Source organism: Uloborus diversus, chromosome 7 (assembly GCF_026930045.1).
Source record: "Uloborus diversus isolate 005 chromosome 7, Udiv.v.3.1, whole genome shotgun sequence".
Taxonomy (NCBI): Eukaryota; Metazoa; Arthropoda; class Arachnida; order Araneae; family Uloboridae; genus Uloborus; species Uloborus diversus.
Genome location: NC_072737.1, coordinates 108249719 through 108386925, shown reverse-complemented (window position 1 = coordinate 108386925; position 137207 = coordinate 108249719). Strand labels below are relative to the sequence as shown.

Genomic DNA, 137207 nt, shown 5'->3' with positions numbered 1-137207 from the left:
GCTAAAATAATAATTTTTCCTAACATCCATGTTAGCCTGGGATTTAAATAGCTTAAAACAATGACCCCTTGTCCTGTTTTCAGTGCTAAACTTCAGCCCCGTAACATCTTTCATTTTAATAAATTTAAACAACTGAATCATGTCCCCTCGGTCTCTTCTTTGCTCAAGACTGTACATTTTTAGCCTTCTAAGCCTGGAATCATAGTCTAAATGAGAAAGTCCATTTATTAGCCTTGTAGCCCTCCTTTGAACCCTTTCCAATACATTAATGTCTTTCTTAAGATAAGGAGACCAAAACTGAACAGCATACTCCAAATGAGGTCTTACCAAACTTCTATATAAGGGCAGAAGAACTTCTTTAGATTTGTTTGAAATAGAACGCCGTGTACTTACAATCATTTTTTGGACATATAGCGTATACCCTCAAGCTCCAAAGATTTTCATATTATGACATATTATGTATATGATCACATACACATATTGTGTATAACTGATTACTAGGAGTATATCCCCAGAAAAATTGATTGGAACATCACTTGGTCCTCAACCCTACATTCGCGGGCACATAAGCGCCCGCCACCTGCGATCTATAAAAAAAAAGTTTAGTTTCCAATGTAATGGTATAAAAAGTTTGTTTTTCTTTAACGATTATTAGGCTGCCCGAAATATCGAAGGTGAACATTTTTTGAATCATATACCTTTTGATTTGGTTTCAATACATTAGAAAATAAATGGGACGAAATTTTAAACAAGGTTAACAATATTTAGAGGTAGCTCCATGCTTCCTTCCACAAGCGTTTAAAAATTTTCAACAGAGAATAAGGGAAAATAATATTCAAAAATATTTGTCTCTCTTTGAAGACAATGGCTGAACACTCTGAAAGCAAAGATTTCAACTCCTGCGTTGGATGCAAAAATATTGTACATTTCAATACATAGATGCTGTTAATAGTAGAGACGTACCAGAGTACTCGGTAAACACTCGTACTCAGCCAATTTGCCGAGTACTCGGTACTCGTTCAAATTTTTGTCAGATACTCGGCCAATACTGAGTAGTTGTAAAAAAAATTAATATTGTTCAAGACAGATCATACAAATAATAAAAAAGTGCAAGCATACAACATTTTCCAATTATATACAATTCAAATTTACAAGTCAAGTTTAAATTTTGAGGATAATGAAGTTGGTTATGCTCCAATGGATTAAATCTTTATTTTAATGTCCCCGAAGTTAATAAAACTTATGTATTAAAAATGGGGCAAAAAAAGTAAGTATAGAAATAGTAGTATATGAAAGAATAGTAAATATATGGAATTTTTATTACATGTATTTTTGCAACAAACAAAAATTATTTATAAGAAATATAAAAATACTTTTGTTTAAAAAATAAAAGTAAATAAAACAACATTAAAAAATGTGCAGGAACACTGCAAACACGTGTTTTGGCGTTGTAAGGAATGCCTTTTTCAATGCACAAAATGTGAGCATACGGATTTAAAGACATCCGACAAAAGTCGGCTTTTTTTGTCCGATGCCTTTACATTCAAGTTTATATTTTATGCACTGAAAAAGACTTTCCTTTCCTTGTAACGCAGAAGCACGTGTCTACAGTGTTCTTGCACATTTGTGCTTTTAACGCTGTTTTTCTTTTACACAGGCCAACAAATTTTTTTTCCCTAAGTGCCCAGAGTTTGAGAACTGATTTAAGATATGCTTGGGGCTCTGAATCGAAATATGAAAGTCGTTTTTCTCTAACAGCTCTACTTTTTTAAATAAATGCTGCTGTTTTAGCTAAAATGTGCAGTTTTAGCTCCATTTTGCGCATTTCTAAAGCAAGTGTAGGCTTCTTAAACAAGGATTGCTTCTGGCATATTTACCCTATTGTCATTGCAATTTAATAACTTAAAGAAAAATTCACCAGCTGCAGTAATAGGCCAGTGCCAATAGCTTTGAAAATGGTAAAAAGTCGAAAAAATTTAGGACAGGATAAAACCAGTTCGAAAGGTAAGAAAATCTAATAACATTAATAGGAAAAATAAATTACGGGCGAGCTGAGTTCGGGAAGGGGGGTGTTGGGAGTTTACGGTTTATCATGATTTTCGGAAAAACTAAGAGTCCTATCGAAAAAAACTAAACTACAAAGTTGTTGGTAATAAAAAGATCTACAACTTTTGTATTTGAACTTTTTTTACATAACCACAAAATTTATGCGAAAATTCTAAAAACCGACTTTTTGGTTTTTTATTTTTATCTCCCACAAAAAAAAAATTTTTCACTAAATTTAATGAAAGGTTAACTTATTATGTCCCAAATACACTGTAATTTTTCGGATTCAAAATATTTATTTTTTCTCCTTATTTTGATTCAGTAGTAAAAAAGCATCAGAGTTTTCAATCAAAAAATCTCACGCCAAAATATCTGATTTTTTAAAAAAAAATAGGAGCAAGTTTTTTTTGTTGGAATATCTACTTTTTAATGGTATAAAAAACAATATACAATACTATGGAAACTTTTCGCAAAAAATGAAAAAAATCAAAAGAACTCGAATAAAAAAAAATAAAAAATCAGCACTATGTAAAATTTTAAGCTATTTATTAAAATTTGCACTTTAATTACACAAAAAATGAAATTTTCCATGTTACATTGACACAAACTGAAAATAAAAATATACTACAATAATTAAAAATCAAGCTACAGCATGCGTTTGTTTCAACCTTCTCATCCACCATTAGACATTTTGTGTAATTAAAGTGCAAATTTTAATAAATAGCTTAAAATTTTATATAGTGATGTTTTTTTTTTCAAATTCGAGTTTTTTTTTAAATTTATTCATTTTTTGCGAAAAGTTTCCATAGTATTGTATACTGTTTTTTACACCATTAAAAAGTAGAGATTCCAACAAAAAAAATTAGCTCGATTTTTTAAAAAAATCAGATATTTTGACGTGAGATTTTTTGATTGAAAATTCTGATGCTTTTTTACTACTGAATCAAAATAAGGAGAAAAAATAAATATTTTAAATCCAAAAAATTACAGAGTATTTGGGACATAATAAGGTAACTTTTCATTAAATTTAGTGATTTTGTTTTTTGTTTTTTGTGGGAAATAAAAGTAAAAAACCAAAAGGTCGGTTTTTTGAATTTTTCGCATAAATTTTGAGGTTATGTAAAAAAAGTTCAAATACAAAAGTTGTAGATCTTTTTATTTAACAACAACTTTGTAATTTTTTTTTTTTTTTTTTTTTGACAGGACTCTTAGTTTTTCCGGAAGTCGTGATAAACCGTTTCCCCCCCCCCTTAAACCCCCCTTCCCGAACTCAGCTCGCCCGTAATTTATTTTTCCTTTTTTTGTTATTAGATTTTCTTACCTTTCAAACTGGTTCTATCCTGTCCTAAATTTTTTTGGTCTCAAACATTATTGGCACTGGCCTATAAGAGTTTGACAAGTTTAGTAATAATGCTTCAACAAGTTAAGGTCAACTTGTAAGTTCTTGGCTTGCATATATTCGCTTCTTGCGATATGTGATGAGCTGGATCTTTGTATACAGTATTTTTCAGGGCCTGATTAATGTAGCGATTGACCTGAAATAAACATTTTTTGTGTGGTCCTCTGAAGTCAAACCTTATAAACATAAACATTAATGGAGAACCACCATTTCAGGGGTGTTGAGGTGTTTTACCACTCGTTCAAAATATTTTTTGGGAGGCAGGGTATTCCATACTCAAGTACACGTAAAAAAGGTAAATAAATAAAGGAGAAGAGTTAAGAAAATGAAAGAAAATTAAGGTAAAGTTTTCTTAAGAAAGACTATTACAATTTTAGTCATTTTGAGGCTCTTAAAAATTAGGGACCCATGTCCAAGAGCCTAATTGGACTTTTTGGTAATCAATGTCTTATTATTTGTACAATACAATAGGAATCCCTGTTTTGCGTTTTATTTGATCTATAGATGTAACTTCAACCTCTCTCTCTCTGTTTTATGTATATTTAAATATTATATCTTAGAACTTTGAGCTTTTGGGCAAAAACTGATGTCATATTTGAACTCGGGGTACCAAATTTATGCGAAATCAGTTTCAAAAACCCCAGCACCAAAATCACTGTTGCCCTGTGAATAGATTAATATAATGTTTTGATTCCAACTTGATTAATCATGCCTTTTATTTATTTATTTATTTTTAATTTTACAAACAACTTATTTGTAGAATTTTTGACACAAAAAAATCTTTTAAATAATGCATAATTAAATTTTATCTGGAATTTTGTTTTAAAAATTATTAGATTGTATTATGAGGAGGTCTTTACTACTGTTCCAATGAATTCAAAATTCAACATATGTGTGTCGGTGTTTCTTCTAAAAACATAATTCGAACTCGGTTCTCGGCCAAAGTGCTACTCGGTACGTCTCTAGTTAACAGAATAGGAAGAGAGGAAAAATTTAAAAGTCTCTTTTTCCTCTATTTTAAACCATGAAAAAAAAAAAAAAAAAAAAAGCTCGAAAATTGCGGGAGAAGAGACGCAATAAAAAGTAGAGATTACCCCGGATAAACACATGTAATGCACGAAAAGAGAAAAAAGCGATCAATTTCGTGGACATCACTAGAAAAAAAATATCTCTTTTTTTTCATGCTCTCGTCTCAAACTTATATATGTTAAAAACCTTCGTCAGGGGTGAATGTAAGATATGCCAAAAAGTTTTAAAAAGAAAACTGGAGGAGGGGGAGGTATTTCTACTACCAAACATTACTTGCTTTTGATACAGGATACATTCGTTATATTCAAATAGTTTCCACTGAAAATATCGTGTATGTGTTTTATTAAATTATATTAATGTATTATGAAGTTACTTTTGAACTGGTATTATACTAATTGTCTCAAAAAAAAAAAAAAAAAAAAAGGTGAAAGCAAAAGTCTCGCAACACATTTTCGGTTTGTCAATCGCAATTATTTCAAAAGTAATGAAAATTGCATTTGCCACTGAGCATATTGAAAATAATTTAACTATAGTTATTCAATACATAAATCTCCTGATCAATACAGTAAGAATTTATTCAAAGATTTCACATATTTATTGTTATAGAAGTAAAATTCTAACTGGATGTGTAAAGTAGTACGTATTAAGACACTTAAAACAACAATAGTAAACAGAAATTTTGTTGTATGAAACATTTGTGGTGTTTCTAGGGTAATTTTTGCCGCTGATTTGAAATATCCAATCAGAATTTTTCCATCACCCACAGTTTTGTGCAATAATTGATTTTAAGTGATTTATTTTTCCCGTGTTCTCCTATTTCACGATAAAAACTTATAATTAACAATTTAAATCTTGTCATAAAGACAAGAAATGTGGAGATAGTATTTAGTTTGGTTTGCTGGGACTACAGTGATAACATGGTGGTCAATCTTAATGGCACCCATTTTCGTTATATACGCTACCTGAATTGAATCATTTTCTTTGTTTTTATATTTGAATGTAGACATAAAGAATTTACAGATATAAGGAAAATACTTTAATGTACTGTTATAGTATTGAACAGGGGCGGATCCAGACAGAATTCTCGGAGGAGGCCATTTGGAAAAATACGATGCTTTGAAAAATTTTTAATTTTACAAATATCAATATAGCCCATCTTTAACTAGATCATTTTTTAAGTAATTTTCACTTGGCGACGCACGTTTAACATACTTCCCAATAATTTTCCTCTTTACTTAACAAACGTGTTCATATATCGTCGCCTCAAAGTGGTATTCCTGTAATCAGTGCCGTGTTCTGAGGCGACTGTATAGGACTTCTGATTTAAGAGGAAGCCGATATGAACCAATCGTAAGTATAATGTTAACTACGAAGTAAAGGGGGTCCGGGGGTTTCTCCCCCGGAAAGTTTTTGCATTTGTAGTCTTTAAAACGCATTTTAGACGATCTTTGGTAATATTAGGGGAGAAGAGTATTGGTGGCGCTCCACTGTTTAATTTTCGAAATAGTAGCTCGAAGAATGCAGTTTTAGACGATCTTTGATGATGTTAAAGGGAGGAGAGATGTAAGGGCCCATCTAAGGAAATTTTTCTGATTTGTAAACTTAGAAATGCATTTTAACTGTCTTTCGCAATATTAAGGGCTCGGGTGCGCCCCCCCTGCCCATTATTCGAAATTGAAACCTTAAAAACGCAAACATTATCTCCAATAATGTTAAGAAGAGGGAGATTTCAGGGTTTCTCCGGCGGATTTTTTTTGCCATTGTAGAGACAAAAACGCAGTTTAATACGATCTTTTCGTGATGATATGTGGAGGAGAAATTTGAGGGCCCACACCAAGAAATTTTTCTAATTTGCAGTCTTAAAGATGCATTCTAATTATCTTTGGTAATGGTAGGGAAGAAGAGGTTTGGAGCGTTCCCCCCGAAATTGTAGCTCTAAAAAGGCTGTTATAGACGATTTTCGATGGTGTTGAGGTGAGGAGAGATCAAAAGGTCCATCCCAGGAAATTTTACTAATTTCTAGACTTAAAAACGCATTTTAGACTATCTTAGGTAAGGTTAGGGGTTGAAGAGATTCTGAGGTCCACTCCCAATTTTTTTTCAAAATTGAACTCTTTAAATTGCAAATGTAGGCAATCCATGATTCATGAGTAACTTTTTGAGGACCAGCAATTTTTCGAAATTGAAGCTCCAGAAACGTAATTCTTAAAGACTTTCAACAATGTTAGGGAGAGAGGAGTTGTCCCCCGGAAACATTTTGTACCTTAAGCGCTAAAACAAAATGTAGACTGATCTTAAACGATGTTGACGAAAATGAGAGGTGGGAGACCCTCCCCTGGAAACTTTTACAAGTTATTTTTTAAACGTGGTTTGCAGACGATCTTTAGTAATATTAACAAGAGGAGTGGTTTGGAGGGTCCCATATTGAAAAGGGAATGAAGAATAATTACATAACACTGCATAAAGTCTGGTTAAAACTTAAATCTAACTTTAACTTAATGCACGATCATTAAATGTATAATTTTTTATCGGACACTTACTAGCACGTATCCCTTTTCTTTCTTCCATGGGGGAACCAAACACATCTATCAAGACGAGCTCATTACGCTAAATGAACCCAAATATTTAGTATACACTGGATATCTTTGAAATTTCCGTGGGGTGGTCATGCCCTACCTCTGGCATTGTTTCCATTCTTGTTAGACTTCACATGAATTACAATGAAGTTTTTTTTTTTTTTTTTTTTTCAATTTAAGCAAGGAAAGAGGGTTTAAAAAACTATACTTGAAACTTCCTCAGTGTGGTTTTATGGCTCCCGGCGTTGTTTTTATTCTTGTTAGACTTCGAGGAATATTTTATATTTAGCTCTAAAAAAGGTTTTTAGCTATTTTTAAAACTTTTTCATCGTGGCCATAACCCTCTTCTCATTGTTTTCCTTATTGTTAGACTTAGTATGTATTATAAGGGAATTCTTTTGCATTTTTGCTCAAAAAAGTGGATTTTAACTATTCTTGAAATTTTCTCGGAGGGGGCCATGGCCCCCTCTCTGGATCCGCCCATGGTATTGAATCTGTAATGGATATGTTCCTATTTTACTATCAAACACACGAGACTTGGTATGAACTCTTTTGAATGTAGTTAAGTTTAAAAGATAAATTATTGCATGATTGAGTTGCCTTCGGTATCACTAGCATATTCAGTCTAAATGAAGAAAACATATGGAGATTTGTAATTTTTTTTTTGATAAAATTTAGTACAACATATTTTATGGGACAATTATGTCTGGTCTAAATTAATTCAAACAAATTTTATTAACTGCTTGGATTGTTACACAATGCTATTTCCTTCTCTGCGAATGGGATAGCAATGGCAAGAATTTAAAATAAAAATAAATAAAAAGGAAAAAAAAAAAAAACCAACCTGTTATTCTACTGGCCTTTTATATTAAATTAGGCCACTTCAAAAACTTTGTAAGACTTTTTAGCTCTGGTGCTGAATTTGAATACTTAAAACCAGAATTTCTACGTATTATTGGGGCAGTTCTCAAAAGGTGGGAGCAAACACAGACTTCACCTTTGAAGCTTCAACACCAAACAACTTTCATTTTAATTAACTCTAAAATTTTTGAGGTAAATTATAATGCTGTATAGAGACAAGAATTGACATAAATTATGGAAAAAAAGCTCTTCAAATGCCCTTAAAAAATATTTTCTTTGCTAAATAGCACAATTTTGGACATACCAAAACGTTAACTGAGCAAATGTACCATTAAAAAAATTTTTTTTTTAATTATTTCCATACGTTTCAAAAAAAAAAAATTAAAGGCATGAATCTTACACTGAATAATTTTTTGTTAATATTTTACACAAATCACAAAAGTAAAGACAGATTATTTACTTTGTAAACGATTTTAGAAAAAAGTAAGTTTGAAATTTGATGCATGTCCAAAAGTTGCGATCTTTACAATGCTATTATTTGAGAACTAAGTATATGATGTTTTCGTTTTAAAGGTATTTATCGATCCTCAGAATCAGTTTTAAATTGTTTAAAAGTGTTTTCATAAGCTTTTATACAGTATCTTAGAAGAAAAATAATTTTTCTTAAACATACATGTGAGATGTCCAAATCGCGTTATGATCTTGACGCCGATAATTCTGTCCGTTTATTTATAATTTTTTTATAATCCACTGTTTTCTAACATCAATAAAAAAGATTATTATGATGTTATCTTCTGTAATCCATTGGTATTTTGCATAATTAATACGTTACACATTGAACAATACATAAATTACAGTAGAAACATGGCTGGTTATGATCGAACGAAAGCCATTTTGCGCGAAAATCGCCAAGCAAACCTCCGTTGGCGACAACACAGTAACCGAAAAGCTAAAGGTTACCAGAGGGGGATTCCAGTTTGACAAATGTAGTTAATCGTCAGCTGCACCAGTTTTGGCGCCTTTATCACCTGCGCTAGCAATTTTTTTTCCCGCCGCTTTTATTATTTTAGAATTTTTTTTCTCTTCTTTCTTTTAAACATAATTTAACGATCTCCAAATAGAAATACGAATTTCTTTTTTCAATAATTTTTTTTAGACATCGTTTTAATTCTTATGACATTAGAAAAAATATTCATTATTAAAACTGATGTCATTTTTTACATTCTTTCTTAAAGCATATTTTGTTTATTTTTCCTTTAAAAATATATATGTCGTATTTATTTGTCTCTATTTTTATTCCTTATTTGTCCCAATAAATCAAACTACAAGTTTGTATAATTATTTCCATGAAGCTTTTTTCTACCTTTCATCAACTTCTTCAAAATCATTCCAAAACTTTATTATATGTAAAGAGCAGTATGTATAGCCATTCAAGTACTTCATTAATGTCCTCTTTATCATTAAATTGCAAAATTCAAAAAGTAGTAAATAAAATTTTCATTGGAAAAGTTAAAAATCAGATTAACAGTTGTCAAAAATGGTGAAACTTACATTATGATGATGTCCAAAATCCGTTACCTACAGGACAACAATGTCCAAAATCTGTTACCTACAGACTGCTGATTTAATTTGCTAATTAACAATTTTTACAAATACCTGCTGTCTTTTCATGTTCATATATTGTGTTCTAGGTATGCATACTATAGAATAAAAGCAAAATTGATATCAAATTCGAAAATTTTTGAAATTGCTCAAAGTTAACTTTTTTGTTCCCACCTTTTGAGAACTGCCCATTGATGTAAAGCTAAAAAAACGCATCTTTAGAGGGACTACGATTGTCCGAGTGAATAAATTCTTAGAAATAAATGAACAATAGCTAAGTCTTTGATCATTATTTTAGCATTAATCTTTCGAGCCATTGAAAACAAATGTATTCGTTTTGGATTGATGTCGTTCTAATGTTAAAAATCCTTCGATTGAAGGTAAAAATATAAGTCATGACATTTTTGAATGACAAATATTGAAAGATAATTTTCTTCCTTAGATATGGATAAACTCATTATTGATATAATCGCTAAAATTAGTAAAGATTATAATAACAAAAGTCATACTGTCAAATGTTGAATAACATCAATTCATAGGAATCTGTCTTAACTCCAATTGCTTATTTTTATAGTTTTACCAAAACCAAAGGCTCTGTGCTTCGAATTCTTCTTCTGTTCCGTAAAATTCCAGATAGACAGGTACGACCAGGGCCTGATTACCCAAAAGGCTCGGGAAGTTTCACCTTCCCCTCGGAATTAACAGGGGACCCAAAAATGACTTAAAAACTTCAGTTGCTGCTTTTGAATGTATTTTTTAAAGTATTCAAAAATTAGAACTCGCTAAATAAAAAAAATTGGAAGAATTTTAAAAAGTGAGGACACAGTTCATAAAATGTGGTAGCAATCTTTTTCCATGTGTGGGATTTGCCCCAACATGCTACAATATACTTTTATCACACTTGATAAATTTTATGGAAACAACAACTAACCACTCTTATCTGCTGCGAATGGGAGTGCAAATATATGTAATGCACAAAAGTTCAATATGTCGGGAAGGGGGGGGGGGATAATCTTTAATAGGAAGTCTGCTTGGTCCGTTTTTGGAAGTAATACTAATAGCATTAGCAGTGGCATACCTAGCATGGGTGACACCCGGGGCGGTAATTTGTGGTTTCACATCCCCCCTCCTACAAACGTAAAAAAGAGGGGGAAAAACTAATAACAAAATAAGTAAAGAAATAAATAAAAGGTTTCAATGTTCTACGTAAAATTGAAATTCATACAATTTTCAGAAACAACTACAATCGGGTATAACAATATTCTATGTGGTTAATGTACAAAAAAACAAATAAAAACTATGAACGCCTTTAAATAACTTGCCCAAGACGCATCTCTGTAGGGCTGTCTGGAAAGCAAAACAATAAGGATGTGTATGAAAGTTATAGTCTCTTATTTATTTCACTTCAGGTGTCACCCATCAGACGGGTGACACTCGGGGCGGACCGCCTTCCTCCCCCGTAGCGACGCCACTGCATTAGCGAGTTTGGTTTCAATGTGCGTAGAATTTTTAGAAAACATACTAAAAGCAAAAGGTGGGGCCCTAACTTCAGAGGTTAATTGGGCTCTGGGTACGACTGCATTTTCATATCTACTGTGCATTCGTTTGAATTGAATATAACAACAAAAAGGATTAAGCAACAGTCAATAAACATTTTATTTGGAATTTCACTTGAATGAGACAATATAAAGCATCTGCACAAAAATATACATATACTCATTCAACAATTCCCCAACGAATTGATGCATAGAATTTCATTCATTTTACAATTTAAAATCGGGGGGAAAAATATCACATATTTGTCATTGTAATGCAAAGATAATACAAACCATACAAGTAAAATTGCTAGGTTTATGGCAATCGCTATAGCAGGTCATGAAACTGCTTTTAATGTTTAATGAAGCATTGATCCAAAAGTCTTTAAATTCTAGAAATTAAATTGTCATTTATGGATTCGAGATGCATTAATTTAATACCAGTAGAATAGTATTTTATAATATACTTTTTAGAACTTTTAGCAGAGAACAAGAATTTGTAGCTTATCTGAGTGGAATCATTATAAAAGTAGTGGAATGAACAGAACAAGAAATAAAAATTGCAACGTAAGTAGTAATGAGAAGTAATCTGCTTGTCACACAAGATTGTTTCACTCATTGGTCATAGCTCAACTAATTACTGCCACACTATAATACCATGATAGTTTCCTGCTCTCCCACAGGAAAAAAATAATAAGCAAATAAAAATAAGAGGAAGTAAAGAAGAATTCATTAAAACTGAAATAAATAGCATGGTAACTGAACATTCATGTTTAAATTTATATAAAAAAGTTTTCGTTTCCTGTTAACGTTCATTACTAGGAATCTATAAGATAAAAATGCAAAAGGTAAGCAGAACAATAACCACTTTCTTTATTAAATTTACATAAAAATAAAGATGCATGCCAAAAAACATTTTTTTCTTTTATGACAGATATCTTAATATTTACATTGAAAAAATTAAAGAAAAAAAAAAAAAAAAAAAACTCTCAAGTAAAGGTATTATGTTTTTCGTTAGTGTATATGACATACATATAAAATTCAAGTCAAATTTCTGTTCTTTCAAGCAGCCAGTGCAATTTCACACATCCAACTATTTTTTTTTTTTTGCATATAAATGAATCTCTGCATTCCATTCAAAGCTTTAAAACACTATACGAAAATACACAAGCTGACTTTTTAATACGTCAAGTTTTTATGATACTTATGGTGTATTTACTGTTATTTTGTTTCTGCTATATTTTTATTAAAAAAAAGTTCCTATATGAAGGGATAAATACTTGATTTCATTAAATATGACGTGGTATTAGTCCAAGTTTATCTGTACATTTAGTTGGTCTATTATTACTGTATTGCGTTATATTACTGCTGTTAATTGACATTTTGCAAAAATAAAGTACAGTAATTATGATTATATTATAACATAGGTGTGAAATACCGAGGTTCTACTGTATCTATATGTATAAATATGTTAGTGAGTGTGTGTTTCATTGTAAAAAGAAAAAAAAAATGCTCACAGAATGAAAGAATAATATTTCCCTATTCGAGAAACACAAAATTGAGCTGTCTTTACATATTATAAAGAAAATCAAAATAATAAAGTTTTTAACACAAGTGCAAAAAGCAAAGATAAATGAAATTAGAAAACATTTTTACAGCTATTTCAAGTTTTAGAAACTCATAAGAAATTGTAAAAAGTAAGCAAGCATGAAATTTTAGAGCAGAAAAGCAAAATATATCCTTGCCACAGAGCAACAGTAAAATAAAATTAAACCAATAGTACAATTAGGCAAAAAATGGCCCAACCCAAACCTACAAAAAAAAAGTGAAACATGTTGCAAACTACTTTTTACCCTTCCAGCAAGAAAGGGTAAAAAGTCTCAGCACTTTGCGCGTCGGGTTTTGGGGGAAAGGGGGGGGGGGGACGAAATAATCCTCTTTTTAAATAAAAATTCTCTCTATTACTTAAAAAAATACTCAAAAGTTGCAGAAATCACACTCTATAATAGTAAAATAATAAACTCTCATAGAAAAAAATGCTAATTAACCGGGAGGGGGAGGACAGGTGTGGGAGGGGGGGGTTATGGTGCAGATTGTGTCACTGGAATTTTTAAGGCAGTTTTTTCAAGGGCTATTTCTTTCTTTTTTGGGGGCTTTTATTCTGGATGAGTACTTTGTCACACATGAGGGGTGGGCCATCGCTTTGAGGGGGGAGACCCTAAATTTGCATTACAAAACCAACGATTGCAGTGAAGTTCACGAAAAAATTTCAATGATTCTAAACTTTTCTGAAGTACAAAAGGCCACACAATGATACAGTAATGTAAGAAGAATAATTCTAAAAGATCTAAGATAGCTCAGTAACCAATTTAGTTGTGATTGGAGTAATTAAACTGTTGAGAGCGCTGGAGTGATATCTAAAACAAAAGCTCTGTGCAGCATAAAAAAGTCCAAATTGACTGAAGTTTACCTCCTTCTTCTTAATTAATTTACTTCAACTTCTCTATCATCTTTTGCTATCACTGTAAAGTGGGATAAACCGAAATTTCCAATAGTGAGATGGGTAATGCTGCAATTCTGCACCCTCTAAGTCGTTGGGGGTTCTCGTTTGCAAACACCTAGCCGCCTCCCTTTTAACGCCGCCGGTTATGTGAATTATGCAAAATATATGCATATATACTTGGAACACTATCTGAAAGCATTGTTGGTATTCTGTAGCATTGTTGGTTGTGTCATCTCTCTTGGAGGTAAACGCCTTTAATTCAGGGTTGGCAAGTTTCTGCCGAGGCGGTTAAAACCACTGGTAGAAACCGGTTAAAACCGGCATGGCAAAAACCACTTTCTGCCACTTTGCGGCAGAAACTGGCAAAAACTCTCAAAATGAAAAATTAATTCTTGATATACAACAGAAAATGCATGGAAAAAATAATTAATTGTTAACCAAAGTACTGTAATTTTATTACAAAATTATCACGATTCAAAATCAAATGTTACATTATTTGGACCCTGCAATTGCCTCTTAGAAAATTTGGTTTCAAAAATCTAAACAGGTTCTCAATTTACTACGCACAAATGAGAAATTTTAGAATATTCTTAAAACAGAAGAGCTAGCAGACAATGCATCAAGGAGCAAGCAATGTTTGTGAAACTTTCATCTATTGCATAGCTGGTCCACCGTGTAGTAACTGGGGTTGTGGTAAAAATTTTACTGGAAAAATAAGTTTTGAGAAATGGGGCCAATTTGTTTTGCAAAGCTTTGACACTAGGGACAAAATTTAGGCAAGCAAAATTCTGGCACTTTCTTCTTGAAGCACATGACATGATAATTTCAATCACAAAAAATTTAGAGGAAGCATATAAGTGAGCAAATCAGTAATGCCTGTTTAATTCTGTATGTCTCTCCTCTTTCCTAAGAATCACTGTATGATTTTTTATCCTTTGTTAAATTAATAAATACTACGAGCCTCTGCAATTGGAAAGTTCCCTTTCTGAACTAAATCAAGGGCACTAGCATGGGATTTTATTTTTTTAAATGATGAAATGATTTTTAATTTTTTAGTTTACTTAAAGAAATATCATTTACTAATTACTTGAGTTATTAAAGACATTTTTAAGTTTTTCCCAGTTTCTGCTGGTTTTTATAGGTTATAACCAGTTTCTGCCACTGGCACGGCAAAAACTAGTTTCTGCCGGCAGAAAGCCAACCCTGCTTTAATTTAATGCTTTTAAATTTAGTACGACATTATATTCCCTCCTGAAATTTACTCTAAAAATTCCGAAACGATACTCAAAACAGCAATTTTTAGATGCCCCCATTCCAAAAGACGACGCACAATGGGGTGCGACTTTTTACCTGTTCTTATTGGGAGGGTAATTAACAATTTGCAACAGGTTTAAACTTTTTTTTTTGGATGTTTGGGTCCGATCCCTATTTTTACTGTACTACAAATCATGTGGCACAACATCCCGTGAGGGTCAAGGCCTACTGTGCCCAACTCAGTTTTTCTGACCAGGGGCTCTAGGGTGCAAGGCAGATGTTTGGGTTAGGTGATCAGCCTAACGCAGAACCCCCAGTGTTTGGTTTCCAACTACACTTAGTACTCATTTTATCGACCCACTGAAGGGATGAACGGCTGACAACAGTAAGATATCTGAGTATTATTTCCGGGATTAGATATCTTACTAGTGCTCCGAGGCGACGATATGGGCATTTTCCTTCTAAAACCATGTAAATACAGTAAATCCTCTTTAATTCTGATCCTATTAAACTGGACTTGGCTTAATCTGGACAGCCCTTTAGGTGTACTGTATAAATAAAAAGCAAATTAGCAATATATAGTATCTTTTTGGTCCTTTTTTTATTGTTTTGCAATGTATTTTTGTAATTTTCTCTTATGCAGACTGTTTTATGTTTCTTCTTCAAAATACAATGTCCACTGTGTACAGTAGTTTATGTACCTTGGCTCAACTTATAGGTTAGTTTGATCAGTCTGTGCTTTCATTAATTTGCAAGACCTGGAGTCTGTACTGGTCTGAATGGAGGAAGTTCTGCTGTATGTATTAATTCCGCCTTTTGAAGAATCCACCTTATTTCTTTTAATGTGTTTTTGTCCTGATGCAACAAGCTGTATTACTTCTAACTTGTGAAAATGAAGTTATTATTTTTACTTTATTAATTATTGTTGCTATATTTTTCTTAATGATAATGAGAATAATTGGAATAAATACCACAAAAAAAAAAGAAAGAAAGAAAGAAAGAAGAAAAAAAAACTTACAGCATCTAGCATTGAGGAAACATGCCGAATGAGAAAAAAAGGCGTTAAATGACCAGGCTTTAATCGAAAAGTTACAGCACTTGCTTTTCGTCTCTAATAGGAGGGGAAAAAAGGAAGGGGGGGGGGGGAACAGAAAAGAACTAGTAAATCTTAAATTTCAAATAATTAATAGGAGAATTCTCAGAATGAGGTCAAGAGACACTTGGTGCATTTAAAAAAAAAATTTCCAAAGTAGTCTGAACAAAGCGCTTACCTGCTTTTCAAATGTTGCAGAAATTTAAACCATAATAAAAACTGCCTAGTAATCAAATTTAAAAAAAAGTCATTAAAATATAAAATAAATTCTTTTTTTTATGTGGCAGGTTAACAAAAATAAAAAGTTTCCTTGAAAGGTGTAATTATAGTTTGAGTAGGGAAAAATGGCAATAGCTATTTCGGTAATGGGGATATTTTTTTTCTTCTCCACATTGGCATGTTCCATGTTATGACAATCCCCCACTTAAATCTTGAGTACTGTTAGACATTTACATAGAAATAATTTACAAGAAAATCAATATCACATGCTACAAATTTCAAAATATATTGCATATGTGGGTTCCAAAGTTTTGAGTATGGGTGTTTTGAGTTTTTTTTTCCTAGAAGCTGAGAAGCAGACACAGCTTCATTGTGACCGCTGCCAAGATACTAGAAGCTAAAGATATTTTTTGCATAAGAAAAAAAATGGTTTCCTAAATTGCCCCCCCCCCCAAAAAAAAAAAAAAAAAAAAAAAACATGTGTATATATTATGTTTTGGAATTTCAGAAGTACAATGCTGGTAATCTCATAAACAGCTAAAGTCCTTATCTTGCAAGTGCTAAGATCTCTCAGGTAAAATATCTAAACAAATTCGAAATATTAACTGCCAATAAAAAGTGTGAAAGGGCTTAAATGGGAAAAACTGAGAAATATGTTTTGTCAAAAGAGGGCAGTAGTGGCCATATTTTTGGGTAGTTGCCACTTTTATGTACCCTTGAAATTTGGGGCAGAGGGGAGGGACGGGTTGATTTCACAGGGTTTTTGATCTCATTTTGGAGATTTCAAACAGGGGCGGGGGAGATCGGCCCAGTAGGTATAAAAATTCATAAACAAACATAACATAAACATCCAGTTTTTACATATTACATGCATCAGTATTTCTGCAATGTAAAATGAAAAGAGTAATGAAATCATTTACTGCACACCATGAATCAAATAGCACAGCACAGATGAAATAAAATTTTAAAGGAATGTAACATCACATAAAGTTTTCTCAATAAAATGAAATACTATACATAATGTATAAGCATATCTCACAAAACGTTCTGGTACAAACGATCAAGCATAAGAAACATAAACTGAGCCATTAAAACTGTACACATATTGCACTTACATGGGCGCCCAAATGCAAAAATTTAAAGGGGGAGATCAGATATTTTCCCCATGGAAACACCGATTTCAGTACAGATTAGAGTTATTAAAAAAATTTGACATTTTTAATAACTTCTTCATCAATGGCTGGAGAAAAAATGTACTAAAAACAAGGAAGTTGTAATTTCTAAGAAAGGGGGGAGGGCCTTGAGGCCCCCTCCTTTCTTAGAAATTCTACCCCATATATGCGCCCATGTGCACTTAGAAACTTTTTTTACTTAAACAGATAGTTAAATTAGGCATAGAAGTAATTTCAGTGCACAATGTCTCTATTTTAAAATTGCCACATTAATATTAAATAGTCTTATTGCATCTTGTGGCATAAAATTGAAGATGAACTCATGGAATATTGTATAGTTATCCAAAAGTAAGAAATCACATATAAGAAAGCTGGAATGATAAATTAAGTCAAGATACTTCAAAGTGGTAAATAAAATAACATAATTTATAAATTCTAAAGAAAAAGTAAGTAGCCTTACGCAGTTTGTTCTTTATATGACATGGTATCAAATAAAAAGATCATAATAGTGTAATAAATCTTTTTTTTTGGGAGCAAATTTTAAGATACAAATTGTTAAAAATTCTGTTAAATGAAGCATATCAGTTTTCAATTTGGCATAAAATTTTAATGCAGAATTTCAAAAATGCTACCATATGAAATCATTAACAATGACTTTTTGAAATGAATACACATCACAGTTTCAACCGTAGATATTCAAATATAAAAAGCTTTACGTGTAAACATAGAAGAGCATAATGAATTTTACAACACAATTATAAAAAATAAAGAATATTATAAAAATGCAAATGAAATACATTTGCAACATTTCTTTTTGGAATAGATCACAGGTTTCTGGGAATTTTACAAAATACTATGTTATAATAAATTCATCCAGAATTGTTACTAATGATAAAAAGTGAGTGATAACAATTTCTTTCAATTCTTTTCATATCAACAAGTAGCTGAAAACAGTTATCATTTTACTTTGCAATATTCAACATCTGAATTGCAAATGAATTATATAAGCTCAGCATTTATTGACATCAATGAAGCATTGGAATCTGTATTTTAAAGAGTAAGAAGTCTAGATTTTGGACAGATTTTAAGTGTGCCCTCCCCCCATCCAACATGTTGTAGTGGATATACCATGTTGTAAATGTAGCAATTGCTAGGGATCCCAACAAATGCTAGCAGCTCTGAAGAGGATTGTGGAACAAAATGTGCATGATAAATATTTTACATAATTCTGTGATAGGCAAAGGAGCACCACAAAAATGTCTTGTAAATCCATTGCTTCCAACATGCACTCTTATATTCATGCCATTGTTTTATCAATTTAGATAGAGGTTACAGAAAATTAGCATGCAGGACAAGATATTAACTCAGCAGTGAATTTAATTTCTGTTTGGAAATTTAAATGATTGAAATGTTTTTTTTTTTAACAAGAAACAAATTCCCCATTTCAAATTAAACATATACAGTAACATTAAATAAGAGACAATTTTATAGTAATTCTGATGCATTTTTAAATTAAAAAACGCTTCCTATGGAGATTTAAGACAAACGAAATCTGCTATAGTAAAACACAATACAGAAGAATTACATGAAGAGACATTACAACACACTATAACATCAACAATGTGTGCGGCTTGAAATACATAATTTACAATTGTTTAAACATTTATGATAAAATGCTTTTAGCTTATTGATGATTTGAAATTTTTGTAATATATGTTGCATAGGTTGTAATTAAAATTGAGAAATAAGTTAAAATATCAAGCTTTTGGAAAATACTCGAACTGCTTGATTATACAAAATGATACTGAACTTTTTTTTCTTTTTAAAGAATATGATATATTTTATAGTCTTTAAAATTTGTAGCTATCCCGAGTTTCATAATTTAGAGTATAGTACATAAGGAAGAAAATAAAAAACTTCAAATAAGTACATTAATTATTTAATAGTTTTTGTGGGTGAGTAGCTGGAAAGTTAATGAACCACACGTGTTTAGAGTATTAATAAGAAAATTGGAAAGTTTAATATGCAATTAAAGACTAGAATAAAACGTAACGATGTTCAATGCCATTTGTTAGAATGAACATGTTTTAAGAATTCTGGTACATATTTGATGGCAAATCTTTTTGCAAGTTTGACATTCTGCACAATTTTCCCAATGAAATTGCTTAAAATTATGCATATTTTTATATGTATCAAAACCAGTACAAAATATATGTACTAAATTTTTTAATTCAAAATTTTTTTTCTAAAATTTTTAAAATTTGAAAAGGTTTTCTTCGCACTATATTTCAGTTTCATTAAAATTAAAAAAAAAAAAAAAATTTGAGCTATATACAACACAGTTTCAGTGAAATCCTTTTTTAAAAAAGTAAATAAGGAGGTGTGTGGCTTGCGAAATCGACGAGTGGTCAGTGTAAACACATCGAAAAATGCGTTACTGACATTAAACTGATGAAAGAGCAAAATAAGATTTTAAAATTACATCATGTAGGTGGAAATCACGGAATGAGCAAATTTGGTTACTCCGGTGTTGTCCGTAGAAATTCTGGGATGCACAGAAACATTGCTCCAAAGATTACCACGAAAATATCTACCAGAATTCTTTGAGCACTAAATTAAACAGTGAAGAAAAGTGTTAAAAAGTTGAAGCTCATGCAATATTTCAAACACCAAGCACATAGATAAGGCTCATATAATCAAGGTGACTAATCAGGCATTTTGTTTCTCATACGGATAATTACCAATGTTAAAGATACACTAAATGCTTCACCATTTATGATACCAGCATACGGATTAAGTAGATCAAAGAGAGCAGAGGCTTTGCCAAACATGCAGCCGTAGCAGACAGTTGTAGATGTTGTGGTTTTTGAAGGGAACAAAATAGCAAAAATGTTGAAGCTCATCCATTATAAAACGATTTAGGTTTGTACAAGCCTAATTGGGCCATGGACCATTTTGATTTCCCCTGAGACAAAACAACAGTGTTGCTAATAATAGTGTTCAAGTTACTGTACACGTTTTGAACTCTGTGTTAATTTGCAATTAATGGAGTGTGATAGAACAGCGTAATAACAGATATGGATTACTTGCCACCATTGCATACTGCAAAGTGTTAGGGGAGCCTATAATTATTGAGTATCATGCTCATTATTAATATTTCACGAAACTCATCATTAAATATACAGGTAACTCAAAGTTATACACCAGTAAAAGCAGCTGATAACAATACCAAAACAGCAACCATTTTACATTATGGTATAAAATGGCCTCATTTACTTGAGAAACAAAATGGCAGATAAAGTCACTTACATTAATAAGAGCTCCACATAGAGTTTAAAAAATGTTTTTAAATCCATGTAAATGTGTATGCTATTTAAAAACACGTCATCAATGTGCTACAACTTCAGAATCTCTTTGGACCATTGCAAAGTTCAAGAATACTTGCTCTAAAGTTGTCTCACCTACTGAATAATCTTCAATATTTAGGGAACTTTTGGCTTCCTCCATGGCTTTGAAAATCTCGGACCAATTTAATCGAGGGCTAGGAATGTGATAATGAAGAAGGTTTTCATGAGCATTTTTCAAAACAGCACTCAAAAATGTTCTTTCCACAAAAGATTTCGCTTCATCAATGTCTTGAGCAAGATTTTTGGTTGAAGCTGACCAGTTGTATGAAGAATGACATGCCATTTCAGGAGGAGTATGCAGTGGGCTCTGGAGATATTTGACAGTAGGTCTACGACCAATTTTTATTATTAATGAAAATCCTTGAGCAAATTTATTTTTAAGGTGCTGAGGGCTGCCCAAGCAGCACAATTTTCCATTCACCATAATTACCAAACGACTGCATAAAGCTTCACACTCTTCCATGCTGTGGAAGAAAAAAAATATGCTTATAATTACAGGCATAATTTTAGTTCAAACATTAAATCACGTCAAATTTGGCAGTAATATTTTTCATTTGTATAATTAACCCCTTCCCTCTCGCTCCCGTGAGAATGACGGGCTGGGGTTTCAACCTCCATTTCTCGCGCCCATGATATTGCCATCATGGGGTATGCAATATTAATGCGACAAAACAATTAAAACCAATTTATTTCTTTTGCCCTGAAAACATTTCATTTATCTTTTTATGCACCAGATGGCAGTACGAATCAATTTTAAATAAAATTGCTGATAGTTTTTTTTTTCACCAGATGTAGCACTAATCGAACATGTGTTCTTGTGATATATATTTTGCAATCTTAGCCTTGTTACTTTGTTTTTGTTACACATGGCATTTGTTTGATTGAGAGGCATTTTATTAGACAGATACCACCAAATCAAAAGAAACGGCAACCATCAAGAGAATGCAAAGTTTGTTGTTCCAGGAGAGATGAAAACAATAAGAGATGCAGGAAGGAAACTCGGTACTACTGTCCAGATTGTGATGTTGGCCTCTGTATCTCATGCTATGAAATTCACCACACAAGAAAAATTTACTAATCTTTACTTATATTACGCAACAGATTAATAAAATTCTCTTTTAATGTTTAAAAGACGTATTCTTAAATTTTTGCTGCTAGTTGGAAACCCAATATTCAGTCAAAATAAGCCTGAATGTTGGGTTTTCATAAAATTTTAATTTTTTAAAATTTCAATCTAAAAACATCAAAAATAAAAAATTGAATGCACATGCTGTTCGTACACTTATTTTTTTTTTATAATTTTCTGAAATAGAAAAATAGACACTTTTATGACCATTTTCTTGGAAATGATTCAATTGTTAAGGGGTTAAACAATGATAGTAGCCAATATTGCAGGAAAATCTCAAACAGATAAGGAATGCAAAACATTGGAATTGAATTATGGGTTAATTTTCTGGAACATGGGAAAACATGAAGTCATGTTTAAATTTATGAACACTTATTTTGGTCTTTTTTCCATTATAATCTGTATTTGTTTTGCTATATTTTAGCATTAGAACTCTGTAAAATATTTTCCTCTCAGAGAATTGGTGCAGCCTACATATTAAAATTCAAATCTGTCTTAAGCACATAGTCAGAACTAGATAAAATGTACAACTGTCTGCAAACTCAAATTATTTCTTAAAATTTTTCTATAAAAAAACATTGTGTGTCCTAAGTTCTATATTACCGCCAACAGCAAACATAATTATATGCAAGTGCAGATGCAACCTCAACATGTATTTTTAATTACACTCACTTTTCTTTGAGTATTAACTGAAGGAACCATGAATTTGGCGAGCAACAGATATCGCTCAATGAAGAAATTTGTTTAAAAAATATCAAAACTGCCTGCATATGTAGAAAAAAACTGCCCGCATATGAACTGCGTTCACCTGTTCGTCAATATTATCTAGGTCTGTATCTAATCCAAATAATTTTTAGTTTCTTCATGAGTTAAAAATCAGGTAAGACATACTGTTACACAGCTCTTGAAATTATTGTGAAATTTGCATGTAATTGTCAACTATTTCCTTGATGTTTGAGAATATTTATAAATATTCTTGATAGGTAACTTTGAAGTCTAACTCCAGCTATCACTTTTTTCTAGCCAGTAAAATTGTCAAGGGATTTACCAGATGAAAGTTGCATAGATAAGTTTTGAAATATTAGTTTTTAATGTAAAATAAAATAAAAAAAATAAAAAAATAGCTCAAGAATAAGCAACACAGAAGTTTATTTGTAAAGCACACTGAAAAAAATAAAAGCTAAGAGACTTACCAGACACAGATAAAGGTTGAATAGTTAAGTTTTGAAATTTTAGTCCATAATGTAAAATGAAATAGAAAATAAACAAACAAAAAACATGAGCACAACATAAGTTTGTTTGTAAAAAACATAAACATGAAGAAATGTGATTTTTTGAGTATGAGAGACACAATAAAATTAAATTACCTGTGAGATGTTAAAACAATGGAACGTCCTGATTTCAGAACTTGCAAAAGAGCTTTCCACATATGTCTGCGAGCTACAGGGTCCATTCCTGTTGTAGGCTCATCAAGAAATATTACTGGAGGATTACCTATCAGTGCAATAGCAGTGCTCAGCTTTCGTTTGTTTCCACCACTACAAAAGACAGCAAATGTTAAGATATTTCTGTGACGTAAAAATTCGTGACATTTTAACACTGGAAGGCAAGACTACGGTAATCTTTACAAATACTATGAATGCGAAAGTGACTTTGTTTGTTACCTTTTCATGCCTTAACTACTCAATTGATCATCATGAAATTTTGTATACACACTTTCAGGGGTGCAGAATAGAACATAGGGTACTTTTAGTTTAGAAAACAAGTATTCCATGGTTTCTATTCCAATTTTTAAGAAAATCATAAATTCGAGAGTATCTTATCGCAAAAAGGTCATATTTGTTCATTTTTTGCAGTATGTTAAAGCCCTTAAAAAGCTGCAGAAGATTAATTTTACTTAAAGTTTGAGGATTGGATTAATTAGAATACCTTCTAATTCATTATTTTAAGTTGTTTTCACATTCTAAAACAAGGCTTACCTTTATTTTTAAAGATTTATGTCCACAGTTTACATTGGATCTTAGACAAATTTAGCACAGAAGTACTTTTGAAACTTTGAAGGGGAAGGGGGGGGGGGGGGGTCAAATGCCAAAATAGTACCAAACCATTCAAATTTTAATACCTAAAAATGGCTCTTTCTATTCGAAATAATTATTGTATCCTCTCAATTTTAGTTTTATTGGAAAGCTCAAGAAAAAAATCCATCTAGAAGATTTTCTTCTTCTGGATTTGAAATATTCAAGGTGCTTAAATTATCCAGGGCAGAAATTATAAGCATTTTTGTGTCAGTAAAAATTAATTTTAAATTGGATATATATTGTGTGCTATGAGCTCAGTTTTAATTAGAATGAAGAAATATCTGCTGCCATTTTTTGTTTGAGAGTGAACAAATAAGTTTTTTGCTTTTGCTTTGCAAGGATTTAAATTTTTTTTCCTGGTTATTTCTTTGCAAGTTATTAATTTTTCTACACTGGCAGCAGGAGAAAATCATGCATTTTGGTAGTGTTAATGGATATTTTTACTACTGACTTTAATGTAATAGAGAATCTTAGATTTTCTGTTAACATTGCTGACTGATAAAAACTGATGAAATTTTGAGGAACTTTCTAATTGATTTACGTTTTTTTATATGGTTTTATCCATAGTATTTTTCCCGAGGGCAAAAATTATGTTAAGTAGTCTTTTCTAATTTCCTATGTAGAAAATAAATGCAGTTATATTATCAATTAAAGCAAGAAGAATAAAACACGTTATATTTTCACCTGCACCATACAATTCTTTCACCTTAATGATCTATCCAATGCAGCTAACAGTTAATTCAATAGTGATTCCCTCTGTACTCTAACCTCTGGGACAGTAGATGATTGCAAGGATATAACAGTACAATGCTCTCTAAGTTTCTAGTACATAAAACAAATGTTCAGTGTATTCAAACATGGTCAATTAGCACACATCCCAATTGTAATCCAGATCACACAAAATGTTCAATGGCATGTTTCTGTCAAAATCCATCTTAGCTGCAGTGACCTGTAGTAGTTGCCATGGGCTCCCATATAGAGGGGAAAAGGGGGGCACAAGCCCCTCCCCTTAGAAATTAGAACTTCCTTGCTTTTAGTACTTTTTCAAACTTTAATAACTAATCTGTACTGAAATCTGTTTCCATGGGGAAAATATCTTGTTTAACCATGGGGCAAATATCTGAGCTCCCCCTTAAAACTTTGTATATGGGTGCCCATGGTAGCAGGGCTGTATGCAAGGGGGGGGGGGTTCTTAGGGTTCAACCCCCCTTGAAAAGTTCTTTTTGATATTTAAATGTTCGTTTATATTTAAAATTTTTAAAAAAATATTTTTCCAAAACTCAAATGTCTTTCATATGTATATTAGTTGTATAAAACGCTTTCACAATAGATAACGTGACAACTTGAACATTAGAACAAATAGCGCAAAGCTCCGCATGTAAGTTTTTAAAAACTTCCCGAAATTATTTTCTGGTTACGGCCCAGCATGGTAGTTACAGCAGTGTTGGCATTGAGGGTACAAAAACATTGTCCTTTACAGAGACCTTATAGGAAGAAATCACATACAGGCATTGCAGGAACATAGCTGGGATGGATACTGATGGAAACATGTTATTGAACGTTTGAAAATTACTGTTGACATGTGCATCAGATGACCAAGAATGAACACATTTGACATTATTTGTAGCATGTATCAAAAATGTAGGATTTTTTCAAGCATCATCTGTGTTTGTATTCAAGATGTTTGTCAGAAACAGTCCCTTGAAACTGAATGAATAATTAAAACAAATCCTGTACATACTTATATACAGTAAAATTTCTAAAAATAAGTGGAGTGGTCAAGTTATTGTGAAATACAGGCAGGTATACTTAGTTTTGATTTTATATAAGTCAAGAGAATGGAAGTATCTCTTTACCTGTAATCCTTCACTTGTTTTCTCATGTGTATTTGAAAGCCAAGTAATTCACCCAGAGAAGATACTTGATCAGGAATGAGGTTCTCTGGGATTCCTCTTAAACGTGCAAAAAGGGTCAAAGTTTCAGCTCCTGTTAGCTGATCAATAAGAGCATCAAATTGTGGGCAATAGCCAATTCGTCTCTGAACCTGAAGAAAACAAAATTTCCACTTCTCTATGACTCTAAAAAAACTTAACAGTTAAAAATATGCAACAGTCATAATAGTAAAAAATAAAAAGGGGAGAGGACAGCTGCAATACTTCAATGTGAAAGTCAGCATATTTGCTCATTTTCTGGTTTAAAGGACATCCAGTAAAAATGTCATGAAACTTGAAAACAGTTTTAATAGAATGTTAGCAGCAATAATATCAGAGAAAAATTATTAAAGGGTCATTCCATAGCGTTTGGCTCAGAAATGTCACGTATATGACACTAAATCTTGAAATATTTATAATTTTTCTCGATGAAAAATACAGATAACAAAATTTCCGTTATTTTCAACTGTCATTTGTATTTTATGCGAAATTTTTTTTCGATATCTAGTGTTACGTACATGACATTTTACTGCCAATAATTGTGGAATTGCACTAAAAATAAAACACATTAAGAAACATGGGTGCCAGCAAAGGAGGTTTCTCTGGATTTGAAACAATTAGTCAGTCTTAATCTGAATTCTTATTTGTATATTTTTACAATTAGTGGAAGAAGAAACTGAAAAATTTTAGAAAAGGATTTTTTCCTTTTAAATGTTTTATTGGGAGAAAACCCCCTTTTAAAAGTCACAGTTCTACTCTTTCTCTTTTCTTTCTTGTACTAGACATGACACAATTTGCAAAAGAAAACTGGTATTCCAGTCACCAAAAAATAAAACTATTTCAGAAAAAACAATCTCAATTCTATCTGTTCTCTGTTCTCAAGCAGAAAAACTCAGCATACTAGTGTCTCCTAACAAACCCCACTGCATTTGACAAAATTCCTTAGATGGAACAACAAATATAGAGATGGGACATGCAGAGATTGGGGATGTGGAACGAATTACAGATATTGATTTTTTTAAACTTTCCATTTGAAAAAAATTACAAAGAAAATACATTTCAAAAGAAATGTTTGCAGTTAGTAAAGAGAGTTTTGGTTTTATTTGCTAAAAACCCTAAACACATCGAACAATAGTATTAGGGATCACGGTCTTTCATGATATAATAGACATTCTAGTAGCACAATAGCAGTTTTTAGTTTTTGTCAATATAAAATATTGAAGCTGCTGAGATAATTCGACTGAATATGAAATGACCCACAAAAGTTACAACAATATTGCTCATAAAAAAGGTCCGAAAAAATAAGAGTACAATTTCTTTAATAGCTTTTATTTTATTTTTAATATTATATCGAGTTCTATGGAATAAATTTAAGACTACAACTTCTAAAATTTATGCTAGCCACACTTTTACTAAAACAAAATTTTTTCATATTGGTCATTTCAAGAATGAGAACAATATTTATAAGGTTTTTCTTCTGTGATACTGTCCAACCACGGATTGTATGGAAAGACAAACATCCGGTTTACACGTGGAAATGGAAGCATCTATTAGTTTTCAGGGGGATGTCAGATTTTGCAGATGTATGTTAGCCTCTAAATTAAGCAGAGTCTCATTCAAATGAGCGGAATACGCTCATAAAATTTTTATTTTTCCCCTTATTCAGATGGAGTCGCCTTAACTGGATGTTTGCCAATTCCATACAATCCGTGGTCAAACAGTATTTTGCACTGCAACTACATTGAATCATCACAACATAGAATTTTTATTTTCCAAAATTTTATACTTTGAAGAACATTTTTGTTTTCTAAAATTTAAACAGAGGAGAGGGAGAAAGAGATGTGTGTACTTTAGGACACATAGATTTTCAAAAATAAAGAAATGAGTTGCAGAGATTATAATGATGTGCGATTCCGGGCTGTTGTGCCATGGTCTGAGTGTCGTTTCTCCTAATGTTTTGACGGCATCTACAGCGGTCATCTACAGTGTTTATGTGGTCGAAACTTACAGGGAAGCGACTTATTAGCAACGGATGCAGATTTTGTTATCACTATTTATGTGGGAAGAGCTAGCTCTACCTTCGTTTTGTGCCAGGATCGGCTGATGAACGTTCGTCCTTGTTTCTGGTTCACTGAAACTTGAGCTCTCTTCATTCTGGTTGGGGAATGGCTGCTGGACATCCGTTGCTGTTATAAATAAAGACAACACTTCTAAATCTGCATCAGTTGCAAGGAAATTGCTTCCCTGTAAGCTTCGACCAGGTAGACACTGAAGATGACCGCCGCAGATGCGATCGAAACTTTTTTTAGAAACAACACCCAGACCACGGCACAACAGCCCGGAACATCACAACATTATTGACACCAGCCATGAAAGCCTTCATTCTTAAATTGCAGAGATTCTTTACATATATAACTGAACATTTCACTTTCCTCATCAAACCGTCGCTTCAGAGCAACAGTAGGCCATCTCAGTGTTATTTCTGGGATTAGATGTCTTACTGTTGCTCTGAGGCAACAAAACATACTGCAGAGTTACTAGTCCAGTTGCATACTTAGAGTAAAAGACCCTCCGTGGGAAATTTCGTGAGGAAATTGTGAGACCAATTCTAATGCATTCCTTATGGCTTATATAATTATGCTTCACCGGGTGTTTTGCTTGAATTTGTGTCAGACGACCTGTGTGACGTCATTAATCCAAGATGGCGGCTGCACTAGATATTGATGAAAATTTTCGGTTTTGACTCATTTTTAAGGCATATTATGAAAGGTTTTAAACTTTTATTATATATTTAATATTTTAATACTATTATATTTCAAATTAAAAAAAAAATTATCTGTATAAAATAAATTATTTATTTTGTTATTTTTAATTTTCGATACAGATTTTATGAACTTTTTTTAGTAAACAATAGCAGTTAAAAATATTTTGGAAAGCTTGTACGATAAAAATCAAATTTATTATTCCAAAAAACCTGTAAAATTATTTGAATGCACGTGTTTTTGGAGTTATAAGAAGCATTTTTTTTTTAAATGTAGAAAAAATTTACAACTTCCGTTACTTAATAGCAGAAGCAATGACAATTTTATTATATACATTTTTTGTGCTCTAAGTAATGAATTAATTATTTAAACTCTGATTTTAATTCAAAAATATAGATTTAAAAGTAAACAAACAGGTCTTACTTAAAGTGTCATCAATATCGCTTTGTTGGCTGTGCTTTTCACATAAGTCCTCATCACCTCCACACATACAAAGTTCAGTGCATGCAATGTTTTAAGATTTGCATTTGCATGCAACTATGCATTTGCCCTTTACGCAAATGCATTGTTTCATTCATGCAAATGCAATTTGGGCTTACTTGTCTTTGCTACATCGAACTAATTTCAAGATGGATTCAGGTGCACAAGGAAGTACACATAACTGAAGCATAGAAGTTGTCTTTCTTTTCCCATCCGAAGTCAAACGGTGATATGAATTTGGGTGCTGATGGTCAGCAAGACGCCACTCTAATACCTAATAATGCGCTCTTAAAATATATGAGGAGAAAGATGTTCTTGTAGGGGCAAAGTTTCATTTTGAGCCCACTGCTTGGAAAACATGAACCAACGAAGTACTCCAATACCTGAAATCTTGGTCAGCGGCATACACAAGGAGTAAATAAATCCTTCAATAGCAACTTTATCATTTGCATTAAATTCTTCGGTTGACCCCAGATGACTCAGAGCATCAAGAGTTTTTGTTTGCCGTCTTATAAATTTTTCAAAAAGATGGTTTCCCTTCTTAGAAAGTGAACCTGTTGTATCACATCCTGATAGAGCATGGAGTCCTAATATTCCTTGAGTTTTTTCTGGTCCTAATGCTGTCATAATGCCTTTAATATCTCTCTTTGAGTTTTCCTATCTTTTAATGCTTCCCCATATGCTGAACGTTTGGGCTTACTTATCTTTGCAATTTTATAGGACGTTATTTCAGTCAGAGACTGAGGTAATGTCGAAAGCGAACGGGATGCTGAAGGTATGGTAAGAGAAAGTGGAATTTGTCTATCCGAGTCTTTTTTTTTTTTTTTTTGTTGATAAAGTACCATTACAATGCTATGCAAAGTACCCTTCCCATAAGATGTGTCTTCAAGGAAATCAATGTTATCTGTAGCACAAAAATCTTGCCTTTTTCAAATCAGGAGGAATATACATCCCGTCACTATCATCCATGCACCTTATTAACCCATTTGCTATCTATGTTTCCAAACGTAGAACTTTGGCATAATCAATCGAAACACCTAGTTTATGTAAAGTATCAATTATATATTTGCTTCAGGTAATAGAGTACATAGTAAGGCCAACACCTACTTGCAAAGGCACATCTCGGGCATGTCGATGAACAGTTTCTTTCGATGCTTGGTGCAAAGACAGTATTTTATACATGAATATGTGTGATGGTCTTTTTGCTTTATTCAGCACGATATTGTCCTGCACCTCAGAAATAGAATTAATTTTGAATTTTCCGTTGCAGCACCATTTAAAAAACTGATCAACTTCGATTGGAACGGCATCAACTATCTGATTCTGTTCAAGAGATCCTGTAAATGTCCATTTCTGGTCAGATGAAACTGTTTTGCGTAACATGTTTGCATCTTCAAAGATAGTTCTCATGTTTTTTCCAATGTCTATAAAATCATCTTCTGCATTAGATAGGGTAATATCTGCAGTTTCCTTTAAAGATACGCGTTGCGACTCATTTACACTTTTTGGATTATTATAAATAAAGCGTCATCAATTTCTTCTTGAATGAGATTTTTAATTTCTTTTTGCGTTCTATTTTTTCCTAAATTTTTATTTGCAATCGACTGATAATTCATTTCAAGATCTGCTATTGTAGTAACATTTCCCTGAACAAGAAAATCATTTAATGCACACAGGAATTCTACGTCTGTTGCTTTATTAGAAATAATGTCTTGTGACTTTGTTACTACATCCGGATCGCATTTTTTTCGGAAAACATTAAATATATGTTTTGCTCAGCAATATTTGTGGTGTAAAATGTTCTTTGCATGAGGGTCTCCTGGATCTGTACAGTCACTGAGTTTAATTTTGAAAGTTTCATTTTTGGAAATTTCAATGGCTTTTTTTAATTGCTGACCTGCAGAATCTGTTTTTATCGCCAGCAATGGTTTTCTTACACCGCCTTTTCCGAGGCAGAAAAACCACTTATTTTTGTCACCAACGACAATTTTGGATCTCGTTGTGTGTAGTCTACAACATTGTCTTCATGAATGGAAGTAGAACAATATAGTTTATTTTTATCCATTTCGTGAAATCTCTTACTTCAGTCCATGCTTGCTTTATGAGTGCACTTCTCTTAGCATCCTGCATGTCTTGCTTTTTTCAAAGATGGAGGCAAAAAAACTTGTAAATGAGTTTCTGGGAGAGAAGACATCCTGAATTTAGCAGTGATAAGTTAAGGAAAAAATAACCGTACTTGAAGATTTACAGACTATTCACCAACGAACTGAGAAACAATACTTTCTCTACGCAGAAGCTTTCTCTTTTACTCTCCCTACAAATTCCTTAAGAGCACCCCCAATGTACGATATTCATATCCGGTCAAAGAGTTTAGGGGGTATACAGGTTATTAGAATTCTGTCAAACGATTATACAGTCAAACCTCGTTAAAACGAATTCAAAGGGACCTTCAAAGTGAATTTGTCTCAACAGTAGCTCGTTTTATCCGAAAAACAAGTGTTAGGTGTGTTAAGTGATTTTCAACAGAAGGACGGGGATCGCAAATGTAGTTCGCTTTAGCAGTAGTTCGTTATTATCGTGTTCGAATTAACGAGGCTCGACTTTACTAATGTTTAGTGATCTTAGCCTGAAAATTAAAAGTATTTTTAACTGCGAAAGTTTACCCGAAGTACTTTTAAAACAGCTAAGTCTGAGAGCCAAAGCGAAAAAAGAAGATTTATCAGAATTTTTTTAAAAATGAGTTAATAAACAAAAAAATTAAATATTTTGTTTTTAATTTATAATCAGAAGATGAATAGAGTATTAATCAAGTGAATTCACCAGAAAATTATCACAAAATACCCAAAAATTAACTCATAATTGTAAAAACTCATTAAAGTCGCCATCTTGGATTGATGACGTCATACAGGCCATCTGACACAAATTCAAGCAAAACACCCGGTGAGGCATAGCTACACAGACCATAAGGAATATATTAAAGTTGGTCTCACAATTTCCTCACGAAATTTCCCACGGAATGTAGTATGCCCCCCTACTATACATTGTTTTTATTATTTTCTTTTACAAAGCCATTGCAATACTAATAAAATGAGCTGTTAAATAAATGATAATGTACAAAATGGGACATATTTTACAATTTATTAAAAAGCATAGTTTTAAAAAGATTGTATGCTTAGTTCATCTGCTGAGATTTGAAAAAATAAAAGAGTGTTAATATGAGTAATCAATTTTCCCACATTCAGTTTATATCAATACATATGATAAAAATTTAAAAATTCCCTGCTTAAAAATCATTGAAAAATCGCAGAAAAAAAACCTACCTTTCTCATAGACTTTTTAATGCTGAATCCATCCAAATAAACTTCGCCAGAAGAAATTGATTCATCACCAGTGATCATCTTAAAAGTAGTGGTTTTTCCAGCTCCATTCAATCCTAGCAAACCAAAGCATTCACCTTTTTGAACACCAAATGTTACTTTATCAACTGCCTTCAAGCTGCCATAACATTTAGTGAGCTGACTGAGGACTAAATGGTGATTGAAAAATAATTCTTCCATGGAACTTGATACAATTTTTACCCTTTCAGTCTTAACATCATCATCTTCTATGAAGTCATTGCTTGAATCAACACCTTCTACAATAGTGTTGACACTAGGCATTATCTTTTTACCCTTAAGTTTGTACCTGAGGTATCGCAGGAAGTTCCACTCACAAAGTATAAGTAAAATTGTGAAAATGATTGCTTGTATTGAAAAAAATACTAACTGCTTTCCAATACCAGCAGCCTCAAACGCTAAATAATTTTCTTGCCAAGGGATGCATTCATCACCACATTTACCTACATAAAGAGAGTGAGAGAATGAGAGAGTGCGAAAAATATACTATATCCAATTGCATTAATTAAATGTAAAACATTAATCAAAAATATTTGCAGTCTTTATTTTCGGTCTCTCTGTACTTTGTCATCCTCACAAAAAATAAGTAATACATTTGAATATGTGTAGTATTTATTTGTCTTCTACCAACAATACCACAAATGTTTGAATACATAGACAAAGGGTTTTAAAATGTACAATATAATTGTGCATGTATTACTCTCGACTAGTTTTGCTGAATTATCAAACCACATTTTTGGCTGATTTATTTAGTCATTTGGGATAAAAAAATTCCATGACTTTTTTAAGACTTCATAAAAATTTTGATGACCTTGTTACACAAAGAGAAATGGTACTATTTAATGTCAAACTTGCCAATTTTTGCAAGTGTGTATTAGCAGAACTTTTACATGAATGCACTACCTCATCGAAGCACTTACTTGACTGAAAAAATATCAGTGCACACTGCAGAAACTTATAAACATATTCTTATTTGTCTTTATCATATAAACTTAATTAAAAATATAGTGAATGCAATATACTGATGTTTAAATGTCTAATAATTATTTAATAAATAGGGTATAATAGTAATGAATGGGACAAAAGTTGAATGATTTATTTACTAAGTTTCCGATAATAAATTTACTTCAAAAAAATATTGCCATTTGGTGTCAACAGTGCTTCTAATGATCCATGTAACTTGACAGTATTTTCATTCAGTGAAGTAACCTCATGTTTGTCAGTAAATTCATTTTTCTAAACCAGATATTACAGCTGGCCACATGGATCAATTTTGTGAGCTGCACGTTGGGCATCAGTTTGACTATTGTTAGAATTCCCCTACTTCTATGTTCTATTGCCTGACTAAAGTCTTCATTTTCTAAAGCCTTCAACAAATTAAGATAAACTCTGACAATTACAATGGTTGAAATAAACTCGGATGCAATTAAATTACACTTTTTGAGTGGGTATGGCAAAGTCAAGAACATGCTAAGCCCACTACTACAGAATATAACATATAAGAAATTCTAAAAATAACGGTGAATTCAAAATCAGGGATGTCCCAGCAGTAAAATCACATTAAAAAAAAAAAGGCGGACGAGTGTTACAGAAGCGGATGCAATAGGATTCCTAAACTCAAATTCGTTTTTGAGATCGTTCAATTTTCGAGTATTAATAGCTTTTACATGCAATACGTTTAAATCACTCAAAATTTTAATTCTCTACTGTTACTTTACTACTGCCCAAGACATTTTCCCATGACTTTAAATAAATTTCCATGACATGTAATGAAAATATTAATTTTTCATGACTTTTCCAGGTCTGAAATCTGTTTATTTTTTCCATGACTTTCCAGGATTTCCATAACCTGTACGAACCCTAACTATTTCAATTCAAAAAAAAAAAAAAAAAAGCAAAAATTTCTGATTTTTTTAATGTGCCATTTGTAACTATCATTTTTTTGTAACCCCTCTTATTAAAAAAGCAAATCTATATAAAAAGTGTGCAACAATTCTCTCTGGGGATTGGAAGGTTTATTAAAACAAACATATTACGATTACCAATACAGTGCCATGGTGTCAAATGTGTTTTATGGCCTATAACACCAGGGTTTCAATACAACTATGTTTTTTGAAAAATGCAAAAATACTAACTCAATTACAAAAATGATGCAAGGCATTTTCACTTTTTTGCTTAAAAAAAAAAAAAAAAAGAAATCCAGATCCGAGAATGGAAGAACCATGGCAACTTAAACTTGATCTTATTATAAATTTTGCCGAAGATATTTAAATTACAATTAAATTCAACAATAGTCAATGGGCATTATGTTTCCCTAATAAATGTATTTTTAGGAGGAGGGAAATTGTACCGTTAAAAAAATGAAACTTATGAACTTATATCCTAATAATAATTGTAATTTAAATTTTTTTTATATTTGATAGGGAAAAAAATAGCTACTACGTATTTATTTCTTTAACAATGTCATGCTGGAGATAAAACTTATTCAGCTACTTAAAAAGATATGTGAATTAAGTCATTAACCTGTAACGTTTTAGAACTTCGTTTAAGTTCTTTTTTTTTTCCAATTTTAGATTTTTTGCTTAGGATCTCGTGATCTCAGTTTAAACCCTGAATTACACAACTATTTCAAAGTTTTCTATCGCATTTAAATTCTTGTTTTTCATTTTTAAATTCACTCTTGAACACATTGAAATTTTTTTGGTAATTCAAATCCAATTTGAACACATAAATTATTGTTTTTTTTCATTGTTCATATGTTTTAAGAATATAAAATACTACTTTTTTAGAAGGTTTAAAAATTCTACATAGATTTTAATTTTCTTTAAATTTTGTAATTAAAAAATAAATAAAAAAGACTTTGCTGCCCTAGGTTTAAGCTATCCAGAAAAGTTGCCTAGTTAGTCCACCTTTAAGTACAATCCTACTTGTCCCTGATGCAAAAGATGGTTAGTATGGTGTTATATAAAGATGGTTAATATAAGAGTAAGAGTGCTCAATTTACTGTTCCATTTTACATTACAGAGCAATGAATAAAAAATATAATGCAAATTGAGTTGAAGAATTTTTTAATAATGGTAGAAAGAACAGAATGACAATATGAGTGAGCAATTTCTAACCTGTGTACACGTCAAATAAATTAGTGTGTGCAACAAAATTCATGTCTTAGAAGTAGCCAGCGCAAAACCAGCACAACAGACATTTTTTCACTAGTCCACTGTACGATGAGGTTTTTGACCACCATTCTGAGCAGCTTCTATAAGCATTTTTTTCCCACAGTTCAGATATTAAAATCCATACTACAAGTTGTCTTGTGATCCAAGAGTGAAATAAATGCTATTGCACTTATTATTGCATTTAATGTCCTTTCTGCTCAGTGCCTTACTTGCCGTAACCATTTTTGAGATTTTCACAGTAATTAATTGCTATTTGAATCACCAAGTTCTAGGGGTTTTCTTTTTAAATAACACCATTTTTTCTAAGACAATTACCACTTTGAAAGCAGTATTTGAACTTTCATCACAACAAATCTTAATTTTTATAAAGAATAACAGATTTTTTTTTGCCCTGTAGTGCATTTTGATAGTTTTTCCTTTGCCTTGAATCAAGACACATTTATTACCATTAAACTTTACCAGCATGCTATTTTTTATCTCTTGATCTCGTCTTTCAAAAAAGCACTGGTTTTGGATATTGCATTAATGATAACATATTTCTAACTTGGAATTTAAAACATTTATTGCAAGTTCTAAAAGTAATCATTATTTTAACCATATGTTTAGGCTTTATCAATCTTTAACAAGTGTAATGTAGTGTAATCAGGGTTGGCAGGTTTCTGCCGAGGCGGTAAAAACCACTGGTAGAAACCGGTTAAAACCGGCATGGCAAAAACCCCTTTTTGCCATATTTATGGCAGAAACTGGCAGAAACTCAAAAAATGACATAAATGCAATTCCTGACATACAATAGAAAATGTATAAGAAAAATAATTGAATATTAACCCAAATACAATTTTTTTACAACACTATCACCATTCAAAATCAAATTTTTACATTGTTTTCACACTGCTGCAGCCTGTAACAAAATTAAAGTTTTGACGCTGTTTCTAAATCTAAACGATTTCTCAATTTGTTGTGCACAAAGGAGAAATTTGAGAAGATTCTTTCAATCCCAGCAGAAATAACTGGCATTATCATCAAAGAACAAGCAAGATTCACAAAACTTTCATCTATAGCACATTTTTTTTCAAACTGGACCACCATGCAGTAGCTGGAGTAGTTGTTACAACTTGATTGGAAAAATAGGTTTTGGAAAAGGGGCTGATTTGTTTTGTAAAGCTATGGTATAAGTTACATAATCAGGGTTAATATTTGTGAGTAAAGTTCGGGCACTTTCTTCTTGATTACATGATAAATTTACTCCCAAATACTTTGGATGGAGCATATAGGCGAGTAAATAATTATCAGTAACTGCTTGATTAAGCTCTTTGAGAATAGCTTTATTCAGTTATATTAAGTGTAAAATGACAAGTTCCTGAATTTTAGAGTTTAATGAAATAACACAAATCTGTATTTATTTAAATATTTGATATATTACTTTATATTAAATGCAAACAAAATAATTATAAACAACAAACTGAAAAATTTGTTACTTACAACATTACAAGGATAAAATTTCTAACACATAGCAATTTCAACGATGATAAATTTTACTTTGCTTTGGAAATGTCAGTCTTGTTATTTAACATATTTTTACACTAATTATAAAATAACTATTATATTAAGTTTTTGCAATGACAAAATGTAGTTATTTTTTTTATTTTACTTAATTGCCTGTCATTAAGTAATTACTAGAGCTATTAAAAACGTTTCCTAGTTTTTGCCAGTTTCTGCCGGTTTTTACCGGTTATAACCAGTTTCTGCCACTGGCAGGGCAAAAACCAGTTTCTGGCGGCAAAAAGCCAACCGTGAGTGTAATATAATAAATTTTATAATTTGAACTTACCTTTACAACATGGCTTTATTATATCCAATATTGGATCCATTTTACAAAATGCTTTGATATAATTCTTGTTGCAAAACTTGTTAAATTGGCGATTTTGATACAGATTGCTTACAGCTCGTCCTAAACTGAAGTTTGGTATTAATATTGAGAATATATAATCCAGAGGTTGTGCAACATACGTAACCCCAAGATCAGGAATTTCCAAGATAGTTACCGTCAGCAAACAGGCAATTCCTAGAAGGGAAACATAGTTAATGATTACTTCATACTCAAACAATAAAAACACTCACATACATGTAAATAAATTATTATCCAACAATTTTATCAGAAGTATAATTAAAAACAAAATGATACTTGCCAGTCAAAATGTTAAAAAGACTAAGTCGAACATAAGCAGTAGAGGGAGAAAGAAATAGAAATGTGCAACAGTACACAAAGGGCAATGCTGAAAAACCATGTATGAAGAACAACAAAAATAAACGACCTATTGGGGAAAATAAATTAACAATTTGTTACACATTCATCACAAAATTAAAAGTACCGATTTTTACAGCATAAATTTCAATTTTAAAAGCATAAAAAGTTTTTGAGCAATAATATTTTTTACTAATAGGCAAGTAAAATTATTTCTCAATGGACACAATTCATCTAAGGAAGCTCAAATATTTAAATGAGCCATTGAGAGCAAAACAATTTTTTTAAATAATTTATGTTTACTCCATCAAAAATAAGTTTTAATCTCATTCTACTTCATGTGAAAGTGGTGCAAGTCCAGATTTGATCATTTGCTAATAGACAGTTGTTGTAAAATGGAACAGTAGGACTGCTATGTGCAAAAGTGGCTGTTAACCCCTTCAACTACTCAAAATCTTGCTTTACTGACTTAGACCACTTTTGCTCTCAACTGCTATATAAATAAATAAAAAGAAACGAATAAATAAATATAAAAAATAAAAACAGAAACAAAATTTAGTTGCAAAAAAAAAAAAAAAAACATTTAACCAAACATTCTTTGTGTATGAGCACAAGTTCACCTATAAGAAAAACTAAAAACACAGAAAATATAAATACAATAAAACCTCAGAACTAAAAAATGTTATTAATATTTTATAAAGGTACTTCAGTTCAAATATAGTATCTGTATTACAGAATCTTTAATTTTATTTTATCAATATTTAAGTACCTTTATTAAACATATATTTTCATAATATAAGTTGACTTCATTACAATATGAATATTTTTTAATGAGATTTATGCTTTATGAATTTTTAGAAAAGTATATCGTTGAGGATACAAATGTAACATACTTGGGGTCCCAACAGATTGATTTAATAACAGACAGACATGACACAGAAAATTACTTCATTTTACTATACTAACCTAATTCAGTTGGGGAACTTAATCCTTCAGTAGAAAAGCAAAAGAAGATAAAAAGTAGAATGCAGCAAGGTATTAGGTAATTCAAGAAATCCCAAATGAAGGATGCAAGCCAATATGAAAACAAATTAACTCCACTGACTCTTTGCAAGTGCTTGGAATTTGACGATCGCTCTTTAATGATGAACACTGCAAAACTAGCAATTAAAAAGGACATTCCAAACATAATGTCTTGAGCAATTTGATAAGATTCAGTTGTTTGAGTTTGCTGCTGCTTTCCCTGAAGAAAAACAAAATAAATATGTAAATATACATTTAACACAATCAAGTATTTAAACAAAGCAATGAGGATACAGAAGCTTGGTTGTCATGGATTTATGTTGAATGGGATTAGGTTAAAACTGGGCTTAAAATTAGTTAAAAATTTTGGATGGATTGGATTCTTTGAGAATGAGTGAGTAGTATATGGTCAGAATGCAAGCTTGTTGCACTGAATGTGATAGTGGCACAGATAAATACCAGGTCAAATATTATTATCTGGCCTAAACATGGAAGCTGAGAACTGCATCAGTCTGGAAAAATAGTATAAGATGTCAATTTTCTTAAAATTATTCCATTTAGTTCATCACTTTTCACTAGATAAAATGAAAAGTGATTTTATTTCTTTTTTTTCTGAGAGATGATAGAAATTATGTACATTTGATGTTAGAGCTTATTTATTATAAATTTACTTACTAGAAGTTAAAAATATTTTTAAATAAAGTATTTGTAAAGACATTTGATTGTAAACATCGAAAAGGGAAAATAACTTGTTTCTCTTCCTCCATCACCATTGTGTCCCCTCTAACATGTGAGAAATCTTCACTTTAAGACTTAAGTTTAAAATATGAAACCAATGTTGGAGTAAAAGCGAACTATCACTTCGACAACTTCTGTGTGGGTGACAATTTTTTAAAACAGAATATGATTAATGTGAAAGGATAGCAAGTAAGTTAATAAAAATTCATTTTAACTTCAAATTCATTCTCCAAAACTGTCAGGTATCTCATTTCAATAAATTTTGAATATTTATATATTTTGAACTCAAGAATTTCAGTTTTCAAATACGTAAATAGAACCAAAGAGAAGAAACAAACAATACAAATGAATCACAACAAAAAATTACCCCCCAAAAAAAGTTTTCTATTTGAGTTGGTGAAAAAAAAAAAAATCAAATAATGTAAAAACATGATTTTGTGAGATACCGGGCTGTTGTGCCGTGATCTGAGTGCTGTTGCCCTAAACTTCCACCACATCTGCAGAGGTCATCTTCAGTGTTTATGTGGTCGAAGCTTCCAGGGAAGCGACTTCCTAGCAACTGATGCAGATTTCAAATTGTTGTCAATATTTATGTGGGAAGAACTAGCTCTTCCTTCGCTTTGGGCCAGGATTGGCTGATGAACGTTCATCCTTGTTTCTGGTATCAGACGTTCATCTATGTTTCTGGAACCAAAAACAAGGACGAACGTTCAGCAGCCAATCTTGGCCCAAATCCAAGCAAAAGCTAGCTCTTCCCACATAAATATTGACAACACTTTGAAATCTGTATCAGTTGCTAGGAAGTCGCTTCCTGGAAGCTTCGACCACATAAACACTGAAGATGACCGCCGCAGATGTGGTCGAAACGTTTGGGGTAACAACACTTGTCACAACAGACCATGTCACAACAGCCCCGAACCTCACATCATTGACACCGCCCCGAACCTCACAACATCATTGACACCGCCCGTTTTAGCCTTCATTCTTACAATGTCAAACCGATTTCTGTATATTTTAAAAAGACTTGATTATCATCAAAGATAAAAAAAATTATGTATTTTTTTTTCTGAAGAAAAAAAATTCCCAAGGAAATTATGCCTTTTCCTTTTAGTTATTGCAAAAATAAAAAAAAATAACAACTTTTATAAAGTTTTGAAAATAATGATTCATAATCTAAAAGTACATATCTAATTACCTTTTCTGCCAGTGTTCGAGGCAAAGGGTGATTGCTTACAGAAAATGTAAAATTATCTTTGGTTAAATATTTCAAGATAACATTGTCCACTTGCAATAAAGATATTGCAGCAGAATGGTAAGCTTGATTGTTGAATAATGAAGTGATTTTCCGAGTGCCTTTTTTATTTTCAAACATAGCTCCAACCATATTATGCATGTTATACTTCCCAATATCTCTTATTGCTTCATTTATAAGATATTCAGTAATATTAACTTTCTCAGCATCTAATTTAACTGGGTTATCCAAAGAATTGAACAAAGTTGCATAAATTTTTCCGAGCTGAATGGTTTCATTGACTTTCTGGTCTACGACATAGGGAGCTGTGGTACCGTGGAAAGATTCAGTGCTCAGTAGAAGAAGGGGTGAATCTTGGGGTTTTGGCAGTGTTTTCAACATAATAAGAGTCAGGATGAGGAAAAACGGTGGTAAAATAAGCTGTGATAAAGTCAGCAGAATATTTCTGTAAGAATGCAAAATTCTTTTTTCAAGAAGAGCGTACAATTGAGTAACAAACAAGTGGAATCCAATATTTCTTTCTTCAGAAGTTCCATCTGTACTTGCAAGGTCTATAGTTGTACCTGTAAAAATATGACTACAAATTTAGGATATAATGCAACAAATGATAGTATACATTTTAAAAACTAAACAGAAGCAAAAATAAAAGTTAAGCTGCTGAAAATCAAAGAATTGTTACAACAATATTACTTTGTATATGGCAGTTTCTACTTTTAATACCTTTATATGAGAGTCGAAATTCATTAAAGCAAACTCAAAGGGACCTTTAAAATTAATTCGTCATTATCATGGTTTGTCTTATTTGAAAAACAACTTTGCAAAGTTGAAAAACGTTATTTTCAAATTCAGTTGGATAGCGATCGCAAATGTAGTTTGTTTTAGCAGCAACCCATTTTAAGCCTTTTGAATAAACAAGGTTCGAATGCAAATGATTAGATGGGCATTGGCAGATCTCAATAAAATTATGATATCAAGTAGAAAAATCTGGTTGTTAGGCTGTTAAATAAAAGTTTGGACTACAAAGATCAAAATAAAAGTAAGTAGAATAAAATGCAGGCAAATTAAATGGCCTTGAACGGTTAAAAGAAGAGAACTTATCAGCTAAAATGTCATTCAACTCAATGTAACCCTTTGAATTAAAGAAATTTTATAAACTGATTTAACTGAACATTAAACACTGCTATTATATACAATCTATGTTGATTAATACCTAGTAAGTTGATTTTTTTTTCTGTTCAATAAAATGCTTGCATTGCAATAATATAAAGAGTAAAAAACTGCCAAATGAAGACAGTTTGTTCTTTTTTCTCTGGCTTCATATTAGAAAAGAATGAAGTTGAAAGAATTCCTTAAGGTATAAGTTTTGAACCTCTTCATTTCCTGGTTGCCCACTTTGTTTCTATTCAACTTTCTACGTGAACACAGAAGCATCTATGATAATTCTGCTTCTAAATACAGTTGGCTCTTTGTTTCACGACGCTCTACTTAAGGATTTTCTCTATTTGAAGGAGGCTTTTCACTGTCCCGGATGCTCCACTGTAGTTTTAAAAACATTCTATTTAAGGACACATTGTACTTAAGGACCATTTTTTGTGGTCCCTTAAATGTTGTTAAACAGAGAGCCAACTGTATTTTTATTGGTAGACAAAAATTCTTTAAATGAAGTTTTAAGACCTGCAGAAGTCAATGAGTTTTCAGACTAAATACACACTAATGTTTTCATCATCACAGAAGGTTATGTTTCAAGCACATTGTAATAATTTTTGAAAACAGCTTTTGGGGTCACTTTAGCATAGTAAAAGCAGTCAAAACATACCCGAATCAAAATTTAGGATAGGTCTTTTACCGGATATAGAAGAACTATTTTCTTGTAACTTTGAAATAGCTGTATGTAATAAATCTGGAAATATGTGAAAACAACTACTTAGCACACATACAGTGATGTTTACATGCAAACTTGATTAAACTTTTAATTCAATTATTTAAATTATATCGCTACTAATTGCTCATTTGCAGAAAGAAAGCAAAAGTGATAAGTACAAATAGGAGAGCTTCTGCAGAACATGGTTATTGGTGGTTGGTTTTTATAACATACCTACAAGAAGAACTGTTGACACTTTCCTATACGCAGATCTTTAGTTCATGGTCTTCATAAAATCTTTAGTTTTATGGCAAAACCCAAAAAATATGAAAACCATTTCATTTTTAAGACATAAGAGATTAGGAGGGGGTACTCTAAAAAGGGTTGTCTTTTTTTTTTAAAGAAAAAAGGGACATGCTGAAAGATTTGAAATATTATTTTATTTAAGTTTGATATTTTTCCATATACAATCTAATCATATTGTGCAAATGTTACCTATTAAAAAAATTCTCACATCTTACATCTTTAAAAGAGCAATTTTTTAATGACTATATATATCTTAATATATAAATTTCTTCTATGCGGACGGATGCACCGATTTTGATCAAATTTTTTGTGTGTAATTAAGTTGTGTCAAGCATGGTTTATATATATAAGCGCGATGGATCGAATTGGAAACTTTTTGCTAATTAATTAATTAATTTAAACATTGGATGGTTATATCTCACAAATGATTAACATTTATTTTAATCTATTGTTGAGCTAGAACTGAAATAAATATTTAACCCGTTGCCAAAGGAAAATAAGAAAGCCAGTTCTGCTTTTTTTAATGAAATTTCCTACTGTGATATGTCAATTAAGAATAGATAAAATGTAGAGAGAGAGAGAGAGTGAAGCCTTCATTTCTTGAAATTAACCATTTCAGGTCCCATGATATATTTTAAAGTAAAGTACTGGATATTTCACGCAAAACGTGTGTTCTGTCGTGGTAGTTGAACCACGTGACCGGATCGGTGCTTTAGGTTTTCCTAACCAAATGATCAGAAAGTACCGTACCTAGCAATATTTGTTTCTCGGCTGAAATCCATTTGAGTTTTGGCACCAATGTCAAGAATACTTTAAAGATTATCAAACTAATCAGTAAGTTATTAAAGGAAAAGATGATGGAATTAAAAGATGAAACAAATTTTATTTTCGTCCAGATAAATTACAACAGGTTAGTTCTGTACACAAAAGATCATTGCAGTGGAAGATCTTTATCTTTGGTGGAAAGAACAAATTAGGCAATATATAAAGTTATAAAAGTTTTCGTTCAAAAAATCGGACTGCTAATCGGTCGGAGTTGGCTTTGCTCACTGATCGGCTGGATTACAGTAAAGTTTTGGCTTGGTGACTTTGGCTATAAACAATAGAGTTGAGTGATTATTTGTTTACATTTCAAAGCTACTGTTAATGTAATTTACTGTATTTTTTGTTCATTTGGTGAAATATTTCCAATTGCAAAGAATTATTTTTTTGTTTTTAAAGTTTTTAGTAGTTTTAGTTGAAGAGTTTTTTTTTACATCGGGAGGGGGGGGGGAGTGATTTTGGCTTATTCAGAGAACTGTTTTTACCTTTAACTTTTTTTTAAACAAAATCCTTTCGATTGTTTTATTATTTTTCATATGGGGGATGTTGCAGCGGGATTTCACGTTTGTCCTAGATGGATAATTAGTTTTTTACACTTAATATCTGAGGACGCTTTTTATCCTTTGAATATGGCTGAAGGAACAAACCATCAAATACGGAAGAAAAAATAGTTAATAAAACAACTGCTCGGCAGGCATTAGTTAAATCAAGTTGTAACAAATATACGCATTCTGACACCAAGCAGCTTAAAACATTTTCTTTTTACATATTTTTTTTCAACAAAGTGGTTCAAACACTTGGTAGTTTATCGAAATTTTTTAACTTTTCAATTTACAAAGTTTGAACAGAACAACACCTGTTGGGTCTTCTAATATGTGTGTGTGTGTATATATATATATATATATATATATATATTGTATCTCGGAAACAGCTCTAATGATTTGGATTTAATTGTAGTTTTGCATTCTAAGTTCATCTACATTAGTATTTCTTCTGTAAAAACGTGATGTTTTACAAAGAACAGTTTTTTAATATAAAGTCTTATTAAGTTAAGCCTTGGAAAAAACTGAATTGACACATAAGACAGACAATTTGCAACCATAACAATGAGAATTCGTCTCTTCTCGCTTTTAATTTTAAACTTGTTTAGGGTTGCCAGGCTTGGCTGATATTAGCCACTTTATTCAATCACACTTAATAGCCACTAATTTCAATCACACTTGGCTAAAACCAAATTCAAAAGCATTACATAAGTTTTTTTTTATCAGCGAAATCTTTGCTTAACAATCTTATTTTATTTTATTTATTTTCTTTTTTACACTTTAAATAGTTTATATGTTTTTTAAATCATACATCTAAATTGTATTTAAAAAAAAAAAACATGTCTTGAGATTGTTTATATTTTGTTAAGACTGTTGTTGTTATAATTTGCTAGAGTGGTTTGTGGATCATCAGTTTTTATGGATAGCATGCTGTACGTAGCATTTTCTGGCGTAAAGTGACCAACTACACTAAAAGTACTTATTCCAAATGAAAATCTCGATTGGGATAAAATCGTGAATCACAGCATAGTATGGAAGGAAGTATTGGATTAAAAACCAATTTCACCATAGTAAAATTGGCTCCAAGTTCAAAATCTTTTAATTAATGACAGGAAAATTGCATAGTGGAAACAAAAATTTAACAGATAGTTTAAAGCAAAATGTTGATTTAATTACATTCAGAATCTTCTTTGTTTGGTACTTTATAAGAAGGTTGCGGCAAATTTTAAATCCTAGCAATTTTTTCATATTTATTGTCACCAAGTTTGGTTTTAGAAACTAATTTTTCGGCAATACCATGCGTTAAATATTTGTACGCAACCTTCCAGAGCTTGCCTATGTGGGGAAGAGGAGGCCTATATTCAGTAGTAGGCTTCTTATAGCTGAAATGATTGTAATGCTGATGAAATGTTTACATGTATACCTCTCGTTTCTCGGAAGCATATCCAACGAGTGGCAAGAACCTTAATATTTTGTTAACGTGATGCTTTTCAAGTACACAGTAAACCCTCGTTTTACGTGGGGGTAACGTTCCTCGGAAATGCCGCGTTAATCAAAACGGTATAAATTAAGACTTAATATTAGTGTTAAAACAGGGGTTAGGTTCCATAAATAGAAAAAATACTTCAATCGAGTGATGACTAATTGTATAATAAGTTTAATGTGAACTTATATCGATAGCTATACACAAATGCATAAAGAAAACGCGAATTAATTCAGTGTTTATGAAACGGAGCTGGCTACAATATTCTTTTGGCAGTCAAGAATTTTTCTCTTTAATTCTTTGCAGAGCATTAACGCATCCATGATCATTTCTATGATCGAATCTTCTTTCACTAACAAATCAGAAAGATCATTTCTATTGTCAAGGAATGGCTCAAAATTTTTATTGTTAACGTTTTTGGGTCTGTGTCATCGATGTCGGTATCCTTGTTGCTTTTGTCCTCTTTTGTCACTCCTAAAAGCTTTTCTTCCAGTGAGTTCTGACTGTGTGAGTTCAATAACTTCACTTCTGGTAAGAGCTCTGTAAACAATCGCATAAAATGCCTCCAGTGGCTCAAGCTTGATTATTAACGCCGAAATGCAGTTTATTATGTGTAATATGTGTAATCTGAAATCTTTAGGAGTTCGGATTTTGAAAGAGGGAAAAACTTTATCTGTTTGCATTGCCACATTTGCATAAAACCGAAACTTATCCGGGTAAAATAAAATAAAGGTGTCAAATCTTAAACCGTGTAGAATCAAAACCGCATAAAAGAAAACCTGCATAAAACAATGGTCTACTCTACTTGAAAAAGTATCGAACCTTAGATAAACACGAGTTGACAAAAAATAATTCTTTTAAAGCCAAGCTAGGCTTGGTTGTCCAGGTACTGGCAACCTTAAATGAGAACACATAGAAAAACCAACAAAGTTAGCAAAGATAGTAATGCAATATTGGAACATGAAAGTCTTGAAACTATGAATAAAACAAAATACTACAGAAGACAGTAGAGGCACAAGTTAGGTTATTTCTTTTCAGGTAATTGAGGGAGTTAAAGAGTACCTATCTGTTATATCAATAATTAGAGCAAATTAAATGTTTGAATTTTTTATATGATTTTTTATTGAAAATGTTATACCATTTTACATTATTGTATCTAAATAATTTTATGTAAATTATATCGCATCTATACAATTTAATAATTATATGTATAACGTCTCTTACATAATTGCATGATGAGCTGAATTGTATGAGAATGTACATGAGAATTGCAATTTGGATAACTATGATTAAAAGAAAGTATTTCTTGGTAATTTAAGTTTTTGAAAACATATTTACAGTAGTATTTAATAGATAATGAATAAATACCTTTGTGCTTGAAAATTAAATAAAAAGACTAACTTTTAACACTAATACTTTACCACATTTAAGTATGTAAATAATACAATTAAAAACAAAATGTGCAAATTGACAAAACACTTAACTCTACATTTGTAATACAATAGAACCTCAATATACCACAGAACTGGTTATACTGCAGGTGCTATCTCCGATATTTTTAGAAAACAAAGTCCTATTTTCTTTCATCTTCAAACTCTCTGTAGTCTCGAAGATCCATCTTTTGTGCATAAAACCTACTTCTTCACCCCAATCCCTTCTAAGTTCTTGATGCTCTAATAATACACTAGATGTCCTCAAGTAAGAGTTAAAAGCATATTAAGCTAATAGTTACTGTTATTTTTTGCCTGTACACTTTTGTTTTAAGACACTTTACTTAAATTCTGCATGCAATAACTGGGACCTAATTTCAGTCAAGTTTGACAGGGTATTCAGATTAAGGTCTAATAGTACTGTGCTGTGTTTTATTACAGTCATTTACATTTGGGAAAAAAATAAGCATCACTATAATACAGTTGAGCTGTAACACAGATGTAAAATATGTCCTCCAATTTCCGCGATATAATGGGGTTCCACTGCATTATAACTCGCAATATTTTCAATGAATTGTTACCTAGAGAAGCTAATTGTACCCAATTACCAGAAATATTATCATTGTATTCAGAATTAAAAACACCACTGTCAGAAGGGGAAAAAGATTCATTCTGAAATGATCCTTTATTGATGTCCAATGTTGAACCAGAGCGAGCACATTCAGCTTCATTTCCGACCCTTGAAAAGAAAAATAGCATAAGATATTGAAATTAAAACTTTCTGATAATTAATTGCTAACTAAACAAGATTTTAGAGAAAAAGTCACATAATTAAGGCAAGTATGCTATGAGATAGAAAAAAAAAAGATTGTCATTTGAAAAAAAAGGTAAAATTTCTCAAACTATACACTAAAAAAAGATTTCGTAAACTTTTTCATGCATCAAACTCCTCGGAGAATTTTACTTAAGCCATAAACGCCCTTAGCAAAATCATACAAAATCTCTTAAGGAAAATCTTTTTTTACTTTGCTAATATAGCCGAATAAAACTTTACAGCCAGCTTTTATTTAACTATGTTAAAAATGTCAGAAACATTAACTGTAATACTAAGCTGTAAGTTACTGCTTTTTACTGTTGGTATATGCTCATTCTAACAGTAATATGCAGGGTATCCCGTAAATATTGGGACAAACTTTAAGGGCAGGTAGGGGATATAACAAGGATTCAGATTTGCATAGCAACCGGTGGTCCAAAATGCTAGGTGGCGTTGTTCACAGTAGCATATAAGGAAGCAGAACTGCAATCAGGGTTGCCACAGAAGTTCAAGAATGAAATTCCCTGACATTTCCAGGTTTTCCAGGTGGTTTTGAGAAAAATTCCAGGTTATCAATCTCCACCTTCATCTTGCAACGTTAATATATACATCTCAAATTTTGATAAAATTTACCTCATTTTCAAACATTACAAACAATGGCTACCAAATTTAATTTATTCAAGCTGAAATAATCAAAAATATGTACTAAGGGTGGTTCAATTTTTTTTTTCTCTTTCGGCTCGAGTCCAAGACACCCCTTATTTTTTTTAGACTTACTAATAGTATTGTGCTGTAAAAGTTTTAGCTTCTTGCTCAAATTTTAGGAGGGTGCTCAATGACCCCTCCATTTAACATTAGCTCTAGCATAGAAAAAGTCAAATTTAGAAACATTTAATTTCCCCAGCTGTTTTTTTTTAATGAAAGTAATTATTTTATTGCAATGAATATGCATATAACTCGTGTAGATTATAGTATGTAACATTGTTTATTCAGTTCAATGAATTTTTTTAACCCCCTCCTCATACTTATGAAGTTTGAGGGAGGGGGTCGAGCACCCTCTTTCAGTTGGAATAGGAAGTTAAAATTCCTCCAGTATTTTACTATCCACAAGTCTAAAAACATTGAGTGGTGTCCTGTTTTCTAGGAGAAACCTTTTTTTAAAGTGTATTTTTGAACTTCCCCGAATGTACTAACACAAGTGAAGCAAATCACTGTAATAAACAATTTATGTAAATGTAGCATATCTAATTTTCAATAGCGAGGAGCCACTGCCTTACATCAAGTGAAAGAACTGCAGAATTAGCAATTGTGACATCTGTATCACAAAAATAAAGTTAATTGCTAAAATAATCTGAACTAAAACCTATGAAACCTAAACTTTTTCAATTATTGCTTTCTACCCCTCCAATCCATTGAACTCAAAGCGCTTTTAGACTTTGGCCTGTAAAAAAATCATGCACCTTTTAGCTTCACATATTTTCCCTGTTTGTGGCTCATAACACAGGGGTGCTCCCCTCCCCCCCCCAAGTTCAATAGCACCCCCCCCCAATATTTCTGAACGCCTTAGCGCTTTTTTTATTTTTAACCCTCTTTTTTTATTTTTTTTTACCTATTTATTTATTTTTAATTATTATTGTTTTGAAAAAAAAGTGTGCTCGCTCCCCAATAAAATACACACACACAGATGAAAATAATAAAGTAAAATAATATGAGTAAATAATTTGAATACAAATAAAGTAAAATAAATAATTAAAAAATCCCTCCCCCCCCCAAAAAAAAAATTGATGGCGCAACTTTCGCCATAATCACTCCTGTAGGCACCCTGTCATAAAGTTAAAGTTTGAGCATTGATCAGAAACTTCTCTGATGTGCAGATTTTTTTTTAATCGGATTACTTTTATTTTGAAAGAAAGAAGCGCATTGGAAGTCTTAAAAGATCACTACCAAAATACTAAAAGATTAGCGATACTTCTGTAAAAAAGAAACTTTCTAAGTTTAAAATTGTCTAATGAACTAAATTTACAGAACAAAATTGCTTAGAATAATACGATTACATTAATTAATTTAAAGAAATAATATAAAATATGAAAAGATTATTGCAGCTTATTAAAAACTTCAGTCGGCACTCCCAGACAAAACAACGTGCTGTGCATCATAACAACTTCAGAACTGCTGACGTAAACAAGCAGCGCTTAAACAGGGCCCGCTCAAACGAGGAAGAAAAGAAGTACCTTCTGCGCATGTCCGCCGCTGACTGCTATGGTGCACGGTGCACGCCGACTGCTATGGTGCACGGTGCACGCCGACTGCTATGGCGCACGTGCCAATGGCAGAGATGTTGATAAAAAGAACTGCAGGGGGAAAAAGAAAGAGGGGAATGACAAAACGACGAATGGGAAGGGAATGGCGGTGAAAAAACAAGGCAGAAAGTTTTTTTTTTTTGACGTCATAAACCGCAGGCCGCGCTAAGAACGATCGGATATATGCAATTTTTCATTTTCCCTGACATTTCCCTGATTTTCGGCCATTTTCATTTTCCCTGACAATTCCAGGTTTTCCCGGTTTTCCCGGTGCGTGGCAACCCTGGCAATTCTTCAGTCCATTTGAGGTTTCTTTTTTTGGGGTGCTCTGAAAAGTGCTGTGTACACAACACTTATGGATTCAGAGATGGATCTGATTGCAAGAATCATCTCTGCCGCTGCAGATATAAAACAAAATCTGGGTATATTTAACAGAGTTCGCCAGGCTGTGGTCGGACGATGTAACGCATGCATCGCTAACAATGGTGGAAATTTTGAACATCTTTTATGACATTTTTAAATATAATGTACACAGCACATGTAATATCTTTGACCAATAAACATTTTAGAGGATCTCAATCTTGGGTCTCTTCATTTCTTGTACCTGTCGTACTACTTTTCCATGACATTTTCGACCATGGGTTGCTATGCAAATCTGAATCTTGTGATGTACCCTACCTCCCCCTTAAAGTTTGCCCCATTATTTACGGAACACCTTGCATGCGTTTTGTAATGGTCTAAGTTTATAATTACAACCCAATCTGAAAAACAAAGGAGATGCTTTTTGGTCTGATAAAAATGTAGACCTTTTGAGAAGGAATTATACTAAGATAATTCTTAATGAAACACAAATTATCATTAAATCTATGAGAGAAAATTCTATTCTGTAAAATCTTGGTTGTTCCATTAGGTGGTTGTTTAAGAAGTAGGTGATCATTAAAACATTGTTCTCTGCAATATATTTATATCCAGAGCTGTCAACTGCTACGAAAAAAATCGCAGTGTCTATGAACAAAAGTCTTGAATTACCAAGTCTTTTCCTCCTTAATTTCACTTATTTTACATTGAAAAAGGGGTTTCTTGTAACCTTAAAACACGTGAATGTAGTAATCTGCAATTTTATGTTGTTATTTCTTATTTTTACTAATTTAGATTTTCAAAAGTTGGTAGCCCTGTTTTTATCCAAGGCCAGAGTCAAAAATTATTTTGAGAATTATTCTTTAAATAAATTTACTACAAGCTATCTGAGGTCATGAATTGCAATTTATTGTATTATACAACAACAGACATTTACACAACTGCAGATCTCAGATTAAAATAAAATCAAATGAAAAATCAACAGCAGTTCAGGAAAAAGATCTATGTTTTGGTTTTGAGGATAAGTGAAAACCTTAGGGCTAAACTTTGTTTTTGTTTGAATCTTCTATCGCCTCCTTTTTGCTATAGCTTCTGTACACAAATAAATCAATGGACAAAACAATGTTTTAATGAATGAAAAATAATTACATACTTGATGAATACTTCCTCCATTGTGGTAATGGAAGCTCCATATCCTGATACTTTCAGCTCTTCTCTTCTTTTCTCAATTTCAGAAAATAAGCCATGAAACAAATTGCTGCTTTCATGAGGTAAGATGTATTTTAACTCGCTACCGATGTTGCTCGACATTTCCGCATTCGGAATATGCGAGAGAACTATTTCAGATATTTGAGAAACATCACAAGATGATTCTTTAACCATAACTAAATGATAACCAGCACCTGAAATCAAAGTGAAACATTTATAAAAGCAATGGTACAGGGAGAGACATTTTGTTTCAGTGAAAACATTTTAACATTCATATGTCCAAATGCTAATAAAAGTTTATTCTTTTTCAGTGCTGTATAAAACGGTGATACTCATTATAAAAATCATAAGTTTTTTTTTGTCTCAATGAAATATTCACTATGCAAAACTTACTACAATACAAAAAGTTCAGTTAATGCTTCTGCACAAACGCTGGGACAACAGAGGTCTCAGAGAAAAGAAATTATTTCTTGATACAATGCTACTAGTCGACTTTATAATCGACATTTTAACTATCTAATGAAGGCTTTTTATCTTTGCCAAAATCATAAGGCAATCTCAAAGCATGATGCTAAGGATAGGGTGTGGAGAAAAGTATTGACACATGAGATGTGTACAATATTGTAAATGTAATAGAGGTGCAGATCCGTATACAGTAGAATTTTTTTTTAAAAAATACCTAACATTGCTTCAGAGTTCAAAAAAAAAAAAAAAAAAAAAAAAAAAAAAAAAAAAAAAAAAAAAAATCAAAACACATTTAACACTACTAAATCTTATATTGAATTATTCGGGTAGTGATTTTCTTAGGTTGTCAAGTATGAAATGGAGCAAAGTTCATGTTATTTATTTAAATTTCACATAACTTTATTTAGACACCATATTTTAGCAAAATTTGTTTTTTTGTGTGAAAGTTACATCTTTCCCTCTTCCTAAAGCATTTTTTAGTTTCAAAAAATTTGCAATTTTTTTTTTGCATAGGCAGTTAAGTGAGACCATGGTAATTAGCGAATTTTGTGTATTGATAAAGTATGAGTTCCACTTAGTGTGTTTAACATTCAAGTGGTTACAAATGGACTGTAGCTCGTTGGTTTAAGATATTTTGTTTGGAAGATTTTGACCTGTCTAAGTCACCCCGAGACTCAGGTGGATAGTAACGTTTGGAAAGCCATTGTGAAAGCGAATTCAAGCCAAATTGCCTGTAAATTATCATTGTATCAAAGCAAACAATCTTTACTCATTTGGCAAAATAGGTAACGTGAAAAAGCAGCACAAGTAGATACTGAATGAATTGACTGATGCATAGAAGGAACGAAGACTTGACATACATCTTTCTCCCAACAAAGTCAAATCATTTCTTAATCAAATTACAACATGAGATGAAAAATAGATCATGTACGATAATTGTAAGCATTCATCGCAATGGTTGGACAAAGATGAACCACCAAAATACTGTCTAGATCAGGTATCATCCACCACAGTTTTTTATGGCACTTGGCGGATCGATCACGGCGGATGTCTACTGTTATCAATTAGACAAAATGATGAGAAATCTTGCAATTAAACAACCAAAATTAGTTAATCGAATGACTCCCATTCTCCTGCTTGGCAATGCCTGACCAAATAATAGGGTCAAAGTCAAAGGAGTTGAAGTTGGAAATTCTTCGTCACCCACCGTACTCGTCAGACCATGCCTCCACTGACTATCATTTCTTTCGAAACTTAAACATCTTTTTATCTAGAAAAAAAAAATTCAATTCTGCACAGGCTGTCGAAATCGTGTTTCAAGAGTTTGTTGACTCCTGTGATCCAGGCTTCAACAGCATAAGAATAAATGAGTCACCTCTAAAATTGAAAAAGTGTATCGATAATATGGGTGCATACTTTGATTAAAAATAAAGTTTTTATTGGAAAAAATGAATTTAATTATGTGCTTATGTTTTTAGGTTGTCAAGTATGAAATTGAGCAAAAGCTCAATTTCATACTTGACAACCTAAAAAAAGAAAATTATAAAATGCATGTTCTAACTGTATGCATTAACAGTGAATACAGTAACTGAATGACAAAAAAAGCCTAAATATTACAAAACGCTGGAATACTAACCATATTTTTTCTTCAGGAACAAAGGAGAGCCAGAGCATTGGATTTCTCCATTAGCCATTATAGCAATACGATCACCAAGAACATCTGCTTCTTCCATGAAATGGGTGGTCAAAAGAATGGTGCGATCTTCTTTCTCATTTTGCAAAACATCCCACAAAGACCTTCGATTGAAAGGGTCCATTCCTGATGTTGGCTCGTCAAGTATGACAACCTTAATTAAATAACACCGTAAATCATTTTCTCTCACGGATCAAAACAATTTCGACCAGGTTTATAACTTAAACACAGAATCAACTAATAAAAGCGTTAGGGTCAGATTAAGGCAATGGCGCATATGTCAAGGGCAGAAAAAGTTGATGGGGGGCGGGAGTGCAAATTCTGTAGCTAAAGTTGCAAAAAAATTGAGTAATATCATATCACACTATAGTAAATTGTAAATCAAAAAGCAAATTCTAAAAAAAAATTAACTTTTTTTGCAAATTCCAAAGCCACTCTAGGCTTTGCCTTACATTTGCACTATTATTACAAGGTGTATGTACATACTTGAACATATATATATATATATATGAAATTCCTATTTTTTTTAACAGCAGGTCACTGTAATTAACTAAGATTTAATGAGCTAATTAGTACATCTTTTGAAACATGATAGTTTTAAATTCAATTTGTCTAGACACACAATTTTTGTCAAAACATATTCCTAGTATTATGCTTCATGTTTTCTGTCTCAATAAAGATGCAAGATAAAATAGTCCTTTTAAAATGATTTTTTTAAACTTTTAGAAAGGACAAAAATCAAAAATTTCCCCAAAATTTTGCGCTTAAAAAAACCCTAAAAATGTACTTTTTAACCAATAGCTCTGATTCAGGCAGATAACATTCACTTAACTATACAGACTGTAAGGGTATTGAAATAATTATAGTAGATTAATTCACTGTTGTGTAGTCATGCCTGGAAGAAAGCACTATATGGCAAAAATGCAATTCTTCAGAAATTGAGTGGTCAGTGATAGCAGCTTTTCAAGAAAAACCATTGTAACTCAAGAAATATTCTAAATATTGACAATATCTTAACATTGTTTCAAAGATAATAGATTGGGGAATATTTTGAGACCATATTTTTTTAAATTATACTTTGGCCTATTTTTGAGATTTCAAGTGTGTGAATACACTTGAATAAAAATGCAGTGGAACCCACTTAATTTGACCACCGGTTAATCGAACCAGCCGCTTATTCAAACCCAATCTCAAAGAACCAAAACAAATCCACACACGTCAAGTATTATTCGCTTATAGGGACCAAAAATGTGCAAAGAAGAAGCGAGGTGACAAACTTAAGCTATAGAGCTTTGAAAATACGCTATTTTTCACTTGAACGGTTTGGATAGCCACTTTGGATGTCAATATCTTTTAGAAAATAGATATTTAAGCTCTGCAACTGTAACCAATTAAAACAAGTATTTTTACGATGGAATCATGAAGCATGAGCTTTTGAATAATTTTTGTTCAGATTTTATGACAACCTAAAATCCAGGAAAAATTTTCCCCATCGCATTTTTTTACAAGTTCAGGTGCATGCTACACTAAATCTAAGGGGCTCAAATTCACAAAAATACTTGAATATATTATTCACAGTCAAACGTACTTTAAGTGCCTAAAATTTCAGGCTTCGAGTGTGCTAAAATTTTCTGTAAATTAAGACTAAACTTGGTAATTTGGTACAAAAAAAGCTGATCCGCCATTTTGGATCACATTTTTCGGAGATCCTAGATCTTCAGGATTTGGATCTAGGAAGCTGAAAATTTGCATAGATTAGTTTTAAAGGCATCTCTATGTCTCTACAAAATTTCATCCAAATCGGAGATGGTCGAGTGGGGATGATTTGCAAAATTAGGTTAGTTGATGTGGAATGACTCTTATAGATTTGTTCATTCATTTTCAATGGTTAAAATGTAACTCAAAAAACTATATAAATGACATAAAAACAGAAACAGGATATAGTAGCAAGCTAAAAAGAAGATTCATGATAAATTACCCTTGATCCACCAACAAGAGCGATTCCAACAGAAAGTTTCCTTTTCCAACCACCAGAAAGTGTTGAGGATTGCATGTTCCGTTTATCTTCAAGACTAAGTGCATTGATGATGCGATCAACTTCCGAAGGAACTAGATCAGATATGTAACCCTTCAACTACATAAAAACAGAAAGGGTAAACCATTTATGTCTTTAAAACATAAAAAAAAATAATTAAATATACTTCTTACTAGCTAAGTAGGGATGCAACAAATACTGATTTGGTTAAATACTGAACACTTTGTTTTGAGCTGTTGGCGCCAAAATTGAATCAGCCTTGTACACTCTAAGGTCAACCTGTCGATCAATTTTTGTTTGATTCTGTTCATTACTTCTCTAGATATAGCAGTCACAATCAACAAAAAAGAATGTTCGATTACAAATCACAATTACAGTTATTGGCACCAAAGTGGATTTAACACTGGTACCCAACATATAACAAGGTCAACATATGGGCCAAATTTTGTTCAATTCTGTCTGTTACTTCCTGAGATATAGCTGGGATGCATAAGGGAGTAAACGTTTGATTGCTCCACCTCCTTGGAGAAATTGGTGCTAAAAATAATAATCACCAATCCACCAAATTTTGTTCAATTTCATGTAGTAGTTTTTGCTCTAGAGAGATCACACACATACAGACAGACATTTCTCAAAAATGGTCAAAATGAACTCAATACACCTCAAAACGAGCAAATAAGTCAAAATTTGAAAAATTTCAAGAACCCAATACCTATCACTTATATTAAACATAAAAAGTAAAAAACAAAATATTCATTCTTTTGATTATTTATTTGAGATAATACTTTGGTACTTAATGAGTATTTTTTAGTTATTGCATTTTATGAAAAATTATGAAAAAGTGTCAGACCTTGCAAAAGAAATAAAGATGTTCTTCAACAGTCAGTTCATCAAACAAAATGTCATGCTGAGGACAAATGCCTAGACTAGAATGAACGCTACTCATCTCGTCACGAATATCAAAGCCATTAACTGTTGCAGTTCCAGAAGTAGGAGTTATCAAGCCTATAAAAAAATCCAATTAGATAAGAAACACTTTGAAAAGAATGAAACAATCCAGCCAACAAAGACGAAAAAAATGCAAAAATTACAAAAAAGCTGCTTAGAGCTGAAAATAGGTACAGATCTTGAAATCATTATAAAGAAATGTCAAAAGTCCCCATCGACCCCACTTGAGCTAAAAATTTTATGCAGTGTCAAGTGCAGTAGCGTAACTATGGAGTCTAGCGCCCCTGGCGAATTAAGAAATTGCACCCTCTCCCCCAGGTTCGCCTGCAGTCATTGTGCCCTTCAAAAAAAAAATTTTTTTGAACATTTTGATTAGTTGATTTGACAATAGAAGGCAGCATTGTAATATTTTTTCTTATTTTCTTTTTTAGAATTGTTTTCAATGATGTCCAATGTTCCATCTCAGTAGATGTTATGTGTCTCTAGCTCTTTTTCTTGCGAGTTATAATTATTATTATTTATTTATTTTTTTCATTTTCTAAAGCATTTTTCAAATTCTATGATAAAAAGAAAAGAAAAGAAAAAGAAAAAAAAAGAACTCTTAAAATTTAAAAAAAAAAAATCAGTTGAAATACCGCCCCCCCCTGGCGTGAGCCACTCCCGCCCAACCCCTAGTTATGCTACTGGTCAAGTGTCAAGATAAATCTCAGCTTGTAAAAATTTCCCCGCCAAGAAAACTTTAAGTTTTCCCTACAAAAACAAAAGCCTTCATCCTAAACCCCAAATCCCTCAGCATTAAAAAGTTATGATATCTAGTTTTCCCGCCAAGTATCTGCCAAACTACCATTTCTCCCTGTTTTCCTATTTCATCATAACTATTTTCGCTATAACCTGCCCCCATCACCAACTCCTTACCAGTGAGAATAGATCCTTTAAATTGTTTTCAATAATGTTTAATGGGTAGCTTTTTGCTTACCAAGTAACTACCTCACTTAACAAAGCTTCCTGCCAAACAACATTGAAAACAATTTAAAGGATCTATTCTCACTGGTAAGGAGTTAGTGACGGGGGCAGGTTCTAGAGAAAATACTTATGATGAAAGAGGAAAACAGGAAGGATGGTAGTTTGGCAATTACTTGGCGGGAAAACTAGATATCATAACTTTTTAATGCTGAGGGTTTTCGGGTTTAGGATGAAGGCCTTTGTTTTGTAGGGAAGACAAAGGTTTTCCTAGGGGGAAATTTTTACAACAGGGTTTTTGCTGAGATATCACATCTTTTTGCATAGATGTTATTACTTTATCTGTGCTTTTAGAATTGAGAGTTTTAAGTCATAAATTTTCAATTAAAACAACTTATTCTGTGTTTTTAAGAAACAATAATGGCAATCTTAATTTTATGTCATGTTATCTTCTGACCAGTAATATTCTATGTTCGTTTGGTGAGAATTGGGCATTTTAAATTTTATTGTGTCTTCTCTGTAGCAAAGAAAACTGACTGGATAATAAAACACTATGCTTTAAATTATTTTGTTTTCGAGTTTTTTACAACTTGGCAATAAAGTCTACTTCAGTTTCTTTGTTTGACGGATAATTTTTATGAATTTTTTTATGTTTTTTACAGCTTGTGGGCTATTTTAATCTAGCTTTTTCACTTTACTTAATGACTTACTTTCTTAAATGACGAATTATTTAACATTTTATGGGCTAATTTTAATTGTTTGGTGATTTATCTTTCTTTTTAATGCAGCTCTTAGTCTTGCTTAACGTCTTTGTTTTTAAATTTTTTAAAAAAGTTTAAGATAAAATAACGTATGGTATCGCTAAATAACTAATTGCGGCAATGAATAAAATGAAAATAATCTTCAAAAGGTTAAAAAATAATCCAAATCAGGTACCTGTAGCGGAAAAGTATAAAGCAGTCTTCATGCTAGAGGGGGTTGTTTTAATCGAGCTTTTAATGGCTTCTTTTCTTATATGGCAGATTATTTTACATTTTAACTCCTTATAATAATTATTTGGCAAATTATTTTTCATGTTAATAGAGCTCTTTGTCTTGTTCAATATCTTGTTTGTTTAAAAGTTCGTTAAAAAGACGAAATAACGTATGGTATTGGCTAAAAAAAAAGCACCTAAGCTGTAAAATATATTAAACTTGGATGCATCAGAAGATCTATGCAACTGTTGGATCTGCTTTAGTCTTGATTGAATTTCATTTCCTAAGATAACTTTTGAATAACTGTTAGATCTATTTCACCCTTGCAATTTCAGTCAGAGATTAACGAACTTAATTAGCTGTGAGTAAGTACAAAAGAATTTAGGGGAAATTAGTGATTTTCAAACTTTAGTTACTCCGGCCCATGATGTCCCCGGGAATTGAACTTTTGTATATATCCTCAATGCCCCCCCCCCAAGAATATGTATACAAAAAATCAATAACAAAGACCCCTGGGAAGATATGAGGGGGGAGAGGGACGGGGGTCAACTGGCACAAAAGTAGGGCATAAGGAATGTGTGTGCGAGATTTCAGCTCGATCCTTCTTTTCGTCTGGGCTGCAGCCCTGTCAAAGAACACGAAAAGGTTTTTGAATAGCGATTTTCTAACTTAAATTCCTCTTTTGCCTGATGGTCTTAGGGATTGTATTTCAGTATACGTTGTCAGGAGCCACTAGAGATGGAGTATACCAAAAATCAACTCCGGGGATCTTCATGGGGCTGAGATACAGAGGAGTGAAAATTCCAATTTGTTCTGTTGTGTAAACTGTCCTTAGTTGTGTGTTCAATTCTTTTCATCTTACTTGCCAGTGGATATTTGGTTTTGTTAGTGGCTGACATTTGGGGCAGTAAGAAGCCAAGGGATGTAAGCGGATATTTTCAAGTTATGAGTAAAACATGTTTAAAGTTGCGATCCTAGGTAGGCTGCCATTGAATTTTTTTTCTAAATCATGCTGTATAGCAACAACTACCAGGGCTACTAGTACCATCTCTTGTCCCAAGACAGAGGAAAGGTTCACCTATCATGTGTACTCGTTATCTCCAAATTTTTAATTTTGCCACTTGCATCCCTTTGCTTCTCACTGCCTCATTTGGTTTTCTTGGCGGCCAGGACGCTACCCGCGTCCCGTGATAAAAAAAATACAGTAAAAATTGCATTGCAACAAATACTACAAATAACAATTTACAATAATACAACAAAATTTCCGTTTCAACGAAATAAGTTTTCAGTCCCGATTAATTTCAACACATTGCTTGAATTCCATTACAATGAACAAAAGTTGCAGTCCCTTGAAGTTCATTGTAACGGGATTTTACTATAATAAACCTTTAAAATAAATAAATTAAAATCCGGAAAATTTGCTGAGTGCTGAAATTTGGTACAGATCTTAAATACCTCATTACAAATGATATATTAAAAGTTTGCACAGTCAAAAAATCATATTTTTAAAAATATGCCATAAACCGCAAAAGCTATCATAAAAATAGTATGCAGAAGTTTGCAAATTATGTAGTTCTGTGCAAAAGAGGTTTCTATATCTCATATAACTCTATCGGGACTGAAGTACAAAAACCTGGGAAGAACACTTAAAAACATTTAAAGGATATAAAATACAACTGCAAATCATGTTCAAAATTGAAGAAAAAAAAAACATCCGAGATGTTTCTTTTTTATTATTTTTACAAGTTTCATATAAGGTCCAATACAAAATTTATAAACTTCTTACAAAATATTTCTAAAATGAAAACTTAGTTTTATTTTAAACAAATTAAAAAGTACACACACAATATGTGAAGGTGAAAGCATAAGAAACTATAACTCAAAAAACACATTTATTTCACAGCACAAAATTCTTTGGTAATTTTTCTTTGTTGACATAAAACCTCAATTGGTGGACAATAGTATATTGGCATCCATTTAAGGATAAATTACACACATTTAAAGGCCTTATATATGTTATCCACAATTAAATGGTTTCACTGAACAATATAAAGAGTAATTTTGTGGATATTTTGAAACCAAAATATTGCTATTTCAAATTAGAGCCACATATTAGGTACAGGGTGACAAAAGGATTAATTGAACAAATTTTACTATAGTTTTCTATTTATTTTTTAAAAATATGTTATAATTAATCTTTAAATTCTGTGGAAACCGTCTAAATATTAAAAATCTTGAACAGTATCTGGTTCTTTCTTTTTCTCTTAGCTGGATTTTTAGACATTGTTTTAATAAAAAAGATGTATCACATACATCTTTGTTGATATCATAATCATCAGGGCCTGTTCTATTTAATTACACAATGCAGCTGTTCCTCGGCAACTTTGATTTTTTTTTTTGTATAATCAGAATAAATATTAGTGAAGTGTAATTAGTGAAGTTGATCCAGCCTTTTAATTAGAGCATTATAAACTGAAATTCAGAACCAAGAGAAGAACAAGAATGTGAAGAGGGGGGGGGGGCAATCCTAGGAGAAGTTAAATAAAGACCTTTGCACATAAAAAGTAAAATAAGAAATAACAACGTCAAATAGCACAAACTGCAGATACCTTTTTTGACGTTACAAGGCACGCTTTTTTCAATTCAAAAAGAAATGAGCTTTTGGATGAAAAGACATCCGACAAAAGCCGACATCCGACTTTTGCCGAATGTCTTTTGTCTTTTCGTTCATAAGCTCTTTTTTTTTGCATTGAAAAGGGTGTTCCTTGTAACGCCAAAACACGTGTTTGCAGTAATCCACATTTGTGCTATTTGTCGTTGTTATTTCTTATTTAACCTCAGAGGATAGTTACACTCCTCCATTTTCATATTTTCAAAAAACTCTTATACAACACACAGTTTTTCCAAGATTTTTACTATGCAATAATACTCACATTGATACATCTGTTAAATTATTTTAGCATAAAAATTACTAATTAATTACCATCAAAAATTTTAATTTGGTTAAAGATCAAAAATTTCTGAATGAATAACTATACATACCAGTAAGCATGGATATAGTTGTAGTTTTCCCAGCTCCATTATGCCCCAGTAAAACACTTATATGACTTCTGTACATATTGAGGTTGACATTATTTACTGCAGGAGTGTTTCCTTTTCCAAACACCTAGGAAATATTCTCATTTAAGGAATTGAAACAAATCTATTATTGGGGCCGGAACAGCGTTCCGCTATGTCTTTACTAGATAGAACAACATTCCGCCACAATAATAATTTTAAAAAAAAAATTGAATTTTGAGATCTTGAATCCAAATTATGTTTTTTGTTTGCAAATTTCAATAGGACCCTACTTGTTTCAATTAATGGCTTTTATCGTTACCATAATTTGAATTCAAGGCATCAAAATTTAAATGAATGCCAGGTGCTGGATAGTGGTTTTTGCCTGAAAAGGACTGTGCAACGTTGAGAAGGCTGTTAATAAATAATTCAATTCTGAGCCACATGGACACCTGAATTATAAGCGTAGAAAAATAAAAATCTAAGGACGAAGACGTCATTCAACAGTCAAGTGAAAACAATGAGCAATTTGTGATTGCTGAATAATATGTTTTCTATTTGAAAATAATAATTTATCCTTAAAACAGACCGAGTTGACTTCATTTCAGCCTAAATCCTGCCCGCAATGGACTATAAAAATCTTTTCAAGTCATAACTGCATAATCAACTTATTCCATATAGCAGAAATTAGAATCAGCATAATGAAGGAAGGGATGCTACATTTCACTGCATCTGAAATTTGTTTTGTATTTTGCTCTTGTCTAAGCTTTACCATTCCCTATCATATTGTCATGGGTGACTGGCTTTATTACCCGTAAGCAAAGCAAGTTTTATGTATGAAAATTAATACTTTTCCTTCAAGTGTTTTTGATACAACAGTGTGAGTATTTTGTGAAAATGAGGAAAAAGCAATTCTGTATTTCAAGCTATAAGAACTAAGATTGAGATTGACATTATTTATGCATGTATAATTATTGCATAATTATTACACAATGATTTGGCATAGCAGAAAAAATAATTAAGGTTTCCTTTTTGGAAGCTGTAACAAACAAAATTTAAAATTACGTAATTGGTATTTTATGGAGTTTCATAAATAGTAGTGACTTTAGTGTTATACTGACAAGTGAACCTACCCAAGTATCACTCACCCATTGCTTAAGACTATAATTTCTCTCTCGTAATAATTTAGAGAAAGGTAAGACAGAAATTTAATTTCATTTAGTTTGATAAATTTAATGTTGATTTTAACTTTTCTAGCAACAAAAATGTCTTTTGTAAAAAAAGATTACGTTTGTGGCTTAAAATGACAACTAACACGTAAATTTACCCAAGTTTCTCTTTTCGCGATTGGAATAAAACTTTACACATTGATGGAACACTTAAAAATATCGAACACGTTTGTTTCATCGGCATAATGAACACTTACAATGGGGCAAAATTTACCTCTAAATATTGGATAATCAGGAATTAGAGGGTACAATATATTCTTTCATTTTAAATTTTAATTACAAAAATACAAATAATAATTGAAAATTAAAAAAACCCATAACAAACTAAAGTTGGATTTTAAGAAAAATACTATTAAGAGGGGTGAACCATTATTTGCAATCTTACCCAGTCGCAGGAATAGTTGCTTATAAGGAATTGTGTGTCAGATTAATCATTCTTGACCTCACCATTTCTGATTTCAATAAAATTTGGCAATTTATTTTTGTTCTCTATGATATTTTTATGATGCATTAAGCCCTCCTTTTATGCCATTATTCATTTTTTAAAACTTTGATAGAAAAGTAAGCCGAAACAAAGTGTAGGTTACCATAATCTCCATTGCCCACCAAAATCTAGAAATTCAAATCCAATAAGCCACTTACTTTAGTTAATCCTTGAATTTGTATGCCAGCCATTAGTTCAGGGTCTTGCTCAAAAACTCGGACTTCTTTTCAGTCGAATCAAAAAATTGAATCATATCAGAAAAATCTGTCTGAGGGCCACACCAATATGATCGCTAAATTGAATAGAAGAAAAATTTAACATGGTAAGATATCTAATCATTATATCAAAATTCCATACTTTTGTTGCATAAATAATTAAATAATTTTGCAGTTAACATGGGGAAAAAAAGGAAGCTGCCCCAGTCTTCATTTCTAAACTTAATACAATATATAAAATCACATACAATCAAACATATAATAAATAACAACACAACAAAGGATGCAGATTCAATAAAAAATCAACTTTTAAAAAAGACTTGTTTTAACTTGAAATAGCTTTGCTCCATAACATTAAACATTTGCTTCTATTAGAACACAATTCACCTAACAGTAAACAAAAATCTCTTTTAAAAGAAAAAAAAAGAGAGAGACTTTTAAAGTTTCTTTATACAAATCTAGTTTCAATGGGATCTTTGCCAAATTTGGCACAGAGGTCCTTCGATGCTCAGGAATTGACCATTGGAAGTTTTCGCCTCCTGGCAGGGTAAAAGTCTTCATGCCAGAAAATATGCAAAATGGAATGTTCATGCTTTTTTTTTTTTATAACAGTGACTGATTTTTTTGATATTTTAAAAAATCCAAAGACGTCTAAATTTGAATTTTGAGTCATAAAATTGCTCTTTTTTAACTTTGACAATAAATTTTATGCTATTTTTTCTCCTATTATTTGAGCCTGATTGTTGAACATTTACCCAACTTTTATTTTCAAGGGAGACTTCGCAATACCTAGCAATGTAGATAGTAACTTTATAAAAAAAGATCACTGCGAAAAAAGGGGGATGCGGGAGAAACTTTTTACATTATATGTAATGATAATGTTTCAGGTCAGCTCTTCATCATAATAGCAAAATACTAGAAAATTTGAAATTATACCTTAAAAAAAGAAAAAACAATACAAAAATAAATAAGGGTGTGTAAAATTGCTTACTGTAAATGGGAAATACCATACTTCAGGTACTCCATACTCTCCTGGGAAAACAGCTTCAACATACCATGTTAAGATCAAACAGATGATGCCATCCACAATATACATGGTAAAAATTATCGATAAGCTAAGTGTATCATCAGGAGTGGGGGGAGTGTCTAAGTTGCTCCATTGCAAACCACTTCCTGAGGAGAAAATGATCAAAACACATATAAGATCAGTACTTTTTTTTGGGAAAAGATTTTTAAATGCATACATAACTCATATTGAAACTCTTATACACTTGTTGTTTGTACTAAAGTCTTATAGCTGATAGTCATTAATAGCTGTTTCCTGGGTTAGCCTGAGTAGTGATTGAAACAAGAATCAATGTTGACTTGATAATATTATATAAATATATGCAATCAGCAAACATATAGAACACCCATATATTTGTTAAACTGCAACAAAAAAATCTTTGCAGTTTGCAGGAAATTATGTTTTATTAATTTTTGTTGACTTTGGTAAACTTACTTTCCTGACTCTTGCATTTCAAAGAGTACAACACATTTAAAAAAAAAAAAAAAAAAAAAAAAAAAAAAAAAAACATTTGTCCAATACAAATCATAACAATAGCCAAAAAAGGCAATACAATCAATTAAATGATACATTTCTAAAAAGTTTCCAAAATACTATAAATTATTGGAATAAAGAGAAAAATGGTAGTAAGAATCTAGGAAGAAATATCACCTAATTAATCAACTGAAACAAAAATTGAAACTTTAAAATCAAGATTAAAAATAAATAAATAAATGAAATTGAATGAATGAAAACACTCCCCTCTCCCCCTTAAGCATAAAAATTCTTACTGCACCATAATTTGAAAATATGCCAAATTTACGCACAAAATGTGAGTTTCTTCTGGAATTATAAAAGGTCTATATTGTACTTACCTGATGCTTCAGATACAGTAAGAACAATTGAGCCCAAGGCTATTGCTATGTTGGGAAGTAAACAGGATGCCAATTTTTCATTATGAGAAAGCTGATTGTAACGAGGCAAGATAAAGAAGTAAGGCACAAATGTCAAGAAAAATATTACTCCAGCTCCTGCTGCAGATGAATTAGCTAAACAAATAAAACAACAGAAATAAGAAATGAAAGATTCCAAAATGAATTTTCATTAATATTTTTGAAGAACTCAAAACAATGAACATAATCAGTACTTACTTTTTTATTGCAATTTTAAAAGAAAAACACTTAGGGAGAGAAGTTAAGAAGTCGATTGTATTCAAAGATGGCCATTTAGCCAAATATTATGAATAAAAATTTAAAGCATTTAACTTGCAATATAATTTTGAAACGTTATATTATATTTTAATAACGTTCGATTTATCTAAATAACTATTTCTGTAAAATGTTGAGTAAAAATTCAGATGATTTGAAATGGTGAAAAAAAGATAAATATTACTGACAGTAGGAGACTTCAAACTTTCATTTTTATTCTTAAATGTATGAAAAACCAAATAGTGTCAAATAATGAAATTACTTTTAGAATATTTCACTTTAATCTTTTAGGCAAAAGAAAAAAGAAAAAAAAAAAAAAAAAAAAAAACTGACACCTTAAACTTCTATGAAACAAAAACTATTATTTGTATGCAAAAACGTTGAAATTCAAACATTGTTTATTTTTAGCTCTTGGAAACAAATAAGACGCATAAAGAAAAACATAAGAACGCATATGTCAGTAAGAGAAATGGCCAAGAAATTCGCCCTCGTCATACTGTGACTGGTGATTTTCTAAAATAGGTTGTAAGAGGCATACCCATTAAAAAAGAAATGGTGATTAGGATAATAAAGATAAAGATTTTATGGTCGATATCCACCACTTATCATAAAGATTATTTGCATCATTAACATTATATACATTTATTTCTCATCAATCTTCATCATCAAAATGATGGGAATTGGTAATCTGGAAATTTTGTATTTAGATGAAGTTTTGCTGTTTAAGTTTTTCTATACAGCAAAACTAGTTTTTACACTATATTATGCAGTACTAAGTTACCTAACATAAATTGTAAACTTTGGTTAAAAAAACATGGAGTCGTATTTTTTAAACAAATTTTTGTCAAACTCTATGTTTGGGCAATTTTAAATTTTGGAGGGATGTATCTGACAAAATAAAATGTTGAAATAAAAACAAATAGTTCAGAAATAACATTTTAATGTGCAAAAAAAATGAAATGAACAAAGTAGTTGGTTACTTAGAATAGTATACAAGTCTAAAAATGAAAATAAGTAATAATTTTTTATAAAAGTTGAAAAATATAGCCTGTGGTTGGTTTAGGCCTAACTGAAACATATTCATTTTAAACTTTGGAACACAAATCACATGTGCAGTTAAGACTGTCTGGTTGTAGCTCAGTACATTTTTCAAGTGCCCAACCCTTGCACGTTTGGCATTGGATCCAATCTTCAAACGTCTCATTACAAATTATGCAGTGAGTCAGCTCTTCGTTTTCCTGCGGCTCATCATCATACTTTAACTTTCTTTTAGTGTCTTCTTTGTTTTTCATTTTAGGTTGAACTATTTTTTGTTTCTTTGGTTTGGGTTTTTCCCCTTTCTCCCTTTTTTTTTGGTGCTTTTCTCCCAATTTTTTATTTTCCTCTGCTAAAGTTATTTTCTCCTCCTTTTCTTGTTTTTTCTTCTCCAGTTGAACTTTTAGCGGCATAGTGGTTAGAATTACTTTGTTCTCTATGGTTTTGTTTTGTTATAAATTTTCTACCTGAGTTGCTTGGGAGAGGTGAAATTGTGTCCAAGATCACAGTTGTGGTGTAAAGTCATAAGATTCAGCCAAAGAGTTGCTTGTCTCTTTAGCACTTTGGGCTACCTCAAAAGTCTCTTCTTGGTCTTCTTCCATATTTTCATCTGGATATGGCATTAATGGTGTCAGAGTAAAGGGACCAGGGATTCCTGTCATTGGTGACTCGTTGATGGTTGGTAACTTGTTGATGGTTAGCGTCTCTTTATCATTCTCGGACATAGCTGCTATGTTCTTCAGCTCTTGAAGTTCTTCAGATTTGCTCAGTGAAGGGGCATAGTCTAAATCACTGAAAATTCCTTTATCTAGTGGCAAAATACCTGTGCACTTGAAACCAGATTGAGCTAGTCCCATTCGGCATATTCTGGAAAAGGCAATATTTACCAAACCTGCTATGTTCTTCAAGGCAATTTTTAAGCTAGGATATTTTCTCATTCAGAGAGAGCAGGCCTGGTGACATATGTTTTTAAATGGTTTTATAACAGTTCGGTCAAGTGGTGGTAACTTATGATTCATATGAGGGTGATCTCAGCATATGAATGTGTTTGTTCTTGGCAAAAGTTACCACCGCAAGGCCTTTGTGGCTGGAACGGCCATCTACAATAAGAAGGGCGGGATCTTTTTCAGTTGGATTCACTCGACTTTTAAAAAGTTGTAGCCATTTAAGGAAACCCTCGGCTGTTATCCAGCTGTTTGGTTGGGTATCAAACTCATTTCCTATGGGAGCATCTTTTTTCAAGTCATTGTCTAGTCTTTTGCAGGGAAAAACAAACAAGGGAGGAATGAACAAGCCCCCAGAAACATTAATTAACAGCAACACAGTGACATTTCGACCTCTTTCGGCTGAGGCCAGTTTCCCCACTTATTTTTTCCCTTTCACAGACAAAACTTTAAGCCGATTAGAATGCACACAGGTTACACCTGTCTCGTCGGCATTAAAAATTTTTGAAGGACTGAATTTAAACTTGTCCATCAGCTCAACTAATTTACCAAAGAATCTCTCAACCTGTTCTTTACTGAATCCGGCTGCTCTTTGTAAGCTTGTAGATTCAGCTGTTCTTAGACTCAAATCTTCATGTCTTTTCATTAAATTCATAATAAAAGTCTTTACCAGCTTTCTTGGTTTCTCTATTAAAACAGTGCTTGATATTTAGTTTCTCTGCATATTTGTAAACCAAAGCTAAAAACTCATTCTTACTCAAAGGTATAAGTTGACTATCTACATTTTTAATATGATCATAAAGTATTTTTTCTTGTTCATCTGTGAATGTTCTTGGGAAAACTTTGTGATTTCCTAAGACAGGCTTCATTACCACTTCTTTGATTTTCCGTAAAGTTTTGATCCTATCACTCAAAGTACTTTTTGGGACTAAATATCTTTCACTAGCTTCTCTAAATGTCATTTTATTAAGTCCAACTTTTTTAATGACTTCTTTCATATTTGTTTCATTCGTTTTATGTCGTGAGTTTTCCATTTCAACCTCTTGGACAAAGAAAAACACAGTCAGTATTTTATTTTGGTGCCAGTAATTTTGTCCGATACAACCCGACGGTAAAGCTACAGTTGTTTAATCACAACTAGGTTATTACTTAAGCTAGACCTTTTATAGCTCATAATACTTAGATTAATATACTACCAGTCTAAAGGTAAAACAATGAAACAATATAACTTACTCCATGTGTAAATATATGCCCCAGAAGTAAGCTCGTACGCTGCAGTTCGCTCAACAAACAAATAACTAGTTTGCACACCAGAACGAACGGTTGATTTGAACCAATATGGCGTCTGTGGCTTTCTTCCCCAATACGACACACTATGTTGACCCAGGACGTGCTACCCCTGGCGGTGGAATAAAGAAGCAGCCCTTGTCTGATACTACCCGCTGTCCGACACTAAACGACCTTCCCCTACCTCAATGAGTTACTTTTATTAGTCAACACTCCCTCCGCCCCACAAAATAAATAAATAAAACATCAATTACCTTATAGAGAAAGAAAAGTTTGAAAAAAACAAAAAAAACAGTGGGTGTTGGTCATTTGGACAAACATTGTCCCAACCATGAATTGTCAGTTAAAATCCATTTCCCTCCAACACACATTTAGAATTCCCAGGCCTCTGTGAAATTGAGAAATAAATGATCGGTTTTAAAAAACATATGCATGTGATTTAAAGCAGTACCTCAGATAAACAACAAAATCATGAAAAATAAATGAATCTTTAAAAATTTGATAAATTCTAATACAGAAAGGACATCTTACATTTTTTATACCATACCTTTAGAAAATAAAGTACTGAGAAGAAAGCAGAAAGAAATGATGCTCGTGGAATACAAAATCAACCACATCAATATCACAGTAGGATCAGTAGCATTTATAACACCTAATTTATTTTGAAATTTGACACAAAGTAGTACTGTCATAATAGAGCAAGAGAGGCATAAGAGCACAAAGTATTTGAAGTACCAAGCTAACCAGTGCAGCCATCTGCTCAAGCCCATCATTTTCATGGCTTCCTAAAAACAGAAGAGTTTATAATAAATTGTTGAAATCGAAATTTACAAGACTGCTTGCCTTTTGAGTGGACGAGAGTACAGTTAAATTGTATAAGATTTTCTTTTCAACTGTATGAGATTTACATTGCAGCAAATTTAATAACAAAGTCTTGAAAATTCACTAAGGTCGTCAATTTTCAACATAAATTTGTACTTAATAAGTTATTACTTATAAAATTAGAATCCCTAATGCAAATTGATACAAAAATAGTACTTTCACATATTCATTAATTACATCAAAATTAAATTTACTTAAAATGTTCATGACAACTTGTAGTCAGAATGATCATTTTTGCAATTTGGATAGAAAAATATTTGCAACAACAATATAGTTATTCAGAAAAATATTCTATCATAGCAATCTTTAGTTTATGATTCAATATTATAGCATAAAATGAAAAAACCTTTCAACTTACTCATTTTTTTAAATAACTTAATTTTCAATGATAGTTTGATTAGGGATATTAAATGAACAAAAGAAATTGAAAATGGAAATATATTTTTTTGAAACTTTAGAAGAGATAAGACATGTCTTTCTTTATACTCAAATACAATGAATGCTCATTAAGTATTGCAGCAAATAAAAGTGATATCTCAAAGGAGACAAAATTGAGACTTTTATTAATTCATTCATAAAAATTTGTTAACTTCATTTAGTAGCACAGATCAATTCATTTTTCATTGGTATATATATATATATATATATTGTTTCGCCTTAAAACTCTAGACATAAGACCTGATGTACATAAGGTCTTATGTCTAGACAGACTAGGCATTAGACTAGGCAAAGGTCTTATGTGTAAGCATGGGCGCCCATATGCAAAGTTGGAAGGGGGTGCTCAAATATTTTCCCCGTGGAAACTGATATCAGGACAGATTAGAATCGTTAAAATTTGACATTTTTAATAACTTATTCATTAGTGGCTGGAGAAGAAATGTTTTTACATTTTTGCAAAGAAAAAGTATTAAAAGCAAGGAAGTTCTAATTTCAAAGGGGGGGGGGGGGGGCTCGCGCCCCCCTATACGGGCGCTTTTGTGTGTAAGGCTTTTGTCAGATGTCTTTTCTTCCATAAGCTCATTTTTTTGAATTGCAAATGGCATTCCTTATAACGCCGAAACACGTGTTTGCAGTAATCTGCAATTTGTGCTTTTTGACATTCTTATTTCTTACTTTACTGATGTACATATTTTTGCTATATTCTAGTGTTAAGCATATAAAAGGCAACACAACTATCATGCCAAGAAAAAAACTCGCCGAATAAGCTACTTTTAGAATTAGCGTAGTAACAAAAAGAGAATTTTCTGGCACAACAGTAGTGTACAGCACTGTAGCAAAAAGCTTATTGCAACTTAAGTTGATCAAATAGCTACATAGAATTAATTATAACAGCATGTATTACACTTCTCTCTCATTTTTTTTCTCATTTCTGCAATAATTTTGTGAATTTCAAAAGATAAATCAAGAAAAAGCAGGTTTCTAACAGAAAAATTAATAAACAAATAATTATTGAAACAAAAATATGTGAACAAATTCTGTGAAAGGGTTCTGGTCTCAATAATGAGAATGTTTCCAAAATATTGATGGTACCACCTGTCTCAGGGGGGAAAACTACATTTCTGCCAGTTAACTGTACATGATAATTGAAGATTGCATTGGTGAGTTGTTGACACATGGGGGGGGGGGGGCACACACCTGTTGGCCCGGGCCAAAGCCTGAAGGAGGCCCAAGATTTGTAAAATGAGGGGCAAAATATGTATGTAAGGATGTAACAGTAAACAGTATGGAGGGGGCCCATAAAGTCATTTGCGAAGGGGACCAAAACTTTTGTGCACGTCCCTGGGTTGAAAAAAAAAAAATACTGACAGTAAAAGTTTGGCACTAGATGATAAAAGAATAGGATATGTTTGTATCCTCATTACAAATTGAGATTGGGAGTGAGTCCTATGGCTCTTTCTGCTGGACTTCCAAAAAGCCTCTCACGGAGGGATAGGGTTTTCCTACTCACCTCTCAAAAAGGGGGCTTTAGGGTTGCTTGACTTAAGTGTTGCTCTTCATCATATGGGGGCGAACCCAAAGACATTAACAATTGACTTAGGAAATTCTGACAGGGGCTCATTTTGTGGTCCAACTATCCCATTCTCTTCAGCTATATTCTTGAGATTAACTATTTTTAACAATCTAACAAAACAAAATATATCAGCTTCCACTCTTTTTTATAATATTAGTGTTATCATAGTTTATAATTATTAATGTTGCTCAATACAATCAAAATCATCTGGTCCCACTTTCTTCAAAGCTCATTCTACTGGACATTTACGGTCACCATTGCAAAAGTTGTACCATTGCAGAGTTGCAAACAAAGACAAAAACATGCTGCACCCATGAAATGGGGTTTTTTAGACCAGACTCATTTCAATGACGCAAAAATATCTGCTCGTTTTAATTAATAGCACTCTTTTACAAATTGTAAATATGTCCTTATTGAGATCCCACAAACAATCAATGTTCTGACCCCCTCCCCCACCAAAAAAAAAAAAAAAAAAACATGTTTTATGGGTTGCAACAGTTGCAGCAGGTTTGTTGCAAAAAGGTTTACAATAAACATGACAACACCTAATATGTTAGCAACCTATTTCTACCATAGCTGGTCAAATAACAGGTTGAAGTAGAAACGATCCATGACAAGTTATTCTCAAAATAAACAAAACCAGTAAAACAAATATAAGAACCAATAAAATATTGACTGTATGTAATTAATAGAAAAATTTATGAAAGTAAATGTGCAAAAGCAATAGGACAACATGCACATTTTCAATGCAAAAGTTCATCAATATTGGTTAGTGGTACACTTAGTTTTAAAATCAGTGGGTCGCCTACACTGAATAGGCAATGGAAGGAAAGTTAAAAAGTCAACATAGTTAAAATAAGTGAAATGAAGTTAGAACGGATTTTGTGAAAAAAAAAGAAAAAAAGACAACAAAAATTTCAAGAGACAGCGATAAATTCATCAAAAAACGAGAGAAAAGCATTATTCTTTGATAAGACCTGGAAGAATGGGAGTGAAAAAAGTGTTTAAGTTGAATCCCATTGCAATGAAGTACAAAGGATGAGGAAAAACATTTTTCTGTAATAAAGTTCCGTTACACCTAGGTCAAATTAGAAACTTTGACCTAGTTCATTTGTAATTTGAGCGATGCATTACCAAAGTCTATGCTAAAATGGGATTCCACTGTATTACACAAATGTCTATTGTAGAATTTTGCCTGAAATAAAATTAATATAAGTTTCCTTCTTTCGTACCTCTTTTTTGCACTGACTAAAACAGACTAAACAATATCTATTTTCAAATTTTGCTTAGAATGTTGTTCAAGCTCAAAAACATTGTGATTTTGGTGTCAGTATGACAATAATTTTAATAGTTAAGACATTACTTACATTAGAAGTAAAACTACCTTTAAAAAAATTATACAGTTAGTGTTCATCAAATAATTGAAAAAAAGATACTAAATTTACCTTCATTCGTCTTTCTTTCTCAATGACCAAATTTTTGACTATATTTACAGCAGGATAAATAAAACTAAAGCATATGATCATAGGGAAGAAAAATTCCAAAGCTAAGATGAACTGATCATTGAGATAAGGTGGATAAGGATATCTACGCATAGATACATCAATATCTTCATTCAGATTGACGCTAACATTATGTCCTAGATTCTGTATAATGCTCATTGCTATTGCATGTTGTAAGGTAAGAAATCCTTGAGACATGTAACCTTAAAAAAGAAGGAAATAATTAAAATTTAAAGGAATACCAAGCTAATTCGATTATACAAATGACACATATAGCAGAAAATGCATAGTATTAGTGTTGCTTTTTATGAAATGAAATTTGGTTTCTTGTTTGAAATATTACCAAGCATCACTTTTCAAATATAAATTAAAATACAGTCAACCTTGTTAAAGCAAAATGCATGGGATCACGATAATTATTTGATGTTAACCAGATTTCATCATGTCCGATTAATTATTAAGTGTCTGTAAACTCATGGGACCAAATTAGTACTTCATGTTAAGCAATATTTCACATTAAGGAATTTTGAATTTAGGTTTAACTGTAGAGCTTTTTTTAAATGGCAAATTTTACCTTAATGTTGAGTTTTTACATAAATTTTTAACATTAATTATAAAATATACTTTATCGTATTACTAATGCCACATTTTTTTATTTGGTATAAATGTTTCTGAAATGGGTGCCCCATAAGGTAAGGCTAATTTTTCTTTTCAATGAAACACAGAAATTTAACTAAAGCAAACATGTTAAAAGTACTGTTTTAATAGTATGGCAATTATACAGTCTCAAAAGCAGCCCTGAACACTTTTTATTAAATTTTGTCTTTTTTAAAGTCTGACAGATTGATTTTAGCAATGTACATCAGATTTTGGATTTTAATTTGGTTTGTTACCACTGGCAAATTTAGTTTTTGTTGCAATGACATTCATACCACTATGCTGAAATCATTCTTTCTATGCTCACAAAGGAGAACATGCACTATGTCAAAAAACTGCTTAAATGTGTTGTTTCTATATGTACTCAATCGGTAAAAAGTCAATAATCAATATTAAAAAGCTACAACTTTTACTTTTTGAGTAAAAAATTCATTGAAGAGCTTCCAATATGACACAAAGTCACGGGGTTGAAAACGGAGCTTCATGTCACAATTCATGAAAGAATTTCCACGTTCTGTTGCAATACCATTTTCTTTGGATTGTTTATAGTTGATTCTCCCTCAATACTTTGTGCTAGAACTTACCTTCTAACACTGCTTAAAAACTATTTTAATGTCCTATAATGACTCAAGAATAATTTAAAAACTCATCACAATAATTCATTATTAGACACTTATTAAAATATTCATTAGTTAAAAAAATGAAAAGAGAGTGAAAAAACTTGAGATTTCAAATGCTTTTGCAATATTTTATTGAAAAAATAATTTAGTTGATTTAACTGAAAACATGCAGTCATAGTGTTGGTTTTTTAAAAATATCAAATTAAAGAAATGTATTTTTTTTTTTTTTTTTTTTTGACATTGTATAGATTATTCCTATTAAAAGTGCTGTTGTTTAGGGGGGAAGCAGACACAAGGACATGCCATCCCTTGAAATATTAGATTTATTTCAAAACAGACCTTATGGCGACTTTGAAAAAAATTCAAGACACAATACTTATATTTAAAAGTTTTTCAACATTTTTTTCCTTAAAAAAGTTCAAATAAGGTAATTATAACTATAAATTAAAATGCAAGAAAGCAAATGGTTTTTCCTTTCAATGACATGTTTGTCATGAAAATAGCAGTTATTTTCAAATAAATAAAAAAACTGTTAAAGCAATCAAAAACAGAATAGAAAAATTTCAAACTGATAACAACTTGATTACCAGAAAAAAGATAACGGTGTAACGAACCATTCTAAACTTACTATCTGCAACATTTATTTTGTTACATTATGATTTATTTAAATCAAGATTTCAGCAAAAAATTTTATCCTGAGTTGAGAGAATTTCATTTTTAATTTATTGTTTCCTGGTCGAAGTTTGTTGATACTTCATACCATTATGAAGAATAATGCTTAAGAAGAATAAAACTTAAGATTTTAAGAATCCAATGAATTAAAAAATAAATAAATTCCTTGTATATTTTTGTTAAGTGGTTAATTATAATTGAAATGTTTAAGTTGCAACAATAATTGCATTTAGTTGGGGAAAAAGTAAAGATTATTAGCTTCTTGTACTTAATTGCAACCCTAGTTTTGCCAATACATTTTTCAATTTTCCTCGCGCATCACACCTTCACGAAAATGGATGCTTCGGAAATAAGGCATGGCCAAGTGCCATATCCTGACAGCCATATTTTAATACATTCACCTTTAAAGACCATTACACATAAATTCGAGTATGATAACAGATGCTTTAAGTCAGCCTGTTTGTACAAAAATGTCTGTTTCTGCACATTTTACTCGTACCAAGAAATATCTTTTCAATATTCTCAGCCTAAGTTTATAAAAATGATGCACAATGTAAAATTAAATTTGCCACTGTAGTATTTACCCATTAAAAGAATTTGAAGAAGTTAAAATTTGAAGTTCAAAAAAATTTCTAGAATATTTGAATTGCAGTACAATTTTCAAGGACATTTGTTACTGTGTTAGCTCAATTTTAATGCTCCATAATTAGTGGGGTATTAGGAGGGAAATTTTTTACCAGATTGCACTTTTCCTTTATCAGAGAATAAAATGTTGATTTACTATGTAATCTGAAATAGCTCAAAGAGATAATTTTTTGTAGCTTAGAATCTTGACAAATCTGCATAACATGTGACTTCAAATCTCACTCATAATAAGTGGTCTCTTTACTTTGAAAATATGACAGAATCTGCAGAATTCAGTCATGTTTTAGCAACGTAATTTGATTACAGTGAGTAAAGATTTATTCACATAAAATTTATCATGCATAAAACTTGGTTAGCATCAAAATAGAAAAAATAAAAATAAAAATAAATGAATATGATGAAAATCATGCATCTGTATTTAGTGATTTCGTGTAAAGGAGAATTTACTTTTAAAATTAGTGGGCCATTCAGCTATTCAATTAAGACTTGAGAACCCTCAAGGGAAAAACATTGTAATCTGCTATTTTTGATGTATTTTTAGTAAGAATTTAGTTTTAATCGATATTGTATCATAATTAGTTCAGTTGTTAAATACTTTTAAACTGATGATTAATGTGAACAGAAAATTTACTACTCTTTGCTTGGTTTCCACCAATATTTTACAAAATAAATAAATAAATAAATTATAAAGAAATAAAAAATAAAAAAATAAAATAAAATACAACATTTGGCTCCTTTTTTGCAATGAATATATAACTTCTTACCAGGACTACCACCCCAAGAGGAGTTTCTGTTTCGAGGGCCCAAAGCTGGAAACAGCGGAAATGTATATTCAGTGTACCAGTTACTCAAGGTGTTCTTAAAGGCAGAATTTCCACCCTCTGCTGCTTTTGGCCGAATCTACGAAAAGAAAAAAAAAGCATCAGTATAAAGTCAGTAGGTTATGCACAATAGCTTACAGAAACACAATGTGGTTGAAAATTTATTTTTATATGTTCACAGATTTTAAATAACTAGTTTAAGTTTATAATGTTACCAAAAAAGAAAAAAGGAAATTTCAAGGAAAAACAACTTGAATCAACAAATGACTGAAATTGCTTTTGTACAGCATTGATATTTGAAATAAAGCATCTAATCTTTAGAGTTGCCTGATAATGAAGGAAAGAAATTAGATAAACTTTTTCTCTTTCCTTCTTCATCTTTTTTCCCCCGAGAGAGGGTGGAAGTAGGGGTGAGGGTTAAAATATGCAGCAATTTAACGTTAATTACTTTATCAAGGGAATTTTAAAGTAACATTATACCTCACATTAACAAAAGTTAGATGCAGCAACATTAAAAACTTGATCAGCGACACATAATGTACTTATACAGTGGGTACATAAATGGCAGTATCTATAAAGATGAGTTTTAGAGTTATTTGAAAAAACACATTTTTGATTCCCTCCACATTATTGGATATTTAAAAATTTGTAGGCAAACCAGACTTAATTTTCTGCAGAAAATGAGTATGGTGCAGGGTTGGTAATTTTTCCGGCAAAAAAGTATTTTTGACGGGACAGTGGAAAGAACCATGGCATTCTGTTTATTAAGGGGCAGTAATGTAATATATATATAAATAACACTAAATAAATATTTCAATTATCAATTTCATTATTAATTATATTAATTTATAAATGAAAAAAAAAAAATTTTTTTTGTACAAGTAATTTTAAATCTCCGCCACAACATTTTGCAACATATTAAATATTTTTATAAGTTGAATTCTTTTAATATTTAAATAATTATATTTTTGAGAATAGTATATTTATTAACAACTGAAACTGTTTAAATTCCCGCCCCTCTCCCCCCAATTCTATTAAGTTTTTAAAGCAATTTAATTTTGATAGAAGTAGTTGAATAATGCTGAGAAATATTAGGGCTCATCTTCATCACAAAAGGAATACCTTTTTCTCCTTTACCAGGGAATTAATATCTAAGGAAAGTAGTCAAGGACAGAAAAATTACCTAGTCAGGGTTGGTACTTTTGCCAGGGCAGTGCAAAAAACCCATGGCGAAAATGGCTAAATCCCAATAATAAAAACAATTGTATTGAATTCCGTAAATTAAGGAACACTATGTAATTATATAAATAATGCACTAAATAAATATTTCAGTTATTAATTTTATTATTAATTATATTAATTTATAAATTAAAAAAATCATATATAGTAATATCAAGCGATAAATATCCGATACAGCATATTAACTATTTTTATAATTCTAATTCCTTTAATATTTAAACATATTATATCTTTAAAATTAATAAACTAATTAAAAATTGAGATTGTTTAGATTTTTTCTCCCAATGCTATAAAGATTTTAAAACTATTTAATTTTGAGGGAAGTAGTCAAATAATATAGAGAAATATTAAGGACTAACTTTTCCTCACTAAAAGAATAACACATTTTTTCACCTTTATTGGGGAATTAATATCTGCGAAAAGCTATCAAGAATGACAGAAGAACCTCTAGTTTTATATGACAATCTCCTTTACATTATAAGTTAACAATTTTTTTTCCTGTCCTAAATACAAACTGTAAATAGTTTCTATGTTAAAAAAATTAAATAAAAATGTTTTAAATATTTTTTAAAGCAAATTAAATATTACATTTATTTTTAACTAGAAAACAAATAAAACAAAATTGCATAATGATTTAACATGCACAATTAAAAAAAATAAATAAAATGTTTTCCAATAATTGCTATAATAACCAAGCTTTATTATAGCATTAACCTTTACAGTGTAAGTTATTAATTATTTTTGGGTCTTCAAAAATACAAATTGTTAGTAATGTGCAAAAGATTTTAAAACAAAAATGTTGCAAATATTTAATTCTTAAAGCAAATTAAACATTAAATTTATTTTTAACTAGCAAACTAATTAGATTAATATTATATCAAAGCATTTTTCATGCTTTTTATTCACATGCAACTTTAAAAAAATGTGTCCTTAAGTTGTTAGTGCAAATCCTATTTTTGCACCTTTGACTTAAAAACTATTTTTGCAAGGTGAAAAAAAAAACGTTTTTTTTTTCCCCACCTGTGGCAAAAACTCACCAACCTTGGTATAGTTGGTCCAAAAAACACAAGGGAAAATACATTTCACGACTTTAATTCCAAATGCTACGTCATTTATTGCTTTTCACAAAGGCAATCAACGTGTCAGATGACTGTAAAATATAATTTTTAGTGAAATGCCTGCAGGTACATACAGGGTCTGTATAAAAAGTAATGAGACTTTTTTTCTTGATGCGACTGTACCTCTTAAGTGCGCAGAAACTGGTAGGTTGGTGGCGGAGGTTACTGATGGGACTCACTCCAGTCCGCAGTTGCCTGGGAGTCTTTGTTCAGACAGCATCGTCCTTATAGTGGACTTCTGTTGCAAACGTCGGTTTCAGCTCCAAATGCAGATAACATTTGAGCAGCCTTACGCGATTAAGTTTTGTGTAGAATTTGGTAAATTGGCCTCAGAGGCTTCAGGGATGTGTAAGCAAGTGTTCAGAGATAATTGTCTGTTGATGGCGCATGTGTTTCATTGGCACAAGTGCTTCAAAGATGGCTGGGAGAGCGTCGAGGATGAATCTCAAACAGGGTGTCTGTCAACCAGCAGAAAGTATGCAAATGTGGAACGTGTGTATGTTGTGTTGAATTTGGACCATGGGTTAAGTGTGAGAACGATTACAGATGAAATTGGACTTGATAGAATGGTAGTTCACAGCATCATTGCTGAAAACTTGAGAAATGCAGGAAACACTTAATTCATTCTCCAAGATTTCCTGGTCAATAATGGTATCTCTACACTACCCCAGCCTGCCTACAGCCACTATTCAGCTCCAGCTGACTTCTTTCGATTCTCAAAGGTGAAAACCCCATTAAAAGGGCATCACCATTGAGCTCTGGAGGCTGTGAAAGCGCTGGTAAAAGGCTTTTAAAGGACATTCTGGAAGACTACAAAGCAGCCTTAGAAGTTTAGAAGACTCGCTGGGATAAGTATGTGATAGGCCAAGAGTCTTATTTTGAAGAATTTTAGGTGTGAGTATTAATATCTGCAATAAATTCTTAGAACACAGCTCAGTCTCATTACTTTTCATTCAGACCCTGTATACTACTGTTAACTGATACAACTACATTAATACTGTAGATATGCAAGGTACAATTTACTTGAAAGTTAGGTTTTACATAAAAATTCAATTCATGTTTTCAGTATGAAACTTTAATGAAAAAACTTTAACAAAACCTAAAAATTAATATATTTTCATAAATTTGCAATAGTAGGGTTAAACCGGTAAAAATGAAAGTAATTTATGGATTTTTCAATTTATGTTGTTTTAGGTCAGTTCATTGAAAGACGTGTAAAAGACAAAATTATTATTTTCCAGTACAATCAGGTCAGATTTAGGGAAGGGCAGATGGGGCTACTGCTCCGGGGCCTCCACAACAAAGGGGCCCCGACAATAATTTTTTTTACAAAATATCCTAACTTACACGGGTCAGCAAATTTTACTTTTTTTCTCCCCTATAAATTATAATAATATAAAAAAATAAATAGCAGTAACTTTAGGATGTATTTACTATTAAAGTGCGGATTGTAAATATCGGATACATACATATATATCAAAATATTCGGATATATATATCAAAGAATCAGATATTTTTGAAAATATAATGATCTTTTCGAACCCTGATTAGAGGCCCCCACTCCTTCCTTGCACTGGGGTATCCACATTTCCAAATCCAGCCCTGAGTACAATTAAATATATCAGACATGTGACGTAAACAATATGACAAATACTGAAATTGCTAGGCTGTGTGAACTAACACAACAATGTTAGTACATTTTACTACAACTGAAAGCTCTCCCATGTATTTTTGTATCTATACTTTGATTGGATGCATGAAATTAACTGCAACATGTTGAATTTAACTTCCAAAGCCCCTTCTTTTTTTTGCATACAGTATTTTGCTCTCTCAAAAAATACTGAATTCAGTAAAAATACTGAAAAATCACATGTCTCATACATATATTTTTTAAAATGGGCACAGGATACATGCTGTAGGGCCCATCATAATGCAATCAGTTAAAGGGATAAAGAACTTAGCAAATACTGAATAAAATAATACGTACTGTGTAATTAATATATTTTGGATGAACAGTATCATTCATCAATTCACTCTCAAAAATAATGCCCGCTAGAACAGAGGATGCGTTGTTTTCATAGAATGTCATCATAGCATCTTCATTAGCAAGACCTAGACAGAGGAAAAAAAGTAGATGAGATTAAATGCATTCAATATTTTGAGATGCAATCGGCCACATTAAAACATAAAGAAACTAAAATTATTACATGCATGCATTTCAAAGTAACAAGTAACCCATTTTTAACCCAGAAACTCTTTAAGTTACACTAGTCAACACCAAAAATGCATCCGGCTCAAAAGTAGCTATTTTTTTTCAAGTATTTTTCCTCGCCAAACAAGAAAATGACCATAAGAAGTTGAGATTAATTCTAGTTTTCAAGATATAGAGCCAACTAGGATAGTGAATTCTCACTAATGCCCTTTTTTACTGGCAGATAGAAACACCTCCCATGGGATTGACTGTCTTCTAAACTTTGACCTGGTTAGGATAGAAAATCTCACTACATAAAACCAAAATAGAATTCAAAATGCCCAAAATCAGCCTCTAGTCCCCACACTATTTAATCCACTTATTTCTGCTTCAACCCATGCTCATTCTGCTGGGAATAATGAAGAACTTTGTGAAAGCTGTGAACAAAGACGGTTTTCAAATACCTTAGAGAGATAAGATATATTAATACAAATAACCTTAGCTCCAAGATATATTGAAGCTAAGGTTAAGGTGGGAGTTTTTAACTGCCCTTCAAATAAGAACAATTATAAAAACCACTGTTTTTGAAAAAAAAAAATGCAAAGGAAGAAAAAACACCGGGGGAGCATTTGAGGCTGTATTACGAGTATTTCTAGGCATCAGAGAAGACAAGAACTAAAATCAGTCGGTCAAACAATCCCTACGGAAGTTCTGTAACCGTTGATGAATGATGTGTCTCTGAAACTCTACTTTGTTCACTTCATCCTGGAAATTTTGTTTAAAAACTAAAGCTATGAACAGTGAGCATGAGGATTACCAAGTTTTACCAAGATATCTTTACAATGAAACGCAGATATCAGGGTCATTGGGCTGAATTAATGCTCATCAAATGCTGCTGAACTATTACAAGAGATGGTCTTTCTTTGATGTACAAAAAGCAATAAAAAATGAAGTGTTTACAGCAATAAGTCAAAAGCAACCACTGCTTTCTGAAAAATAAGCATTGTTTATTAAAACAGGACTTGATTAATAACATTTATTACACAGAAATTTTTTTTCTATTTTTAACATTACCTTTAAATGAATGTGTGGTTGCTGTGCATCATTCTCCAGTGGTTTTTTATGTATCTTGAAAACAAGAGTTAATAAAAAAAAATCCACTACCATATTCATTATTTTTGACTCAAAATAAGTAGGATATGGCTATATAAAATCAGGATTCGGACAAAAAGTTATTTTTTGTCGACTAGTGTTATCAACACTAAGCAACAGTTACCAAAGAAAGGGATTCTCTGTACTTTCTTTGACAACAGCTGCTTAGCAATAGCAGCGGTGCAGAACATGTCCGATTAGCAACACCTTAATTTTGTTTAAATTCTATGAAATTTTTAGCTGTTGGAGTTTTTTCATCAAAAGGAAGCAAAAACAGAGGTGTTCCATAAGAAATTCAAATGCTATTAAAAAGTGCATTTTAGCAGTGATGGTAGTGGGCTCAAGTAAAATTTTCTGAAGACAGTGAAGTTTTTTGAAAATATGAAGAAACTCGACCTCCCCACCCCTGTAAAAACAGTTCAAATACACATACAGAAATCAATTCAAAAAACTATTTTAAAAGTCTTTCTTTTTTTTTAAAATAATTTTTTGCTTGAAGAATTTTCAGAAACGGCAACCTGAAATTTTCGGATTACAAACACCTGTGATCACAAGACACACCCTAGGCGGGAGCCAAAACTCGGGAACTGAGACTACTATTTTTACTTTTTTGAAATAAATTAAACATTTCCAACATTTAGGTTTGAAAGAAGAAAAATTTGAAAGAGAAAATTTTATTTCTCTTATAAGTGATAATAAACATTCCTTGTAGCAGGTAACAACTTAGGAAGTCCACAAAAAGATCAGGAACAATTTATCATTTTTGGGGAAATTAAAGTCTTAAAAAGAAGGAAAATGAAATAAACATGCTTCAAAACTAAATGGACATATACAATTTTTATACTTCTCTGTGAAAAGGTTTTATTTTTGCGATCACGATTATTTTTCTATAAAGATTTGTCTTGAAATTCTAATTACTGAAAAATCCTTTTTTTCCCCTTATTGATACATGAAGTTCAACCATTTTGGCAACTTCATTGTTTTTGATGAAAATTTGAGAGATATATGCATTAGAGAACTCAGAAGAAGGCACCAAAATTCAGGCATCTCCAGAACGAATCGAGAGAGTTGGCAGGTAAGGTAATGTGACAAACACAGAAATCAAACCATAAAAAAAGTGAAATTACAAGAAATTCAGCAGAACTATTTTTTATAGCATAGAACATGTTTCTGAACAACAATGAATATAATTATTGAGTAACAAAATTTGTGTTTTAAAACTTTAATGTTTTTCAAACTTAATCAAATACAAATGTGATGACTAACAGGCACTGGGTATGGCTAGGCTGGTCCACTACAGCCTCTTTTGGTAAGCTGTTCTAAGTGCCCCCCACCATATTAAAGTAATTTTTCCTGATTTCTAGGATAGTTTAACATTTGAGTAGCTTTAAACGATGACCTATCGTCCTGCTTTTTGTGCAAAAATTTAACCCATTAACATCTTTCCTTTTCATAAACTTAAACAACCGAACCATGTTCCCTCTGACTCTCCTCTACGTATAGGGGAGAGTGTTGTACCTTAGAACACTTTTCATATTTTAAAATTTAAAATTTACGTTAAAATACTCCAATGTACTTGTATGCAATATATTTTTTTAAAATTCAGACAGTTTGAAAATAAAATATCGCCAGCCATTTAAAGTAAAAGTTAAAAGCTGTCCCAAGGTACAAAATACTATTGTAACTTTGGACACATCCTGTTGTACTATGAGAAAGTCTTCATGATTCAGGAAACAGCCATATACTTAGACCAATTTTGCACCAGAAAAAAAAATTTTTTTTTTTCATGGTAGTGAATTAAATCATGAATAATTAATTATGAATAATGAATTATTATTTAAAATTAAAAGTGTTTAAAAAACTACATAAGACCTCATTTGGAGTATGCTGTTCAGTTTTGGTCACCTTATCTGAAGAAATATATTTTTGTATTGGGAAGGGTTCAAAGGAGGGTAACTAGATTAGTAAGGGGACTTTCAGATTTAGATTATGATACCAGACTTAACAGGCTTTACATGTATAGCTTGGAGCAAAGGAGAGTCAGAGGGGACATGATTCATTTACTTAAAATTATCAAAATGAAAGATGTAAATGGATTAAATTTTTGCAGGGAAAGCAGGACGAGGGGTCATTGTTTTAAGCTATTTAAATCTCAGGCTAACTTGGAAATTAGGAAAAACTACTACTTTAGTAGAGTTTTGGGCACTTGGAATAGCTTACCAGAAGAGGCGGTAATGAGCAAGGGGGTGGATACCTTTAAGAGGGCCATTGATCTTCATTGGAGACTAATTAATTGACTAGGACCAGCCTAGCTGGGCCCAGATCCTGTTGCTGGTCGTCACATTTGTATTTGTATAAACATATCTTAATTATTAAACCCCTGGTCTAAAGTTTGGAATAATAAAGAAAAACAAGTTGGTATTGGGCAGCATGAAAAATGTATTTGCTAATGGCTCTAATTCATAAATATCAATCAATTAAAAAAAAAACCCTCTTTAAAATGCTATAATACATCTACATAATTGACAATTGAAAATACTAAAGAAGTATATCACATAAAAATTTCTTAACAGCTGTAAACTTGTAACTTGAAATTATTTTCTTTAATCAATACCTAAATATAAGCTGCTTTAGTTTGACTTTGCTTCTCTTAAAATATATTGTAAATACCCATACATTTGTTTTGATGAAAGGGAAAGGCAAAGGATCTATAAGTAGCAAACTAAGATATCTGTAATATATAAAAGGCAAACATATACATACATACCTAAACTTGTGAAACCTAAAGTGTAAGCTACACTATTCATAACACTTTCTGAAAATGTTGTATTAGGTACAAATGGCACAACCCATTTTTCAGTAGGGAAGTCTGGAGTTAAGTGCGATGGTAATCTGCTGATATCAAATGGTTGATATACTACAGGCTGTAAAACATTTTCTGAGGAAATTGCAGAACGAATTAATACTAGGCACAGAGAAAAAAAGGCAGGCACTCCCAATTCTAAAAGAGTGACCCAAGGGTGTCGAAACTGCAGCTTGAAATTCTTCCAAATAAGAAGCAGTATTTGGCGAAGTCTCGCCATTATGTTCTTCTTGTTCCACTAAAGGAAGAAAATAACTTTAATTAATGTAAATTAAAACATCAATGCTGATTATTAATCAGAAACACTAAAAACTCGGGATTTATTTATTCAGGATTTTAGTAAATTAACAGTGAACAAAGAACATTCTAAGCCTTGTTTAAAAAAAAAAAAAACTTTTTGAGCACAGATTTCTAATACAATCCATTTTGGTTAATTGGAACACATTAGAAAGTGGATCAATTCGGTCCTAATAACCAGCTAATCTGACTAATCAAATAGGACCTATGTTGCAAGACTAAACATGATATACCTAAGAGATTAAAATTCTGTTATGAATTATTGGGAGGAACACAGCATGGCAAGCATGCATTCAAAAAAAGAAAGAATGCAGTTTATGAAATTTATTTATTGAAAAAAAAATTAAACAAGCTCAACCTGATATTCATCAGGTAACACATGAAAGATACATTTATCAAAATATTATCAAATTTCAGTCAATGATGTATGAATTGCCCATAGTGGTTTGTTGCATTCTTTTGACGGAAATAATTTACATTTTATTACAAAGTTCACTGAACTCTGACTTTTGTTCAAACAGTGCCGCCATTTGATGGGAGTTATGTTTAACATTTCCCCTGAATATATTCACATCTGGATTCAATTGAAAGTTACAGGAACTAATAATTTTTAATGTACTAATTTTGAAGTTTGCTCACATATTTTAAATTTTTCTTCGCAGGTGATTTATTGGGCAGTAATATTGCTAACTCATATCTGGCCATTTTTAATACTCCAACAGAGAAACAGAGCTCTTAAAATATCAGAAACGGAAATATTTCGGGCAGGGCGGAGGAATACTCCTCTCTCCTCATGTTTACTAAAAGCAGTGTAAGTTTGTGTTTAAGATAAATTTTTCTACTAGCTTTTACCCACAGGTTTGCTCGCGTTAATATAGATTTTGTCAATTCAGGTCAACATAGGCAAAGGTCAAATACATAGGAAAAAACTACATAATATAAATCTGGAAAATGTATAAGAGTTAGCCTTGGGGCATTCTTAAAAACTCTCATTCAAATAAGGTTGACAGTTTTTAAATGAAGTCAACTTTTCTCTTGAATCCCGATCTCCGTCAGATAGTGCCCGGTACTACGCCAGCTATGTAAATTGTTGCAGAACTTTTTGCCAGAGAAAGGACCGGAGATCACGCGACACATGGTCTTCCTGAAAAAATAAGGACAAATGCGCCTAAAATTAACAAAGGCAACAGCCCCAAAATAGAGCCAACACTCGCTACAAATCGTAATTTGAATATAAATCCTAAAATGTCCTTTCAGAGTGAGAACATCAAATCTTTAAAATAACCATCAAAAGAAAGTCAATAGTTCTAATAAATAACGTCAACAGTCCATTGAAAACATCTAAAAGATCGGAGTAACGATCTCGTTAAAATCAGAATAAACACAGCAGTTTTTGAAAATTCCCATTTAAATGAGGACAATGGTACATAAAACTTAACATGTGGAAAAGAAAAACGTTCCCTAAAATCCCCATTAGAATAATGACATCGGCCTTTTCAAACAACAATGATCTCCCTCGAAAATTTCCATCAGGAATAGTTCCGGAAATCTTCACCAGAAAAGTTCTAATAGGATTTAAAGAAAAAAAAAACATTTAAAATAAGAACAGAGTTCCCCAGTGTTGCCATTAGAATTTAAGGATATTAGTCCCACAAAACTCTAATTAGCATCAGTAACCCTCAAAAACACAGATGACCATTAAACGTTTCATAAAAATTTAAAATAATTTAAAGATGCTCAGCTAAAGTGGTTGCTTGGCAAGAGTGGAGATAAAAAATGAACTCGGCATCCGCCAAGTTATGTACAATATATTTTTTATGCTATTTGAACGTTTTGTTTTAATTGTTTGGTGAATTATCTTAAACTTTAATATTGAATTTAATAATATTTTCATTTTAATTGATTTGGCGTGTTTTTTTTACAAGTTTAATGCAACTTTTAAAAAGGCTGGGTCACCAAGATTTTTGATTTTTTTTGTCACAACCTTGTTTTTCTAACTCTGCCCACTAAAAAAAAAAGCCATTTTTGGTTCATTTTCCATTTTTGCAATAAAATATCATTTAAAGCTGCGCTACAAAACAAAATAGTCCTGCAAAACTACTGTTACAGTCGGACCTCCATATATCGAACTTCCATATATCGAAATGTTCTATATATCGAAATCCCAGCGGATTTCCATGTTCATTACATAGAAAATTTGTTTCTATATATCGAAAAAATCTCTATATATCGAAATTTTTCTTGAGACATTCATAGATTTTTTTTTTCCACTTTAGATTGTTTGTCTAATGAAAAATGAAGGTTAGGGAGAAAATTATGTTCACTAAGATTGCTATGAAACTCATAAGGAATCTGGGGTTGAGGGGGGGGGGGAGGAATATAGATAGATTGTTGTTCCGTTCTGGAGTTCTTAAATTCCGTCAAGTTCATTTCAAATCTTAGTTGTAACCAGTAACACTGTAAAATCCATTTCAAGTTATCCCTTTTGTCTGTTGATTATCATTTTTATTAGTCTTTTTCGCTTCATTAAAAATCATTCAGGTCGAGTAGATTGGTTTTTACTTTTCTCTCGATTATATTGTCAAAACGAAAATACCCTCATGTTGCGGATCAAGTTGAATTGCCGAAGAACGAAGATGTATGAAGGCGCAAAGGTGTAATTTCTGTTATTTTTTTAAATCTTAACTTCCGTTTAACCCGATGTTCATATAAATTAGAAATTGGGTTTCATAAAAGAAAATTAGCTTTAATTTTAATGTTTTAGGAGATTTTTATGATAAAAAGAGATTGTTTCTATATATCGAATTTTTTCCCAGCAATTTGCTACTTCGATATATGGAGGTCCGACTGTATTTGCCAAAAGGACAACATTACGACAAACTGGAAACTTGCAAAGTTTATGATATTGCAGAAAATATTTGCATATTCTGGTATAATTTTTTTAAAAAATGGGATGTTCTGCTCTTATTTGGGTTCTTGGTGAAAAATAAACATTTTCTTGACATAGCAGGGGAGGGAGGGGGGCAGAGGGGGGATTTCTTTAATGGCTTGCTTTACTAATTTAAAGGATTTTTTTGCATTATTTCGAAAATGTTAAGCTTGTCTTTTTTGGAACACATCAAAAGTTTTGAAAAATCTTTACCATTTTCCAAGTTTTTTTTTTTTTTTTGCAAGTCTGGGAATGTACTTTGTTAATTGAGACTTTAGATGGCAAATTTCGGAAAATGATGATTTTTTCACACATCAACAAACTCAGGAAACAATTCTTTTGGCAACAATTGGAAAAATTGGCAAGAGAACTTGTTTTTGAAATCTTCCCTCAAGTTCCACAAAGTTCAGGGTTAGCCGAGTAATACCTAAGAGCCAAGAAGCAAAAGATGTTGATATACCATACTTTTTAATTAAAGTTTAATGCAAGTTGAAGACCTTCCCTTCGTTAAAATGTTGAAACAGCAAGCCTGCCCTAGTCAATTAAAGAAATTCCAGTCAGTCATTATTAATCTGGAGCAAGACAAACCTATGCAATTTGTTTTTTTTTTTTTTTTTTTTGCCAATTTATAGTTTTCAAAAAGTTGCCATTCAATATGAAATTATATTACATCTAATGCACACAGGGTAACGAATTAGTGCCAAAAATAGCTTGTACCAGACTCTTGAATTTAATTTGAAAAGAAAATACTCATGCACTTATTTCAAGCAAAACATTTCATTTTCAAGTCAAAATGACTACCTGTCTGGGCGAAAACACGTTGCAATACAAAAAACTCAAGGTAAGCCTGGCTTTATACTTGTAATACGAAAATATTTCTTCCTGTCTAGGTGAAAATGCTTCACAATAAAAGTACAAAAATCAAGATAAACCTTGTTTTGGATTACGAAATCAACTTAAAATGACAAATTAGGGGATGTTCCTATTATCTCTAGAACTTTGGGTAAAGATCACCTCGTGCAGTTTCTCAAGGGCAACATGATGCAAAACCCATGATGTACCATGCATAATGCATGGGCAAGGGTTAACATGATGCAAAAATTGAACAAATATGACTTTTTTACGATCACATACTCACAAATTTATGACTTTCTTTAAATTGGAATAAAAATCATGGAATACTTTTTTCAAAAGGAAAAGAACCCTATGTTCAGCCGGGCACCCATGGCAATGTGTCTACAAAATTTCGATGTGTCTACAAAAATGTGTCTACAAAAAGATGATCGGTCGGGTAGTTAAGGCGTGAAAAGGTAACAAACAAATAAATAAACAAACAAAGTAACTTTCACATTCATGATATTAGTAAGTATTGAGAGAACAACTGCCCTTCCCACATCGCCAAAGACAACCCAAAGTTTTAAGACTTCAATTTTGAAAATGTTTCGAGAAAGACCCCCGAATTTCTTAACTCACTCAAAAATACCTAAAATAGCATTTCAATACTTCAGCATGGAGAAATTTTTTGGAGAGAGACATTTTAAGAGAGCACATAATTTTCATTTAGGCGTGTAAATTTTGCAAAAAAAAAAAAAAAAAAAAAAAACGTAAATGAAAACAAAAACAAAAACAAAAGGATGATTGAAAATAGCAAGAGAAAAGGCCAAATTTTCAATTAGACTTGACTAATTAAAAAAATCAGGGAGAATAGTGAGCAACTCCGCAGTCTGCAATGCAGTGAGTTGGAAATAACAGAACTACTTTAAAAAAGTCAAACAGCGTGATTCTAAAAGCCACTCATCCAAAAGCATGATGCAAACAAAACAAGCCCATGGCAGAAAATCGAGAGAATGTCGATGTAAATTAGTGGTTATTTAATGGTTCAGTAATTAAAGCATATTTTTCTAACACTCAATTTTCCTTTTCTAAGTAAAAACTGAAGAAAAGTCATCGAATTTCTTTCAGTCTCGACCTCCATCTCTGAAATTTTGTCCAAGACAGAAACCCGTCCTGAGACGGAAGGTCTTGCACCCATGACTGAATTTGAAAAATTCTACTCATCTCAGGAGTAATGGCATTGTTACTTTTGGCACTGAAGACTGAAGGTGAATTCTGTTTTTAAGCCATAAAAACAAGTCGCAAGGGAGAATGCCATTTTTGAAAAAAGACACTTTTGTAAGTTGTGGGTCTCTAATCACCAAGCATCAGTATTTTTCTCAAGAGTCTATACTAGCAAGAAAAAAGTCTTTCAAGGATTTCAGATTTTCTTCCAAGGACCTGATTATTTTTCTTCTTAAAGACAAAATTTTGAAAAAATGTTGAGAATTTATCATCTAAATATATAAGAAAGCAGTAAACATATAAAAGTCTTTGATTCAATATTATATCCAAGTTTTCAGAAATGAGATATTTCTAAACATTATGAAGGGAACTTAGCTAAATGTAAACATCAGAATATGGTATGAAACAAAATATTGAATTTCTTATTTTTAAAACCAACTGAATGACAATAACTGTAACAAAATTCTTTTAAGGAAAGCATTGCATTTGAAGTAAGCAATGCAGAATTTTATACTTTGTTATCTTATAAACAGAAGAAAAAAAAACACCTTCCTTTTAATAAAACATTCTGGCATTAAATTAATGAATAAGTAAAAAGAAAAGTGATAAATAAAACCCTTATCTATTTGTGAAGAAAGTAAAAGGGGAAAAGAATGACAGCACACATGTGTAATAATAGGTTATGAAAGAGATAATGCTCAAAAACAATTTACATCACTTATCAGAAATAAATTCCAAGTACACTAGCACTATATATTACATAATGTTTTTATGCCCTCAAAAATACTACATTCTTAGCTCGCATTTTTGGTTTCAAGGAAAAGAAACAGAAAGTGAGAGCAAAAGAGACAAGCGTTGTTCAAGGGTAATCCAGTTGATTCTATTTTCTTAAGCAGTTGTAATTTACATGAATATTTTTCTCCTGCGCTTAGCAATTAAACCAAGTACATTCCATTCTAAACGGAATGTACTTGGTTTAAACAATTTGTTTGGAATGCAGACACAGTTGGTAGAATCATTTTCAAACTTCAACTCTATACATTTCAGGCTTATCAATAAGAAGAATCTCTCATGCATAAAAATAAAACGGAAATACAGTGAAAGCTTCGATATCACGAAATATTTGTTTCCAAGAAACAAATTCTCATTTCAGTAATAATTTAATATCTATTTCATTGCTTGAATTCCAATACAAGGAATGAAGTTTTGAATTTGAAGCTTACTGCAACAGGATTTCACTATACACCCAAACTTGTTTTATACGGTGGATAGGAGAGGGATCACATAAAAAAAGAATCCATATGAATAAAAAAAATGTTTGAAACTTCAAGAGTAGCTATAAAAAAGTTGTTCTTGCAACAAAGTTAAAAAATATTTTTTTTTCTGCAGTGTATAGGGACTGCATAAAAAAGTTCTCATGCAGAAAATAACCCAAGAACTTACAAAATAACTAAGAATTGCTTTGAACGTAATTAAAATAAATTAAGTGATGATAATTTTGCCAAACAGTCGGACAAAATTTCCGAGGAAGGAAATATTTTGGAGGTCCATAGATAGTACTGCGAAATTTCTATGAGCTTTCATCTTCATCGACGACCTATTTTCTAAGGCACCGATTTTCCTCCCCATCTACTTAATATTAAATATTGAATACAAATACAAAAGTGATGACCAGCAACAGGCTCTGGGCCCAGCTAGACTGGTCCTAGTCAATTTACAATCCCCAGTGAAGATCAATGGCCCTCTTAAAACTGTCTACTCCTTTGCTCATTACCACTTCTTCCGGTAAGCTGTTCCAAGGTTCCACTACCCTGCTAAAATAATAATTTTTCCTAATATCCATGTTAGCCTGAGATTTAAATAGCTTAAAACAATGACCCCTTGTCCTGTTTTCAGTGCTAAACTTTAGCCCCGTAACATCTTTCGTTTTAATAAATTTAAACAGCTGAATCATGTCCCCTCGGTCTCTTCTTTGCTCAAGACTGTACATTTTTAGCCTTCTAAGCCTGGAATCATAATCTAAGTGGGAAAGTCCACTTATTAGCCTTGTAGCCCGCCTTTGAACCCTTTCCAATACATTAATGTCTTTCTTAAGATAAGAAGACCAAAACTGAACAGCATACTCCAAATGTGGTCTTACCAAACTTCTATATAAGGGCAGAAGAACTTCTTTAGATTTATTTGAAATAGATCTATTGATAAACCCAAGTATCTTATTGGCCTTGTTACTAGCAATGCTGCACTGTTGGCTAAACTTTAAATCCTGACTTATTAAGACCCCCAGATCAGTAACATTGTCTGCCTGACTAATGACTGAACCTTGCAAATAATAGCTTGTACACTTATTTCCATGCCCTAAATGTAGCACTTGACATTTCCCAACATTAACAGCCATACCCCATTTATCAGCCCACTCCGTAATATGATCTAGATCCTCTTGCAGCTGATTTGCTTGTTCTTCATTTTCTACAGTCCCCATAACTTTGACATCATCAGCAAAACGATTCATGTTCCCAGAAATATTTTTGTGAATATCGTTCATAAAGACAATGAACAAAACAGGCCCTAATACTGATCCTTGAGGAACCCCGCTTAAGACCTCACTCCAATTAGAATAATTTCCCCTTACAACTACTCTTTGTTTCCTTCCGGTCAGCCAGTTTTTTACCAGAATGAAAGTTTTCCCTCCTATTCCTATATCAGCTAATTTGCTAAGTAGAGCAACATGCGGTACCTTATCGAAAGCTTTTTGAAAATCAATGTAAACAACATCTACAGGCTTCTTATTGTCCAAAGCCATGGTAACTTTGTCATAGAAATGTAATAAATTAGTTGCACAAGATTTACCTTTCCTGAAACCGTACTGAAAACTAGTCAATAGATTATTAGTCTCTAGAAAATTTACTATCTTAATTTTCATCAATGTTTCAAAAATTTTGCAAACCATCGAAGTTAGACTCACAGGTCTATAATTTCCCGCACTCCCTTTAGACCCTTTCTTGAAGAGCGGTATAATGTTAGCCAGCTTCCAGTCCTCTGGCACTGTCCCCGAATTATAAGAAGCATTGAAAATGTTTGCGATTACATCTGCTAGTTCCTCTGCACATTCAACTCAAATTTTCGGATAAATATTATCTGGCCCCGGAGCTTTAGTCTCTTTAATTTTTTTCAAATGAAGTAAAACGTCATCCCTGGAAAATACAAAGTCCTCAAGATGTACTATAGCTTGTGTCTTGTTGGTGTCAACTGTTGAGATACAGTTATCGTTAAAAACACTCGAAAAAAAGTTATTGAGAACTGGGAGAGATCCTCAAAACCTCTCTTAAAGACCAGAAGAATGGAAAACTCAGCACCAAAAAATGGAGGAATTTTCGGTAAGAGAAAAACAAAAGAGAGATAACCAAAGAAAAGCAATGTAAAACATTTTAGTCTGGACATGCATCTGAACTCTTTTGTTTACAAAAGTGGAAATAAGAATAAGGGGGAATAGATTCCTGTTGTTTAGAATCACAAGACTTACAAAAAGGAGGGCATAGTTTTTCATACCCTTGACAGGAAGCTAAGGTGACCAGGGGCATACACATGGGGGGGGGGGGGGGGAGAAGGGACACCTTTTGGCCTGGGCCTGAGCCTGAAGGGGGCCCAATTTTTTCAAAACAAGGGGTAAAATATAGAGGTGAACAATATAGAAGGGGGCCCGTAAAAGTAATTTGTGACAAGCCTCAAAATTTCTGTGCACGCCCCTGAAGGTGACACTTGTATATTTCGCGGCAGGTCAGGAAAGTTTTCTCATTATGGGAGGTTGAAAAGGACAAGTAGTTATTCAAAAGTTTGTCCTCAAAATTTAATTGCTGCTTAGGAATAAAACGGGAACATTGCTAGCTTATTTTAGCGATCAAAATCTATTTTTCGCTCATTTAAACAGTTGACAAATATATCTCATGTTGTACTCAGACCGTGCTAATGATTATAACATACCTAATAATTAATTTTTGCGGCTAAAAGCTGAACTAGAAACAATAGTTGATTCAGAACACAAAAAAACTGAAGCAGACAATTTTTTTCTCACATTTTAAAGTGAATCAGTTGTCACACCTGTCATATCAAGAAAAAAACTCCTGTTTGGTAAAATTTTTTTAGTTTCTCATAAATATCATGTATTAAGTTTCATTTGAATGTCTTTGAAGAGAAAAAAATTGATTAAATCTTGAAACTCTAAAATATTCACAGGAATTTCTAGAAATATGAGAGCAGGTGAAAACTCCTGTCTCGCAAGGGTTACACCGTCTCAAGATTAAAAAAATTCCTTTAAAAAAATTGAAAACTTTTGCAGTTTTATTCCAGCTTAGTTATTCAAACAAATGTATGGTTAAACATGATTAAAATACTTTGCTAGTATTCGTTCTGATTTAGCGCTCAAAACGTGGGTTTAACCAATAAAAATTATGTTTGAGCGTAACACCCATAAAAAACAATGAAATTGATCATTTACACGACCATAACTATCACTTTTAATCCAATCATATTTTCGATTTAAATGCTTGATTTTGGTAGATTAAAATAAAATAATAATGCATTAAGGATATTTGTATTTTGGTGCAAAAAAGTTTACCAACTAGTTAATGCATTTGTAGCCTTTAAGAATATTAAATTATTTTTTGAGATGGCAATTGTGTAGATTACTTTTTAATTATGACTATTTTCATTTATTTGCCTGCAAGTTATTCTAAAAGCCCCCATCGCATGCATTGGTAATTGTAAACATGTAGTAAACACTGTATGATATTTTATAGGCAGCATAAGTGTACGCAGTCCTCTTATTTTGTTCAGTTGGATAGTCATCAAATAGTGATCATGATCTTATGCAGAAATATCATTTCTCCTGTATGAATAATTGTGGTGTAATATAAATTATCAAATATTTATGAACTAATTCGTGATTTAGAATAACGATTTGATACTAAATTTTTAAAGAACATTTTAGTTGTATTTTTGCAAAGAACATAACAAGCAATTTCTTAATGCTATTTTATCCTTTGATAACATGCCTTGAACCACAAAATTGTTGCAGACTGCTGTTCATTCCATAGGCGGTTACAGGGAAGGGGGGGAAGGCAACTAGCCCTTCACTTCCGAAAGGTAAAGGGGCTGCCCTATACGCTCGCATATAAGTCAAGAAATTTATTACAAAAAATGAGGTCTAAAGTTAGGGGGGCAACTTATATGCGGGGCAGAATTTCGGAAATTTCCCCCAGATTTTTTACTTAGAAAAAAACACTTGAAATCTTAACATTTTCCTGATTTTTAGTCCATTTCTTTTAAGCAGATGCTAAAGAAGTAAATACTTAAACATTCTGCTATGACTTTAGATGGTCGGACATGTGAAATAAATATTTTTTTACAATAAACTGCTGACAACGGGAAGAAGTGCCTGGATTGCCCTATTAGCGAATTTTCTTGATAATCACGAATTAATGCTAATTTTTTATAAATAATGTAACATGGCAACAGTGTAAAATTTTATTGATGTAAATTTCAAAATAAAAGCAACAATTAAAAAAAATCGCAACAGCAAAATTGAACTCTTTACAAAAATTGTGATGTGCAAAAGAGAACTTTTTTGGAGCAAAAGAATAATAATCAGAGGTTTTTTAACATAAAAATGTTCATGACATTTAATTTTCCTCCTTTTTATGATGTTTAAATTCAAAATTAGCAGCAAAATGTTTCCGTTTTTTTTTCCAAAACTAGAAACCCTACTTATACGCGGTTTTTTCGATTTCCCCCCCATTTTTCTCCTAAAAGTAGGAGGGTCAACTTATACGTGAGATTGGCTTATACGTAGGCTTGCCAGACGTCCGAGTTTGAACGGGACAGTCCCCGTTTTCAGACAAAATCCAGCCGTCACGGTTGGATTACCTCATGTCCTAGAAAAAGATAAATTTGATTACAGATGACCAAAAATGTTCAAAAAACTGTGAAGGATTATTCAAAATAATGACTTAGTTATTTTTGTACCTCAGAGCCAGATTGGCATAAGTCCAAAAATTGCGATTTTCTGATTATTACTGCATTATATGTAGAATACTAGCTCATTTCGAGCCACGCAAATGATAATTGCAAAAAAAAAAAAAAAAAAAACTCTGTAAAAGAGCATGCTTCATATCCTTTGCATGTGCCATACAAATGTTTTAAATATCTTCTGTAAAGTAGCGATTATATGACTTGCATTGGTCCTGGCTCTGAGGTACAGATTTGTAACACTGACCAGTAAAATTAATATTGGATTATCTTGTGAGGATTTTTACAGCAAGATTAAAAAGATAAAAATACTTACTAAAAAAGTCCTAGTCAATGCAATAAACATGTAAATGTTGTTCAAATTTTCATTTCTCGTTCAAAGTTTTTCTTGTTACTAAAATAACTTTAAAATAGTAACATGTTGGAAATAAAATGTTTAAACATATCCATATGCGTCATGTAATTATTTATTACCCCTGGTTTAGGCTCATAATTAGTAACTGTTTGAACACTTACTACGCTGAGTAAAAACAGCTGAGAGCATGTGACAGCCCTGAAACAGCTGTTTGCTGAGTTTTATAACTCTTTTATATTACTTTATTTGTACTTTATACATGTTGTTGTCATTTTTACTCATTCCATAGTACAAAGTTTTCCACTTCTTTTTTACAACTTACTACGCTGCTGGGGTGGAGGGAGTATTCCGGTGTCCTGGTTGAATATTTCAGAAATCTGGCAAGCCTACTTATACGTCAGTATATATGGTACTACTTTTCAGAGTTAAAAATTAATAATTGATCGAAAAATGATTTTTTACAGGGTGGATTGATTTATGTTAAGAAAGTAAAAACTAAAAATTCCAAATAAATTGACTTTTCTCATCTTATTTCATAAGAATGGAACTTTGAGATGAAAGGGGAAAGTCCATGATGGCCATCCGTCCCAACTTTTGATGCCATTTTCCCGATTTTAGAAGTTATTGAATCAGTTATAATAAAAGTTAGTAATACAACCAAATTTTTCCCACAAAAAAAAGAGCTTATAGGGGCGATGCCCCCTAGCCCGTACACTTCATTTGATCCCCCCCCCCTTTTTGATGCAAGATCCGCCTATGGTTCATCCTCATTGTTTTTACTGGGTGCCTTTACATCTAAAAACTCATTATTTTGAGTTGAGAAACAGGTTCCTTGTAACTCTGAAACAAGTGCATGCTAATTGTGTACGATAACACATTGTTGATTTACTTTTACATGTGTACAGGGACCCTGAAGTGTAGTTCATATTGGTTATTATTTTCTAAACAGCAGAAAGTGCATTGAGTGAAAAAACAAAAGTTGTTTTTCAACAAAAGTTAATTCTGGGATTTTAGTTAAACTCCTGTATTTTTCCTTCTAAAATTTTAGCAATAAAAGAAAAGGAATCTCGTCAAACTGAAAATGGTTACTCTTGGAGTTAATCTGCCCAATTAGAGGAAAACTCACATGAATGACAATATCATAGTCAGTTTTATGTATGCAAATCATAATTTGTTTCCCATTGAACAAAAATCTAGAACATAGCTATGTACATTAACAAAATGATGCATCCATGAAGCAAATTCCATGTCCAAAAAGATAACCAGAGCATTTATGATGACTTAATAGGTACAAGTAGTAACTTTCAAAACTTATTGAATTTGCAAACACAATCATTTTTCAGTATATCATGAAACATATGGAGATTAACAATGAGCATATTTCTTATAAATTTGAACAATATTTAATTTATATCTAAAAACGACCAAGTTTAAATACATGAAATACTGAAATTAAGGATTAAGGCAATTATTTAATATCCATTCCAAAGTTATAATTTGGAAATAAGATACAAATATACAGTATTATATAAGTTTATGGTGGTAAAAACTAGCAATAAAAGTTGCAAAAATTACATTAGAGAATCATGTGCAGTTCTCAAGATACGCGAAATTGAAAATGAAAGTGAGACCAAAAGAGGATCATAAAGCAAAGTGCAATATTGAATCTTTTTCTGAGACTAAATTTTCCACATCCGAACAAAAATCACAACACATCAACAATGAAAGAAAGATCATAACTCACCCAGGTGTTCAAGCCATGAAATTCAAATATTGAACTTAATTTTTTTGTTTAGAGCTCATGCGGAAACTTGTCAGTCAGTCCAGAATTGCAAAGAATCACGCAATCCTTCTATCACTCTCATAAAACTCATAAGATAACGTAAGATATAACTTCAACGAATAGATTGATAACAAAGGGTCAAAGAGCAGAATTATATTTTTAGAAGTTGGATAAAATATAATGAATATAGAAAGAAAACAATAAGAGTTTCAATTTTCTTCTGCGAGAATGTGAGTTATGATAAAAGAAAGAAAGAAAAAACTAATTGTCCTACATGTAGATGAGTTACACAAAAAACCACGACAAGATGCGTGACAGACGAACTCCCATTTATTTTTCGGTTTGTTTATGATACAGCATGCGTTGCTGGAACAAAGCTGATGCCATTATTAAAATAATACCCTAAAATGTCAAATCGCAGGGAACTGATGGCGTTTAAAAGCTCTCTAGTACGAATGATTCAATCAGATATCATTTAAAATGAGAATCTAGTTTGTTTAAGGCTAGTGAGGGAATAAATACTAAAGTTCCGGTTTCGTTATACATTAACTTTTTGTATCTAGAATGGCAACAGCAATATTTTGATGACAACAACAAAAATTAGAAGAGTGCCGCAAAAAGTTAAAAACTAATATCATGTAGTGTAATAAGTTGGTCTTGATCATGCCCTAGTGTAAGTTGGTCTTGATCATGCCCTAGTGTAAGTTGGTCTTGATCATGCCCTAGTGTAAGTTGGTCTTGATCATGCCCATGTTTAATGCTTTGGGAGAAGTTTTTTTTACCACTCTTCACCTCTTTTTTTTTATAGGAAAAGTTTTTGTTTCTGAATGTAAGCTGAAGGAAAAAAATCGATTGATAATTGCACAATTTAAAATCTTCTGTATCTAATCATTATGCTTTACTTGTTCTAAAAGAGTTTTGTTGTAATTTGAGCCTGTTTCCGACTATGAAATATTCTTTGCAAGATGTGAGAAAATTTTGTTTGTTTCAATAGCTACAAGCAATTATAAAATTACAGGAAAACGGAAAAATAGGAAAAAGATTTATCTTTTATACCTTTCTTTGAAAACTTTAGTGCTTGATAATTACATGCGTTCATTTTCAATTCACATTTGAATTTGCTGTTTGAAGCATTTAGCATTCAGTGAGCAACAAAACATCGCCAAAACACAAACTCGCCTTAAAATATGCAAATATTTTTAAGCAGACCAATCATTGGAAAATTTTTCCAGGTGCAGGCACATGACCCTGCATTTTTCAAGAAATCATCCACTGAGTCCTCTTCCAATTTTTGCCAATCTTAGTAACCTTTCTATGAAAATGAACTTTAATCTCACTTCTTTCATTCTTTCCTTCGCTTAGGCTTCATTGCTGTTATATCTTGTAGCTTCTCCCAAAAGTGGTCCATGAAGGTTTGCATAGGCGGATTTAGGCCAAAATATTTGGGGGTGCAAGAATAACAGGAAACCTGGGGGGGGGGGGGGGGGGGGTATTCCCGGAATAACAAGGCAGTGGCGAAATCAGAAAATAATTTTAGGGCGGGACACACTTTTAAGTCTAAAAAACGCGATGTAAACGGTATTTAGTAAGATTAGGGGATGAGCAATTCTTAACATTTCAAACTGCAGAAAAAGTCTTAAACGAAAGTCGATATTAGAAGCAATGGGTGAATCCAGCTACTGTTTTGGAATGGGATTCACGCCCCAGAAAAAAATTTGAAATAGTAGTTTTGAAAACACAATTTTGCAGTTCTTGATGATATTTTAGGGGCAAGAAAGGTATGTGTGGCTCCAAGGCTATTTTTAGAAATTTTAGTCTTATAAATGTGATTTTAGTCCATATTTATAGTTTGGGAAAGGAATGAGACTCATAGACTGTCTCCAATCGATTTTTTGAAAAGCAGATAGAAATACATATCCCCTCCCCTCCCCCACGCCATCTCTTTTACTTTTCATAATTGAAGTTCCAAAAATGTTACGGAGGACAATTTTTGATGCTGGACTGGGTGTTCTGGAGCTCTCCCCTGGAAAATTTTCGAAATCGAAGTCCTAAAAATGAAGTTCTTCTGCAATACTCCATGGTATTAAAAAAAAGGATTCTCTCACTTAAATATTTCGAAATAGTTTTCAAAACCAAAATATTAACTCTTTGATGATATTAGAGTAAAGGGGTCGGAGGTCCTTGTTCGAATATTTTTCAAACTTAAAGTCTTAAACACATGAGTGTAAGACCATATTTGGTAACATTAGGGACACTGCAGTTTTTCAAAACTGAAGCTCCAAAAACGCAATTTTAAACAATTTTCTATGTATTTAGGTGATTAGAAGATCTTCCTTGGAATTTTTGCGAAAGTGAAGCCCAAGAAACGAAATTTGAGGTACTCTGTAATAACTTTGGCTGGTGAAAGGGTTTTGGAGAAGAAAAATTTTGAGGACTAATAGAAAAAATGAAAACGAAATAGAAAAAATGAAAAAAAAATGGGAGGGGGAGATATGAAAGAAAGAGGATTGTGCAAGGAGGGGAGAGGAAGCACACAATTCGCTGCCTATAATCTGAAGCTGTTGAAAAATTTAAATGTCAGTATTTCTTTTTGAAAGAAATTAAGATTGGTTCTCAACATTCTTTTTTTTTTTCGTAAAATAACTGCGTTTTCTCAAAATGAGATCTTTTCTTCTCTTCAATAATAAAGAATATATTTTTAAAAACATCCACTCAGCATTTTGTGGGGAGGATCACCAGTCTTGTGCCACCTCCCCCCTGGATGCACCACTGATCCAAAATGTCCGGGAGTCCTCCTTCAAAAATTTTTGAAGTTTCTTGCAATAGCCATGTTTTTTTTTTTTTTTTTTTTTGGACTTTATTAGCCATTGTTGTTTCAAAATAGAAGAATTGATATTGATATACGAATAAATACCCAATTACAGAACATGCAATTATTCTATACAATAACACAGCATTGAACTATAAATTGTTTGAGAAGTGTCTTTATTTGCATAAAATTATTTAAGTTTTTTTTTTCCAAATGGATAAAATTACTTTAATTCTTAATATGAGTACAGTTATGTTTTTCTTGTACTAGCGACGTGTGGTAATATACTGGATTCAAGTAAATATACAGTAAAGCAGCTATGATTTTTTCCCTCAACTGCGTTTCTGAGTGAAATATACTAAACTAATTTTTTTCAAAACCGAACCAAAAATTTTGGGGGTGCGGCGCACCTCCTGGCACCCCCGTAAATCCGCCTATGAAGGTTTGTTTATTTTGTATATTATATCAGAAAGTGACGGAAGTCATAATCACATGTATATATATAAATTCATTATTTTTTTGAAGCTGAGGGTATACATTAATTTCTCACAGTCAACTACTCATTTTCAAAAAAGATTTTAATATTTTCAAACTAAATTTGGATTGGACTCATAATGTTTGACTTGGGCCCACCCTTTTTGATATATATTCCTGTTTAAGCTTCCAGAAAGCAATAGGGAAGTTTTCGATTTTTCAATTTTATTTTTATATGATAGAGTAACATGTATGAACATCATAGGTGAAAAAATTTTTGCGATACGATAAGTAGTTTTTTTAAAATTAATTTTTAAAGTTCAAGCCCTTGTGACGTCAAATGGCATAGGAAGTGACGTCATGCGCTCTTCCGATACGAGAGAAACGCTAGCAAACCGGTTCCCATGTCATGGGAGAAACCGAATAACGTGCATTCGACTTAGAAGACGAAACGTAAAAGGCTTATCTCCTCGCATTAAACTCCTCGCGTTTCTGGAACATTAAACCTCTCATCCTCTCGGAAATATTCGAATATCATCATTGATATTATTTGAGGAAGATTATTTAGATTGTGCTTTAACAAATCCGGCCTCCATAGTGTGTTCAAAAGGATTATTGAATTTCTAAAAAATAAAAATATCAGCGCGCTCAAAATGTCCCTAGCGAAAACAAGGGATCTTCGGCGGAAGGCTGCCCATTCGTGCCCTGTGACGTAGGCTCGTGACGTTTCAGAAGAGCGCACTTTTGCACGTGGATGTTTAAAAATTCATTAAAAATCAACCATGGTGTTTTAAAATTCGGCGATGGTGAATTTTTTAGTTTTGAGGGTCAATTAACAATATCCAATAGCCAAAATATGAACATTTAATAGGTTGCAACTTCCCTATTACAGTTTGACTGCTGCATAACATCTGGAAGCTCAATATTGTTTACAATTTGAAAAAAAGTTTCCGAAAGTCATTTATTTTGTAATTTGTGCTTTATCACAACAGTTCTTAGTTTGTTTCCCCAAAGCAGAATACTTTGCAATGTTCTACAACGTAATTGCAACTGACCAAAATTGTTCTGCAAGTACTTCAAGCATTCTACACGAAAAAAACGCGACATTTTCCACAAAGTGGGTGCCAAAAACCAAAATTGTTTCATATAGGAGTTTTTTTTTTAAAAACTGGACTGTTGCTATTTATTTCTGTGGAAATGAAGTATTTCCAGAAACATCACAGCTTTCAGCCAAATGACTAATTAAAGAGCACTGAATTTGGAAAATGAGTTGATCATGAAAACTATAAAATAAAAAAAACTTTAACAAGGTGTCAAACCTAAAACCAATTGAGATTCTCCGAAAATAGTTTATATGCTTTCTAAAATGCATAGAAAGAGCAAAGAATTTTTTTTAAATAAAAATCCAAACCTAGGCGTCAAATCACATTTTTTTGGTTAATTTTACATGGCATGAAGGAGCAATTAAAATAATGTTACTAAATAAAAAAATTACTGAAATAATAAATAAAAAGAGTCGAGTTTGGGTTACATGCAATAAAACACTTCAAAACTATCTAAATAATTGACATATTTTCTAGATGCAAAAGGATTGAAATCAAGACACGCAATTTCCGGCGATGGACATGTTTCGATGATGGCATGTTTACAAAACATACTGGTATGGTGAAAATTGCAGCAGATAAAGATTGATTAGGAAAGTCCTACTAAGGACTTATCAAATTCATCATCGTGAGCTTTCTGCCAAATTATCGTAATTTGCGAGAATTTTAGATTTTTTTCTAATTTTAAGAAATCTGCAGAATTTCTGCAAAATTCTATCTTGAGTTGGAAGATATTTGTAGAAAATCTGCAGTTTTTACAGATTTTTGGCACCACAGTTTCTGCAGATTTTCGGCACCACAATTTCTACAGATTTTCTGCACCGTAGTTTCTGCAGATTTTTTGCACCACAGTTTCTGCAGATTTTCTGCAGTAATTTTATTGAAATTTGCAGAATTTCTGCAGAATGTTGGTTTTCTTCTCACATTTGAACAGAATTGTTCTGCAGCTCAGGCATCTGTGCTGCGACATACCTCGCAAATTTAGTAGTATTCTGCTTTGGGGGTTTGTTTTGGCAGAAAGCTAAATAATTTCAGCATTTTTCTCTCGATTATATGATTGATGTTGGACATGCTCGATAGAGTTCTATATGTAAACAATTTATTATACTTACAGAAAAAAAAAGTTTTTTCTTTATTTTTTGTCATAAAGAAAAAAAAAAAAGATATATGACAGCATTTCTTCAGACCAAGAAAGCAGGGTATGTTGGCCCACTTTTAGAAAAAGCCATGAAAAACTAAATCTTTTATAAGAATTAGAAGAGCAAAATTTTAGTTATAGCAACAGTGAAGTTGTACCTACAAATTATTGTAATAAAGAACTTACAAATAATTATAAACTAAAAGAACTTACTTTAGGAAAGGAGTTCAATTTGTTAGTTCATTCCTAATTAAAATCATTGAAGAATTAATAAAGTTGCAGACTGATAAAATTATCCTGCCAGGAAAAAATATCAATAAAATTTGTTTCTGAAATAATATTTTTTCAATATACCTGTACCATGTGATTTTGTTGTAGGATTAGTGATGTGGATCGGGTAAATACTCAGCGGGTAGGTAAGTATTTTTTGGGTATTTACAGGGATATTTACTTAAGGCCTGGGTAAATACCCAAAAACTGGGTACTTAACAAAAAAATGCAAAACAGGAATGGGAATTTTTTTTTTAAAATCTAAATATGAAATAAGTGGTAAAACTGATACATACATATGTATTACACAGTTTATAATATTTTTTATTGAAAGACTTACTGAAATTATGAAAGAAACATATCGTGAACCAAAGAATCTTTCTTTTCAATGTCATAATTGGAGAAAATATTTGCTTTTTTTCTGTAACCATTAAGCTTTTTACTTTTTATAGAATGGCTTTTTATATCTGAAATTTGGCTATCAACATTGATTAGGCATATCCAACAAATTTAATATGAATATCATATTAGATTGCTAAGTTGTTTCACACAATAATTCTTTAAATATGTAATCAAACAAAATGCAATTTTTGGGCAAAAATTTATTGTTTTGTATATGGTTGGTTATACAAGGTGTATTCCGAAAGTAATGCAATGGTTTTTTCCAGGCCACTTTTATTGGTCAGAGTATAATCAAACTACTTGGTTTAGACGAGGGGGACCCTAAGTTTTTCCAGAAAACCAGCCTCAGGGTTCCCCGAGCTGTGGAAGTGGCCAGACGTAAGTTAATGTTACCCTATGTGCATTGACCGTGTCACATGAAAAATGGTCTACGATTAAGTTTTGTTGCTTAAGCAACAAAATCTCTTGAGGAGACTAACAAAATGATTTATGAGGCTTACGAGGGCTCTTCTCTGTCCTATTAACAAGTTTTGAGGTGGTTAAAGACTTCTAAAGAGGGCCGGGAAGAGGTTCAAGTTGAACAATACTCTGGGCGGCCATCAACCAGCAAAACCGACAACGATGTGGCTCGTGTTCCTCAATTGTTGGATTTTGACCCTCGATTGACTATCAAGATGGTTGCAAATGAACTGAACATGTCGTCTACTGCTGTGTTTCGCATTACTCGAGATTTAGCGATGTGTGAGGAAGAAAAGTGTGAGGCAAGTTCGTGCCAAAGCACCCTGCCATAACGAGCTGCAAATCTGTGAGTTCCTGGCTAAACACCAGGTGAAAACACTGTCCCAACACCCTATAGTCCTGACGTCGCCCCGGCAGACTTCTTTTTGTTCCCTCAGATTAAGGCAGGCCTGAAATGAACCCATTTTTCATCCCTAAATGAAATCGGTTGATCCAATCAGTCGTGATGAAGACCTAAAAGGAGGTCCCCAAAACGCCTTTCAGGGCACTTACCAGTCATGACATTGATGATGGAAGAAATGTGCAGAAGTCCAAGGACATTACTTTGAAGAATTTTAAGTGTTTGTGCAAATCTGTTCAATAAATTACTTTAAAAAAATAATTGCATTACTTTTGGAATAGACCCTGTGTATATACATAGTGGAATACATACAGAAAAGTATTTTAATTGAATATAAATTTTTGAAATAAATACCTGAGTAAATACCCATTTTGGGTATTTACCCGGGTATATACCCTGGGTATTTACCCCTAAAAATAAATACCCGGGTATTTTACATCACTATGTGGGATTATAGGTGCTCTTTGTTGGTCATAAATTAAAATAAAAAATATTAATAGCATTGAAATTATTGGGATCGGTACAACGACTCCCACCTCCCCCTACCATTCTTTTGAAGAAAACTATAATAAATTGCAGCTTCTGATAGTAAACATTTCATTCCAAAAGGAGAAACATCTATGCTTTTTGATCATCCTGTAGAGCAGTAGTTCTGAACCTTTTCACTACAGAGGGCCACTTGATACCCTTCTGAATCCTAAGCAGACGACATACAATAGAAATATTTTCACAACAATTTTATATTAAGTGAAATGAAAAAGGATGCATCATGTGGTGTTTCAATGTTCGTCCAAATGAATTAAGCATTGAAACTTAAGTTTTGAAACTGACTTGATTTGAATAGTAATTAATAAAATTCTATCTTCTGATTTTTGCAAGCTTATTATAGAACAATCTCAAAAAAAAAAAAATTTAAATAAATAAAAAAATTTTTTCTAGGAAATATTGTCAAAATGTCAAATCTGCAGTTCAATGATCAAATATGTATTCTCGATGGAGGATTTTCTTCGGAATTAGAAAAGAATGGGCTATCTTTCCAAGTGAGTTTTGATTAATTTCAAATTCTTACTTTTTTCTTTAAAAATTTCAAACTTTTTTTCTAAAACCTTACTTTCAACCTAGCAATTCCACAGTTAACAACAATTAGGATGGTTGATATTGATGAGTTTTGTCATGATGTCTGTTTGTATTTTCCAGGCACTTGCGGTGGCCCAAGCAGCTGTAATGTCCAATTATCTTCATATTATTACTCATGCTTTATAATATTTGTTGTAGCATATCTTTTTTCTGAGTAAATCATGTTGATTCTAGTAACTTTCATGTTGAATAGAACATTTTTATGCAGCAAAAACAAATATGTACTACATAACACTGATTAATTACAAAAATTCATTAGAAATGCATATTAGCAACAGGTTAAGAAGACAAATAATGACTGAAACTGGGGTTGAAACTATGCAGAGTTTTTAAATACTATTAAAAAGGTCCAAATCTGCGCCACAAAGCAGAATACTTTGATGTTCTGCAATGGAAAATCATTTGACCAAAATTGTTCTGCTAGTTCTTCAAGCATTGCACACAAAGAAGCATGACTTTTTGTACAAATCAGGATCCACAAAACAAAACCATTTCATACATGAGTAAGAAAAGGAAAATTTTATTTATTTGTTCACTACTCAGTCTTACTGCAGAAAAGAGCATGGAATCAAACTTTCAGGCACACATTCTTGACAGAAAATGCAAAATCCTATACTATTATGTCTCTATTTTCGGCAGTCGACACTTTTAAATGCCTCTTTTGCTACAAACATCGAATAGTTTTGAGTTATTTGACACCAGTTCCTAGTACCACATGATGACAAAAACATTCGTCATCACAAAGCTTAAGCCCGGTTGAAAAATAACTTTTCAATATGTATCTTCTGTGAATTAAGTGAATGTCTGGCAGCAAGAGCTAGTGTAGGACACTAACTATCTCCTTTTTATTTTTTTTTATTGTACACTCTGAAAGAACTTTTCTAATCACAAAAAATTAATTTTTTCATGTTTCTAAAAATCATTTTTTATTTGTTTTAAAAATGTACCAGGAAGTAATGTGGTGATCTTATAAGATTATTTATTTTTGATGTCTAGGATTTCTTTTCTACACTCCCAATCCTGATGTGGGGCTTTCCACTGTATTGTTTTATTTTTAATTATAAGCTGCTATGTTGGATCTTTTTTATTTTTAACTGTAGAATTTGAAGTTTTAGCCCCATTTTTGTATCAAACTTGTTACTGTTTTTTCCTTTTTAAAGGGCGATCCTTTATGGTGTTCCCATGCTCTTCAAACTAATCCTGAAGCAGTTATCAGTGTCCATGAAAGGTTAGTTTTTTCTTGTTCAGAGTTCACTATTTACTTGATATCGAATATGTAATCTGTGCCCCCTAGAAGTCTGGTTTTTCATTAAAGAGTCAGATTGCACTTTCGCAAATAAACTTTATTTGTTATTGGACAAATGAAAAGGAAAACATTAAGAATAAAAGTATAAGCTCATATTCAGAGCTTCATTAATGGGGATACCATTGTACCAGAGAGCCTGGGGGTTTAGATAACTTCCGGAAAAGGGGTGCATGGTTGAGGCGAGGTCAAAAAATTAGGCGAGTATAAGAAATCGGTGGTATCTGAATTTTTTTCAAAAAACATCTTAAATATAGAAAGAGAATATAGCTTCTGATTTAAAATGGAGGAAGGGAATCAACACTAAATTTAATACTGAACACTAGATTTAATACCCCTGGTGACCCGCCCGTGCGCACACCTCTGCTCATATTTACGTAAAAATTTTGCTTTGAAATATAGAAGTTTCATAGTTCATTAAAAGCCATAGTTTGAAAATGTCTTAATGTTGTATTTTCCTTTTCCTCTTCTTATATTTGGTACTTATTCTAATCTCAGTGGATTAATGAAGCTTGTGATGTTTTGGGATTGAAAATTTTAATTGAATACTGAAGGGGAGAAACTAGTGTTCACACACACACACTCTAGAGGAAAAAAGGGCAGGGTGCTGGTCTTTGAAAGGGGCACTGTTATCATAAAAAGGGCACTATTTCAACCCGGTGCATGGTGCACCCCCCCCCACACCAAAGAGCAATGATGCACCTACTCAAAATGTATTTAGCCCCCCCCCCCTAATAAAAAAGGAGAAATATAACAATTTAAAACACATTGAAAAAATTTAACCAGTGTAGTCCGCACCATGAGTCCCCCCCCCCTCTTCGATGGCCACCACTGACTTCAGGATTAAACATCGTGATTTTACCCTGAGTCATTCGTCTTTAGAAGAGGGTTCGCTTGACCCCATATGCCATATAAGCACATTTTCCCCACTCCTAAGGAGCATTTAGCTACTGCTGAAATTTGGCTTTTGGGTGTTTTTCAACATCCTTTTGGGTTATAAGTTTGACTACTTATTTTGCAAGAGTAAAAACTAGGCATTTGAAAATCCTCTGAATCAGGGGCGTAGCTAAGGGGGGGGTTTTGGGGACAAAACCCCCCCCGAAACGTTAGTCTCAAAAAAAAAGAAGAGAAAAAGAAGAGAGAAGAGAAAAAAAAAAGAAGAAAAGGAAAAAATTCCAAGTGATTATATATATGTATATACATATTATATATATAGATATTTATATATATATATATATATATATATATATATATATATATATATATATATATATATATATATATATAAAAGAAGTAACCCCCCCGAAAGTCGGATCCAGCTACGCCACTGCTCTGAATTGTAATGTATATTGTATTTCAAGCCAAACATTAAATTAAAATACTTTGAGCTCATTTGTTTGAATTTGATATTTTTGCAAAAAATAGGGGATAACCAACGAGGAAATAATGAATGAAACCCTATTTGCAATAATTAATAGACAAGACTAAAAGCAAAAGTAAATATTTTTTTAGTATTTAAAATGATAAACAATATGTGCTAATTAAAGTCACACATATTAAAATACATTCCAATTGTTAAAAAACTGAAATACTTACAAGATGCAACGGATTGAAATCTCAAACACTGGAAGTAATTTTTTTGCGAAACATATGTTTTATGTTTCCCAAAAATAATTTTATAAATTATTGAAATAAAACATAAAGTAAGCTAATTGTGGATAGCATATGGCAAAACAACTTCAGATTGTCAAAATATTACAATATGTACAAGATGCAAAAAGATTGAAAACTCAAAGATGAAAAGAGAGTTTCCGTGAAATGCGAGATCAATGTTGGCATGGTTTCAAAAATAAAATATTTTTAAAATAAAACATAAAATATGCTAATATAAGTCAGCATGTATCAAAATAATTTCCGACTGTCAAAAATATTAAAATATTTACAAGATGCAAAAGGATTGACAACTCAAGCGTGATGGACGATTTTCTGCGATGCACGTTTTAAGCGTAACGAAACAAGTTCAGAAAATTGAAAATTGCATTGATGAAATGCTTAGAATAAAGAAAAATATGCATGATTCAACAAATGCCTAAGGAATTCAAGCACTAGATAAGCTTTCATAACTTTTTCAATCACTTGAAAATGGCCTTTTTTCCTAAGCCCTTTTCAAGGGTTATCAAGAGCATACCAACCCTGCTTCTGTTCTATTTTGCAGAAGAAAAGGAAAAGAACAGCCTGAAACATCACTAATCTTCATATTTTATCTGCTGGCATCTATATTCTTTTCTTCCGACTCTTTTAATTTCCTTCTAGCAGAAGGCTCGTGTCATTTGCGTCCTCACTCAAGACTTTTTCCAACAAGTACTTCTCCTACTTTTCCTGGAACAAGTAACCCCTGATCCTACAGCAGAAAATACTATGAAGTATTTACTCTCATTGTTGATTCTCAGAAGATTAAAGATGGGGCTTCAATGAAACAATCTCCCCCCCCCCCCTTCACAGCTGACCGAACCCCTTCTCACTCCCTTTTAAACCCCCCTGAGAAAAAGGAATAACTTGCTTTTGTACCCAACTGATAAGCCTGTTTGAATTCTGAGAATATCATTTACTCTCTTTGCCTAGGTGTTTGCTTCTCCTTTTACTTATGGGGTCATTTTCAGGTTGAAATTCTGGGGACAATGACAATACATGAACGTTTTTGTGACTAATCGCTGGGCAAATGAAATTGCCCAATGTCACAGATCCTATATAGTTTTGTGATATCTTTTTAAAAACACAGGGAGCAATTCCTTATTTTTGAAAAGGACAGAGCGCATTTTGCACACTAAATGAAGTGCAGGCTGCAAGGCGCATTCTGCCGATATGAAAAAGGCAGGTCACTGCGCCTTTCAAAAACGGCCTAGCGGGAATGCTAGGGGAAACCAGAAGAGGAGGCCGAAATTTTAGTGTTTTTCGTCAATTTTTTTCACTTGGAAGAAATAATTACAATTTCTTTAAACTTTCACGATAGTTTATTCATGAACCATAACTTGTAATTCTTTGAAATCATTTTGACCCGAACTGGTGGAGTTAGAAGCTGCTGTCGCCATCAAAGCCGGCGGGGATTGGCGGTCGCCATCAAAGCTTGCTGCTTTCAGGCATTACTGAAGCCACAATTTTTGTTTGTAATCATAACAATTTTCCCTTCTTGTACACAACATATTTCCTTAGAATATGAACCTGATTGTGATCAAAAAAGTTGAAAATTGCACGTTTTTGAGGTGTTTGATTACAATGTTGTCGTGTCTGATGATGTGCAGAGTGAGAAAGGTTTAGATGTCTCCAAAAGTCTTGATGAATAGTTTGATTACAATGGTATGTTTTTATGCCATTTATTTCACATTTCTTGCATTAAAAAAATATTTTTATTAATAATATCATCAAAGAGTTAGGTTCATATAAAGTATAAGTGAATATACAATATTCACACAAATTTTAAGAAGGATTGGTCAATATCTCTTTGAGCTAGAGTGCTCACCAGTTGAAAAAAAAAATGTTCCCAGAAAAGCGCGTTTGAAAAAAAAGTGCTGTGAACGTTTTCGAATCTCCACTGCAACTGCTGTAAGTGTTCATATCATCAGAACTGATCGGAATTTTCCACTGAAGTTTTGGTAACTTATTCTTGAATAATTTTACTGACATTTTATGACATAAAAATAGGGAGTTTTAAATGTTAGTTGTATGCTTTCATATTTCATTGGAAATTCTTTTAATTTAGCAAGTTTCATTTTGATTGAGAAATGATTTACTTTTGTAATTTATAGTTTTCTACAAAGTGGAGCCAACATTATAACAACAAACAGCTATCAAGCAAGTGTTCCTGGATTTCAAAAATATCTTGGTCTTTCTTTTGAAGAAAGTGTAACACTTTTGAAATCAAGTGTTAAATTTGCTCAGGCTGCAAAAGAACGCTACTTAAAATCTATTTCAGGTAATCAGTCTTTCAGTACATATGTATTTATTTTTTTTTTGATTTGACAGGCATGAATATTTGAAACTAACTAAAAAAGACACATTGAGTGCATTGAATCAGCTATGAATTTCTAAAAAATAATATATATAGTTCATTTTATTAAAGAGAAAAATTAAAAAATTTTCTGGCATCAGTGACCAGGATTTACAATTTCATTAGTGGACGTCTTTTTTACTCTTAGTGCTCGTCTTTTTTACTCTTAGTGCTGAAAAGATTTTTTTTAAGAAAATAAATTTGTTGTAGTTACTAGCTCTTGAATACATTAATTAATGAGACCCATTAATGTTAATAAATTGGTTCATAAAGACTGCACCTTTGATTTTTTTTTAAGGGGGCAGGGGGACTTTTCACCAATTTAATGCCTCTTGGTCACTTAAAGGTCATTATTGTTTTGTTATTATTATTAATTTTTTGAGATTCCAATCAGGTAGGGATAGTCATACGATTTTTCAATCACCATTTTTTGTGTTTAGTTGCTCCATGGTCAGTGGCAGCTGGGAAATGTTTTTCCTTTACATTTCATTTTTACTTTTCACATTTATTCATTCTTTTTTACATTAATAAAAATATATGCAGTATAACCCTGATTTAATGATTGTCAAGGGACTGGAAAAAGTTATTGTTAAATCAAGGATATCGTTAAATCAAGGAGCATAGACATTCCATGCAGTCAAATCCAGAGCAGTGAAATGTAACATTAAATTGAGGAAATTATTAAATCAGGTATCATTAAATCGAAGTTATACTGTACTTGTATTTAAACATAATTCTAAAAAATTTCCCTTTCTTTTATATAAAAAAAATGTTGCTTGGAGTTGTGTGGAGTGAACTGTTCATTAAATTTTCATATAAGGCAGATCTTTGTATCCAAACAAGCTAAAAAACACTTTTTTGGTTCTTGACCTTTGTTATCATTATTTAAGTATCACTGTGCAAGTATCTTGGATTTAAAAAGTGTTCGATTATCAGAGTTCTAATGATTCTTCTTGATGATCTCTCAGACCTTATTATTTTTTTAGGGCAAGCACACACACACAGGGGTCTCGGCCCTCTGCTCGCTGGCGCTCACCAACCCCCAAAGATTGCTTTGCAATCCTGATTGATTCACAAAGCTTTTAATCGTCTATGAGAAAGAATCAGAAAAAAAAAGAACGTGTTACGAGTTCCGTTTGGAACAAAATGGAAATCCCCCTCTCCCTCCCGTAGAAAATGGAATTTAAGCAAAGACCTCTTAATTAGAACACAATCCCGCTCCTACCGAAAGACAATAAGAACTAAAAAAATATGCATAACCAAGGAATTGAAAAAAAAAAGCACTTTGAAGAGCCCCCCTTTCCCGAGTTCCTAACTAACTTGTACAAACTTGCACAGCTATAAGTGTTAAGGAGCTTCTGAGCATTCGCAACTCCAGAGCTCGAATACACTACCTTGCGGTGATAAACACTGCTGATGAAAAAGGTAAAACATTCCATTCCATGTGTTTTCTTTGGGGTAAATTACAGGCTTCACGCAGTTTGTGGTGTAATGTAATTTCAGAAGAATAGAAAAAAAAAGCTTCCCACAAACACGATGAAAAATTACTATCATTCACTAAGCCTCAAAGCAAGTTGTAAGTTACAGCATTTGTTTGTTTTACCTTTTTCATCCGCCATTAGACAGTAGCTCCAGTGCTCCTATAGTTTATTGGAGCTGCGAATAGCAAAACCGCAATTTTGTACGTTTAAAAAGTTACTTTTAAATTCGTTGTCTCTAGTAATATATTTTGCTCTTTAGCTCTGGGCATGAATTGAGCTCAGCCTTGGACTTTTCACTAAAACAGAAACCCTCATGTCTGTTGCTCTAATTAATTGAGAAAATTCGAACAAGTTTTATTTGATTCAGAAAAAACCCCTCTTTTGAACGACATTGGATGTTAAAGGGTATTGGAAATCTTTCATGCCTGTAATAGGGAATTTACGTGAAATTTTAGCTTAAAAAATAATTACAAAAAAACTAATTCGAAATTTAAAATATAAAACCCCTGGTGCACATCCCCGGGGCTCGAAGTAATTTTGTACTAAATTCCAAGGCTGTAGGTGCTATGGGGTCTCCTGTACGCAGGCCCGCCACAGACTTCTTTTCTTTGACCTTACTTTTTTATGTTAAAGTATTAGCAAAAATACCCAGTGTTGCCTGGGTCAGTAATATTTGTGAGAAACAATCGCTGCTTTCTTTTGTTTTCTCTTTTAACTAAAAGAACTCAAAACACACCTCTTTGACATAATTAAAAATCGAGCTTGTTCCTTACCCAAAAAAGTAAAATAGCAATAAGTATGAAGAACAAACAAGTAATCATTTAGAAACGAAAGCACAAATTTAAGCATATAAAAATTTGAAGAATTTCCAAAATATGAACTAACAAAAACAAAGATCACTAAAAAAAACCGTGCGCTTTGTTTAATTAAATAGTACACACACACACACAAAAGGAAAAGAAAAAAAGATCTCTACTATGTTTCCCTAAGTGTGCAAAAAGTAGAGTTTCTAAATGTTTAAATGACTTTAAACTTGTGTTTGCTCCAGCAAAGCCTTGATTCAAAACTTTTAATACGATTACTATTAATATTGTTGTTGTAAGGCATTGAATTTTTGCAACAATGGCTTTTGTATTTAATCATTTAATGGGGAAAATACATGAAATTTACTGTTTTTCATCATAACTTTTTGAAACTAAGTTTTTTTGGAAATTAATTATAGCCTAAGTTGCTCCCTGATAATGTAGCTATCTATGGTAAAAAAATGGTTGAAATCCATCCAGTAGTTTTGAAGATTACCCTGGACATACATACATAGACACAGAAGTAGCCATTTATGTATAAAGATGAGGATACAATTTCTAAGAAAGCAATAAATTTCATGCTTGCTCCAGAGAAGCCTCGATTCAAAATTTTCACTATGATTACTTTTAATGTTGCTGTTGTGAGGCAACGAATTTTCGTGACAATGGGTTTTATATTTAATCATTTAATGAGGAAATTACATGACATTTACTGTTTTCCATCATAATGTTTTGAAACTAAGTATTTTAGGAATAAATTATAGCCTAAGTTGCTCCCTGATAATGTAGCTATCTATCTATGGTGAAAAAATGATTGAAATCCGTCCAGTAGTTTTGAAGATTACCTCGGACATACAGAAGTAGCCATTTCTGTATAAAGATAACTTCCTACTTGTTTTAAGATGAATAGAGTGCAAATGTCTTATGCTATCTTTTTTTTTAATTTTACTAGAACGCAAAGACATATTGATTGCTGGATCTATTGGACCTTATGGTGCATCACTGGCTGACGGATCTGAATATTCTGGAGCATATGCTGCTGAGATGTCATATGATGTACGTTATATTTTCAGATAACATTCGCATAACTGCCAACTCTCCCAATTTGTTCAGTATTTGTTCAGTTTTGTTGTGTATAAATATATTTTGTTAAATAATTTGAAAGCTAAATCATTTGATGTGTCTACAAAAATTCAGTCCTAAACATCATCCTTACCTATGAGTATATGCTGAAATTTTTTTTCCAACACTATAATTGATATTGACAAAAAATAAGTTCAGCTTTCTTTAGATGGCAATACAAAGCAAACCAACTATGTACTTCCGAATAGTGCTTCTAATTAGCCTGCTGCTCCATATTTTCCAAATTTGAGTTAATAGACATTACATTTGTTTACTTTAACTTGTCATTGAATTGAAACATTTATCATGTAATTAGTTTTCATGTAATTAATGATTTAATATAATTGGGTAGTTTGGGAATCCATATAATAATTTTATTGACTACAAAAATAGGCATTTTTGTGCCTCCTCACTGCCCAAAGTTATACATGTTAAAAATAAATTGAAAGATAGTTCAAATTTGCTTAAATGTTCTGTAACAAAACTACTATGTATGAATATGAGGATAACAGCTTTTAAATAGCACCATGAGTTCCTACAGCAATCCCTTCCAAAATGAAGACATTTCCTAAATAAACAAGTCTACCAAAAAATCCTCACCGGAATAAGGACTACATTTCTTAAAAATCCCTATTTGAAAAAGGAATACTGTCTTTAAATATTTCTACTAGAATATATGACTGTTCCTGAAAAATTCCCATTACAACAAGGAGTTAGACAAATAAAACGGGAAAAACTAAAATTATTTCTGCGCTTTGAAACATTGATAAAAATCTTCCTACTTGCTAGGGAACAACACAAATATTGTAATCATAAAAAAAGGTTCAAATAGGTAGCAATCACAGGAGCATGTTGACACATTTTTTGATGCAAAAACTATTTAACCTCAACCCTTGTCATCGAAATATAAAGTTCTAAAGTCTGGCAAAAGTTTAAGAAAAGTGCCAAATTTAAAGACTTCTCAAGAAATGAAAGTTACCACAATGTTAACTGTCTGCATGCTGCAAGACATCCATTTGCAAAGCTTGTGAACAATTTCCTTCCATCAATCATGCAAACTGTCTAAATTTTGCTGACTTTTATTAAAGGCTCGGCAGACTTTAAGACCTCATGCTTCGATAATGGGGACACAAGGGCAAATAATTATGCATTCTGAAACATATTTTACTATGCTCTCTCAAATGCTACCAATTAAAAAAAATTTCAGTACTACACTATTGTATGATTTCCTAATTTATTGCATGTTAAAATGCATTGTTCAGTCGAGTCCCGATTTATGCAAGGGATGCGTTCCAAGACTCCTCGCATAAGTCAAAATTTTGCGTTGTGGAAAAATATATGCTTACAAATTTTTTAGAAGCATACCAAGTTCTTTTAGACACTTATAAAAACCACCCCAAATTGCCTTAAAGCATTCCTCAACTATACATTACAGTTTCTTGCATAAAGAACTGAACTTTTACTGTATTTAAAAAATAAAAAACTGTTTTATTCAACATGAAATACTTTAAGATGCACAAAATGAATGATCAACGGGAAGGGAAAGACTTAAAATAAAACAACACGGTACATATGTAGTAATAATAAAATGCTGCACTTTAATAGTACTGTAAAGTTAAAAAATGAAGATAGTGGTGATTTATGCTGCATGATCAGATCGATATTCTTTTTAAATACATTTTTAAACACGGTTGCTTCGCCTTTTCGTTTATTACGTTTCAATTTGTGGCAACAGCCCCTCTTCCTGATTTCTTTATTAATTCACAATCAAAGAGCAGCTTTCATTTTCATAATATTTACTTTGTTAGACTGCTCTGCAAGCTTCAATTTTGAAACTAAGTTCTGAACTTTTAGGAACATCTTTTTGTTTTTACTTTTAATTGTACGTATGGAAGATTCACTCGTACTTATTGTCCCACTACCATCGACGTTTTTTAGTTGCTCAAGCATATCGAGAGTCTTAGCTCTTTTTTTTTTCTAATCAGAAATTCTTTTTCTTCCCATCTTCACAAACTTTAGATGAAGGTGCCATAATATTTCATCAAATTTAATATTTAGAGTGAAAAAAATAAATAAATGAAAGATGCTGCGTGGTTATTTTATGCACTAACAATGCGATGAGGCTGGTTTGGTGTGGGAACTTTTGCTGTCAGTGATGCTTAAAAAGATGAAATAACATTCACAAAATCAATATTTAATAGTCTATAACGAAATCGATACTTCCTTCCAAAAAGAATCGTGTTGTGGACGAAAAATTCTTGTTAGCTCTAAAATTCGTTACTTGTGAAAAATTCGCGTTATAGCCATTTCCCGTAAGTCGAATCGTGTTGTTGCGGGAGTCGACTGTATTTATTAAAAATATGATTTTAAAGAAAATTTAAAACTTACACATATGTATTGTTTATTTTCTAGGAATTAATTGAGTGGCATAAACCTCGAGTTCAGTATTTAGTAGAAGCCGGTGTAGATGTTTTGGCATTTGAAACAATTCCAGCTGCAAAAGAAGGTGAAGCTTTGATGAAGTTGCTTAAAGATTTTCCTGGTACTAAAGCTTGGTTAAGTTTTTCAAGTCAGGTAGCTAAATATCTTTGTCTAGCAGATTTTCAAATTTCTGCTCTCATATCTGCCAGTCTTTTTCTTTTATGAATATCATGCACAGAAAGGAAACATTTTTTTTAGTTTCTAAGTTGAGTGTTTTTCCTAATTCACAATAGGTTTAAATATTAAGTTATTATTGAGTTCAACTCAAATTTTGTAAGTTGTTTTTAGAGAGTTGTATTGAAAAACCTTATTTCTGCAAATGTAGTTCCGGAATTGAAAAAGAAAAAACTTTTTTTTGTTTTGTATTTGTAGAATCAATGTATGTAAAATTATGTTATTTCAAGATACTATTACTTAGATATTGACTCTGAAACATTTTTGCTTATAAAAACCCATTGTGTTAAGCTGGACAAAGTTATTTTGTACTTATAGTAAAATAATCGGGGGGGGGGCGCTCTAAGGGTTTCAAATTGTTAGTCAGTAAATTACCCAAATTTTAAAAGTGTTAGCCAAATTTCACAAGTCTTAGCCAAAGACTAAGTTTAACCAATTTTAATGTGTTTTTGTCAAGAAAGAAGTGTAACTTATTTTTGACAATCTTTAAAGGATAAGAGGGAGGTTTTTTTTTCGATGGAAATTTTGGAGAATTTTCTGTTTGCCAATAAATTTGCCAAATTAGAACTTTTTTTGCCAAATTTATGATTTTATCATCTTTGCCACTGTGACAAATGCTCCACACAGCCCTTGATAACCACTCTCCACTCTCGATTGTGCCTTAAATTGAATTTCTGCTTGGAAAAATTAATATGAGGTGATTTTACCATAAATCAGTGCAGTGACATAAATTTATTTGAATCACTAAAACGTTCATAATTCACATTTATTGAAATTTAATTAATATCAACTACTGAATAAAGTAGTTTTTGTGGATTTTTTACCCCAAATGCTCCAACACTTGAATAAGAGAAACTTGAATGTCTGAGAAAATGTTAAATGTGGGAAATGTTTTCAAAATACATTTAAAATTAATTACTAAAGGTTTACAAGATAAATTTGAAAGTTCATACTAAGCAAACACAAAATATTGCACTAAAAAAGAACGCTTTCTTTCTGTTATAAACTACATGACAAAGTTACACTGTTTTTGATTTTATAATTAATAATTTTGCTTCAAACCTTTGAAATATATTTTTTTTGACCTACATAATGCATTTAAAAAAATGGTATGTGTTGTGTTCCATCCAGATGAAAATATTACAACTTAAAAATACATTTCTCCATATTACACTCCTGCTAGTTTTCAACACATTTTTGAACTCTGTTATTTAGCTTTCTCAATTAATAATTAACGTAAGAAGCTTCATTTAAGTACTGTACAAATAAAAAAAACCTACAACTAAAAGCTATAGGGCTTTTAGCGGCAGCAAAAAAGAGAGAGAGAGAAAAAAAAAGTACGAAATTTTGCTAGGGCTTGTTTTGAGAGCAGACAAGTGTAAATTTTTATTTACGTAAATTTTTTTTAAAGATTTATGTAAATCTAACAACTTAACTCAGGTTTTTCTTGATATTTGCATGAATTTTGTACACAACTTTCCCTGAAGAAAAGGTTAAACATGAATTAGAATTACATTATTTACCCTAAAGTATATTGAGATGTCACAAACACTTGGTAATAATTACATTAAGCAAGTGTGGCTTGTTTAAGTAAAACAATTGATTTACTAATATCTAAGCCATGAACACATGAACTAAAAGTTACTGCTCGTGCCAAATAATGTTTTGTAAACAGATATACAAAATAAAATAAATAATTATCTTCTGAAAATTTTGACGTTTCTTCTTTTTTTATTTTTTATTATTTCTAGTTTTAGTTCCTAAATTGGAAAATGAAATAAATTAGAGTCAATCCTTTTGAAATCACCCAAAAAGAATAAAATTTGTTGCTCGACATTTTTGATTATCCTAATTTTTTTACCAGTTATTTCCCACTACTATGTAAGTTCAAAAGTGTTGAAAGAAATTTTTTGAGGCTCATACTTTTTTTTTACGTGCCATTTTAAGTTTGCTTTGTAGCCATTTTTTGACTAAAAAGGAGTTTTACATAAATTCACCTAATTCAGTTATCTTTAGAACTATCAAGACAAAATAAAATCCAGCATCATCACAAGGATACCCTAGATATGTTTATATTACTCAATACTATTTAAGTGGTGAGAAAAGTGAAGAAAATATTTACAACTTCAAACTCAAAATTAGCGTAAAACAAGAGTTTTGGTGTTGCAAAATTAGTAAAAGGAGGAGAGCTTCAGCTCTTATTTTTTTAAAAGTAAATATACAGTAGGGCTACTTGTTGTAATAATTTTAAGCTTAAAATTTTTGTACTTTTTTTTGCACAATTTTTCAAAAATGGCAAAAATTGTATTTTGGCAAAGTTTAAGATAAAATATCTATAGCATGGGTGACACCCGAGGCAGTAAACACACAAAAAAAGTTTTCATGTTCTACACAACATGAAATTGAAATTCATAGGTTTTTCAGAAACAACTGCATTTGTGTCATAACAAAATTTTAAGTGCACCAATGCACAAAAGACAAAAAAAAAAAAGAGAAAGAAAGAAAGCTCTTTAGATAACTTTCCCCAGATGCATATGTGCAGGGCCGTCATGAGAGCAAAAAAGTAAGAAAGTGTATGAAATGGATGGCCCCTTCATCATTTCAAACACAATGAAAGATAATGGGGTTCAGTTTTTTGGTTCAAGAGGAAGCCACTGCTGAATCTAAGTATTGACAATGCGAACCTAATTCTGAGTATAACATTCACTCCATGATGTTGGGAGAGTGGGATCCATGTCCCCCCCCCCCCGTAAAAGTTTCAAATTAGTAGTCTGAAAAGTGCATTTTAGCTTCATATTTTTCAATATTATATTTGTCAGTCCCAGAGTGGTAAAACCCGGGGTGTACCCCCTCCCCCATAGTGATGCCACTGCTATGGTAACGATGTTTTTTTAAAATGAGTTTAACTATTTTGTATTTTAATGTTGTGAGTTACTGTTAACTTAAGTTTTGTGCATTTCAAGTTAAAATTGGTCTCAGTAGCTGTTAGCTCCTTTCTGAGTATGCAAAGAGGAGAGTTGTGTATAAAGTTTTATATCAGTATATTTCTCAATTTTTTATTTCAAAAAGTAAAGTTATAAGGGAGATAACCTTTTAATGGATAAGAACGGTTTTGGGGCAGAATGCACAAAATAAGAGAAACTGCACCGAAATTTCAGTTTTTTCAATATTTTGAGAAGATTATAAATTTAAAATATTAACTGATGAAATGAAAGCCTTCTGCATTTTTGTAATCCACTCAGATCCAATGAAATTAAGTTAAAATGTGGATTATTACCGTTAATGACTCTTAATGTTACGTATGTATAATGCAATATTTTCCCAACTTTAATGTACTATAACTAAAGTACTAACTGAGTCTCAGTCATCGAATTGCAATCATATTTTCATATCATAAAAATGTGTTACCTGTATTAATTTCATAATTTTTCACTCGGTCCCTCTTGAGATATTTAATTTTAAACTTTGCGAAAATGCAATATTTTGCTAACTTTTTAATGCTCTATAACTCTAGTACCAGTTGAGTCTCAGTCATCAAATTGTTATCATATTTTCATATCATAAAAAGGTGTTACCTGTACCAATTTCATAATTTTTCTCTCTGTCCTTTTTGAGATATTTTACTTTAAACTTTGCCAAAATACAATTTTTTCTATTTTTAAAAAATTGTACAAAAAAAAAAAAAAAAAAAAAAAAGGACAAACTTCAAGCTTAAAATTTCTACAACAAGTAGACATACACTATATCTACTTTAGAAAAAAAAGAGCTGAGACTCTCCTCCTTTTACTAATTTTGCAGCAATAAAACTTGTATTTTATGCTAATTTTGAGTTTGAAGTTGTACATTTTTTTCTTCACTTTCCTCATCATTTAAATAGTATTGAGTAATATAAATGTATCTAGGGCATCCTTCTGATGATGCTGGATTTTATTTTGTCCTGATACCTGTAAAATTAACCTAGTTAGATGCATTTACGTAAAACTTGTTTTTGGTCAAAACGGCTACAAAGCAAACTTAAAATGGCGCTTAAAAAAAGCATGAGTCTAAAAAAAATTCTTTCAGCACTTTTGAAATTACTTAGTAGTGGGAAAAAAACTGGTAAAAAAATCAGGAAAATTGAAAATGTCGAGCAACACAGTCTGGGGGATTTCTATTGGATTGACCCATTAATGAACCATAAAAAGTGGAGGGGCGGTTGTCCCCCCCCCCCCCTGAATTGCCGTCACTGACTGTAAAAGGGTTAATTGCAGATCAGTTTTTCATCCAGGACTATTTTAAAGCATAAAAAATATATTCCTGTTCAAGGTTGGGGTTAAATTCTTCCAAATTTAGATAATAATTTGATGTCTCCTTTCTGGTTAAAAGTCAATGTGATAATGTCTGATGGACATGCATCATTACTTTTTCAACAGTTAAAATTCTAAAGCATGGCACAGTGTAGCGATAACTTCCACAAAAAGGGAGGAAATTAATTCTTCAATATTTCTTTAGTGAACAATCAAATGAGGCAGTGAGAAGCAAAGGGATATAAATGACAAAATTAAAAATCTGTAGATAACCAGTACAAATGGTATGTGGACCTCTCCTTTGTCTTGGGGCAAGAGATAGTACTATAATTTTTTTAAAATGAAATCCTACCTAGTACCTGAACTTTGAATGCGATTTACTCGAAACTTAAAACAGTCCACTAACAGTCCTTTGCTTCTCACTGCCTCAAATGTATAAAAGTTTGATTTTTGGAATTTGCATCAGTTGCTTTTATTTTAAAGGATATTTCAAACAAACAAAATTTTAATGTTGCTTCTAGAAATTTTTAACTTATGCTGTGTGCTTCATCTTTCTTTCTTTTTTTTTTTTTTTTTTTGTTTTGTTCTGGAATGTCTAGAGTGCTCACAAGACTTCTGCTGGAGATGATATCTGTGATACAATTACCAAATGTTTGAAAATAGCACCTGCTAACCAGCTGGTTGCTATTGGTGTTAATTGTTGCCCTCCAGATTTAGCTGTGGAGTTATTGAAGGACATTTGTTTAGTCAGTCATGGATTTCCACTTATTGTGTATCCTAATAGTGGAGCAGTCTGGGATTCCAAGCTGGGGTAAGTGAAAAGTTTCAGTAGTTCAGAATAAATGTCATTTTATCTTTTATTATTTGTGTTTATAAATGAAGTGGGAGTGAAAGTAGGACCGGAAGACATATTTAAAAGTGATTTGACTATAATGATATTAATGCAAGTGTGCATTAATAAAATTTTTAATTTAGAGTTTTCTTAGGTAATATTTTTTAAAAATGTATACTTTAAAATCAGGGTTCGCCGATATATTCAGACAATATGTATCATGATATATATCCTATATTTATTTTGAAAATATCATGATATTTTGATTTTTTTTTATTTCTTTTTTAACTACGGTATTTTTAATATAAAAATTATATTAATCATAGTAATATTGTTCATTTATAATTAAAAATACCCAAAAAGTTATGGACTATATTTTTACGATGTATTAATACAGCAAAGTAATATAATATTTGTTTTTTATTTTATATTCATTTTTATTCTTAGTAATTTAACAATTTAAAATCATATTAAAAGTGCCTAGTAATTAAAAATTAAAAATTGGTCAGAAAAAAGAAAATGTCTTATGACTGTGCACCAAATAATGCAATTTTTTATTTCTGCACTATTTGGTGCACAGTTGCACTTCTCAAATAACTGTTATCATATAACTGTAAAAGTAGCTAACAGAAGAAAAATGAGTAAAAGAGCTAATGCTAAATTAACTTCATTAAAATTGACAAAAATGTAACATGAAATATTAGATATAAATAATGAGAGAAACCTTAATTGTCTACATATTGAAATAATAATGCAAGAAAATAAAGTGATTTGAGAATGCATTTACTATTTGGAAGACTTTAGTTTGTGTTGATTAAAAATATCAGATATGTATCAAAATATCCAATATATATATCAAAATATCGGATAATTTCAATATTTTCAAAATATTATGATATTTTTTAACCCTGTTTAAAATTCCTTTGTTCATCACTGTTTTGAGTGGCATCGCTACGAATGGCAGGGGGCGATCCGCCTTGATTGTCACCCATCGAGGGAGTGGCACCCTTAGTGGAATTAAACATATGAGGTCTGGCCTGCCAAGTGACTACATGCTTAGCAAGTATGCTTTTGATAAGCCATATCAAGTTATCTTTCCTGTTCAGAGTGACTGGAAGGATGTTCCTTTATTTCATAGTAAAGGTTGCACTCTCTGGTACACTGATGTTTCTAAAATGAACGATAGCATTGGGGCTGGGGTTTTCTGTCCTGGAGATGGTATTGAATACTCTTGTCTTTTGGGCAAGTTCACTTCTGTTTTTCAGGCTGAAATTTATGCCATCCTAGTGAGTTGCGACATTTGTTTGAGTCATGGCTATAGAGAATGTGTTCATATCTGCTCCAATAGTCAGGCTGACCTAAACGCACTTAATAAGGTTGTTGTGACATCCTACGTTGTTTGAGATTGCTATAATTTGCTCTGTACTCTTTCAAAGCGGAACAAGGTTACTCTTTGTTCGGCACCTGGACACTGGAGTGAAGGGAAACGAGAAAGCTGATTACCTGGCTTGGAAAGGTTCGGTTTAGGATTTCCAATCCAGTGATTACGAATCCCGCTGGATCCCGCATGATATTTGGCGGGATTAATCCCGCAGGATTGAGAGCTTACAAATAAATAAATTGTTGTGACAGAAAAAGACATTTTAAATTCTATTTTCCTCTTTGGACAAAGTTTCCATGGCAAAAAATGAAGTTCAGTAAATAAATGCATAAAGAAATTAAATGCTGAACCTAATGTAAGACTGAAACTGTCAGACAAGACATTTGAGCCAAACTTTGAAATTCTTTGTTCCACAACCATTCCATTAAGATTTTTTTCTAAGTGGGCTGAAACTCAAAGAATTATCACTGTGTTTGTTCCGTTGAATTTGTTTTCTAATAATTTTTTAACTATAGTTTTAATTTTTAGCATGTTTGTATTTTTACATTTGCAATTATTAATTCTGTTCTCAAAAAAAAAAAAAAAAAAAAAAAACCCTCAAATTTTACTGTATGTGTGTGTGTGGGGGGGGGGGAGTGTTTACTCGTTCAATTTATGGAAGTATTGCCCTAGAGTAAGGGCAAAGGAGGGCTATCGGCCTCCTTACTTTTCATTGTACCTTGATGCGGCATCTTACTGTAATAGGTGTCACTGAGGGCCCAATTTGTAGAGGTTGTTGCTTTCATGAGGAAACTGCTGTACACATCTTGTGTGATTGCAACATCTTTTCTGCCCACAGGTTTGAACACCTTGGCCGCCATTTACTTGAACCTTGGGAGATTTATGATATTCCCATTAAATGCCTGTTGATCTTTACTTTGGCTACTGGTCTGTTTTAGGACTCCTGTCTGGGGTTTATTACAATAGACATCTGGTTGCAATGCTTGGCTCTTTTGAGCCCCCCACCCATCATTTCATTTCATTTCAAACATATGAAGCTAAAATGCATTTTTACAACTACAAATTTAAAAATTTTTCCTTGGGAAAAGCTCTGGATCCCCTCTTTTCCCACCCCACGCCATGGAGTGAATACCATACTCAAGATTAAGTTCATATTGTCAATACTTAGGCCTAGTAGTGACTTCCTCTTATACCAAAAAGCAATGAAGCTGAACTCCATTATCTTTCCTTGTGTTTGAGATACATTTGAAATAATTGAAAAGCCATCAATTTCATACATCCCCCCCCCCCACTTTTTTGATCTCTCGCCGGCCTGCACATTAGTGTCTAGGGCAAGGTATATAAAAAGTGTTATTGTTTTTATTTGCCCATTTAAAATTTTGTTATAACACAAATGTTGTTGTTTCTGAAAATTGTATGAATTTCATGTTCACATAGAATGTAAAACCTTTTTCTTTTTGTGTTGGAGGGTGACACCACATATTACCACCCTGGGTGTCACGCACACTGGGTATGCCACTGCCGTTTATATTTTACGGTTTAATTTGGCATGTGTTATAATTCTAAAAAAAACGGGGATAATATATATATTGCTATTTGTGAATTTAGTATTTTTCAACATTTGCTAGTTTAAGATTTCCTTGATTTCTTTTAACTCACATTTTATTTACTTATTTTCAGATGGACGAACCAAAACTCACCAAATTTGTCCTCATATGTCCCACAGTGGATGAAATCCTCAGCAAAAATTATTGGTGGATGTTGTTGTACAACATCAGATGATATATTACAAATTACAAATATTGTGAATGATAAAAAAATTAATTAGTTGTTATTAGTATACCCTGTTTTGGTTTTGATATTGAGATCAGTTAAAATGAGGTAGAGAATTTATGTACATAATTGATACATCATTGTCAGCATAGTGCAATAATTTCTAAATTTTAAAATTAAAGAACTAAGAGGCAGGATTATGGCTCTGCATAAGTGACTGTGCTCAAAGAGACAAAAGAGGGCAATATTACTTACCCTTGAGTAAAGAGAATGGCTTAAAGCAATGTATGCTTTTAAACTATTTTTACGAACAATAAATATTTTTTACAACATGGCTTTGAATTTTTTAAATTTCTTTTTATTACTTTTGATTATAAGGAAAGAAAAGTTACTTAAACGTTAAAACATGTTCGTGGTGTGCTGGATAAACTATTATTCCATTATATATATCCATTATTAAAATAAATTAATAAGATTTTAAAATTAGCCTTTACAAAATCAAATGACACCCTACCCTTAATGGCGGACTGTGGAGCATAGTGAAATAGTAAAGATAACTTTCCTTTTAAATAAACAAATTCAAAATTTTTTTTAGATAGAACAATGTATTTAAATACATTCATTGATACATACTTTAATTTTTGTTTTGAATTTGTACCTTCAAAAGAAAGGAAATTACTCATTTTTTGTTTTTAAGTGACAAAGTGAAAAATAAAATATTATTCGAATAAAATGTTTTCCCCTTTGATTATTAAAGGATGTTTTTGGTCAAATGAATGAGTAAATAAAAAAAAAAGCAATGAATAAATGAGTCAGTTAACTTAGAAAAATAAATTAGTGAATGAATAAGAAAATAACTGAATGAATGAACAAATAAGTGATTTATAAAATGCCGGAATGTAAATGACTTTAATTAATAAATAAATATGTAAGTGATTTAATGAATATTGAATAAGTAAACGAAATGAATCCCCATCCATTTTTCCCTGCATGCACTTGACTAATTGTACGGAACATTTAAAATAAAAATAATAAATTCTGCATGCACCAGAAATACCTTTTGGAGAGGATTTTTCGATGCAAAATAACTTCTGGGGTTTTTATGAGATATACCTTCTGGAGGGGTTTTTGATAAAATACCTCCTGGAGGGGTTTTTGATAAAATACCTCCTGGAGGGGATTTTTGATGAAAAAACCTTCTGAAGTTTTTTTAATCCAAACAGCTCATTCATATATATAAACTACTGTATTAGAATTTGCATTTATGTTGAAACCATTGGCCTTGGGGGGTGTTTTCACCCCCCAGAACCCCTCCCCTTGCTGTGCCACGGACTGCATGGAATATTAGTAGGTCTCAATATTTAAAATGTTAATAACATGAAATTTATCACTTTCCAATGATGAAAATAATTTTTGCAACGAAATATTACAGTATGAGAAATATTTTCTAAACATTTGCTGGTGTTAACATATGGTTTTATCTTCAAAGGGCAACTTTATCCTCACAGAACTCGGCCACATATAATACCATATAACAAAATATCACCTGACATGTTCTCCAAAAAACGGAGTAACTATTTCACTATTTCACTTTGCCTAAAATTTCCTAACTTTTCAAATGAGAATCTTAAACCCTGAGGCCTTTTTTTTGGCTTCCATGTACTGGTTTTATATATATAGTCGAACCTCGTTATCACGACAACTTTTTTGACTGTCGACAAAGTGTCGTCATAGCAGGAGCGACGTCATAGCTGGAATAGTTCATAATTAAATATTAGTTAATCATAATGTTTGACTTAATGAAGAAATTAATACTGTTTATATTTTAACTAGCAAAATACAAAGCGTTGCCTGGGTCAGTAATAATTGTGAGAAACAATCACTACTTTCTTTCGTTTTCAGTTTTAACTGAAAGAACTCAAAACACACCGCTTTGACATGATTTAAAATCGAGCTGTTTCCTTACCCATAAAAGTAAAATAGCAGTAAGTATAAAGAACCAACGACTATTCATTAAGAAATGAAAGCACAAATTGAAGCATATAAAAATTTGAAGAATTTCCAAAACATGAACTAACAAAAACAAAGATAAAAAAAAAAACCCCTGCTCTTTATTTAATTAAATAGTACACGCACACACACAAAAAAAAAAAAAAAAAAAGAAAGAAAGAAAGCTCTCTACTCTGTTTCCCTAAGTGTGCAAAAAGTCGAGTTTCCAAATGTTTAAACAGCTTTAAACTCATGTTTGCTCTGGAGAAGCCTTGATTCAAAATTTTCACTGTGATTACTTTTAATATTGCTGTTGTAAGGCAACGAATTTTCATAACAATGGGTTTTATATTTGATCATTTAATGGAGAAATTACATGATATACACTGTTTTCCATCATAAAGTTTTTAAACTAAGTTTTTTAGAAATAAATTATAGCCAAAGTTGCTCCCTGATAATGTAGCTTTCTATGGTATGTATAAAGACGAGGGTACAATTCCTAAGAAAGCAATAAATGTCATGTTTGCTCCAGAGAATCCTTGATTCAAAAATTTCATTATGATTACTTTTAATATTGCTGTAGTAAGGCAACGAATTTTTGTAAGACTGGGTTTTATGTTTAATCATTTAATGGGGAAATTACATGACATTTACCGTTTTCCATCGTACGTTTTTAAACTAAATTCTTTAGGAATAAATTATAGCCTAAGTTGCTCCCTGATAATGTAGCTATCTATGGTGAAAAAATGGTTAAAATTGGTCCAGTAGTTTTGAAGATTACCCCGGACATACATACACACAGAAGTAGCCATTTATGTATAAAAATTAGATTTAACTGATGTTGATTTGAATTATTGGTGAAAAAACAAAAACTATTCAAAAAAAAAAAAAAAAAAAAACCTTCACTTATTATTATTATTTTCAATTCTACCGTACTTTCCAATAAAAGGTTTGATAAATTTTTGAATAACATTTGTCACACTCCTTCCACGAAATTACCAGCCATAAAGAAACCAATTCAAAACTCTTCACTTTTGTCCGCAATTTGATTGGATTTTGATGGCTAAGCCCCACCTTTCTAAGGTGAAAAAACCTTTTCTAATCCTTTTATATCCCCTTTTCAATCTAATGAGGATCCCCTGATATCTTTTCTTTCTCTTCTCTTGCTGTTTCCTCATCCAGTATTACAATCCACCTGCTTTGATTTCCTTTCTATTGTCCCTCTTGTCAACATCTGAAACCTGTACCTTTCAGAACTTATCTACTCGCCCCCTACCATTCTCGAGATGTCATGTCTGGTCAAATCTCTTGTCAGAGTCCGAAGGTCCTACAACAAACATTTCCAGATGTCTTCATTATTTTACTGAAAATTTTTCAATTGCAAAGAAATATTTGATCTAGTCTGCACAGCTCGAAGCGTGGTTGTAACCGGAGTTGCACGAGAAAAACTGCCGTAAAATCTGGAGCCACTTAACATTACATTTATATGGCATAAGTTCGGGACTTTGAAAAAGTGAGGTGACATCCGGAGTGTCGTGAAATCCGGGTGTTGCGATAATGAGGTTTGACTCTGTATGTATAGATTTAATTACCTCAAGAATTTTTTTTGTGTAGTTTAAAATTAGATAGCATGGCTGTCTAGTAGAGAAATTTAACTTCTGTATCTCCCCCCAATGAAACCAGTTGCAACAAAAAATTGGTTGGCGCATGCGCCATAGCAGTCGGCAGCGGACATGCGCAGAAGGTACTTCTTTTCTTCCTCGTTTGAGCGGGCTCTGTTTAAACGCTGCTTGTTTACGTCAGCAGTTCTGAAGTTGTTATGATGCACAGCACATTGTTTTGTCTGCGAGTGCGACTGAAGTTTTTAATGAGCTGCAATAATCTTTTCTTATTTTATATTTTTTCATTAAATTAATTAACGAAATCGTATTATTCTAAACAATTTTGTTTTGTAAATTTAGTTCATTAGACAATTTTAAACTTAGAAAGTTTCTTTTTTACAGAAGTATTGCTAATCTTTTAGTATTTTGGTAGTGATCTTTAAAGACTTCAAATGCGCTTCTTTCTTTCAAAATAAAAGTAATCCGATTAAAAAAAAATCTGCACATCAGAGAAGTTTCTGATCAATGCTCAAAATTTAACTTTATGACAGGGTGCCCACAGGAGTGATAATGTCGCAAGTTGCGCCATCAATTTTTTTTTTTTTTTTTTGGGGGGGGGGGGGTTAATTATTTATTTTACTTTATTTTTATTCAAATTATTTACTCATATTATTTTACCTTATTATTTTCATCTGTGTGTGTGTATTTTATTGGGGAGTGAGCACACTTTTCTTTCAAAACAATAATAATTAAAAATAAATAAATAGGTAAAAAAAATAAATAAATAAAAAAAGAGTGTTAAAAATTAAAAAAAAAGCTCAAGGCGTTCAGAAATATTGGGGGGGGGGGGGGGGGATTATGCCATTGAACTTGGGGGGGGGGGGGGGGGAGCACCCCTGTTTTAGAAGCAACAAACAGGGGAAAAATGTGAAGCTAAAAGATGCATGATTTTTTTACAGGCCAAAGTCTAAAAGCGCTTGAGTTCAATGGATTGGAGGAGTGGAAGGCAATAATTGAAAAAGTTTAGGTTTCATAAGTTTTTAGTTATCTACACGAGTTATATGCATATTCATTGCAATAAAATAATTACTTACATAAAAAAAACAGCTGGGGAAATTAAATGTTTCTAAATTGGTGACTTTTTCTATGCTAGAGCTAATGTTAAATTAAGGGGTCATTGAGCACCCTCTTAAAATTTGAGTAAGAAGCTAAAACTTTTACAGCACAATACTAATAGTAAGTTTAAAAAAGATAAGGGGTTTCTTGGACTTGAGCTGAGAGGAAAAAAAATGAACCACCCTTAGTACATATTTTTGATTATTTCAGCTTGAGTAAATTAAATTTGGTAACCATTGTTTGTAAAGTTTGAAAATGAGGTAAGTTTTATCAAAATTTGAGATGCATATATTAATGTTGCAAAATGAAGGTGGAGATCGATAACCTGGAATTTTTCTCAAAACCACCTGGAAAACCTGGAAATGTCAGGGAATTTCATTCTTGAACTTCCGTGGCAACCCTGCCCTACTAATGCAAAAAAAAAAATAATAATAATAATTTTCTATGTAGGGGAGGGTGGGTCACAATGAGACATTTTAAATTCAAAAATAAATACAATTCTGACAGCTACCACCACTTAGGAGGAGTAAACAGTACCAAACTGCTTCCCAGAGTTCTTAGTTCCATGCTGTTCTATGCTTTTGTTTTATAGAAAAAAAAAGTTACTGTTTGGACACCCTGGAAGTTATTTGGATAATTTCTTGCATCTATCATAATCTTGAAAAACGTCAACAATTAAGGTAACTGTTGTAGCTAATGTTGTTTCTGACACATAAATTTTCTATTATTCAGCCATATTATTTTTAACTCATGGTTTATTTTAGTTATATGAAGCAAAAATCTTTATTTTGTTGTTTGGGCCACAATAAGACACATTTTTTATGCCACAATGAGACGTCTTATTGTGGCTCAAGCAGCAGTAAGTAAGTGTAGAATACTTAATCTATTTTTTATTTTAGTTTACAAAAAAGAAATTTAACAATAAAAAATAGGCTTGATTTAAAAAAAATTAAATTTTAACTAATTATTACAAGTGAACCTTTTATTTTACTACACAGCTTTGTACAAAACAAAACTAGAAACTAGTTAGATGTTGATAAGGTTGCCGAACATGGTACTTATTTCAAAGCACTTTATAATTATAATTAATATTTGTATAAAATAATTATATAAGTTAATTATCAATTAATATTTGGCATTTATTTATTTATTCTTTTCCTGTTTTTTCAATCCTATTTTTTTTTTGTTTACTGTAATTAAAATTGTTTCACATGTCAGAAAAAAGTTTTAAACATTAAAAATATGCGTTAAGCAAAAATAATATGTTTCTGTGCAATCCTGAGCCTGAGTCAGGGGATATGCTTTTATTGCTCTGGTTGTAAATTAAAAAAAAAAATTTTTAATTTTCTTTTAGAATGTCCAAAGGAAGGAAAAAGAGGTTTCTTTAATAAACTATCTAAAGGTACTTATTTTGCAAACTTAAGGTAAAAATACAGTGATTATTCAGCTGTCCCATAGTGGCCCTACTTAATGTCTCATAGTGGCCCATAACTGGGCCACAATGAGACACTTTTCATCAAATTTATAAAGCCTCATAAAGCCATCCTTTTTTTCCTAACATTAAATGAGCTAAATTTGATGTAATATACTATAATTTGATACCTTTAATATAATCAAGTATGTTTCTGTGCTTTAAAACTCACCAATATACGAAAAATGAAAAATATGTATTTTTTGTCGCATTGTGATCCACCCTCCCCAAAACATTAAAACATGAAATTCATACAATTTTCAGAAACAACTACATTTGCATAGTAACGAGTTTTAAGTGGGTTAATGCACAAAAGACAAACAAGAACTATGAACGCTTTTTATATAACTTGCCCTAGATGCATGTGTGCATGCCGTCGAGAGGTCAAAAAAGTAATGGATGTATGAAATTGATGGCCCTTTAATTATTTCAAATGTTGCTCTTATACCAAAAAATCTAATCAGGTCATTCCATAGTGACTAACGTAACATTCACAGCTAATTTTCCTACTCTTTTTACCTACACCGGGAGTAAAAGTAATTTTTTTTTTTTGGTTTAATGCTGATTTAAAATGTACAAGGTGACTATTTTTCATTTCTACCAAGAATTTGAAGCAAAATAAGCGCTGGCAGGTATATTTTCACCAAAAAAGGCATTGTTACTAACGTAACATTTTTACAACCCCTAGAAACAATGCTTATGTTATGAGGCAAATTTTTCTCAAAGTTACGCAGGCATTTAAAATTGGCCGATATATTTGTAAGAGGTAAACAGTCAATTTTGAAAAATACACTACAGATTTATTACAGATGAATCTTTTTTGGCCCTTAATTGTACTTTTACGAAAAACTGTGTGTGAGTAACATAACGGGACTAACGTAACCATCGAATAACAAGCAGTGAATGCATATAAGAAACTTTTTTTTTTGTAATTAATTTTTTGCTCTTATACTACTTTAACACTTTTTAGGAACCTTTTTTATGTTGCATTATGGTTCTTTCTTTACTTTTTTCTATATTAGTAAGAAGTTGAATGGAAGGATTCAATTCAATTAACTCAAATGTGCGAAAAAAAATAAATAAAAAAACTGCTTTTACTAACTGAATAGCATAGTTTTTGGGCTAATTAAATCCTAAATGTTTCTCTTTTAAAAAGTTAACTTGATACAAGCTGATGGTTTCACCAAATTCTAGTATTCTGCTGATATACTAGTTATCGTCATAAGAAACTCCGTAGTACTTTTCAAAGGTCTATTATTTTTAAAAGTTTACTGGTTCATCAAATGAATAGTGTTGTGCATCCTGGATTTTAATGTAATATTGAAACAAAATATTCCGGAGCATTTTTGCAGCATGCATTTTAATTCCAGATATCACCGCAAATATTTAAATTTCTAAATGATCATTCATGCATTTTCTGAAATATGCTACAACAGCGCTTATTGTCGCTGTATCATGTAACATCTTCAAATGTTTTCCAACGAGCTGTCATTACTTCATTTTAATAATAGGTGTAGATGTATTTTTTAAAACATAGAGACGTTCTCCTTTGTTAAGATTGTCTTTTATTTTCTTAATTCTTTAGCTTGGATTCTTGTGTTGAATGCACATTCATCAGAGTACTCATTTTGCTTTTTACTCACTTAAAAAAAAAAAAAAAATAATAATAATTCTTTAAATTGGAGTTATTTTTTTAAAGACCTTTAAAAAAGTATTTTTCTAAGTAGTCAGAAGGTCTACAATGTAACATATTCCTGGTATTTCACACCCTAAATATTTTTAATTCAATATAGAATGCCTACTTATTCAAAATTGTTCATGAAAAATGTACATTAAAATACATAAGTTTTAAACATTGGCAGTCATTTTTAAAATGTTAGGTTAGTCACACGTAAACTGTTACGTTAGTCGCAGCTTAAATGTTTTAGTTAGTCACACTAATTATTTTATATTGTACTGATACTAAAATAAATATTTTGCACTTTTTAAGTAGATATGACACAAATGTAAAAAAATAAAAAGTGCTGTTTGGTTCAATCATCTGGTTAAGTTTTTTAAGCAGAAAATAGCACATTCAGGGTTGCCACGCATATGGAAAACCTGGGATTGTCAGCCAAAATGAAAATCACTTAAAGTGGTCAAAGAATTCCTTTCCCAATTTTTCTATTCTGACGGGTGAAACTGCTGCACAAAAATGCGGTAAATGTCGCATTTCAGATAAGCGAATTTTCCTGATAGTTGAGAGGAAGAAAATTCAAGCTCATTTTCAGGTACTGAATGTAATAAAGACTATATATATATATATATAAACAGAAATTACATTTGTTTCTTTTGGGGGGAAAAAATCAAGCTTTGCTTAGCTGGAAATTTCTAGTATTTTCTGCAAAGGTTGGGTGGTCTGACTAGTAATTTAATACAGCCTTTATTAAACAATTTTTTTCTTTTTTTTTCCATAATATGAATAGTCATAAAAATTCAAAATTTTAGCTGTATGTTTCCTCCCCCTCACACTAACTGTTACAATAGCACCCTGCTTTCAGATCTGGATTAACATATATTTACGCCCTAGGTCAAACTTGGAATTTACGATCCACCTCACGCTGCCAAACTCTATTGAAATTGGATCCCCCCCCCCCAGCCATTCCCAGAGGCATAGCAGCGTCCACAAGTGAAGATTTCGCGCTCATTCTGGTTGAAAAAATGAAACATAGGTTTCTTTCTTTCTTTTCCTTCGATTACGTTCAAATGAGGGGGGATTCGAGGGTGCTCCCCCCGGGAAATTTTTGAAATTGAAGCGTTAGAAATGCAATTTTAGGCCATCTAAGGTGATTTAACGGGAAGTAAAGGCATTCGGATTTCACCCCGTCATGTTTTCAAAACTGAAGTCCTACACAGGGGCTGTGGAGTCGGAGTCGGACTAATTTTGGGGGTAAAGGAGTCAGAGCTGGAGTCGTTTAGAAAACATTTCGACTCCGACTCCGGGCTTCTTTTTTTTTCTTTAATTTTCACTAACTCTCCTTGCATTGAAAAAAAAACTGACTACCAATTAATTTGATTACATGTATAAAGGCCTACTAATAAGAAAATAACTCATTGTGACAACCAACTAGCTTGATTATTTATCGAACTTTCTCTAACAGCTATTTACATAAAATCTAATTGTTTTTTAAATTTAAAGACATTCTCTAAGAAAGCTTGGTTATCTCTAAAAAGTACAAAATAAAATCAGTACATCATTTATTGGTTACAACACTCAATAATTGTAGTTAATCCTAAAATTTTCATATTAAGGTTAAATCTAAAGCTTCCAGCAAAATTAAATTAAAAATTGAGCCAAGAAACGTAGGTATAGAAAAAGCTATTCGTACAAAGCTGTATACCGCCACATTTTGTGTAAAATTTGCTTCAGAGGTACATGTACCTGACTCCACAGTATAGTGCAATATTTTCTTTGAAATTTTAAAGATGAAATTTAAGATTTATTATTGGGGAAATGTTTCAAAATTAAAGTATTCCAATTTTTATAAACTCTGAAATAAAGTTAAAGTATTTCCCACCAGATGGGTGTCACCCGTAAGGGGGGAGGGAACACCCCCCTCAAGGAAAGTTTTTTGACTTAGCAAAAAAGTTTTTTTTTTCTCTCAAGTTACAGCTTTCAAAAATTTGAATCACAGGGTTTGATCAACATCTATTTGTTAAACATTAAAGAGGAGCAAATTAATCCTTTTACAATTTTTTT

At 32.0% G+C, this 137207-nt stretch overlaps 2 protein-coding genes across 5 annotated transcripts; one reads left to right on the top strand and one right to left on the bottom strand.

Moving 5' to 3' along the window:
* Positions 1 to 20676: 20676 nt before the first annotated feature.
* Positions 20677 to 86195, bottom strand: LOC129226830 (phospholipid-transporting ATPase ABCA3-like). The gene is given in 23 exon segments (XM_054861460.1): positions 20677 to 21160; positions 23190 to 23360; positions 25757 to 25944; positions 32394 to 32911; positions 37473 to 37706; positions 37831 to 37956; positions 38853 to 39129; positions 40843 to 41462; positions 47925 to 48082; positions 51968 to 52217; positions 54125 to 54335; positions 56160 to 56315; positions 57067 to 57221; positions 62141 to 62264; positions 64027 to 64082; positions 64085 to 64160; positions 65075 to 65252; positions 66000 to 66177; positions 70150 to 70387; positions 73941 to 74200; positions 77356 to 77491; positions 81757 to 81881; positions 85880 to 86195. Coding segments are annotated over 23 exon segments (5235 nt in total).
* Positions 86196 to 99994: 13799 nt separating this feature from the next.
* On the top strand, positions 99995 to 128024 carry LOC129225719 (uncharacterized). Of its 4 annotated transcripts, none has more exons than XM_054860212.1 (8): positions 99995 to 100118; positions 107413 to 107513; positions 108771 to 108838; positions 112717 to 112883; positions 116195 to 116298; positions 118777 to 118938; positions 123905 to 124116; positions 127199 to 128024. In XM_054860212.1, exons 2-8 carry the CDS (start codon positions 107427 to 107429, stop codon positions 127344 to 127346), a joined length of 948 nt encoding a protein of 315 aa, XP_054716187.1. In that variant the 5' UTR covers positions 99995 to 100118; positions 107413 to 107426; the 3' UTR covers positions 127347 to 128024. The 4 variants fall into 4 exon arrangements, with proteins under 4 accessions (XP_054716187.1, XP_054716186.1, XP_054716185.1 ...); XM_054860211.1 differs by having other exon boundaries at positions 100013 to 100091; XM_054860210.1 differs by having other exon boundaries at positions 100094 to 100145.
* The last annotated feature ends 9183 nt before the right edge of the window (positions 128025 to 137207 follow it).

What these genes read in the sequence shown, in the direction of transcription:
- LOC129225719 (XM_054860212.1), top strand. Translation starts at nt 107,427, where the DNA reads ATGTCAAATCTGCAGTTCAATGATCAAATATGTATTCTCGATGGAGGA. An exon ending in AGAATGGGCTATCTTTCCAA is followed by an intron (nt 107,514 to 108,770) that starts GTGAGTTTTGAT and finishes TCCTTTTTAAAG; the next exon opens with GGCGATCCTTTATGGTGTTC. An exon ending in GGTTAAGTTTTTCAAGTCAG is followed by an intron (nt 118,939 to 123,904) that starts GTAGCTAAATAT and finishes TGGAATGTCTAG; the next exon opens with AGTGCTCACAAGACTTCTGC.